This window comes from Silene latifolia, chromosome 10 (assembly GCF_048544455.1).
Source record: "Silene latifolia isolate original U9 population chromosome 10, ASM4854445v1, whole genome shotgun sequence".
NCBI classification, from domain to species: domain Eukaryota; kingdom Viridiplantae; phylum Streptophyta; class Magnoliopsida; order Caryophyllales; family Caryophyllaceae; genus Silene; species Silene latifolia.
In genome coordinates, this window is record NC_133535.1 from 38,585,208 (window position 1) to 38,729,386 (window position 144,179).

Sequence of the window (144,179 nt, forward strand, 5' to 3'; positions counted from 1 at the left end):
TTGTGGAATCACGGCATCAATCGGTACAAGGGGTTACCATAATTGATAGTAACCATTTGAGCTCCCTTTTCTTTACCAAGTATGATTTTGATGACAAGAAGACTTACCTCTTGATTAGGAAGAGCTTGACCTCTATTCCTCTCCCCAATGCCGATTTGGTTACTCTTGAACCGGACAGAGAACGGTATCTCCTTCCAATTGCAAACACCGCCGCCCCTACCACCCGACAAGTAGCCCGTAGCACTCTCTCCTACGGAAGAAATGCACAAGGACCCACTCAATCTTCCTACAATTATGATGCCCCACCCGAAACCGGCACATCGTCCTCCGCCCAACCCTCCCAATACCTACCCATTGATCCGAAAGTGTGGGAGCTCATGGAGGGCATGAACCTTGGGATTGGGAAGGTGCAATCCTCCTTACAGGATTTCCGCACCCACGTCGACAAACACTTTGAACAAGTCGACGACTCCTTAGGCCGAGCACACCAAAAAATAGATCGAATCTACGTGGATCAAGCTCTCGGCAACTACCCCCTCTATGAAGACTACGCTTCCCGGCGTATGCTCCCACCCGATGGCTCTTTCCCCTCCTACTTCAACCTACCGGATGGAGGGTACACTCAACCGGGGATCCATGGAGGCCTCAATTTGAACCCCGACTACTATAGCGCCCCATCCTTCCAAACTAGTGGAGGATATGACTACAACCAAGGGGGTGGCTACGGTAGTTATGGGGGAGGCTTTGATAGCCAAGGGGGAGCAGGAAGCTACCGTACCAACGTCAATATGGATGCTCCATACAACCCTCATGCTAACCTAGGAGGGTTTGTTGGTGGTGGTGGTGGACAAAGGGGTAGTGGAAGTGGGCTCGGGGTGGAAATTAGCGGCTATGAAGGTAGTGGTTTTGATGTGGGCAATGATGGATATGGCGGAAGAGGATTTGATGCTCTTGATAGTGGTTATGGTGGTAGTGGTAGTGGTTATGGAAACTATGGTTATCAGGGCGGCTATGATGATGGAGGCCGCGACAAAGAAAAATGTGTAGTTAATGTTGTTGATGATGATGATGATGAAGATGATAATGAAGATGAGAACCCGGAAGAAGAGCAAGTGGACTTTGGCTCGGATCTTGATTGAGCCCTTATCTTTGCTCCCACCTTGAAAAATCCAAAGCCAAGTATGGTCTCTCCCTTAATCTAAATTTTCTCATCCATATTTAAATTTTTGTATGCATTTAGCTTATATGTAATATATTTAGCTTAGAAACTCATTGAGTTGCATACATTTAGGCTTGCATTAGATTTAAAATTTGTAATATATCGTCGCACATAGACATTGCATTCACGTAGTATATTTTGCATTGTAATTATATATTACATATAGAATAGATCATGCATTCTCATTTAAAAACCATTAAAAATTTAAAAAACAAAAAAAATCAAAAATCAAAAACATGTTATTTATTTTTGAATATTCAAAAAACCAAAAAATATGTTCTTTTTAATTCTCTTCATGCCCTCCCATGTCTATAAATAAGTGTGGGGAGGGCCTAAAAAAAACCAAAAACATGTTCTTTTTCATTTTCAAAAACAAAATACAAAAAATATGTTATTTTCTTTTCAAAAATTGAAAAATACAAAAATATGTTCCTTTCTTTGCCCTATTCTCTCCTTATACTTTGTTCCATTGAGGACAATGTAAATTTCAAGTGTGGGGAGAGAAATATCCATTTTGTTAATATTTGTTTATAATTGTATATACCTTTAAATTTGATAAAATTTCAAAAAATCCATAAAAATTGAAAAATTTCAAAAAAAATTTACAAAAACATTTGCATTGTATATATATGTCTTATCTAACCTTTGGCATAGCGCATTGAACATTTGAGGCAAAAAAGGAGCTAGAAGACCGCTTGGTATAATCCTTCCTATCTCTTACTCCTTTTTACTATTCTTTCTTTTTGGTATCCTGGATATTTTGAAGGAGAATGGGAATTTTGTTGCCTTGGGTGTCTCCTTGGGAGATCATGTGGATTGTTTGGTGTTGATGCGTGCTGCTAGGATTAGATATTTGTTGCATATTTATTTTCAAGTTCTTTCGATTCCCGCTTGCATTTTGTCACATGTGCATATGTGTTGTGGCTAGACTTAGTTGCACTCAGTTTGTAAATGTTTTGCACAAGCAAGGTCGACGAAGGGAACCAAGTATCCCCATGATGAGTTATGTGTCCAATTGTGTTTTTCCCCTTCCCTTGACTTGCATCCGTGACCTCTTAGTTAGCCGAGGGAAGTGAGCTTGACCAATGAGTTTAGACCGACCTTGTGAGACCTAGGCCGTAGACTAGACCTAGGACTCGACTTAGCCACTCAAAGGTAAAGGTAGAGCCTCCTAGGGTGGGTAAATTCATACCCCGCCCTCATCTAGGTTTGAGAGTAGGCCTCCTCGCGAGGCGTGTCATGTCAAAACGCATAAGTATGGAGCTCGTTCCTTGATTCCGTAGAAGTGTCGATGTGCATATTGAGACGATTTTGTTCAATAAAGTAACCTCACAATAGCCAAATTAGCCTATGTTATACCCTTGAGTCACTTTTCCCTTTTGTTAACCCATTTTGAGCCTAAGCCTTGTCATTTCCATTGCCAACTAAATAACTACATACCATAAACAACTCACCTATGTTGAGTAGTTCGTCGTTGTAGTCCATTTGTGGAAGAGTAGTTGGGTTAGAAATTTTGACTCTCCTTGATGTGTATGATCTTAATGCCACATGAGTGAAATTGTGCTTCAAGTTTGGCTACTTTTGTTTAATAAGAGGTAAGCAAGTCGTGAAAAATGCAAGAAAGAAAATCAAATAGGAAAGAAAAAAAATGAAGAAGAAGAAAAAAAAATAGAAAAAGAGAAAAATGAAATGAAAAACAAAAAGAAAAGAATGTATACTTTTGTGTTCAGTAAAGGGTTGGTAATTTGCAAATAGAATTTGATGCTGCTAGAAGTGATTTCCTAGCTCAGAAGGCTAAAATTAAATGGGTGAATCAAGCTGATGATAACACCAGATTCTTTCATAGTTCTATCAAGGCTAGGAGAGCTCAGAATAGAGTACTGAGTATCAAGGATAGCAATGGTACTTTATGCACTGATAATACCTCCATTGAGCAAGCTTTTATTTCTTATTATCAGGACTTACTTGGGAGTTCCACTCCTGTTACTCTTGTTTGTCCTGAAGTGGTGAGGAGAGGGAGAACTGTGAATGAGGTGCAGGCACAGAATCTTATTAAAGAGGTGACCAATGAGGAGGTCAGGGAAGCTCTGTTCTCTATCCCTGTGGAGAAAGCACCTGGACCAGATGGGTACTCAGCTGGTTTTTTCATGATGCTGACAGTATAGTAGGGAATGATGTTATACTTGCTGTGAAGGAGTTCTTTATTAGTGGAAGAATTTTGCAGCAGATCAATGCAACTAACCTTACTCTAATTCCTAAAAAAGATGTACCTAGCACTGTACAGGATTTCAGACCCATTGCTTGTTGCAATGTGGTTTACAAATGTATCTCCAAGGTCATTTGTAATAGGCTGGCTGGGGTGCTTGCTGAGATTATTAGTATTAATCAGAGTGCATTCATTAAAGATAGGGAGATTGTTAATAATATTCTCATATGCCAAGACTTGGTGAGGCTGTATAGTAGGAAAAGTTGCTCACCTAGAGTTATGATGAAAGTGGATATGAGGAAGGCCTATGATACAATTGAATGGCAGTTTGTGGAAGACATGTTGGTGGCCCTGAAGTTCCCCAATCAAATGGTGAGATGGATTCTCCAATGTGTAACCACTACTTCTTTTACTCTCTCTCTCAATGGGTCTAATTTTGGGTACTTTAAAGGGAGAAGGGGGCTTAGGCAAGGGGATCCTATGTCACCCCTTCTCTTTACCATTTGCCTTGAGTACTTGACCAGAATCCTTGATGTTGTGACTGCCAGGCATGAATTCAGGTTCCATCCTTTGTGTAGGGCTCTTAAGCTTAGTCATCTAGCATTTGCTGATGATCTGCTTCTTTTTTGCAAAGGAGATGTTTGTTCTGTTACGTTACTGATGAGGGCATTCTTAACTTTTTCTGATGCATCTGGTTTAAAGGTTAACCAGGATAAGTCTGACCTGTATATGAATGGTGTAATACCTGGGATTGCTGCTCAGATCAGTAGGTTATCTGGATTTCAGAGAGGGACACTCCCTTTCAGATATTTAGGCATTACTATCTCTCACAAAAGGCTGACTGTGGCTGAATGCAATAAGCTAGTGGATAAAATTGTGGCAAAGATAAGAGGGTGGGGTACCAAGCATCTTAGCTATGCTGGTAGGCTTGTCTTAGTAAAATCTGTGTTGACTCAAATGCACAGTTACTGGGCACGAATTTTCTTATTGCCAAAGGGTGTGATTCAGAAGGTGGAAGCTGTATGTAGGAACTACCTATGGGCAGGAACTGATGAGTATAAGCATGCCCCACCTATTGCATGGGAGCAGTGCTGCTTGCCCTGTGACAAAGGTGGTTTGGGCATCTTGAATTGCCATGTGAGGAACATTGCGGTTCTAGGGAAGTATTCTTGGTGGATTGCTAAGAAGAAAGACAGTTTGTGGGTTAAATGGGTTCACAATATTTATATAAAACAGAGTGACTGGTGGCAGTATAGTCCTTCTAGTAATGCTAGTTGGACATGGAGGCAAATTTGCAAAGTCAAAGATAAATTGAAAGTGGGCTTCCTGACTGGTGCTTGGCAAAGCAGTTATTCTGTTAACCATGTGTATCATTGGTTGCTTGGGGCTCACCAGAAGAAGGAGTGGCTTCCTTTTGTCTGGAATAGAATCAGTCTCCCCAAGTTTAATTTCAACTCCTGGATCTTTGTTCATCAAAGATTTCTCACGCAAGATAGATTACATAAGTTTGGGATTTCGTCTAATGGGTTGTGTTTCCTGTGTGGGGTGCAGAATGAGAAGCACTCACATCTTTTCTTTGATTGTTGTTATAGTCAGATTTGTCTGAAGCTGTTGCAGGATTGGTTGCAGATCACTTGGCAGGGTGATGTGGTACGATGGGTTCTATACTGGAGATGCAAATCTCTGCTGAAAAAACAGGTTGTCATGGCGGCTATTAGCGGCCTGATTTATAGGATTTGGGATAGTAGGAACAAGAGTAGAGTGAACTTGTATGTGCCTCATCCTTGTTTATTGATTAATGATCTCAAATTTGTAATGAGGGTGCGGGTTCAAAAGATAGAGCTTAGTAAGGTCAAGTGTCAAAGTTGGCTAGACCAACTTGGATTGCTAGGCTAGTAGTGTTGATGACTTGAGGGTCATGTTTGGTGATGTACTTGCTCATGTTTAATTAATGTTAATTCACATTTCACCAAAAAAAAAAAAAAAAAAAATTGCAAATAGAATTTTGCTTTGAAGAGAATTGAATAATTTTTGGAAATGACAATCTTGTCATATTTTGTGAAGGAATTCATTTGCATTGGTTGAGTTTAGTGATTTTGTTAGATGTGGCGACTACTCGATCCGTTAGCCCCACATGTCCTAAAAATGGTGCTTGCACCAACCCCTTTTCACCTAACCCAAGCCCTGTTACAACCCGGTTGTCTCTCTTGTATGTACATCATTTTGACATTTCTCTTGCGGATATTGGATGGAGTACCATATTAGATTGCGGGCACGTTTTCGCTAGTCGAGTTAGGAGAGTGATTTTGGTTACTAGTTATCACAAAAATCACCTTAGTCGAGTTAGGAGAGTGAAAACCGTGAGGATGTCGTTGCCTAGGTCCTCTTAGTCATGGGACTTTTGGTTAAATCTCGTGTCGGTTTTGTGATTCTCGGCGGACTTGCCTACTTCTCCTTGCCCCGCTCTTGAATGTGTTTCTTGAGTATTGGTCACACTAGGGTTGCTTGAGCCATGCTTAGGGGGTTGGCACCTCCGTTGGAATTTCTGAGACGGTACTCCCGACCAAGACCATGTTTTGTTGCTTAAGAACCCGGCCAGTTAGATGAGGAAAGTGGACCATTTTGTTAGATACATTCTATTGTTTGATTATTTGCTTTCATGATAGGTGCATCGCAATTTTGTAGCAAGACCCAACTTGCCTTGTAATAGGGCACTTTTCCCTCATGAGTGTCAAATTGTGAGTTGAAGGGGCGTTGAGTGTGCTAATACTCATTTGGATATTATTAGTAGACTAGTTGAGTGATGCTTATATTGTGCACACACTCTTAATACTTACCATCGTAGGATCTTACATGTTGATGTTAGACTTACTCGGGGACGAGTAAGAGTTAAGTGTGGGGATGTTGATGAGTGCCCATTTTGTGTCAATTTCATCCTTCTTCTCTATGCATATTTCCCGATCATACGCGGTTTTTGACACTTTTAGCCCCATTTTGTAGGTTTAGTCCTATACTATGAGCTTTATGTTCCTCATTGCAGGTTTTTGTATCAGGAAGAGGGTTAAAGGAGCTAGCTAAGGAGCTTACAAGGCGTGCATAGAGAAGAAGAGTGAAGAAGAAGAGAAGCAGGACTCCCGGCCGGTCGGCCGGTAGCCGGTCCACCGGCTGAGAGTCCCCATACACGAGTGTTGAAGTTGAAGATGTGAAGGAAGACTCCAAGCCGGCTAGCCGGCAGCCGGTCAAACGGCTAGAAGTCCTCCCCCTGGGCCGGTCCAGAGCCGGCAGCCGGTCCACCGGCTCACCACGCCTGAAGATTTAAATTGACACCAAAAACTTCCAGCGGGTTTTGAGCCGGTCCTCTAACCGGCGGCCGGTTGACCGACTCAGACTCTTTTCCCCCGCATTTTGAACTTCCTTGTAATTTTTGACCTAAATGATTGTAAACTATAAATACCCCTCCTTTATTCATTTTCGACACACAACCCTAGATCTGAAAACTTTCCTTAATTTATGCAATCTTTCCCTAATTAAAGCATTAATCTTTCCTTAATCAATATTAATTATTATTAATCATTTTTGTAAAATTAGTTTAGTAGTAGTATTTGTCAATTGTTTACCTTTGGTTTCTTTGGTTGTATTGGGAGATATTGAAGGATTTTCTTCATTAATTCAATCAAAGCAATCATCTTTACTCTTTGTTGGTACATCTCTTCTCTTATTTACTTGGTTAATCAATTGTTTATATTTTAACTTGTCTTTTATCATTGTTGGAATCTTTGCTATGTCATCTCTTTTTGTTATTTGTTCTTTTCCAATTATTTGCTTGAACTATTTGAACATGAGTGAGTAGTAATATTTCTAGGGTTTAGGGGAGTCTAAATGGGATTATTGGGCATGATTGTTTGATTATTTGGGGTTTTGGTGAATTGTTTATCTTTCTCAACATTGCACACAAGGTGTTTGATGATTTGCATGAGTGAAAGCTTGTGCCTTTTTTCATTGTTGCTTAATTCCTCCATTGAATGAAAGTTTGTGGTGGTCTTGTTGCATGTTTTAGAAAAGTGTGATGCTTAATGAGAGTTAGTAATCACCCTTTAGGATAATCGAGACATCGATTCACCATCCTAGGATAAACTCTCACCTTGGACCCTTTAAATCATCTTGTTTGCCCCTTAGACCATTTGGATGAACCCGAAAGCCCTAGCCTTTAATCAATCGTATACACTTCCTCTTAATTGCTTGTATTAGTTACAACTAGTAGTTTAAACCAACCCACTTCCTTTCATTTTTTTGACTAGACTAGACTCCTATTAGGCTAAGTAGAAACTTCTCCATCCTCGTGGTTCGACCCCGATTTACAAACTAAATTGGTTTTAAATAATTGTTGGTGATAAGAGACTTGACCCTATCATTAAATCTTACTCATCAGCTTCTCTATTGCAATTTTAGCATAGAAGTAGCTGTTAACAGCATCATTGTAATTAATATCATGAATCTTGGCCCTCTGAATGAGACTGCTTCTCTCAATTTTCCTCAAACTCCAATATTTCTCCAGCAAATCTTTTTCCTGAGTGAGTAGGTGGATGTCCAAGGGTTGTAGTTGGACCTGTTTTTGGCAGGTCTCCAAAGACTCCCTAGCCTGTTTAACTTTTGTTGCTAGAACAGAAAAATTGTTTTTGTGCAAAATAATTAATTTTTGTCTAACATGTTTGAGTTTAGCAAACAGAATAAACATGGCATTACCCTTTGTAGGGATCTGCCAAGCCTCAGTAACAATAGTATCATAATCCTTATGCTCCTCCCAACAATTAAGGTAACTAAATCTCCTCTTGATTTGGTAGCTTTACTTTATTGGACCAATAATGGTGAGTGGTCAGAGATCCCAGGGGGAAAAACAGTCACCTGAGTATGAGGGAAATCCAACAACCAGGAAGCATTGGTGAGAACCCTATCAAGTTTGGACCATACTTTAGTTCCCACATCTTGTTTGTTAGTCCAAGTATGTTCACAACCATAACCCTGAAGATCATCCAAATTGTTATCCAATAAACATTGATTAAAAACCATAATTTCAGAAAGGGAAGGAGGGTGTGGACTAATTCTTTCTTCCATAGCTCTTACAATGTTAAAATCCCCTAAGACAATCCAGTCAGTAACCATATTAGCCAGCTGCCTCAGCTCATCCCAGAGCTTATCTCTAATGTCATCATCATTGCTCCCATAAACAAAGGACACATGAACAACTTTATTAGAAACATGATGCAACAGCTCCAAATGTATCAGTTGATCATGTATTTTAGAAGAAAGTAGAGTAAACAGTCTGGTGTTAAGAAACACCCAGATTCTCCCATTATAGTGATGAGAGTAGTTATTGAGAATCCTATAAGAAAAAAACGACCTACTTATTGCAGCAGCAGCAGCATTATTCAGTCTAACTCTAGTCTCCAATAAACCAAAAACTTCAATATTCATATCCAAATAACCCCTAACTTCCTGCTGCTTTATTGGGTCATTAAACCCTCTAATTTTCCAAGAAGATATTATCATTTACCAGGGTCTGGAGGTGGTTCCTTCTCCTGTAAAACTCCCCATATTTGCTCAGTCTCCATATTCTCCTCAGTTTGCAGAATGGTGTAGTTATTTTGCAGAGAAATTCCTGATTCTGACTCTATCACCTAGTATCAAACTTATGGAGGTGATTTGCTATATTTATAAAATATAATTAAAAGGCTACCATAAAATGAAGAATAAACGCCACCTAGACAGAGCCACGTAAGATCCAAAAAGCGACCTAGATTAAAATTTAATGTAACGTGGCATATTTAAATGTGATGTTGCATATTTTTAATGTGACTTGGCGAATTAATGTGACATGGATTATCAATTTATTATTACATGACATTACTTTAAATCATTTATCTATAAATTAATTTAATTCACTTATATCTATAATATTAAAGGATATTATCATTATTCTTAAATTAATTTTGTATATTAAAAATATTTCTTCCAAAATTTATATAACTCTTACAAATTTACATCAAATTTCATAATTTATAATTAATATTGACATTTTAATTGAAATTTTTGTAATAAAACATGTTAATAAATTTCAGAATTTATAATTAAAATTGAAATTTTAATTGATTTTTTTGTAATAAAACATGTTAAGGAATTAATTAAAACTCTTCATATTACTAAACACTCACCATTACTAACATTTTCCTATTTAATTCATTGTTTTTAAATTTTTTGTAATAAAACCTGTTAATAAACTAACTAAATCTCTTCATATTAATGAACACCTACCATTATTAACATTTTCCTATTTAATTTTTTTTTAATTAAACATGGTCATAAATTGATTAAAACTCTTCATAATACTTAACACACACCAAATTAATTAAAAGTTTTTCCTATTTAATTAATTTTTGTAATATAATATGTTAATAATTTTATTAAAACTCCTTATATTACTCAACGCCCATAATTTTCATTAAAATTTTGTCCTATTTAATTCATCTCTTGATGTGCTCGGCAATAAATTATCTAATTTAATAATACCACAAAATAAATTAAAATATGGAAATTTATGGTTTTGTAATGACTATAAAACCTATAATACTTATAATAGTTTCTATTCACTTTATTTATTTAAAATATGCCCATTTGTCATGAGTTTCTAAGTTGTGAATTTTATTTTATGGTTTAATTTATTTATTTGATTATATTGATTATATTGAGTATTAGTATCGAGTATTATTATTGTTGTTGTTGTTGTTGTTGTTGTTGTTGTTGTTGTTGTTGTTGTTTGTCCAATAAAGTATATTTTAATTTGTTCTGTTGTTGATTTTATGAATCGTTTGTTGTTGTTGTTGTTGTTGTTGTTGTTGTTGTTGTTGTTGTTGTTGTTGTTGTTGTTGTTGTTGTTGTTGTTGTTGTTGTTGCTGCTGCTGCTGCTGTTGTTGTGTCCAATAAAGTATATTTTAATTTGTTATGTTGTTGGTTTTATAAATCGTTTGCTTTATATTTGAATTCATATTTTCCAGTTGGTTTAATTTAAGTGACTTACATCTGACAATGTTTTGATTTGTTTGTCAAGTTTTTGCCAGCTTCATGTTTTATCTTTTGGTCAATATATTTTTTATATAATTTTAAAGCACCATGAAACATATGTGAATGCAGATAAGGCAAACCATCACGTGGGTAATCTGAAGAGGGAAGAAATACAAAAGGCACGAAACTGAGGTAAAATTAAAGGTAAAAAAACGTAAGGTAGAAACTGATAAGTAATGGATGATTGTTGATCTCAAAATAGAACTCTTATAATATTTTTTTAATTTGTTATTAAACGTATATTGTGGTGTAATTTTACTATTATATTTTTCCGATCAACCTATTTGAATTTGTATTTTTGTATTCACAATTATAATCATCTTTAACATATATTTTTCTTTTTCATTTTATATGAACTATTATCAAGGCATGTAATAAAAGGAAGGAAAAGTGAACATTCGGGTAAATATTAAATAGTATGATTTCTAAATTCTATTTCGTATGTTTTTAAGTTTATGTGTTTTTTTTTGTCAAAACAGGAATAATACATAAAACTTACTTTTATAATTTCCTAGAAAAAAAAACCTACTCTCATAATTAATGGTAAATAAATAAGTACAAATAATTGTATGAAAAATCTTTAAAATTTCACAATTTACTTTTTGAACCATCATGACTAATTAATCATTTTAATTATGTAATTTCCTCTTCCAATTTAAGTTTTCTCCAACTCCCACCTTTTGATTGTTTTTCTATAAAATTTACTTTATTTTTTTAAGTAGTTTATGTTTTTTTAACCATTATAAGATGATCGTTAATCTCAAAATGGAGATCTTATAATATTTCTTTAAATTTGTTATTAAGCGTATATTGTTGTGTAATTTTACTATTATGCTTTTCCGATCAACTTATTTGAATTTGTATTTTTGTATTCATGAGTATAATCATCTCTAACATATATTTTTCTTTTTCATTTCATATGAACTATTATCAAGGCATGTACTAAAAGAAAGCGTACTAAAAGGAAGCAAAATTGAACCTTCAGATAAATATTAAATAGTATGGTTTCTAAATTCTAATCCGTATATTTTTAAGTTTGTGTGTTTTTTTTCAAAACCGGAATAGATTATTGTATAGTCTTTAATACTATTTTTATTTTTATATACGATCGTGGACATAAGTATAACAAGATATGGATCAAATTCTTGAAATAGTAATAAGAAACTTCAAAAATTTTATGAACCTTTTGGAATTCGGATTTAGGGAATATAGTTTTTTAGATTATTGAGCTATTGAAATAAAAATTTAATTCGTAATACATGGAGTAGATACCGACCATACCATTGAATCGTATCTAGTATTTTTCTATCGATATAATAAATGTTGTTCGGATGTAAATAATATTTGAAGCATGCACGTGGTGATAAGATTTCAACGATATTTCTATGGGAAGGTTGATGAAGAGGTCTGGAAATAATTTGGAGATGACTATACTGAGGTATTGAGTTTACGACCTTATAAGGCGTTATTGAAGATTTTTCCATACGGAATTTATTATATACAAATGGTTTCAACTTTTAATATTTAAAAAACTCACTTTATTATATTGCGGAGTAAAACACACGTATATATAATGAGTCGTCTTTGTCATTGCTCCGTTGTCAAGTTTCTCAAAATTAGTAGCTACCACATTGTCACGTGCCGGATTCGATTTACAAAAATAAACCAAAGTTGTCAAAGAAATAAGGTATTAACTAACTAATTTCTATGTATTTCAAGACTGTATATTTTTAAATGGATCAACAACTAAATATTAACAATACAATAAAAATATCAAAACTAAAACAAATAAACCCGTGAATTTCACGGGTCACAAACCTAGTTCCCTTGTTTATTAGTAATTTAGTTTACTATTTTAGATCCCGAGCAATATATGCAAGGTATTTATAAAATTTACTTTTTAGTGTATTCCGTATTATTTATGGATTTTAAATTGACAATTCACTTATTATTTATGTTTCTCATCAGTTTATTTTGATTTGAGCAATAAAAATTAAAATTATAAAAAGTCATAAAATGAGTACTTTAATGAAAGTTTTCTTTTTTACCGAGAAATTAATGATGTTATTTTAACAATATTTTTACTATTAACATTTTTTGTGCAATTTCTTATCATTAAAAGTCAATGAATTTTCATCGGACAATTATTTTTTTTAAGAAAAGTATACAAATTTTTTTTAGGGTGCTGATTTTCGCAGTACACATTTTACTCATTACAGTATACTTCTGACTATTCTGCCCTTCTCATTTCTCTCTCTATGTACCGTGTACTACACCCATCAAAAAAAGAGGAAGAAAAAAAACCATCAAAGGTATAGTACACCATTCACCCATCACGAAACACCACTACCCCCAAGACCCACCGTCTAATTTCCGTCGCCCAGCCAACCACCATATCCCCTCCAGCGATTACTCCGTACGATCAATGACTCTCCTCGACTGACTGTCGTCCTCCCTCTCCCTAACCCACAACCCACAACTGCCACCACACCCTTCAACACCTCCAAACGACGCCACTCTCTACCTCCTTCGACCTTCCTCTGCCGTCCTCAACCAAGGCAGTCGTCCTACCCTCACAGAACAACCAATGGCAGAACAATATTCTAGATGCAAACCCTAAATCGAAAAAAAATCAAAGGGTGAAGGAAAATCACTAATAGAATTCATACATAAGGTACTAACGAGCAACGAACTACATATCTGCATATACTCCTCGTCCTAGAATCATCAATTCTTCAATAATCAATTATTAATAAATTTGTTTATTTTGACTTAGGTTTTAGGTTAACTCTAGAGAGGGAATTAAGTTTTTTTAGGTAAGGGTATACAAATGGAAAGCAATAGGCAAAAAGTACTGTAATGAGTAAAAGACGTACTGCGAAAATAAATTACGTTTTTTTATCATATAACAATGGAGATAAATTTATGTGGAATGTGGAGTAATATAGATAGTTTTAAATATTAAATTTATTAAAATATTGTGTCATTAATCACCTACCATACCTATAATATATTCTAAAAATGCTACGCTTTATTTTAGGAAATATGGTTTAGGCGGGAAAAATAAGAGTTTCACTTATTCTTTTAGTATATAGAGAATTGGGTTAAACGGGTTAAGTGAGTTATAAATGAGCTGCTATAAGATAAATAGGTTAAACAAGTCGGGTTTGATTATAGAAAAATTAAATGGGTGGGTTTGGATTGAGACAAATGACTCGTTTGTGTAAGTGGGTTGGGTTAGTGATGACCCGTTTAAAGTTGACATGTTTATGAAAATGACACAATCTGATATGTTTGTCAAGTCTATTTACCAACATGTCTTTGCACACCTAAGTACTCCCTCCATTTTTTTTATTTCACTCCATTTCTTCTTGCACGGTTATTAATAAAACCGATTAAATAATGGAAAAGTAATGAAGGACATGTAAGCGGGCCTTGTTAATAGTAGAAAATGAATTAAGGAATTAAAAAGTAATGAAAAAGCAATGACAAATATTGTAAATACACAAGTGGGACAAGAGTACTTTTGTTATTTGGATGTCCAAATAAGAAAATAAGATAAATGGGGGAAAAATAAATAATTTGCCAAAAAGGGGAAATGGGGTGAAAATAGAAAAATGGAGGGAGTGTGTTATAGTTCGATCATCATCGCATTGTTTTTAAAAGGTGCAATACGGGTGTTTACAGCGTGAGGATGACAATTTGGGCCTCATACGATCACACCACAAGGTTAATATATAGCCACGTGATTATAATAAAAGGACACGTTCCAAAAAGGTAGAAGTAAAGAACATCATGATAATAGGTTCATAGAACTTAAATTAATAAAAACAAATAAAAAGTAGAACGAATAACCGATGGATGGTTGGTCGAGTGAAGTGTCATCGGTCATCCAACTACACTCGTCATTCGATTTTTTTTTATTAATTTAAATAATATATACTCGATGCATATTTTTTGTAAATGATGAAGAAAACACATTGTAAATATCACTTTTTGTACCTTAAGGAATATTTAGTTAAATGCGCAATAGTCACTTAGGTCTTGTTTTTTTGGACTTTTATTTGTCTCTTTAAGTTCAGTTCAGTTCCTATAAGTTCAGTTTAATTTTTATATGTGACACCCCCATACTCCAAGTGCCTTACCAGGACCACTTAAGGTATGCGAACGTCACCATCTCGGTTACCCGAGGCAATGATAATCAAATGACAATGAAGAAACATATCTAATTAGCAATATAGTTTAAAATGATTACATGTCCAAAACCAAAACAGATAAAAGTGAAATACAATGTTCTCAAATCCAAATGTACTAAACAACTAGTCCAAAACAGCAGAAGACTCTAAGACTGCTTCGTGTGACTCAACCCAGCTGACTCAAGCGTATCTCCCCATACCTGCTCAACAACTGCTCACCACCCCCGAATGGATCACCACAGTTTTTAAAACAATTAACGGGGTCAGTACTAATTACACGAAAACAATGCCACAATGAAACAAGTACACAAATAGTTCAAACATCTTAACACAAACCCCAGTCTATCTCCAATCTCCACATAACTGACTACGCACTAAAGTGTGTAGCCCTGCCAGAGTACCCATCGCAACAGGTACTCCTCGCCGTCGGTGGGGGACCGCAGTCGTTCCTACCTAAGCCCCGCTCATCTCCATCGAGCGATAAACCCATGTTCATTAATGTGCACATCCCTCCTGTGGCGGGTTCCACAGAAGGCGAATCAAGGGCGTGAAGCCACTCCCGCAATTGACTCCACTTAGCCAGGGACGCACCCCGAAGATCACAGACAGTTATACAGTAATCACAATACTTCTATCAACAACCACCAAATCAGAAACCAACATGATAATTACTCAACGACAAGAATACTAACAACACCAATATCAATCATCCATGTAACTAATACCGAGTAGGGAAACCCTACTTGGAATGCAAACACCGACAAAAGATGATCAAGCAGCTAACTCAGAATCTCTCCTCAACGAATCCTCCTCCTATACATACATACATGCATACAATCACATAAATCGCCAAAACCCCCAAATTACCCAATTAGGGTTTAACCAACTTAAACAAAACGATATAAAAATTATATGTAAAGCTTACCCTCGACGCAAGGATCACAAAGATGTAAAGAACGACGAAAACCGACACTCCTAGCTCCGGGATTTGCTAATAATGCGATGAGGATGAAGCAACGTAACTTGAATCTTCTCTTTTATGATTTTAGGTTTGCAAAAGTGTTTTAGGAAAAAGACGACGAAACATTATATATTAATCCGCATTATTAACAAACCTGTCGCAAATCACTCGTCAACCGACTTACTCGATCGAGTAAGTCACTTACTCGATCGAATGTCAAGCTTACTCGATCAAGTACCCATCAGACAGATTACAGCTTTGCGTAAAACCATACTTACTCGACAGAGTAAGCCTCACTTGATAGAGTACCCTAAGACCCATAAAACCGTAGTATTACAGTCTTCCCTCCTTAAAAAGAACTTCGTCCCCGAAGCTCAAACCACAAACAAAACAAAACACATTAACATCACCCTGACACAACAACAACATCAAAACTCAAAACAAAACTCAAAAATAAAACTCCCAAAACAAAAATCAACCCGGCTCAAAACAAATACTAGCTGTACTAAAACTAACACAAAACATGTGAAAACTCTATGCGACCATCTCCTACCCCCCCTAAAAGAAATAAGGTTACATCCCCGTAACCACACATACCTGATCAAACAGAGACGGGTACCGCTCCCTCATAGCCTTTTCCGCCTCCCATGTAGCCTCTTCAAACTCATGGTTAGACCAAAGAACCTTAAGCAACACTGTCTCACCATGTCTAGTTTTCCTAACCTTTCGATAAAGAATCTATTTAGGCACCTCAAGATAAGACAAAGACTCATCCAGCTCGATGTTCTCTACCTATAACACATGTGATGGATCACTAACATACTTCCACAGCTAAGATACATGAAACACATTATGCACTCTATCCAAGGCAGACGGTAAGGCTAACCGATAAGCAACCTCACCCACACGATCCAAGATCTCATATGGTCCTATGAACTTCTGGCTCAGCTTCCCTTTCTTACCAAATCTCATAACCCCATGCATAGGAGACACTTTCCAGAGAACCTTGTCCCCAACCTGAAACTCCATGCCCCGACGATGTAGATCTGCATAACTCTTTTGTCGATCTTGGGCTGCTTTCATTCTTTGCCTAATCAGCTTAACCTGTTCAACCATCTCCTGTACCATCTGTGGTCCCAAAACAACTGCCTCGGCACTATCATCCCAGTAAATCGGACTCCTACATCTCTTCCTATATAAAGCCTCAAATGGTGCCATGCCAATACTGGTGTGATAGCTGTTGTTGTAAGAAAATTCAATCAAATCCAAAATCTGCTCCCAGCTACCACCAAAATCCATAACACAAGCTCGCAACATGTCCTCTAAAGTCTTGATGATCCTCTCCGCCTGGCCATCTGTCGGGGGATGAAATGCGGTACTCATCTTTAAGGAAGTCCCCATCATCTCCTGCAACTTTGTACAAAACCGTGATATGAACCTCGCATCTCTATCAGACACTATATCCTTAGGCACCCCATGCAAACGAACCACATGCTTCCTATAAGCCAAAGCCAACTGTATCTTGGTCCAATTATCTTTCATCGGCACAAAGTGAGCTGATTTCGTCAGTCGGTCTACTATAACCCATATCATGTTATTACCCTGCTGACTTTTCGGCAAATCAACTATAAAATCCATAGAAATGGACTCCCACTTCCACTCAGGTACCTCAAGAGACCGAATCTTACCTTGTAGTCGTCGCTGCTCTCCTTTCACTCTCTGACATGTAAAACAACGAGCCACGAACTCAGTTGTTTCCTTTTTCATCCCCGACCACCAGAAAGTCTTCTTCAAATCTTTATATAACTTGTCACCGCCTGGATGTACCGAGTATGGTGTGCAATGAGCCTCTGTCATGATTATCTTTTTCAACTGCTCATCACTAGGAACACGTCATCTCCCATCGAATCTCACATTATCATCTGTATGAATAGAGAATCTAGACATTGTCCCTTTCTCTACCCTAGCTCTCCACTCCTCAATCTTGGGATCCAAAGCCTATTTCCTGCGAATATCATCATGAAGGTCCGGCTCCACTGTCAAATCCCCTCTAGAATCCCCTCTCTGGATCATGTATCCCCATCTTCCCCACCCATCTCTCAGCCTCATCAAAGACATAGCTGTGCATAGAGAATGCATACTCTTCCTACTCAAGGCATCTGCAACCACATTAGCTTTCCCGTCATGGTAGATGATATCCATGTCATAATCACCAATCAGCTCCATCCACCTCCTCTGTCTCATGTTCAACTCCTTTTGAGTGAAGATGTACTTGAGACTTTTGTGATCTGAAAACACCTTAAAGGTCGCCCCATAGAGGTAATGCCTCCAAATCTTAAGAGCAAACACAACTGCACCCAACTCCAGATCATGTGTAGGGTAGTTCTCCTCATAGGGCTTCAATTGCCTAGAAGCATAGGCAATCACTTTCCCATTCTGCATCAACACACAACCCAACCCATTCTTTGAAACATCTGTATACACCTCAAAGTTCTCACTCCTTTCAGGTAATGCTAAGATTGGAGTTGTGTTCAAATGCTCCTTTAATGTTTGGAACGCCGTCTCACAACTTTCATCCCAACGAAACATGTTCTCTTTTCTCATCAAAGCTGTCATAGGTCTAGCTATCTTGGAGAAATCTTTCACGAATCGTCGGTAGTACCCTGCTAAACCCAAGAAACTCCTGATCTCAGCCACATTCTTTGGTGCGTCCCACTTGGTAACCGCCTCAATCTTTGCAGGATCCACAGCTACCCCTTTCTTTGAAATCACATGCCCAGAAAGGCAACCTCCTCTAACCAGAACTCACACTTAGACAACTTTGCATACAGCTGACGTTCTCGCAAAGTCTGTAACACTATCCTCAAATGCTCATCATGATCCTCTTTAGTCTTAGAAAAGACTAAGATATCGTCTATAAAAACCACCACAAATCGATCCAAGAACTGACTGAAGACCCGGTTCATCAAATCCATAAACACTACAGGTGCATTAGATAACCCAAACGGCATCACAACATACTCATAATGACCATACCTCGATGTGAAAGTTGTCTTTGGTATGTCTTCCTCTCTCATCTTCACCTGATGGTAACCCGACCTCAAATCAATCTTGGAAAAGACTGCTGCACCGCTCAACTGATCAAACAAATCATCTATCCTTGGCAAAGGATACTTGTTCTTTACTGTTACTCTGTTCAGCTCACTATAATCGATGCACAACCTCAAGCTCCCATATTTCTTCTTCACAAATAAAACTGGTGCTCCCCACGGTGATACACTAGGTCTAATGTATCCCTTCTCAATCAGATCATCCAGCTGCTTCCTTAACTCCTCCAACTCCTTAGGACCCATATGGTACGATGCCTTAAAGATTGGCCTCGTCCCCGGCTTCAGCTCAACACTGAAATCTATCTCTCTCTTAAGTGGCAACCCCAGAATCTCATCTGGAAAGACATCTGGAAACTCTTCCACCACTGGTATCTGCTCAACTGACGGACTCTCCACTCTATGATCTCTCACATGGCATAAGATCAACGGGCATCCCTTCCTCAGATAGGACTTCAAGGTCACTACTGCAATCAACTTGACTTTGGGTTTGACAACAAACCCCCGATAAGACACACTAATCCCCTTAGGACCTCTCAAAGAAACCCTCTTTTGATGGCAATCTATCTTAGCCTTGTACTTTCCCAACCAATCCATACCAACTATCATCTCAAAACCCTCCAAAGGAAACTCTAATAGATCCACTGGTAGGTCAACCTGCCCAACTATCATAGACACCTCTATACACACCAGAAGGTATAAAAACTTCCTCTCTTATAGACTCATACTCACTCAAACCCAACCATTTAGCATGAATCGACGATACAAACGACTGTGACGCTCTCGAATCAAACAAAACAAAAGTAAAAACTTCATTAACAAGAAATGTACCGGTGATAACATGAGCATCATCCTCAGCTGTTTTCTTCTCCATCATAAACAGCTTGCCACTAGTCTTCTGTCCACCTCCCTGGACAGTACTAGCTGAGGTAGACGGCTTAGCAGCCGATCCCTGGTTGTTGTTGTTGTTCGTCGCCGGTCTCTGGTATGAATTACCGCTATTGCGGTTAGCCCCCCCCCCCCCCCGCTGTTGTTACTTTGACCACCCATGTTGTTCCACGACCCAGCCGGCCTGTTACTAGCATAGCTCTGCGAAGGACCCTGAGAGAAACTCCCATGTGACGGTCTCTGGAAACCCCCACTCACAGCACTGGTGCACTCATGCCTCTTGTAGCCCATACCGCCACAGTTAAAACAAGTCATACCCCAACTGCTACTACCACTCCCACGACCACGCCCAAAGGAAGCCCCAACACTAAACCCTGAACCCGATGAATATGCCCTTGCCTCGTTATGGCCACCCTTCTTGTAACTGGATTGACCACCTCTCTCACTCTCAGCTTTCCTCTTCTCAGAGCCTCTCTCCTTGGTCATCTCAACTAACCGCTCAGCCCTCCCAGCATGCTCATAGACCTCCTTCACATCAGTAAGAGCTCCCACCGGTAACTTTTCCATAATCTTGGGGGTCAACCCCTTCTCAAACCTCAATGCCAAGTTCTCTTGGCTTAGTCTCATGTCCTCAGCATACCTCGATTTCTCATTAAACTTATGGTAGTACTCAGCAACGGTCATCTCAGAGGTCATCTTAAAATCATCAAACTCTTCCCTCAGCTTACTACGCACATGTTCAGGCACAAACTCACGCCTCATCACTTTCTCGAACTCATCCCAAGGTATCGCAGGTAACCCCTGTTTCTGATATATATCCAAAGCACTCACCTTTACCTTGTCCCACCACTCACCAGCTTCCTCCCTCAAGTAGAACGCAGCCTGTTCCACTCAAAGCTCATCTGGGCAATGAACCAGATTGAGTATATTCTCCATCTCTCTGTGCCAATTATCCAGTAATATTGGCGCCCCTGTCCCCTTATACTCCTTAGGGTTGAACCTCGATATGTGAATGCTGATCTTGGAAGGATCAACATCTCTGTCCTTTCCCGCCCTTTTCAAAGCCTCTATGAGAGCATCCTGGTGCTCCAACATCTTTACTATATCATCAACGGTCATACTCTCACCTCTAGCATACAAAGCGTTCCTCTTTGGCGGCATATTGTAACTATATAAGAGAAAGGTAGACATAAACACACATCCCACATCTTAAACATGCATACGACCTATATGGAACCTACTCGATCGAGCCCCTTAACCCACTCGATCGAGTTGAGGTCACTCGATCGAGTTGCCCCCTACACTCGGTCGAGTGCCTCGACTCCAGAACCTGGCCATAAACTGCTAAAAACATAATCGATCGAGCTAACTACCCACTCAATCGAGCTGACCCTACTCGATCGAGTGCCACCACCTACTCGATCGAGCGCCCAAAAACCTACTTCTGCCCAGAAAACGTAAAACTACCTACTCGATCGAGTCAGACCCACTCGATCGAGCCTCTCACCTACTCGATCGAGTGCCCCCCACTCGATCGAGTCATGCAGACTCGTATACACTACTCGCATGTTCAACTCACACCCCCAACATTCTATACTTTTAGCAAAACGACAACAACAACATATTTACTTACGCATCAATATATATATATATATATATATATATATATATATATATATATATATATAAAAACAAAACACTTCTCATAAATCTAACATGCCACATTACACATCAAACATCATGCTTTCAATCAATCCACATACGATTCATGTCATTATCATCCTTCAATTCATATCTCCCATCCTCCACATGCATACATCCACCGATTCACACCACGTACTGCTACATAGATATGCAAAGCACAAGAATAACACATAACGATCCTGACACGTATCCCATGTGACCGGTTCAAAATTGTAGGGCGAGTTCGCGACTTTGGGACGTCTCCCAAGTCTTTGCATTAGCTCCTATAACTTCTACCTCGGGTTCATTTTAATTTTACTCTCTATGTTCATTAGGTTCATTGGTTATAGGTTTCAGGATCGTCGCTCTGATACCACTTTGTGATACCCCCATACTTCAAGTGCCTTACCAGGACCACTTAAGGTATGAGAACGTCACCATCTCAGTTACCCGAGGTAATGATAATCAAATGACAATGAAGAAACATATCTAATTAGCAATATAGTTTAAAATGATTACATGTCCAAAGCCAAAACTGATAAAAGTGAAATACAATGTTCTCAAATCCAAATGTACTAAACAACTAGTCCAAAACAGCGGAAGACTGACCCAAGCGTATCTCCTCATACCTGCTCAACAACTGCTCACCACCCCCAAATGGATCACCACAGTTTTTAAAACAATTAACGGGGTCAGTACTAATTACACGAAAACAATGCCACAATGAAACAAGTACACAAACAGTTCAAACAGCTCAACACAAACCCCAGGCTCCATCTCCAATCTCCATATAACTGACTACGCACTAAAGTGTGTAGCCCTGCCAGAGTACCCATCGCAACAGGTACTCCTCGCCGCCAGTGGGGGGCCGCAGCCGTTTCCACCTAAGACCTGCTCATCTCCATCGAGCGATAAACCCATGTTCATTAATGTGCACATCCCTCCTGTGGCGGGTTCCACAGAAGGCGAATCAAGGGTGTGAAGTAGAACTGATCGAATGGCCCAAGTCCATTGGCCCTACCCGGCCCGGCCCGCTTTTTAGAAGGGCTTGGGCCTTTTGTTTTGGCCCAAAAAGGCCCAACATATTTTGGGCCGGGTTTGGACCAAGCATTCGGCCCAAATTTTGGCCCGGCCCGGCCCATATTTATTAATAAATGAATATTTTTTTTTTATAAAACCTATTAAAATAGTGTTTAAGTTATAAACATCTTTTTAAAAACTTAAGTATATTATTTTAGATTTATAAAACAAGGTGTATATAACATAAATCATATCACGAATGCATGATTAAGCATTCTAAAGTGGGGGTGTTTGTCTTTATTTTATTTTGGAGAGCAATTCATAAGCATTTCATCATATTTTGTACAATTTTATAAACTATGTATGTTTTTAATGTAGTAATTGAAGGTATTATGCTAATTATTTTCTAATATAAGTTGTAAATTTTAGGGCCCGAAAAGCCCATTTAGGCCCAAATTAGCCCATAAGGGCCGGGTTTGGGCTTGCCAAATAAGCCCACACATTTGGCCCGGTCCAGCCTGGCCCGCACAAATGGGTCGTTTTTGTTAGAAAGGCCCGGCCCAAACCCGCACTAGCCCGGCCCATGATCACCTCTAGCGTGAAGTCACTCTCGCAAGTGACTCCACTCAGCCAGGGACGCACCCCGAAGATCACAGACAGTTATACAGTAATCACAATACTTCTATCAACAACCACCAAATCAGAAACCAACATGATAATTACTCAACGACAAGAATACTAACAACACTAATATCAATCATCCATGTAACTAATACCGAGTAGGGAAACCCTACCTGGAATGCAAACACCGATAAAAGATGATCAAGCAGCTAACTCAGAATCTCTCCTCAACGAATCCTCTTCCTATACATACATACATGCATACAATCACATAAATCGCCAAAACCCCCAAATTACCCAATTATGGTTTAACCAACTTAAACAAAACGATATAAAAAATTATATGTAAAGCTTACCCTCGACGCAAGGATCACAAAGATGTAAAGAACGGCGAAAACCGACACTCCTAGCTCCGGGATTTGCTAATAATGCGACGAGGATGAAGCAACGTAACTTGAATCTTCTCTTTTATGATTTTAGGTTTGCAAAAGTGTTTTAGGAAAAAGATGACGAAACATTATATATTAATCCGCATTATTAACAAACCCGTCGCAAATCACCCGTTAACCGACTTACTCGATCGAGTAAGTCACTTACTCGATCGAGTGACCCTTACTCGATCGAGTGCCAAGCTTACTCGATCGAGTACCCATCAGACAGACTACTGCTTTGCGTAAAACCATACTTACTCGACAGAGTAAGCCTCACTCGATAAAGTACCATAAGACTCATAAAACCGTAGTATTACATTATATGCTCAGTTCAGTTCCTATAAGTGCAGTTCAGTTCAGTTCATTTCCTATAAGTTCAGTTCAGTTCAGCTCTTATAAGTTCACTTCAGTTCCTATAAGTTCAGTTCAGCTCCTATAAGTTCACTTTAGACAAGTTCATACAACTTATATTAACTATAAATTCATACCCATTTTTTAATATTGGCGAATTAAAAAAAAATAGTACGTTTTTCATTAAAATCAATGCAAAAAAATTCAATATTAAAATTATCATACACACATTATTCTTAAAAAAAACGCAGTAACTACATCCACACAAATTAATGTAAGTAAAATAGTCAAACACATACTACATGTTGTCTTCTTCTACATCTAACAAAAACAAATTAGTGTAAGCGTAAGGAAGCTATGTACAAGGTACGAAATAACATAGTAAATGACATTTGGCGAGACAATTGATTCGATGATGTCAGTGAAAGTGAAGATGAAAATGAAAGTGATGAGGAGAATGATAATATGGAAATAGATGGGTAGAAAAAAAATGTTATATATAATTTATTTTTCATTGTAATGTATTGTAGTACTTATATAAAAAATCGTAAAAATTTTATGTGTACAGTTTGACTTCTATAAGTTCATCTCATATAAGTTCAGTTCAGCTCTTATAAATTCAGTTCAGTTCAGCTCCTATAAGTTCAGTCCAGTTCAGTTCAGTTCAGCTCCTATAAGTTCAGTTTAGTTCAATTCAGCAACTTGAAGTCCAGAAAAATAGAGCCTTAATCTTAAACTAACGCACCTCATATATTTAAGTTAAATAAAATTTTGCTTTTTTTTATTATAATTATTTTGAAAAAAATCGACTAATCAACCCTTTATGATATGATCCGCCTACTTCATTGAGTGATGGATAAATGAATTATGTACTATATAGGGCTCTGCACCGACCTGGACCAGAACTGGAATAGACCGAAACCGGAATCCCAAAATATCATGGACCTGACCGGAATAAAAAAACCGGTACAGTTAGGCCGGAAATTTTCTTTAGTTACTAACCTTTTCAAAATTCCGATCCATCGGGCCGGATAGGACCGGTTGAACCGGATTAAGTAGACCAATTCACCAACAATGTTATTTTTAAATAATATTTTAAGAAAAAAAAAATGAAGTTACAATAATTTTGGTATTTCCGTCTGGACTAGAAAAACCGGACCGAACCGAAAACCAGAATGTTAAAACATGTTGGACCAGAGATTGGACCGGACTTTTAGTCCCGGTTGTTGGAGAAAAGATGCAGCAACAATGAAAAGCGAAAAAAACAGAAGAGATATAACCCGAATCGTAGTGCAGTGGTAACGGAGCCACTGCCTTGAAAACTATATTCCGGTACGACCGTGGTGGCGATCAGCTAGTGCCGGTAGTTCCCCAAGGATAACACTACAGTCTCCAACTCAGTTTCGCCCACTCGGAACTGTGAGACTTGGAACGAAAATAATTATCATTACCCAGAATTATAAGAAGAGAAGAGGAGAGGAGAGTGATTGATTTTCTGTGTGTGTTTACTGTGACGGTAGAGCTCCTATTTATAGCAAAATAGGAGCAGTTAGAGGAGCGTAAACAGTTTCCTAAAACCGAGCAGTCAAGGACTGAAAGTGGGGAGGAAGAATCGCACCCACTAATAGTCACAAAGACTGAATAAAAACCGCACAAGCCCAATGAACTTAGACAGTTCAGAAACACACAAAACCAAAAACAAAGGACAAAAAGGGGCCTTTGGCCCGCACCGCAGGTGCTCTACCCAAACCCGAGCCCGAGCCCGATCTCGAGCCGGGCCGAGCCGGCGCGCGCGCGCGCGTGTGTGTTTGGACCCAAACCCACAGGCCCAATAACCACCACAAAAGCCTCCTTGGTCCAATCTCTTAACCACACAAAGGAGGAAGGATATATAAACAAGAGGAACTTGTTGTTTCCCACCGATGTGGGACAACAAAACAAGTTTTTGCCTTCTTCAATTAGGCATTATATCCAACAATCCCCCACTAATGGCTAAGAGAAGATAGAAAGAAAGAAAACTGGGTAAAGGAAGGATTGGATACTTAGGTATCAATATCTTTCGATTTGAATTGACACTTTAGTGAAATGAGGAAACAACTTACTTACAGCGAGAGAATATCTTGCGATTTGAATTCCTAGCGAGCTTCCTCGATACCCCCACAACACATATCATACCTTCAGATTAAGATCGTTCCGCGAAAGTGCAACGCGCTCTTTTAGAGCTATGCGTTTACCTCGGTACTAATAGATGTGTTCAGAAGACTTCACATAGTCTAATGATCGTTACATCTACGTAGGTGACTCAAGTGCTTCTCAGTAGCACTTCTCACATGAGTCATTAAGGACCTAAGTCCAACCTGGTGTATGATCCATCAAGTGCGTCTTAAAAGCACCACCATAAAGGCTATGAATCATACAACGCCATAGGAATAGAAGCTTTAGACCTAGTCAAGTCTCACTCTTGATCTAAGGACTTAAGCCCCATTCCCCTCGACGTATCGTGACTAGTCTCCTAGCCACCCTTTTGTAAAGGGATCAAGCAAGATTGTTTTCAGACTTCACATAGTCCAAAGCAATCACTCCATTGTCTTGGAGTTGTCTAACTGCAGCGTGCCTTATTCGAATATGTCTCTTTTTCGAATTGTAGACACTATTCTTTGCAACACCAATAGCAGCCTGCGAGTCACAGTGCAGGGAGACCGGTGTTAGCCGTTCGCCCCACACTGGTATATCAGCTAAAAGGTTTTTCAACCATTCAGCCTCTTGTCCTGCCAACTCAAGAGCTATGAACTCAGATTCTATGGTAGAGCGTGCAATACAAGTCTGTTTAGAAGACTTCCACGATATAGCACCTCCAACCATGGTAAAGACATAACCACTAGTAGAACAGATCTCATCGTTACCTACAACCCAGTTCGCATCACAATATCCCTCTAACACAGCAGGAAATTTACTATAATGCAAACATAAGTCAACTGTTCCCTTTAGGTATTTTAGTAAACGACGAAGAGCATTCCAGTGTTCATTGCTAGGGTTATGTGTATAACGACTCAGTCTACTAACTGCATAAGCAATATCTGGTCGAGTACAGTTCATTAAAAATATCACACTACCTAGGATTTTAGCATACTCTTCTTGGGAAACACTCTTGCCCAAGTTTTTACACAATGCTACACTAGGATCATAGGGTGTTCTAGCAGGTACATCATCAAAGCAGTTAAACTTTCTCAACACTTTTTCAACATAATGAGATTGACTTAGACAGATTCCATTGGGGTTTCGGATGACCTTAACTCCTAGGATAACATCAGCTTCTCCTAAGTCCTTCATCTCAAATTGTGATGACAAAAATTCTTTGGTTCTAATTATCACCTCTAAATTATTACCAAGTATTAACATGTCATCAACATAAAGGCATATAAGCACACAATCAGATTCTATTACTTTTGAATAAACACATGAATCAGAATTGTTAACCACATAGCCATTACTTATCAAAGTGTTGTTAAATTTCTCATACCACTGTTTAGGTGCTTGTTTCAGTCCATAAAAAGACTTGTTCAGTTTACACACTTTACTCTCTTGATCCTCAATCACAAAACCTTCAGGTTGAGACATATAGATCTCTTCCCTTAGTTCACCATTCAAAAAAGCAGTTTTAACATCCATCTGATGTATAACAAGGTTATGAATAGCAGCTAAGACGATAAGAGTCCTAATAGTCGAAATTTTGGTCACTGGAGAGTAAGTATCAAAATAATCAATACCCTTCTTTTGTGTAAAGCCTCTAACTACAAGTCTAGCTTTGAACCTCTCTATTGTCTTGTCAGTCTCATTTTCTTTTAAAGATCCATTTACTTGTGATGGGTTTACTACCTTTAGGTAAATCACAACTCCCAAGTCGATTTGACACAATAGAGTCAAGTTCACTTTTAATAGCATCTTTCCAAAAATTAGCATCAATGGATTTCATTGCCTCACTATACGTTTTTGGGTCATCTTCTATTAAAAAGGTCAAACAAATTCATCACTAGCACAAACAGAGTATCCATGTTCGACAAAGAAAGTTGAACCAAAATCAGCTCCAAAGTTCTTTGGACATATAGGTCTCTTAGTTCTTCTAGGTTCAACAACATGATCAATAGAAGTGCTACTACTAGCATGTAAAGAGATATCAATAGATGTGACAGGTACACTAGGAGGTGAATCAACATTCTTCTGTAATGGAAAAACATGCTAAAAAAACACAGCATCTCTAGCTTCAGATATAGAACGATCACTTAAAGACATAATCTATAAGCAGAACTATTTTGAGCATAACCTATAAAAACACAATCATAGGTCTTTGGTCCAACGGTAGGTCTCCTAAAGTCTGGTAAACCTACTTTAGCCAAACACCCCCATACCTTAAGGTAACTCAGGTTAGGAGGATAGCCCTTCCAAATTTCGTAGGGTGTCTTGTCAAGTTTCTTATGAGGTACACGGTTAAGAATGTGACAAGCCGATAGAATTGCTTCCCCCACATATCGTCGATAGGCCGAACTTAAAAGCATAGCATTCATCATCTCTTTTAAGGTTCTATTTTTTCGTTCAGCTACACCGTTAGACTGAGGTAAGTAAGGTGGACTAGTCTCATGTATTAAACCGTTAGTGGCACAAAAGTCGGCTAGATAACTAGATTTATACTCACCACCCCTATCAGACCTTACCCTTTTAATTTTTCTGTCGAGTTGATTTTCGACTTCATTTTTAAAGTTTATAAACGATTGTTCTGCTTCATCTTTAGTCTTAAGCAGATAGACACGGGTGTACCTTGAACAGTCGTCTATAAAGGTGACATAATAATTCTTTCCACCTCTACTTGCCACATTTTTGAAGTCAGCTAGGTCGGTGTGAATTAACTCAAGAAGACTCGTATTCCTAGTTGTGACAGGTTTACTAGGCTTCTTTGTGAATTTAGCCTCAACACAGCTAGCACATTTAGAGAATTCTTGACTCGTCAAACTTGGAATTAAACTCATAGTTCTAAGTTTTTTAATATAGTCAACATTCACATGACCTAATCTACCATGCCAAACATCAATAGACTCGGCGATATAAGCGATAGATGCAATATTATTAAAAACTCGAATCGTGTTCAATACAAAAAGACCCCCAGAAAGATAACCCTTGCCCACAAATTCCCCATTACGCGACATTACAACCTTGTCGGCCTCAAAAACAAGTTTCAAACCACTTTGTTCAATAAGGCACCAGACACGAGGTTTCGACGCAATGAGGGTACAAATAAAACATTGGTGAGAGCAAGTGTTTTCCCGAGGTGAGTTTGAGAAAGATCTTGCCTTTGCTGCTGTGATGATTGCGGATGAAGAATTACCCATGTAGACACATTCCCCATCAGCTACTTCCTCGAACTCAAGAAATAACCCCTTATCAAGACAGAGGGTGTCTAGAAGCACCAGATCAAGACCCATTCAAAGAACATTACCCACCAGATTAGCTTCCACAACCACAAAGAAGAATGACATCGTCAATCACAAAGAACATTAGCTTCAGCATTTTCTTTTCAGTGCAACTCGGTAGGCTTTGTGACCGCTTTCCCACGCATTTACGTAGCAAACAATGGGACCCTTTGGTTTCTGAATCTTAGCAACTGGTTTGGTATGCTTCCCTGGACCATTCTTCTTAGCCTCGACCCGGTTCTTACCCCGACCAACCTTGGCCTTACCCTTACCCTTGAACTTCTCGATAAGACGGACCACCAGACTCAACCAGATTAGCATTAACAGCAGCAACAGAAGTTTTAACAGGTTGACTAACAGGTTTGTCTTTAAGGCGATTTGCCTCTTCGGTCCTCATGTGTCCTACTAGTTCTTGGAGAGACGGGTCTTTTTTCTTATGCTTAAGGTGGTTCCTATAGTCAGACCAGGAGGGAGGAAATTTCTCTAGCAAAACATTGGCCACAAAGGTGTCATCTAATTTCATACCCTCATTCACTACATCAGCACATAGGTTTTCGTAGACATGAACTTGTTCCATGATGGGTTTCCCGTCAGCCATCTGAAATTCCAGCCACTTACCCACAACATATTTCTTTTTCCCCGCATCATCAGCCCCATACTTGGCTTCTAAGGACTCCCATATCAGTTTGGAGGACTTATGAACCATAAATAGGTCAAAAAGGGTGTCGGTCATGTTGTTTAGAAGCTGGCATCTAACAAGTTTATTGTCCTTATCAAATTTCTTAATATCCTCTTCGTTTGATTTAACAAAGAGATTTAGCATGAGGGGTGTTCTCTACGGTCTCGATAAATTGCCTCTTTAACAGAGCAAAGTGGGTCACTAAACAAAGACATAATCAATTTCCGGTTGTTCGAAAAACATCATCGGTTTACGTGACCAACGCTTATAATTATGACCGTCTAATTTTTCCGGTTTAGTCAAATCGGGAAGAGTTTTTGCTAAAATGCAGACGACATTGTTACAAAGAATTAACAACAACGGATATATAGTTTTCAAATTGTTGGAGAAAAGATGCGAAAGAACAATGAAAAGCGAAAAAACAGAAGAGATATAACCCGAATCGTAGTGCCGTGGTAACGAGCCACCGCCTTGAAAACTATATTCCGTGCATTTCGACCGTGGTGGCGATCGGCTAGTGCCGGTAGTTCCCCAAGGATAACACTACGCCTCCAACTCGGTTTCGCCCACTCGGGAACTCGTGAGACTTGGAACGAAAATAATTATCATTACCCAGAATTATAAGAAGAGAAGAGGAGAGGAGAGTGATTGATTTTCTGTGTGTGTTTACTGTGACGGTAGAACTCCTATTTATAGCAAAATAGGAGCAGTTAGAGGAGCGTAAACAGCTTCCTAAAACCGAGCAGTCAAGGACTGAAAGTGGGGAGGAAGAATCGCACCCACTAACAGTCACAAAGACTGAATAAAAACCGCACAAGCCCAATGAACTTAGACAGTTCAGAAACACACAAAACCAAAAACAAAGGACAAAAGGGGGCCTTTGGCCCGCACCGCAGGTGCTCTACCCGAACCCGAACCCGAGCCCGGGCCGGGCCGGGCCGGCGCGCGCGTGTGTGTTTGGACCCAAACCCACAGGCCCAATAACCACCACAAAAGCCTCCTTGGTCCAATCTCTTAACCATACAAAGGAGTAAGGATATATAAGCAAGAGGAACTTGTTTCCCACCGATGTGGGACAACAAAACAAGTTTTTGCCTTCTTCAATTAGGCATTATATCCAACACCGGTTCCGATCCGGAGCTAGTCCATTTTTTCGGTTTGGACCAGATTTAACGCACCCCTATTCCCCTACTATATACTATGTCATAATTAATAAACACCTAAACATTTTGAAGTTTCTAAAGTGATAGATAAAATGAGGTAAAGTTTGAGCCAACACTAATCCAATCAATTGTTATGGTTATTGAATAACAAAGCAGTGGGAGTTGTAATGTATGAAGTTGATGGAGAAATGAGAGTTCAGACTGGACGGAATAAAATAGCGTGGACGGTAGTGAAGGAGCTGATGAATGAATATAGAGTACTTCCTTGTAACATGCATGCGCGCCTCTTTCTACTATTAACACATTTTCGGCCACTTTCTTTTATGTTTAATACTTTCACCAACTTACTAAAGGAATAAGGATGATGTTATTGTCTCTTGACTAAATGTGGTCAACAGCTTATTATCAACGACTAGTAAGACATTGATGATTTGATTCCTATCAGCACGTATGAACGATTTGTTAATGTTTAACGCACTAAACGATGATGCTGATATAGTAACGCCTTCTACTCATCATCTTATCTACACTTTTTTTTCATTTATCTTTTACTCCCTCCGTCCCGGTCAATTGTTATTTTTTAATTTTAACATAAATACCAAAAAAAAGAAAAATAGGTTAATTATTAGATGACAAGTGAAATAAATTGAGTGTAATTGAGCGGGTGAGGGATTACAATATCTAGAAATCTCATAGTCCAATATTATCCATCTTTGTTATATTTAAAAAGAAAAATAGCTTAAGTACAATGGAAGACGATTATTTAACAAAGTTGTAAAAAGGAGAACAAATCAATCAATACTATATATTAATTCTAGAAACCAAGGGACTTCCATGTAATTAAATAAATCTATACACATTAATTATACTATATAGTTTTAAATCGTTAGCGCCGTGTGATGGACCTGAACAAGGGATTTCAATGTAAATATTATATAGTTTTGGTTAAAAGTATAAATTTAGAGAATATTAGAATATGACGAGTTTCCTTAAAATAAATGGGTCCCACTTATGGTATTAATTACTATAAATATGTTAATTATTTAACATACATAAATATAATATAAGTATTTGTTATATTTTGGAAATTATTAAAAGGTAAGTAAATCAATTCATATTTCCAAAAAATATAATATTCCATAATTCATTAGATTTATAATTTAATTAGTAAATAATAATGATTGCTCTTAAATAATATTATAATCTAATTTCAGATTTATTTAAATATATAACTCTAATACAACTAGATAATCAACTATTATGATAGTAACCTTCTATGTGAATAGTAAAAGCAACAATAATATATACAACGTGAGTAGTGAAAGTCATACTAACAGCAACGGGGTAGTGAAATTAACAATAATAAATGCGGGAGTAGTGAAAGAAAAAATAATGACAAATGGGAGAAGTGAAAGTAATAGTAGTCACAACACATGTAATTAAAGTAACAGTAGGAACAACGGAAAGAGTGAAAAATTAACTAACAATTCGATTTTAAGAAAATATTAATTTATTTAAATATACGAGTTTGACAAAACTAACGGGTCAACCGTAAAAATAGCAGGAATAGTAAAACAAACAACAGGAACCGAAGAAGTAGTGAACGTAATAGTATTAACAGGGGATGTAGTGAAAGTAATGATATTAACGGCGGGAGAGGTGAACGTGTCTCATAATTTGTTGATTAATTTTACCTCTCATCATAATTTCAATATATAAATTGTAAGTGTATGTGTTAACCAAATTTAGAGAAATCATATTTCATAGAAAATAAAATTTAAATATTAAATAAAGGTAACCCGGGCGTAGCCGGGCGCCAAACCTAGTTCGTTTTATTAAAACTTTGATCACGGTATGAAACAAGACAATAACTCGACTATGGCTTTGATCCACACAACCTAAAAGTTTCATGGGATATCATCTCATATATAATTATAAAAAGTTGTGTGACATAGGCCCTATTTGGTAAATAACAGATTAGTTTCAGCATAAGTAGATTGTAAAAGCAGATTATAAATGACAGATTTTATCAGAAAGTTTGACTAGCATATTATAATTAGCAGAATTAATTTGAGTGTTTGGTAATTGACAGATTACGATTAGTAGATTGTTAGTTTTCTTTGTAAAATGGAGAAAAATTTCCTATTTTACAATATGCTAACCAATATGTCGAGGTAAGCAACCTATTGTAAAACAACATATTGACCTCAAATATAAACTGTTTACCAAACATTAAAATTAGAATATTGATTGGTCAGCACATGCTAAAACCCTTGAATATGCTAAAATTGGCCAATATGCCGTTTACCAAACAACGCCATAATATTAATAAGAGTTAGAATCAATGTGTTAACCGATTAATCATTTAACGGGTGTTTGGTAAACAGAATATTGACTGATTTTTAGCATATTTAAGGGTTTTAGCATGTTTGACCAATCGATATGCTAAATTTCGTGTTTTGTAAACAGCATATTAAAATCACATATTGACCACAAATATGTTGTTCTACAATATGCTACTCATCATACATATTGGTTTAGCATATTCTTAAATAGGAAATTTTCTTACATTTTATAAAGAAAACTAACAATCTACTAATTTTAATCTCTACCAAACACTCAAATTAAATTCTGTTAATTAGAATATGTTGGTCAAATCTACTAATAAAATCCGCCATTTATAATCTATTTTTATAATCTGCTTATGCTGAAATTAGTCCGCTAATAACCAAACAGGGCCTTAGTTTATAATAATGGACCTAATCAAATTTTAACATTGCGTGATAGATTCCTTTTGAGAATTTGTTTAAAACATGGAACTTATTAAATCAAATCGTTACTTTGTTATTTGTCATGATGTGTACTATCATATAATTCCGGATCACCACCGTATATTTTTCTTGAGACTCGTTTTTCTTATTTTTCCGACTCGATAAGAGTAATTTGGGTATTTCACATAAATAGTTACTTAACGAGTCGGAAAATAAGAAAAACGAGTCTCAGAAAAAATATACGGTGGTGATTGGGGAATATACATGAAAGGTTGGGTGTTATTTGTAAAAAAGCAAATACGTGTTGATAATTTGTAAAAATACGTAAATACGTGGTGTTTATTTGTAATTTTTCCTAATACTAAATTGACCATTCATGAAACTTTTAATGCATAAAATATACGTAGTATATCTCAACATCAAACTTTATGTACTGTATATCTAATTTTTTTTTTTTTTTTTTGGAATTGACCAAACCCAACTCGACCATAAAAAGTACAACCTAAAGTTGACCTGAAACTCGAAAATGGCAACATGTAACCCCCCAACCCAAACGTGGACTAATTAGTGGTCACCCGTAATAGTTTGTGAGATGAAGCTTGTGTACTTGGCTGACAGATCAATACAAGTACTTTCCTATACATTTTGTCCTCATAAACCTTCCTAATAGGTCAAACATCCTAATACGACTCCACAACAAAGCGCATTTTAATTGTGTAGTTCTTATCATGTGCCTAGAGAAAACAAAATATACTTTATTAATATAAAAAATATTTCCAATCTTTAAGCACTAGTCATTTAAGCGTATGAGTGAACCTTTTTATATAAAAAGGCATCACACCTGAACAATCTTTTTAGATAACATGAGATATTACACGTAGTCTGATTTAAACCGACACCTAAACGATCTCTTTAGGTAACATCATGATGCGTATGGCGTAGCGACTATTTAATAACTACGCATCATAAAATCAAGTCGGAATTAGAGTTAATTAAGTAGCTTATTATTTCTATTTTCTAGTTAATAAAGACTTATCGAGTTTCGAAATATGGGACGAGTTCGATTGACCATAATATCGAAGCAAGGAGCATTCGATCAAGTTCGTCGATATGAGACGTCGATATGCAAGATCGATGGGCAAGCTCGAAGGCCTTGTGATATTTGTTGTTCGAATAGGTGCACGGATCAACAAGGATGTGTCGAAGGCTTTGTTCGATGCACCTAAGAATCCTAAGCCTTCTAAATATTATTTGTAATTTCCAATAAGAGCATTAATTGTAGCATTTAATTTTCGCCTTGGAGCCCAAGGTTAGGCTTGTGAATCGGCCTATTTGTAGTCCGATTTCTCTCATTTGTAATGATCGATGAATCCAACAATTTGAGTGTAACACCCCAAGTTATTGAGAGTAAGGTTGTCCCACATCGGGGAATTGAGGAGGTTGTGATATGTTTATAAGGGATTTCACCCACCACTTAGTAACAAGGTCTTGTGCTTTTGGGCTTAAGTGAGGACAAATATGGGCCCAAAGGTGCACACCCATCTTATTGGGTTGTGTTATGACGGTGGTGGGTCGGGTTGTTATATTGAGAATTAGAAAAAAAAACTTGTGAGTTTCACAAAACTCGTTTTCTTGCATAGAGAACAAACATGGTTCGTTTTAAGATGTGTTCTTAATCGAATTCCTGAGTTATAATCAATAGGTCTTGATTATAGTTCATCATTGTTCGAGTTATAGGTCTAACCTGAGCAAATATCCTATTGTTTTCAAAATTATTATTGATCTTGAAGCAAATATCCTATTGGTTCGATCTCTTCACAAGATATCGAAACAAATATCCCTTTTATTTATGTTTTACTTAGCTTCAAGTAACACGAATTGATCGGGTTGCACCTAGTGCATTCGGGTCCTTCGTTTATTTGTAGCACAATTAAGACTTATGCTCGCAATACGCATCACATGATTCACATCAACTTGAAAATAAAGAGCTTTAAGATATTGTATAAAAGATCATAATGATAATGTCGTTTTATTAGGAGCGAAAAAGTGCGAATCCAATAGTATTCTAGTTGCGGAAACTCTCGCTTTAAAAGAAGTCATTTTAGCAGCTAAATACTTAGGAATCTCAAAGTTAATTGTGGGGGGTGATAATTATGCGTTATTAACTCAATTCGTAGTATTTGACAAATTTCTTGGAAAATCTCTAGTATTATCAAGGATGTGAAATTAGACTTATTTTTTCGATGGAGTGATAATTAAACATTCCTTCTGTGAAGCCAACAATGTTGTTGACTTTATTGCTTCTATTGGACATTCATGTTTAACTCTTTCGAAATGGTTTGAAAGCCGATGACTTTAACTTATCTCACTCATTCAAAAAGATAATATAGGTTGGTGTTGCTCCACATAATACAATTGAAAAAAAAATGAAAATAAAGAGCATAAAATGTGAGATATTCCCATAACAATTTTTGTGCCCGTCCCCAAATGGCCGACCTATCCCTCTCATCCCCCAAGTTGAAACAATAACACACAAATATGCCCCAAAGTTTCCTAGGCAACAAAACTGATAATAGTCCTTGAACAATTTACTCATACACGGATACACCTACTAAATCCACACCTTGTGGTTCCAATACAATTGCCAAGATTTCCACCCCTTCACTTTCATCTCCCCTTCCTCTTCCCAAAGTTCTTCTCCGTCCAAATTCCTAATGTTCTTCTTCTTCGCTCTTGACTTTACGTTACTTTCAAAGTCTTACTATATTTATACTATCTTAAACCTCATTTAACAACACCTAACCAAACCAAACAAACAAACAATGGCACATCATCCTTCACTCAATTCCTCTGAACCCACTTCAACAATGGTGGATTTAGTGTCAAAAATAGGCTACTTTGCACTTAATTCAAATGTTCATACACATACCTCAAATGGGTCATCACCATTTGTATCAAATCACATCAATTTTGGTGGGTTTAAGGTGAGTAATTCATTGAGGGTTAGCAATAAGGTTGGTGGTAGTTCTAGTTTTAGGAAGTTTTTGGGGGATTTTAATAGTTTTATTAGGGTTCATTGTGATAGAATTCCAATTGGGTTTGCATCAATTGGTGGTGGGGAGACTAATTCAGGTGAAAATAACGGTGTTAGTGATAATGGGCATGTAGTTTTGGAGGATTCTAGAGTGCCTATCAATGGGGTTGTTGAGGGTGATTCTCCTAAAAGAGTGCTTATCTTGATGAGTGATACCGGTGGCGGTCACAGGGCTTCTGCTGAAGCTATTAAGGCTGCTTTTAGTGAACAATATGGTGATGAATATCAGGTATGCGAATGTCATCTTGTCTTTGGCCGAAAATGTGCTATCTCAGATACCTGTAATGCTATTATATACCATATGCACTAATCTTTTGAATGTCATCTTGTTTTTCGCCCGAAATTGCTATGTTTGATACCTGTAATGCTATTATATGTGTTCCTTTGTGGATTAAGCCATATATGATGGATTGTATGTAGCGAACCCCAACTACAATGATTCTCTTTTAAAGTTGCCTCATTGATGATGAAAATGGGTAACTTTGTCAAATCTCTTGGGCAATTTTGCTTGCACTCAAGAAGGCGAAACCCAATGTTAGCGTCCATCTTTCCAGGCTAAGGTATAGACTATACCTCTAGTAGTAGACCTTTTCGGGATGAAGAAGTATTGGAGTATTGAAATATTGAAAATGATAGAGAGTATCCGAGATTTTTTTTTTTCACTGAAGAATAGTGCAGGAGTGATGGAAAAAATACGAAATGGGATATAATAGTAGTAATTTTTTTCAGCATTTGGTGTCTTTCAACTGTCTATAATAGCCTCCTTATTTTTAGCATTTCCTAGTTTTAGTCTTGGGAGTATAGAATTTCTTTTATTGTGTGTGTTTCTAGAATCTAGACCGAGTTTCCTCATTAGCGTTTGTTCTTCTATTTGGGCCTTTTGAGGCTTTCTCATCCGTGTCTTAGTTTTGACTTTTGAGGAGGCACAAGGCGCATGGAGGCAATGAGGGCCCATGAGAAGGTTAACGCTTCATGTGCATAAGATACAATACTTCAATGATCAAACTTGCTCTCTGCCAAAACACGATTACTTTTGCGAAATGCCGTGTATTGCTTTCATGAAGAAAGTTCACATGTAAAAAAATGGTGAGCTAGGGACAGGGGTAAAGGCGTAAAGCTAAGGGAAGAAAAAAAGAATTAGAAGAAAAAACCTTGGAAATTTCGTAGCGCGTCATGGCATGCCTAGGGTGTTTCTTGCCAGCGCATCTCTCACATTATTAAGCTTGGCCCCATGCGAAGGATGACCTCAACAATGTACATGTTTGAGATATGCATAGGGAGATGATTGCATAACTGTATTAATGTGTTGATTATGTCATTTTTTAAATAGTGGTAATTGCAGGTATTTGTCACGGATTTGTGGTCCGAGCATACTCCATGGCCATTTAATCAATTACCAAAGAGCTACAACTTCTTAGTGAAGCATGGACCTCTATGGAAAATGACATACTATGGTACAGCTCCCCGTGTAATTCATCAATCAAATTTCGCTGCAACGTCGACATTTATAGCACGGTGAGTCTGATTATACGATGTATAAGCCTCATCACAGGAACACGTTTGCGAGGGACTGGAATCAAAATGAGTAGTCTGAGATTTAAATATGGTATAAAAACTCAAATCCTTTGTAAGCTTACACAGTAGGCTGGAATTTCTGGTAATTGATAAGTGTTATTGTAGGAGAAACAACATCAATAATAGGGTATTGGCTTTCACATTTTACATGTCTAATGTTTTATTTGCTGTTAATGGTTTTAGCAACACTGGGGAACAATCCACTTATCCATCCCTTTGTAAGGTTATCCTGTGATAGTTTAGACAATGATGATTGTAGCTATTGATCTGAATATTGTCATTTGGTCAGGTGCAGTGCCATCAATGAAATCTTTACTGCCCTAGACCGTTTTTTAGACAGTGATGGTGATATAAATTGGTAAAACATGTAGGGAAGTGATAACGGTCACTGACCTCTTCCTGATCACTGTATGCCATTCACTGACTGCTTGATGGTCCTTTTATAGATTTACGGTTCACATTTTAAAGAATGTAAGACTAGTATCATGTGTCAGATGCTTTCAGGGCAGTCTACATTTACAACCAGCGCCTTTTTGCAATGCTTAAGATAATCCCATTTCAATCCCAGAAAATGCTGTATTGCTAAATCTTTTGTGAAACACTTGGTAACTATGTGCCCCCATTCTGATGTCTGCCTCCTGTTTGCTTATGATGTATTTTTTCCTCTTGCTTTTTCTATGAATTGGGCTTTTCTCTGAAACCAAGCTTTTGGAGCATAAGTTTAACTACATTTGATTATATAACTGTTGTTGTTCTATTAACTTGGACAGAGAGGTTGCTAGAGGATTGATGAAATATAAACCAGACATTATCATAAGTGTGCATCCTTTGATGCAACATGTCCCACTCCGTGTCCTGAGATCAAAGGGTCTTCTTCAGAAAATTGTCTTTGCCACTGTAGTTACAGATCTGAGCACCTGTCATCCAACCTGGTATGCTGTGTACTTGGGCTCTTCACCTGCCTTTAAATGTTCTTATATTGTTGCAAGATTCTGAATGCCGGCTGGTCTTTTCTCGTGTAGGTTTCACAAACTTGTAACCAGATGCTACTGCGCATCTAATGAGGTGTCTCGAAGAGCACAAAAAGCGGGCTTGAAGCCTTCTCAAATTAAGGTGTATGGGCTTCCTGTTAGGCCTTCCTTTGTTAAGGCTGTGCGGCCGAAGGTCTGTCTACTGTATTATGTCTTTTATTTTGCTTAGCGATGTTAATGATCTAACCTATGCCCATTTATCTCTCATGAAATCAAAGATGCATCATTCTTTTGTCTCCGGGATGTAATGGACCAAATATAAAAATGGCTCCTAGGACCCTTTTATGCATCATTTTTCATGATGTATTAGATAGTTGTCTCTCTATTTTGGAGGGAAAGTATGTCTGACACTCTCAACCCCCTCCCTACCCCGCTTTGAACGGGAAGGAACCTCTTTATATGCACTGCAGTAATGATCATGACGTGTATGCTCTAGCAATAATCTTCAGGTACCCCAACAATTCTGCGACTCATGCTGTATCCTGATGCAATAATATCATGGGATTTATTTTGCTTAAATGCCATTATTTTTCTTCCTCTGGCTATGTATGGGTATCCATGCTGGTTTTTAGGATATGAGTGCCTTGTTGGGGTACCTGAAGCCCAAAGCTTTCTGGATTAACCTTTGATTGTATGTGATGTACAGCCTGAGTTGAGGAAAGAGCTAGGTATGGATGAGAATCTTCCTGCAGTTTTATTAATGGGAGGAGGGGAAGGCATGGGGCCAATTGAGGCTACTGCTCGCGCACTTGGCAATGCACTTTATGATGCAAGCCTTGGTGGTCCGGTCGGTCAAATTCTTGTTATTTGTGGTCGGAATAAAAAACTGGCTGCGAAATTGCAGTCGATTGATTGGAAGATTCCTGTAGAGGTACGTGATTTAGTGGACTTGCACAGAAGTTTTAACACTTTTAACATTCTTGTCACATTTTTGGCTGATTTACGTGAAAATTCGCATGAGTGGTTAGGATTGCTCTTCCTTGTTCCTTGTTGTACTATCTTTCTCATTGCTACATACAATCAAATTTCAGGTCAAGGGCTTTGTTACGAAGATGGAGGATTGTATGGGAGCTTGTGATTGTATTATTACAAAGGTGAGTACATTCAGTTCAGGGACATTTAAGGTATTTTTGGGGGGGTTTCACTGTCTATGTTCTAATCGGTCTTGTTTTCAGGCTGGCCCTGGAACTATAGCGGAAGCAATGATCAGAGGACTTCCTATTATTCTCAATGATTACATTGCAGGACAGGTATCTTTCAGTTCACTCCTTTTTAATCCACCACTATTATTTTAGCATCCAATTTGCACACAATCCTCTAGCGCCATGTAGAAAATTGGATGTTATTGCACCATTTCAACTCCCTTGTGGAATATTCACTAGCTATTTTTAAAAAAATAAATTTGCAGGAAGCGGGAAATGTGCCTTTCGTAATAGAAAATGGCATCGGGAAATACTCAAAATCACCAAAAGAAATAGCGAATATAGTTGCTCAATGGTTCGGACCAAGAGCAGATGAACTACTAACGATGTCAAAGAATGCACTGAAGCATGCACGGCCAGATGCAGTGGTCAAGATAGTACAGGATCTTCACGAGTTAGTCAGGCAACGAGAACGAAGTCTCGTTCCACAGTTAGCTTGCGCCACTTAGTTTGTAAAGTCAACCCGATTGAGCAGCGGAAAAAAAAATGCCAAACCAACTTGGCATATGAGGTGATCATTGATTTTGGTTCCGATTCTTGTAGAGGCAGAGAGGTTGCAGGATTAGTTTTTTTGGGGGGCATGGTGATTGTATTGTTGCATGAGATGCACAACAACATTGTGCTGAACACTTGATGTATATTTTTGCCTAATCTATCCTAAGCATTCATGAATAATAACCAAGTCAATTTTTTTTTTTTTGTTTGGGACCTAAGATCAGAAATATTGAAGCAAAATTTGTACGTGTGAATCAGCCGATGTTGAAAAGAAACCAAGTTAACAAATAAGCTATCAAAGAAAAAGTGTGCATTATTGAAATTTAAGCGATCATATAAATCAATCCATTATTAAATATATCTGAAATAATTGTTTATAATCGATAAGAATACCCGAAAATTCCAAGTTCCATTTAGTATAGATGAGGGTGTCTACTGTTGATAACAATGAGTAATCCTATTCCCTTGTATGGACAAGGATGGACCTTTAACTTGATGATTGAAAAATTTGAGAGATGAAATGAGCAACAACCATACCAAATTGGGTCGATTATTTAAGGAATGGTCAGAGTCAAGAAGTAACTGTAAGATAGTAACAAACTTGCACAAAACAACATCCCTAACTTTCGTACGTTTTGTTCACCCTTATTTGTTTGTTTGTTTGTTTGTAGACGCATACGTATTCATTTTCCACCTAAACCCTCACCTTTGATGAACATGCAAATTCCGAGTAGTATAATAAAAAACCTTAGCTTTGAACGTTCGGTGGCATCATAACGTAAGAATACGTAAATACTAAATAGGCATGCATTTTATGTGTATGTTTCTGTTTCATTGTTTCGGATCCATTTATGTGCATTTTCTACCTAACCAATTTACGCCTTTTTTTGTGTTAAAAACAAAAATACCATTCCCATTTCTAAAATCTTGAGTCAAAATCATATTATCTTGATCTTTTTCAAGGGTTTAAGAGAATTGAGTTGAGTTTTTGTGGATTTAGGTGATGAATTGGGTGATGGGTTGGAGATACTATAGTGGTTTATGCTTGATTGCTGTTGTTGTCTTCATATGGGTTACTTCTGCTGAGATCACTCAGGTTTTATTTTCCTCACATTCTTCTCTCTTTGTTGTTGTTGTTGTTGTTGTTGTTCTGCATATGTTTGATGAAGGGTAATCTAAGTTTAATCAAATGATCCATCTTTATTATGAGGAAGTAAGATTACTCACCCATTCGCCCCGTCTCAATCATTTGTTTACGTTTAATTAAATCTCTCTCGCAAAGAATATAAGAGGTAAACAAAGACGGCAAGTCTTTCAACGGAGGATGTGTTAAATTTGGATCTTTCCTTTTTCTAAAGTCTCTCATGCATTTGTTACTGGTTGGGATTTTGGAGGTGGGTATGTTTTCTAATGATCGATCAAATGGTTTAATGCCTGTAGGCTGTAGTCTTGCCATTTTTCACCAGAATATGACTTGAAAAACTCTTAAACCTTTAATTTTTGTATGTTTGTCAGTAGTAGATGGTGCTTATCTATCACTGTCTTTTGGCTTCCAAAAGCAATGAATTGAAGCGAAATGACTCATTAAGATGGTTGCACTACTTGTATTATGGAGTAGCTATCGAACAATGCAATTCTTCAAGCAATGCATCCATTGAAAAACAGTTTACGATAAATTTTGCTCTTTCGCCGGTTACTCTAAATGAGGAAGCAATGGTGTTACTCAAGTCTTTTAATTTGATGATTTCATAATGTAATTGCAGAGGATCTTTTCTGAATATCGACATCCTTTCGCAATCACATATCTTGGAGTATCTCTGATGGTGATATATCTGCCTATAGCAGCCCTTAAAGATCAGTTATGCAGCTGGTTCAGTCCTAACATGATTAATCAGTTAGATGATAGCAGTAGGCGAGGCGCAAATACACAATATATTCCCGCTATTGAAAAAGATATTCGGCAAAGGGAAGAAGGATGGCCATTAATAAATAAGGATGAAGAACTTAACCTTCACCTCGTTAATCAAGCTTCTAAATTTCATACGTGGAAAACTGTCAAGTACAGTCTTTATCTAACTCCCATATGGTTCTTTACAGAGGTAAAATCTCAATGTTCTTTATAATTGACTATTGCAAAAGCAAAGCAAGTTGATTCAGTTTCCGAGTTAAAGATACAAAGGCATTTTTCTAATTGTTTCCTGTAGATGGACAGTCAATTGCATATTCCTGTCGTTTGCAGTATTTATCTAACTCTGCCTTAGCAAACACAAGTGTTGCAAGTACCACAGTGTTGACATCGACATCAGGGCTCTTCACGCTGTTCTTTGGAGCTTTACTAGGCCAGGACTCAATAGACTCGGTGAAATTGGTTGCAGTTTTTATTAGCATGGCTGGTGTTACCTTGACCACAGTAGGCAAAACATGGGCCCCAGATGCAACTTTCGGCGTTGCTGAGTGAGTATCATTCCTGTTCTTAGTAAATCACTATGTACAACATTAGTTTCTTTTTGGTCCCATTAAGTTGTTCCTTACAAGTGCAACCATCGGTTAAATAATATACAGAGATGGCATTAAACAGCCTTGGTCAGTTTATGGCTTAAGGTTAATGGTTTGACATAGTTAATTTTTGCTCTTCCAGAGATAGAAAGCACAATATAGTCGGGGACATGTATGGCCTTATGTCAGCTATGCTTTATGGACTATTTACAGGTATGTTTCAAATAGAATGGTGGCATTTTATATTAAATCAGTGTAAAAATTTTCCTGAATTGAGGCAATATGTTTCTATGATATTTCTCCAGTGTTACTGAAGAAATCTTCTGGATCTGATGGAAACAATGTTGATGTGCAAAAGTTCTTTGGATACATCGGCCTTTTTGCTCTTCTTGGATTTTGGTGGCTAGGTGAAGGCTCCTTCTTCTTACAATCTTATTTTCTCCATGATATTTTTTGAACTTTTTCTGACATTCAATCCTTTAGAGGAGCACTTCAGACTTCAGAGTACAGTTCACTATCAGAATGTTGATGGTTCAATGACCTGAAAGTCATGTTTTACTCTTGTGCAGTTTGGCCGCTGCAATTAATAGGTATAGAACCCGAGTTTAAGCTTCCAAAATCGTCAACAGGAGATGTTTTACTGCTGAATGGCTTTGTTGGGAGTTTTATTTCTGATTATATCTGGTAAGCTAAGTTACTGATTCCTGAGCTCCAGCTGAAAATGCATGCAAGTTATCGATTTTGTTTCGGATATATCTGATAAGTTCAAGCACAGATGCGTTTCACCTGAAAATGTGAAAGTCATTATAAGTTGTTCAAGTACTTGTTTTAACTACCTCTGCCTCAATCATTTGTTTAACTTTGATTAAAATACCTCTCACAAATAATTAAAAAAAAAAAAAAAAAAAAGTAAACAAATGATTGTGGTGGAGGGAGTATTTGTTTAGAAATGAAGATGTTTAAGTAACATAAAGAGATAATATGCACAGGGCCGTGTCAGTAGTCTGGACAACCCCGCTAGTAGCGACTTTAGGCATGACATTGACAATACCTCTGGCAATGGTAGCGGACATGGTCATCCACGGACGTCACTACTCTTTGATCTATACTCTTGGAAACATCCTGGTACTTTTTGCTCTTAATACTCGACATCATTCTGTCTTCTGATACTAGATCATATCTAGACTAATAGTTATTGTGTTTCTCTTGTAATCTAGGTCCTTGCAGGTTTTGTACTTGCTAATGTTTCAGACATGTTTGCGCTTAAGCCAGACACTTCATAACTACTGATTCGTTTGTCGAGTTACCAGTCAAAATAGAGGAGACTAATGAACAGCAATACCTCAGTGCATCAAAGGCTATGTCTTCTGCCTATTGCGAAAACCACGCAACCTAAATCTAGCGACTGTTCAATTTCGCACCTTAATTTCACCGGTACTGAATGATCCTTAGGTTAAGAAGACATTGTTTCTGGCTAGCAATAGCATATTAGAAATGTGACAGGGATCATTGTAAATTATGTATTAAATGTAGTACAATGCTTTTATTCTGCTTGCATCTCTATTTTAGGTAGGGACCTTTTTAAAGCTAGTAATTTACAAACAAAAAGGGAGAAAAATACAATGTACCCACCTGAATAACGTCTTCGGTCCAATGAAGTATTATAGCGTATAACAACTCACTCTGGCCACCCCGGCCCGAACATAGAGCAAATAAATGTGAAAAAGGGAAGCGTTCATTCCGATAATATATAAATGATACTACCGTCATCTATATTAAGTTATCGATTAACCATCAAACAAATGTACAATATAACTTGGATTAGTGTGATCGAGAGTGGAATTAGGGTTGTCCTTAATGTAACATAGGTACTTTTAACTAGTACTCCGTATCTTAAAACTCGGAAAGGTTAAACTTTTATTATAAGTTTTTGTGACACTATTTTCTATCTCTTTTTTCAAACTCGTTTATGTGTTTTATTGACCTTTATATTATTGGTTGTAATTCAAAGTGACTCTTTAATTTCGTAATTGTTTTCATAATAAGCAGCCCATTTTATTTTTAATCGTGATTCTTTTATGTTATTACATGTGGTATCTTAATATTTTCGTATTATAAGCTCGTCTCTTAAAAGTCTTTTACTTGTAGGACTCTGCATCTGCCCAAAACTGGACTGAGATGAATTGAATCGGAATGAATAATATGCTAGACAGGTGACCGGACCGGAATTTGTCATTCCTCGCCTACTCACGTTAACTTTATGAAGGCCATGATTTGTACTCCTATTATAACTGTAAAAATTTTAAAAAAATATTTATTATTTTTATGTAATAATGACAAATTAAGCAATCATAAATAATAATTACAAAGAATTTTATATTTAAACTAATTTACGGAAAAAAAAAGTGAACACAAATTTCGGTTTTTCCAATCTAAACTGGTTTGGATCAAAAATCAGTATCTAAAAAAATTTTGAATCATTAACCAAATTGGAATATTTAATTAGTAGGGAGTACAAAAATTGTCCTGAATCCTACCTAGATCCAGGTCAAATCCGGTGGTGTGTAAGTAGCGTAAAACAAATAAAAATAGTTGAGTAACCCGTTCAAGTATTTGTGTTATGCTCGCAAGGGTGGAGTCTAATGGTTAAAATTTGGTTAAAATTCACAAGAAACTCGGGTTTAAGCAATCTTGTGAAGTGTTTATGGTTTGTGTTGCCTTCTAAACTTCAAGCCTATCACCCTCAGGTGACTTACCTAGTTTACATGATTTGCAGGCTATATCACGAATACTCGAGGCTTTACCCAGTGTGTACAAAAAGTAACGGTTGCGGGATTCCCTCGTCACTAAAAAAAAGGGATATTCTACGGTATACTTTCGAGTTTTTCGGTTTTCTATGGTGTACCCTTACATTTTTGAAATTCTATGGTGTACCCCTAAACTTTATACATTAGTCTATAGCATGATCTTATTTATTGTCTTTGATATGTTATTTTCTTAATTGATCTATTAAATCATTTATTTACCGTTTCAATTACTTGATAAGCTACTCATTTACGGAATACTTATTAATTCGCCAAATTACCCATTGGCCCACCAAATAGTATATGAATCTAATTAAAAATTCATCAAATTTCCGTTATCATTTCATGAATCATAACTAAGTTTTTTAATACTTTAAGCTTATGAAAAGTGATTTGTAATACCTTTCACATAGGATAGTGATAGAATATTAACGAGTCAGAATAAAAATCCAAATACGGTTGTTTGATAATGATAAAGTTAATGGAGAGAAATACAGTTGTTTGATAGTGATAAAGTTAATGAAGAGTTAAAGGAGGTCATGATACAGAAATAAATAAGAAGTTTAAGGGTATAATGTAAAATATAAAAAATATAAGGGTACAATATAGAAAATCGAAAAACTAGAGGATACACGGTAAAATATCCCAAAAAAAAAAGGATTTGTATTAGTTGAAGGGTTGTTTATCTTTATCGGGTAGGGACGTGATTAGTTAGTGTGGAAGAAGAAAGAGTGGTAAATAGCAGCAGCAGGGGTAGTATCGAATCATTGTGATACTTAAACAAAACAAAAATCTTGATTGAAAAAAAGATGGAGAAAGGAAAAGGAGTGATGGGAGGAGGAAGACGATGGGCTGTTGACTTCACAGATAACTCAACATCTCACTCTTCTCGCGATATCCCCGATCCACCTGGCTTCTCTCGCTCTTCTTCCGATCAGGATGAATCCTCTGTCGCTCGTCAAAACAAGGATGCCGAATCTAATTGGAAAGCTCAGGTTAGGGTTTCAAAATTATTTTACCAATTACTACGTACTTCTTATTATACTCATCCCTTGATCCGTTAATTGTAATTCTATTGGATAGGATTCATTAATTGCATCATGTCTTCATTCTGCGTAAACTTGAGATCCATAACTTTATGTTTCTTAGGAAACTAATTACTCTTTCCGTCCTGATTGTTTGTTTACCTATTCTTATTCATTGTCAGCAGTATGTTTACCAAAGGTAAACAAATGATTGAGATGGAGGGAGTAAATTCGCTCTGGCTAATTTAGCTGATTCAATCTGAAAAAAAGGGCTGTGTACCCAATGTGTTACATGAAACGATAGTAAAATAAGAAATTACTGCTGGTTTCGTTGCTTTGTTGTCAAGGGAGAGGGAGAGTTTCATTTAAATACATCCATCAATTGGGTTTTAGTCATCAAATATAAAGTATTTGTCGTCCTTTGAAAATATTTGATCGTATTTTGGTTGCATATATCTACAGAAAGCTTGGGAAGTAGCTCAAGCTCCAATGAAGAATTTAATGATGATGGGATTTATGATGTGGATGGCTGGAAGCACTGTTCACCTCTTCAGCATCGGTATCACCTTTTCGGCTCTTTGGCAGCCCATTAGTGCCCTCCAGGGCGTTGGAAAAGGTATGCTTATCTACTTCAACGAACCACTAATCTTCATATCACCATGTTCAATGCTCCGTTCAAGAATTACGTTAGAGGGGTTTTGAAAAATGGGAAGAACATAACGTAAATGGAGTGAGTATTTATTTCCTCGCTATCCTGGGACTGAAATACTTGTGCATATTACAGCTCAATGCTCTACATTTTGCTTTAAATTGTTTGATAAATATTGGCATCCGATGATGACGAGAATTGATTTTATTTGCAGTTTTTGAGCCATATAAGGACAGCAAGGTTGATCTACTGCTCCCTAAAGTCGTCTATATTGCTCTCAATTTGGTGGGTCTTGGCCTTGGTGTCTGGAAGGTAATATTTATTATTGGCTAACAATATGTTTAAGTGGGCTTTGTTTTTCTGATCTCTTTGGGGTTTTAAAATCTCATATTTTTGGCTTCTTGTAGTTGAACACCTTGGGTCTACTGCCAACTCACGCTTCGGATTGGGTGTCATCCTTGCCTCCTCCTCAGGTTTATGCTCCACCTTTACTTACAATATGTTCAGATTAATTATTTGGGAAGCTTTCTCTTGCGGAGGACGCTGATGATGAAAGTGCAACATCTATATCTCTTAAACCTTGATGGACTTGATTTTAATGCCGAACAGTCGAATTTTAACTACTACTGGAGAAACTAGATACTCGATGATGTTGCAATGAAATGAAAAAGCAGTTGACCACAAAACCAGATTTACAAATAAAGCTTTTTTATAGAAAACCCCTGACATGGTCAAAGACATATTGTTGCACTAGTAGACAGATTTAAGAATGTCATAGTTTATCAGTACAAAATTAAGCGCTTAGCTTCCCATCTATCGTGAATTGTTTGGAATGAGTAGAACCCTTTAGTTTGTATAGATTGGATACTGTATGACGGAGAAATGAGTCAGTTCTCCTGTTAGTTCATTCTTCCTTGAATGTGCTCAAGATGTTTGAACTTTGAAGCCTCCTTATGTAAGGTGTGGATAGGGGATTTTGGAGGGAAAGTAAGGGGAGAGATTTAGAAGGAAGCAACCCATTGTTTGGTTAGTAAGGTGAGGTTGGAGGGATTTGGAGGGGAGTCAAATGGATCCCTCCATTTCTCCTTTACAAGCCAAATTATTTCCCCTTCGACAAAGGAAAGATTTGTAGGGAAAACACCACCCACCATTCCCCTCCCCTTTCCTTCCTTTCCCTTCCATCTTTCCCCCTCCCTTCCTTCCCCTCCACTTTTTGTATCCAAAAAAGCCCTACGTGTAGGCAAGACATTGGGAGTCTCAAGAGGCATGAGTAGTAGCACACAGAAGTTGTTAGGAAGGGTCAGCTGTTACTTGTGACACTTCACTTTAGAAGTTGCATGACACTTCTTCCGACATCACCTGACATTTTAACACTTAATTATAGGCAGACATGGAAATTTTCACAAATAGCTGTGTTTGACAGTCTGACGCATACCCGTCCGTGTGTGTCAGACACTTAGTACTAGATTCTCGATAGCATGACCTTGCTTATTTGGCGATGAATCTGAGTAGAAAATTTGGAGATTCGTTTGGAATAGTTTATTACTAGATGGAGGCACCTTACGTAGTTGTTTTGTGTCGCACAAGAAATTAACTTTACCCCATTACTTATTTGTTAATCAAAATATCCAATCAATGATTTGGGTTGTTGTTTACCTTGACGAAGTGGTTCATCATTATCAGACCCCTTTTGCAGTGTTAGTGTGTCACTAAATGCGTTGTCATTAGTTAGATAATCTTCTTTTGTAGTCTTTAAAGGTTTGAAACTTTGAAACTCGATTCATGTTTCCTACTTCCCTAATCACTATATCATTGCAGGATGTTGAGTATTCTGGTGGTGGCTATCCTCTGTACTAAGTATTGGACTGTCTAGTCTCGCTCTTCCAAAGTTTCTTATCAGCCAACGTAGGCGAATTTTGCAGAGGACAAGGCAATCAGTGTTTTTGATGTGACTGGATTAGTAATGGAACAAAACGATTAAGCCTTTGAGTTTTTGGTCACTAAATGCATTTAATTATGTAGAGCATGAAGAACACCATGGATTCTGTATTATCTTAAATCTGTTGGTAATTGATTTATCTTTAAAACAGTTCCTATATAGATTTCATTCTCATAATATTGTTGTTAGAACCCGAAGCCATTTGAACACGTTTGATAATTTATAGTGAAACTGCGTTCAGGCTTTACATGACTAATTTCTGAACTTATGATGTTCATGTTTACATAACATAAGTTCTGTGTTACAGTGTCTTAAGGAGCACGGAAACGACCATTTGCCAATAAGGCGCTGACCTAGTGGTAGAGATCAACGGCGATAGATTGCTGGTCCAATTCCTCTTACAGTCTTACACTATTAAAGCGAATAGAGATGGACGCAATACATTTACGGGAATGGACATCCCAAATTATGTAGGACACGGGATAAAGATGTACAGTCCATGTTGTATGTGTCTCCCGTACCTCGAATACACAAAGAAAGGATCATTCTTTTATGATAGAAGATGCTTATACTTTTACCTTTTCTTAAAGGAGAATGAAAGGTGGAGAAATTGTCAAATTTGTAGAGAATCCAAAGAAAGGAAAACGTTGGGTTATATGAACGGTAATCCTGATGGAGAATAAGACATTAAAGGAACTTCTTCATATTTGTGCAAAAACTAGTACTACGGCTTTATCAGGTTTACATAATTATTGGAGTATTCAGGTTGAGTTGGATAGGGTAGATTGGTAGAGTCAAATACTAGACCTCTACTAAGCATCAAATATGCGATAATAAATATTCAAGTCGAGTTGGATAGCGCAGAGTCAAATTTGTACCTCTATTACACACCAAATATGCGATAATAAATAGTCTAGTCGGGCTAGATAGGATAGAGTCAAACAAAAAACCTCCGTTCGGGTTTATTGGTCTCCAAGACTGGGTTTTGAAACCGTTTTACAGTCAAATGTGACCGACCATTTTAAAAAAAACAAGTTACTAATAAACTGTAATACTAACTGGACAATTGTGAATATAGGGGGTGTTTGGCCAAGCCTTCTAAGTGCTTTTCTAATTGTAAAAGTAGAAGCTGGGTCAAACACTATAATTTAGGAAGATAAAAAACTACTTTTGAAAAGTCAGAAGTTAATAAAAAGCTACTAGAAACAGAAGCACCAAATTGATGCTTCTGCTTCTACTTCGATTATGGAAATTAAAGCAGTAGTAGGCCAAACACATCAATTTGTTAAGAAACTACTTTTACAAAAGTTAGGCCAAACAACCACAACTTTTTCAAAAAGTAGTTTATAAAAAAACTCATTCTAGAAAGTAAAAGCTATTTCACATAAATTGATCATAAATCCCGTCTTATTATTTTAGACAAAAATAAACCGCCTCAAACAAAAAATAGCCATAAAAATGAGACAAAAAATGGGCTCTGATTCTGGTCACACTTCGGTGGAGTTGAGATCATAACATTCCCATTTGGCCATTTTTCATAGTTATCAACCTAAAATCCCTAAACTTTGATCGTCATCCAACATTCCAACCCCCAAAATCCCTCTCAATTCCTCTCTCTACCAAAGAAATGGAGTTAACTCTACAACAGCTGAAACAGTATGATGGGTCGGACCCATCAAAGCCCATCTACGTCGCAATCAAGGGTCGGGTGTTCGACGTCACCACGGGTCGAAGTTTCTACGGACCGGGTGGCGCATACGCGATGTTCGCTGGTAAAGATGCTAGCAGGGCTTTGGCTAAGATGAGCAAGGAGGAAGACGACGTCGTTTCTTCTCTTGATGGTCTAACTGATAAGGAGCTTGGTGTTCTTGCTGATTGGGAGAAGAAATTCGAGGCTAAGTACCCTGTTGTTGCCACCGTTGCTTAATTATGATGATGATGATGATGATGATGATGATGGTTTTAATAATGATGTTGAATTATGATGATGATGATGATGGTTTTAATAATGATGTTGAATTATGTTTGTGATTGTATTTTTTTATGTTACTGTAATTTGAGGACCTATTATGCTGAATTCCATGGTATGCTTAACGCCGCTTTTTAGTATCCTTTTTTTATGTTGCTGTAATTTGATGATGGTTTTAATAATACAAGTATGCTGAATTCTATGGTATGCTTCAGTAACTAACTTTTCATATCATGGGTCATGATACTTGTATTAATAGATCAATTTTACACAATTTTTGTGCAAGGAGTCGGCCTTTCAGAAGAAAATTTGATGATCATATGATGCTTAATGCGGTTGTTTTGTTACTAATAGTAGTGATAAGTATGATGTAGAATTTTGTTAAGGTTCATATGATTTGTGTTGAATGTTTATGGTTTTGTGACTTGAAAGAGTGAACAAGTTTTAGGATTGGTCTTTATTAGCTTATGGATGTAGTATAAGAAACATGAAGGATTGTTTATTGATCACTCCGTTTTGGTCATTTGTTTACACCTTTGTTCCTTTGCTCGGGGAACTAATATAAACAAGGGAGGAGATGACCGGTCTTGGCTATTGTTATTTGGATGAAATTGGTTTCCCTGATCAGTTTAAGCATTAAAACGTTCTTATATTAGAAAGGATGGATTTTGGAATCTGTTATTACTTCTATGCAATCTACCTTTCCAGTCTCTTCAACTACGCTTCTTTACAAGTTTCAGGTTTGACACGTTTTACGGTGTAGGAATACATAGGATGTGGCGGTGTTTTATGTATGTAGGGTTAGAAAATTTAGTGTGTTTTGCCAAATGTCTACTATGGCTGGTTTGTGATAGCTTGTTTTCTGACCTATGTTCTTAATCTTGATGGGTTGGGTTTTGTTAGTTTGATTTGATTCCTGGCAAACTCAAGAGTTTAATATTACATGCGGTGTTTATGGATTGATACATGGATGTGGCATGTAAGTCGCATCCTGAGTATTTTTTTTTTATTTATCTGCTTGAATTTGTCTCATGGCAAATTTAGTGTTTCCGACTTCATCGATATATGAATGGTGGTGGGGTCTCCTTCAAATAGTAGCTGGTGTTTTTAACTTGTTTGCTTTGATCGTCTTAAATCTGGGAGATTCTGGTGGAGTGTGACTAAGAAGATAGTTCGAGTTAAGTTTTAGGGTAGGCGTTAGGTATGAGTTTTTGTTCTCATTCTAGTTTTTTCTCGATTGGATGTTCGATGTGACAGTGTGGTTGAATTTTTTTTGTATTCTATGTGCTTTCTCTAAGTTCTTGACAATTGGATCTGGAGGAGTATTCGTAAATAATTGCGTTCTTCATGGATTCACTGTGATTGTTTTAAAAAACATGTGTGAAATTGCACATTCTCTAATGCTCAGTAGCAAAATTATCCATGAATTAGCTGCAAGTGTTTCTCTGGATATTTGCTCGTGAACACATGTTTCATGAAGAGCTATGTTCTAACATGTCCCTTTAAATTATATTTGTGTTGATCTTTGTCTTTGAACTTGGCAGTATGAACGATGACTGTAAGTGTGGAGTGGCATTAATGTTGATGAATAATGCTCGCAGTTCTTATGGTTTTTCCATCCTTGTGTGACTTGGGTGGCTTACGAAAACAGTTTATTTTTTTTTGCTTGCTGTTTTGGATTTCATATGTGCTTTTCTATATCGGTTATGTCTGAATGTCTGCATAAAGAGCTATGTGGTCAAAATATGAATCCAATTGAAGCAAGGTTGCATGGTGGTTGGTGTTTTGGTTTCAATTCCCTTTCAAATATGGAGGGTTATGGGGCAGTATTATGAAGTTTAGGAGATGGCAGGAATCTCAGTGCCTATTTGGGGTTCTCTAACGTAGTATGCGATCCCGCCATAGCTTGTCATTAGACTTATATGGTTGGAATTTGTTTGTAGTCTTTAGGACTCCTCTAATATTCTTGATACTAGGATATGGTGGATGGTATTAACATGATTGCCTTGTTGATCGTGACTCGGATGAGTTTGTTTCTGAATTTTTTTTTTTAAGAAAACAAGTTTGATCTCAGAGATTCTAGCCTATACATACCTTCTTATCATAAAAGTCCACACTATACTCTACAGTGCATCTTAAGTTTGTTTTCTCACACTCTGGTTTCTAGTTCTAGTTCTAGTTCTGTGTAAATGATGGAGATTGAGGGATGAACCTTGCGGGCAGGCGCAAGTTTATATGCAGACGGTTTTAGACCTGATCATGAATACCACCAATCCTCGAAATGAACTTGTTTTAGACGGGTTTTGATTTTTTTAGTAACCAGCTAGTCCATATTTGTTACCTTCGGCCAAAAATCTGCAGATACCGGCTCGTGAAATGGCTGTGATAGTGTGATTATTGGAATAGGAGATAAAGCCTCTGGTACTCTGTAATTTTCCAGGTGATCACTATCACCTGCTCTAAAGAGATTCAGATTACGCACATCCTTTTATACTTTTTTTATTTTTATTTTATTCTTTCGAATGAGTGAGGTAAGATGAGGCCACCGGCTCTCAAACCATCTCGAAAGAGTTGGAGATCCTTATATACGAAACAAGGTTACTTTAGGTGTGTCTTTTATACTCATCAAGGTTACTTTAGATGTGAGTTAACTGGAAATCTCTAATGCAATGCAATTTGTGTTAAATCTAAGTATCTGGAGTAATACTGTACAGACTACAAAGCAGGACTTCTGAGTTCAGATCATTGCAATTTTCAATAATTTAGCCCAATATGTGGTTAATTTGTTTGGCAATTATCTTTCTACTTGCAAAAGTTCTCATAAAATAAGGAATTTGACGAAAACTCACCGTTTTTAACTCATAATCAGAAGTTAACATTTATTTGGTCTAGAGATTGAGGTGGCTGGCACGCGTGCCGTTGGCTAATATGTCCCAGCACGGCCTATGATCCATTTTAGTACGACACAGGTTTGGGGCAGTCCAGCACGGCACGACACGACTTGCCATGAGCCATGGAACGTGTCAAGATCGAAGTTTGTTTAAGAAAGAATATGGTGCCTAGCTCAGGCACGACACAACCACTTGGACACAAGATGAGTGGACATGCCCAAAATTAAAATAAATAAGGCTGGAGTAGAGGAATTGATTGAGCACGCCCAAGCATGGCACGATAACCATGAGCCATGGCTCGTGCCTGAGTCGCCATTTCCATTTCACATAAACCCACCTTCTCGTGTCTTGGCCATGCCATTTTCTTCTCCAGACACGGTAGACCGGCAAGTCGCACTTTCTATCTTTAATTTGGTTAAAAGATTTGACTTTCCATATCTATCAACTACGAGTTTTTTTTTTCCCACATTAAAGATGTCGTGAAGATAATGTGTAATTTTAAAATAAAAACAAGCAAATTACCGTTTCCAAATTCATAATTAAAAGAGAAACAATCAAAGGTTGTTACAGTCTCTCGAAAATGTATGCTAATTTGTTTTTTGGGTCATAAAATCCCATTAAGCATTAGTGAATATTATATGAATAAAACCTTGAATTGGGGGAAGTTGCATAGAGAATAAGAATGGTGGGAATCTTAAAACCAGAGAATCATGAAGAAAAGCAAATTGCAATAATAATGTGGTGGAATTGATGATTGGTCCATCCCCTAAAGCATCTCATTTATGACACTAAACGGATTTCACCCATACACTTTACTCTTCCCTTTTATTTTGGGTATTTACTTTACTTTACTTTCCCTTCCTTCTTATCTTCACTGTTTTTTTCCTCTCTACTTTATTATTCACTTATTCTCCATTTCAAGCAGTGAAAGTCAGTTTCCCCAGTTGCTCACTCCCCACCATTACCATTGTCCCTTCATTTTCGCTCTTTTTACTGCTACTATATACTAACCGTCTTGCTTGTCATCTTGTGACCTTTCAAGCTCTCACAGCCTCCCAGTCACTTGCCCTCTCACTTACTTCTTGTGAGAGAGGTTATAAGCCTGTGACGGAATAATGCCGTCACAAATGAGAATCTGTGTTTAATTTTACCAAATGATATTCTATAAAATTATTGCACAACATACAACAATTTTGTATTAGTTTATGCAGCTTATTTGATGATAGCATTAAGTAACATATAACTTGATGCTCATATAGTTGTATAAGTATCAAAATGTAGTTGTAAATTATCCAATCATTTTCGAAAATGTCTTAGCCTAACGATTAAGACAAAAGTATCATGATAATAGATCACACGTATTCCCTTCCTCTCAAGATATGGTCACGCGCCTCATTTAAGACCCAAAAACATTATATAAGCATCTTATTTGAAAATGTGATTAGTTTTAACATAGTGGTTTATTTTTACTACCACTTCTCATTTTTTTTGATATTAATATATTTCCTCTTTTGTTTTTTCCCTTGCTCCCTTATTTATTTTAGTTTTGTCCCTAGTTCTCGGGCGTTTTTTCTGGTGCAATCCGACAAAATGTGAATATTATATTGTACATTTTGATTAGCTAGTTTGACCTAGTTTGCATTAGAGGACCAAACACATTTGGTGTTAGAAAGTTGGTCTTTTAATATTCCTGCAAAAACAATACTTACTTTCTGTTAGACATATCTTCTTATTCTCCGAGTCTATTGTGATAATATTGAGCAAACTAATTATTGATACGATAGGATTTTGGAAAAGATTGGATTAGACTAATACTTCAATAGTCCATGTTATATTATTAACGAGTTCATAAAAAAATAAATAAGACGCTTTTTTTTTAAAACTATAACTTCTTTGTGGGGTAATGTTTAAGTTGTGAACTTTAATTGGATAAACTCTTTCTTTCTTTCTTTTTTTCCCTTTTTGTCAATAATCAATATACATTTGTTAAGCCCAAATGTATTTATTAGTCAAATAAATCCACAAAGATACAGAATTCCTTGAAATCTAGTAATGATTTGTGGCAGACAAAATCAGTGTTAAAGGCAAGAAAAGAGGTTAATCATGTATCTACTTTATACTTAATCACCTAACTAATCACAATAAATCTATTGTATAACATCTCTGGTCCCCCCCTTCTTATTCCCTTCTTCAACACTCTTTGCTAAATTTTTGTTTATGATAGAGATAGATACAGTCGTCTTAAATAAGAAATCGGTCAAATAGATAAATGTGATAAAAACCTTGATGTATAGGGGATGACAAACTCATATTCCATTTATTTGTGGAGTGGTATTTGACCCGTTTTACACTTATGACGGATACGGCCGTCTTTAAGGAGACCGACTTGTAATAATGTATATTTATTTCTCTGTTCCCCATGCAATATGATGCCATGATTCTTTACTTCCAGTGTTCCGCATAACATTACTTTTAACTCATTTTCATTAAACCAAAATTGGGCCTCACTCACTCACTCACTCTCTACATTTACTCTTTTCAATATTGCATTTCTGCTCCAAATTCCAATGGAGTTGTTCATATATCCAAGTTCAATTTGTTTAAACCTTGTTGTATTTGCTTCTATTGCTATCCCAGTAGTATTAGGGGCATCTGATGTGTATTCTGATGCTCTTCTAAGCTTAAAATCTGAGCTTGTTGATCACTACAATGGGTTGGGAGACTGGTTTTTGCCTTCTGGAGAAGACCCAACTGCTGCAATTGCAGCTTGTTCATGGTCTGCTGTTTCCTGCAACAATAACTCTACTATGGTCATTGGGTTGGACCTCTCAGGTAGAGGTCTTTCTGGTCAACTTTCTGGGAAACACCTTGATGTTTTTGATGATCTTGTCACCCTTAATCTTAGCCATAATCAGTTTTCAGGACCGTTTCCGGTTTCCGTCTTTAATTTGACAAATTTGAGAAGCTTGGATATCAGTAGAAACAGTTTTGCAGGTCATTTCCCAAATGGGGTTTCTGGGTTGAAGAAGCTGGTTGTGCTTAATGCTTTCAGCAACAGTTTTTCAGGTACATTGCCTGTTCAAGTTTCAGAGATTGAGTCACTCAAAGTTGTCAACTTTGCTGGGAGTTACTTCAGTGGGTCAATTCCTGAAGAATATGGTAATTTTAAGAATTTACAGTTCATCCAATTGGCTGGTAATTTGTTGGGAGGTGAAATTCCTCCTGATTTAGGCAAACTTCAAACACTCACTCATATGGAAATTGGTTATAATTCTTACCAAGGAGGCATTCCTTGGCAAATTAGTAATATGAGTGAACTTGAGTACCTTGATATTGCTGGTGCTAATCTCTCAGGTGTAATTCCTAAACAGTTTAGCAATCTGACGAAACTCGAATCGCTTTTCCTTTTCAGAAACCAAATTGATGGGTTGCTTCCTAAAGAGTTGAGCAAATTAGTTTCTCTAAAAAGCTTGGATCTTTCTGACAACTTTATATCTGGAGGAATTCCAGAGAGCTTTTCAGAGTTAAAGAATCTTAGTTTGCTCAGCCTTATGTACAATGAAATGGGTGGGACTATTCCTCAGGCTATAGCTCAACTTCCTAAGTTGGAAACTCTATTAATTTGGAGTAACGCCTTTACTGGTTCACTTCCACATAACTTGGGTATTAACTCAAAACTGCAAATTTTAGATGTTTCAACTAACAATTTCAACGGTAGCATACCGCCTAATTTATGTGCTAATGGCATGCTCTCAAAGCTCATATTGTTCTCCAATTTTTTCACTGGTGAGCTCCCTCTTTTCCTCTCTAATTGCCCTTCTCTTGTTCGTATTCGTTTCGAAGACAATTCACTCACAGGCCCTATTTCATTGGACTTTACTAGTCTTCCTGATATCTCATACGTTGATTTATCTAGAAACAGTTTCACTGGTGGCGTACCTGAGGGTATTACTCTTGGTTCTAAACTCGAGTACTTCAATGTTTCTGATAATTTAGAGCTTGGAGGCGTTCTTCCTCCAAAAATATGGTCTTTGCCCGCTCTTCAGAATTTCTCAGCATCTTCCTGTAACATATCAGGCAATATTCCACCTTTTGAATCATGTAAATCTCTCAATGTTGTAGAACTTAGCTTAAACCACTTCTCTGGGGATGTTCCAGAGAGCATTTCAGAATGCCAGTATCTAAGTTCTGTGGACTTGTCTCATAATAATCTAAGCGGTTCAATCCCAAAAGAATTAGGACGTTCTTCGAGCTTGCAACTGCTGAATGTGTCCTTCAATGATATATCTGGTTCAATCCCAGAAAGTAATAATTTTAAGTTGATGGAAGACAGTGCTTTTCTAGGGAACCCTAAGCTATGTGGGGCGCCATTGATTCCATGCTTGAATTCAAAGAAAGTACAGGCAGAGTTTTTGTGGGTACTGATACTTTGTGTGACGGTTGTTGCTTTCATAGCACTTGCTATTTTTGGGATATGCTATGTCCAGAAAGTGAGGAAAAAAGGGCAATGGAAAATGGTGTCTTTTGATGGGTTGCCTAACTTTACGGCAGATGATGTCTTGAAGAGCTTCAATTCGACAGAGTTCATGGAGACGATGCCATATCCATTGACATCATCTCCAGCCTGCAAAATCACACTGCCGACAGGAATTACAGTTTTAGTAAAGAAGATTGAGTTGAGTCCGGAGAAAATGGATGTTATGGAAGAGTTCATTGTCCGATTAGGCAACACGAGGCATAAGAATCTCATTAGGCTGCTTGGTTATTGCTACAACAAGGATCTTTTGTATCTTCTGTATGATTTCTCACCGAAAGGCAACTTGGCCGAAAAGATAAGCTTGGAACTTGATTGGGCATCCAAGTATAAGATTGTATTAGGCATTGCAAAGGGGCTTTGTTTCCTTCATCATAATTGTCATCCTGCAATTCCGCATGGCGATGTCAGGACAAGCAACGTAGTTTTTGAGGAGTCCATGGAGCCTAAGCTTGCTGAATTTGGTTTTCGCTATTTGATGCAGCTTAATAAAGGTTCTATTGCATCAACATTCTCCAAAATGCAAGGAGGTATGATTTTCAAATCTCTTTGGTTTCGTTAAGTACCCACTCATCAGTCACAAACTTTGTATAAGCCAAATTAGAAGTATGAAGTAACTTAATTAGTGTTGGTAGTTGAGATTAGCGGATAAGGAACTCTCATAACGATTATTATCATTGACATTCTGCCCTGTTAATGCAGGTCAATATAACACAATTAAGGAAGAATTATCCACAGACATCTTCAATTATGGAGAGATTATCTTGGAAATGTTGACAAACGGAAGGGCAAAAAATGTGCGTAAGAGCGCTCATAGCAAGACGAGAGAAGATGTACTAGAAGAGGTATGCAAGGAAATCGGAGTTGGAAAACAGAATCCCTGGAGGAAGGATATAGATTTGCTGCTTCAAGTTGCTCTACTTTGCATCAACAACAGTCCGTCTGACCGGCCATCAATCGAAGTTGTCTTGAAGCTTTTATCAAATTCCAATCATTGAAAATAAATTTATACAGAGTGTATTATTATCAGAAAGCTGCAGAGATGGTGTATGAAAAGTTGATAGCCATCATACCAGCAGCTAAGAAAACTACAGAGATTCTGTTGCATTTAGCATTCCCTTGTTTGTAAACTTTGGCATTAGATAAATGAAATTCATTTGCTTTGTGTGTACAATCATTTGCAGAAATGAGATATTTTAGTCTATGCTTTCTTCACCAATTTCTGTTATTAGGTTGAAAGTTCATTTGCTATATTTTGTATAATTGAATGTTTACATCCGTTTTCGTCTGAGTTACGTACTTCGGTTTCTGTAAATCAGGTTATAGTATAATGTAGCTTGTAAAGATTTTGAAGGGTATCAAATTCACGACCTTACTTGAGCAGTACTCGCAGATTTATGGGGTAGTGACCTCGTACATAAATTTTATGTGCTTTTGAGTCGGGTTTTCTTATGCCGTTTTCATGCTATTGTAGTTTAGTGCGTGGGAGAAAAGTATACTTGTAAAAGAAAAGAAATAGCATCAGTTTAGATGCTACTCTTGCAACATTTGTTGATTTTATAATCTTTTTAAGGGAACATAAAATGCCAAAACTATACCCCTTTGCTGTCATTGAAATATTCACCAAGAAGAGGTACAAAAAGCTTCAATGATTATACAGTATGTGTATGCTACTGTGAATTAATAAAATCAGGAGCAGTTCCAAAATCTGCGAGTTTGCCAACAATTTTTGCTACCGCTCCAAATAATTAGCTGCTGGGTAAGGGCACGGCCCGGTACACTCAACGACCAGCATACAATTGTCTTAAGTGATAAACCGGAAACTCGAGTCCTGAAATTAGGATATCGCTTTGGTCTTACTCAGGAAAGAGCATACTGCATCAATAAATCAGGTAATAATGTGCCATCTGCAAGCAATTGGCTACATATATCCCCCTGCTTTCGTAACAAACGGGCCTTTCACAATGACTGCTTTAGTAAGACCTCAGGTTTGTCAAGAACTGCATCTTCCAGCTCCCGTGAAGTCAAAATCCTAGACGAGGGAGTAAAACTCGCAGTGGTAGAAGACGCAATAGAATCCGGTGAGATGGATTTCAATGAAAAATGGAGTTCAGCTGCCTTGGCAGTTCTCTCAATAAAAGCTGGTCTTGGTAGAATCTCTTTCATTCGGCAAATAAAGTCTGAATGATTCCTTGCCTGAACACAAAATAAATTTTCATTTAAAAGGGTTAAGTTTTACTTGGCATTTAATGACACCTAGCTGATGCCTAGCTTGACAAGGTAAGAAATTAAATGTTCCAAATGCAGAAACTGCATTATTCCAAGAGCGCATATGCTTCATGACTATTAAAGATACAAAGAGATACGGAGTAGTTAACATACCAGCCGATAATCAGGCGCACGCTTAGGATTCTTCAAGTACGTCATATTTCTATCATCATAGTCCCAAAGAAAAGATGTGTGGTGGATCCATCGGTTTTTGGTGATGGACTGGGCATTCCCTCCAAACTTTCGATTGCCAAAAACATAATCTATGACAAAAAGGACCGTACAAAATCTGTTAAACACAGCTTGGAAAACACCAGGCTCCAAGAAACCCATTCATAAATTTTCTTTTTCCTTTTTTTGTGAGGGGTAAGAAGAAGACTGCCTGTAAGAGGCAGCCAAAAAAACAGAGGAAAATACCTGTTTAAAGCGTGACGATTTCGACCAGTCATTTAAGAAATTAAAAATGGTGCCGACTGCCGAGCTGGGATAAATTTCAAAAGCTATGCTTTCTTATTTTATACTCCCTCCGTTTCAAAAATACTTCCGTATTCGTATGCATACACGAATTAAGTAGAAGCAGAAATACTCTATATTTGTGTTTTTGACTTTTTGTTCCTTGAAGGTGCAAAAACATAACAAAGCACAACTATCAGTATGTTCACGACTACGGAAACTATTTCTCTACCAGAACAAGTAGACTCATTCAACCTCCTCGTTAACAAGAAGTTCAAATTTCGTACCATTTTCACGTAGCTTGAAATCACCAGCTTCACGAAAGACTTCATCATATAGCAGACTCGTCCAAGCCATAATTGGCTGCGGGTATGGTTGTAAACCAATTATAGCATCCTTGTTGCATATAAAAGAGACAAACACAGTTCCATGATCCACAATTACGGTGCCTCCCCCAGTGAATCGTCTAATGACAGGAATTTTATCTTGTAAAACTGGTTTAATTTCAAGAAGTTCCGCTGGTTTCCTTTTAAAAAAACAAAAAACAATCAGCTTGTCAGAATTTGACATTTAAGTGATAGACACCCAGGAAATACAAGTATCGATTCTCGAAAGACATCACACCCTACTGAAGGACATAACAACACATGAAGCCACAATACGAACTTGTCAACATTTTCCCCAGAAGCAGCAAAGTTCATCGACCAAAGTAAGAGATTAAAAAATATCATCATTGAACGTAATTACCATTGATGGGAACTAATAGCGAATGCAACTCTAGTAGTTTAATCGATGAATGACTAACCCAGAAACGCCCATGACAATGGTAGGATCATTGGTACCGTCATTGATGATGCACCAGTTATCTGATGATGTACGAAGCAGCCTTTCTTCTAAATGTAGCTGTTGCAGTATAGGTATTCTGTTTAACATCACCAAATTCATTGATGGAAGGGTAATGACGTTTCTGAGTTGTGAAATAGTCATTAAAAAGCTCAGAATCACCTTGCTGCCCAATTCTTTGACGATCCTTAAATGAAATGGCGGTAAGATTTCAGATATGGAAATAAAAGTCTGAGATTAATGTGTGATGAACAGAAGCAGAAGATTAAGAAGCTAATATGAAAAACATAGAATCTTAAATTTATGGTGAATTTTTCGCTGCAGAGTAGTCAGAGATCAATTTGAAAAATAATGGGACAGTAAAAGTTGAGTTGTGGGTGAGTAAAAGTCTTGACTCTATTGATTCCACAAAAACATAATGTTTGTTCCGGCAAGCAAATTCCAAATGAAAGTTATGGTATAGTGTGGTTGGCTCCACAGTTAGATGATCACGGTAAATCATGAAAAGTAACACCAGTTATACATTGTGTGTCACAACATGACCAGAGACGATAATAACAGAAAAATTGATCAAAATATTTCAGTGAAAGCATGAAAGGACAGAGAGCATATTGTGTCTTCCAGTTGTAAAATATGAATAACCCTCAAATACAATTAGAAGCAATCATAATTGCAAGAAAGCTTATAAAGAAAGCATCAACAGTCGTCAGAACAGCAATAGCACGTGATACACTAGCAAGTTAACAGCATAAAACATAAAGAGTGAAAGGAAAGTCGTAATAAGTGAGACCACGATATCAAGTATAATGAGCACAAATTTAAAGACCAGGTCGGAATGCGATTAAATTAATCAAAGCTATGAATCCATCATGTACACCCATCCCACACAGAACAACCTCCGCTGATTGAGTTTGATATGAGCAAAACTTAAGGCATATCTTAAAAGCATTAAAAACAGCGAGTGGTACTCCGAACATGGCGAGTAACGCCACACTACGCCATGGACATCAAAACCTTAAACTTGAATGGGACAGACTGAATAGAAGTCTGACCCTTAGCACATAAAACCAAGAATATGGATACAATGTAGTTTGAAAAAACAAATTGATGGCGTTTATCTTAACAAAACAATCACAACCCTAAAATGAATGAATAAATTGTGCAAAAATCAATCCAATTGACGCCCTAAAATCAATGACAAAACTAAAATACAAGAGCTAAAGGAAATGAATGAGAAATTGGATCATCATAATTTTGAAAAGAGTTGGGTTAGCATTGGTTTACCTGAGAGTTGAATTGTCGTCGTCGGTGAATGGGGAAGGTTTTTGGCGACGGAGAAGAAAGAAGGCAATTGGAGCAACGACGTTCGTGGTCGGCGAGATTATGTGCCGACACAGGGCTGGGTGGTCGACGATGGTGGTTGGCGATGGGCGAGGGGGCTGGGGTTGGAGGAATGGTGGCCGGAGCAAGGGGTAGAGGAGGGTGGGTGTCCAGGCAGAAGGGGTGTCGGGCTCTGATTGAGATTTTTTAGCTTTTTTAATTTATATTTTGTATAATTTTTAGTAAAACATTGTGTTTTACCCCCTATTATGTTACATTTTTTTACAAATTACCACCTAATATGTTAACTTTACAAATAACCACCTAATTTTTATGTTTTTCACCACCATTATCACCTATTTAACATTCTTGTGACGGTTTTGTGTACTTATCGACCCGATTTCATTTTAACGACTTTCGAATATTTACAATGTCCAATCTACCCTTACCTTTTTACATACACTCAATCCCTTACTTAATTAACTTCGTCATCTTGAATCCTACTGAAATAAAAAACCCCATAATCAAGAACAATCGTCACTTTGCTCATATCTTCAATTGAGTACCTAGGTTCTTCCTCATCTTCTGGGCAACTTCGGCTTTGTTTCCTCCCTTTTTTTTCCGAATCAGTTCTTCAATTACGCTTCTTATGTGTTCATTTTTGTTGTTAATTCCCCCTACTACTAAGAGAATAAAATTTCTCTTAGTTTTCCCTCCAAAAAACATCTAGCTAAATAAGGTAATAAATAAAATTTTCTTTCATTACATTATTATCTTTCAATGAATATATTCTTATAAATAAACTCTAAATTTTTAAATAAATTCATAATTATGATTTTTTCATTAAAATAAAATAAAATTGATATTAAACTATAAAGTATAAGTTGCTAAATTTTTCGTAATGCAATAATTATTACTATAGAGAATAACTTGACACGTGCTTACTATTAGCTTCATGACAAAAAACATTCACTAAAAAAAATTCACAACTTAAATAAATTTTTTTATTAGTTTTCCATTTCAATTTTTTTCTTTCATATCAAAATACAATGGAGTGAACTGATAAATATTAATGAGGTGCAAATTTAAAAAGTATAAATCTTTCTCTATATACTAAGAGAATACAACTTCTCTAAAGTTTCCCTCCAAAATGCTCAAACTTATATATGAAAACAAATTAGATTTTCATTTATTAAACTAATTTTCCATTTAAAATAATTTATACATAAAATCTGTATCTCCAATTATTAACTTCGTGACGAAAAAAGAATTTCTTTAAAATAATTTGATGTAGTTAAAATATTTTCATAAAAAACACAATTCATGAAATTATTCAATTCTTTTGATTATTTTTAATACTCCGTATTAGTTATTTTTTATAAAAATTCCTGAGATATAAATCTAAATTCTGTAACTAAACTAAAAATTAAAATGCCTATATTTACCGCGCATTTGCGCGAGATCTACACTAGTTGTTTACAATTGTATTGTTTTCTCTTTTCTGAATTTCTGGGTTATGTGCTCATGTTTGTTCTTCAGTTAAGTTTCCCTTTTAATCCAATTATTTTTGGGTTTTGTATCCATGTTTGTTTTTCAGTTAAAGTTCCCTTTTAGATTCATGGTAATTAATTTCAGCAAAGTAGGTATTTTACATGAATTTCTACACTTATTGAGGCATAATGTCGTCAAATTTCGATTAATTGACATCGGACAGATGATAATCGTCTATTGCAAGCTACCAGGAAGAACGATTGCAAAAACCCAGATGTGGTGTCCTTGGAACGCGGAAATAATTAATGGTGGTGGAAGAGTAGAAGAGGAATTAACCCGAAATTCTAGGGTTGTAGTGTTTTTTTTTTTTTTTTAGGAAATAGGGTTCTAGTGTTAATGGTGAAGAAAGAGGGAAAAATATATATCCATATAGATTTTATTTAACCCGTCATAGGGTTGTGATGGACGAGAGTTGCATTTTGCAAACTTGTAATCATTTGGAAGTCAAATAATTATGAGATGATCTAACGTCATTACTAGATGACATTTGGTGATTCACACAATTTGTAATGAACTTGTGTTGCGGCCTAGTTGCTAAAGTGGCCAACCCAACCCATATCCAAACCAAATAAGCATGGATATGACCCAGCCGGCCAGCCGTTCCAATGTGACCCCGACCTCAGTTAAAATTTACTACCATGAACTGACCTAATAACACGTGAAGCACAACCGAATTTGATTGATCTAGTTCAACCTAATCCAAACCCTAATGCAAGCATACACAAATTAATCTGACCAAAACCAGAATTATCTATTGCCTATTCTTCGGAGGGCCTAACTCATGTCTTAGTACTAAGATTAAAGTTGATGCGAGTTGGTGTAATTCCTATGACGCAGCTATAGGTTGGGTTGCTTTTGGTAGGGAAGGCGTTTTATTCGAAGGGGGTATTAAGACAAGGGCAGAATCAGCTTTGCAAGCGGAGGCATTGGGTATCCGTAAAGCCCTAGTGTGGGCGCGTGATAATGGACAATTTCATCTCGAGGTTGCAACAGACTGCCTTCAACTGGTAAATCAAATTGCGGGGCTTGAACTTGGACATCACCTTATCCAAGGGATCCTTGAAGACATTTTTCTTATGTTTTCATCATTTCATTGTTTATGTTATAGTTATGTTCCAAGGGGCTTAAATAAGATTGCTCATGGCCTCGCACAAAGGGCCATGAGAATGTAGGACACCTTTTTTTACTGCTTCCAAAAAAAAAAAAAAAAAAAAAAAAAAAAAAAAAAAAAAAAAAAAAAATCTATTGCCTATTCTGAGAAAATGGGTCTTCGCTTTCTTTGGAAAAGGATGTACATTCCTTGCACGTTATACCACCGTACACAACTAAAAAATATACTCCGTAGTATAGAGGAGAAAACAAATCTATACAAAGAAGGAAGTGAGTAACAAGTCATATCATAATTCATAAGTTGAGAAATACTTACATTCAACAAACTTTATACAGTATTCAACTTTACTTGAATAATATTACAACTAGTGGAGACATCTCTAATGATGTTCCTCCAATTAATTCCGTAATGCTGGCAACAAATAACTGCCAATAAAGCAAAAGAACAAAACAATATACATGCCTACATCCCCTCTCAAAACCTTGAGAACTTGTTAAAACAATTGAAGAATCGGACCATCTGGACGAACAAAGTCGAAACCAAAATCAGAAGCCGTTGCTGAACGAGTTCGCTGGTTGGAACTCGGGAAATCAGAAGGATCTGCGAGAAAGATGACCGAGTTGATGAAGAGATAAACCATGGTTGTAATAGGAATCATATTTCAGAATTCAGTGTAGAAAATCAAGTATATAAAAGCTTGGTTTGCTTGTTGATGGTAAACTACTGAATTATTATGCCACCCTTAGCCTACTATTCAGCTCAAATGTCTTTTTATAAGTCTTAAACAGCATCTTTCTTAGATAAAGTACAACAATAATTATAATACAATACTGTTAAAAGAGTATTATATTCATTGCTTTGCTTTCAAGGCTTGCTTGTGCTACTTTTAATTAAAGTTAAAGAGTAAGAGGTGAATTTGTGATTATTCATCTAGCACAATCATTATTTATTTATTATTTATTACAAAGGAATCAATACCCAATAATTCAATAGCAGGTAAGGTGTAACCACTACTGGTATTTTTATTATACTATACTATTTGAGATATCAAATAAGCGAAAAGAATTAGTATGAATAACAGAATAAACAGCAAGGTCTGCAACGGATTAAGGAGACCTTAAAATAAACCGCAACGTATACAACCGCCACAAGGTCGGCAAAAAAAACAAAGTCAACTCTAAGAATGATTAAAATCAGTAAAGAAAATTAGCAGAAGCAGTGATCTGTTTTTTTTTGGTACGCAGTGATCTGTTGTTTGTAGTAGCAAAACATCATTAATAAATGCACATCGAATGATTTTCTGAAATTACAAAAGATACATCCCCTTCAGTCTGTGTATGTCAAGTTTATGATGTGAGGTGGGTATTTTAACATGTGACAAATTCTTCATCGTATAAATATGTCAAAATTTCGTTAATATATCTATCGAATATCATTAAGGTGACATGAGCACACCTAAAGAAGATGGAGTGATGGACCAAAAGAAAATTAAAGTGGATACCTATACCTCACTTTGTTTTTTTTTGTTTTTTAATTCTTAATATATACTCTGTTCCATTCATTTGTTTGAGACAAAAAAATGGAACAACAACAACAACAACATTACCCCAGTGCCAAAATGGCTCCCGCAAATTGCGGGGTAAGGGGGGGTCGGATGTACGCAGCCTTACCCTTGTGTTAGCAACACAAAGAGGCTGTTTTCGAGTGACCCAAGATGAAAATTGCGTCGAGAACTGCATCGAACGACCACTACTTCACAAGAGAAAGAAGAGCAGCCACTTTAGTGAGTCATTTTGCTTTATTCCATCATAATCCAGAACCAAAGAGTAATGAATATTTGGCTTCATTGGAAATATGGAAAAAAGACAAAAAAATGGAACGTTTTCAAGAAAATGAACACATTTAACTCTACAACGATGCCCATTAGTTTTACGACTATATTGAGCAGGTAAGCCAACTTTGGATTATTTTCGGTGCGAACTTGAGATTATTTCTATTAATCCATCAAAGCAATTTGAAAAAACGTGGATAGGAACAAGTTACTCACCAATAATAATAAAAGCATGTGGTGCCTGAGAGTTCCAGTCAAAACTACAAGCCAAAAACATGAAAAGAATTGTCAGATAAAAACTCACTGCAAGAGAAGTCCATTACAATATTTTCAAAAAGGAAGCTGAAATCATAGTATTACATCTCGGGTTTCGGTCACGGACTCACGGTTGTAGTATCACTTGTCGTGGCCTAATCTCACTAAATGCAGCCAATATTGCCTTAAAATGGGGAGAAATGCCGTTGCCATAACCTCCAAAACCTTGATAACTCAGTCATAAATGGGGGTTGCGGGTGCAATTCAAATTCATGGGTACAATTCTGGTCCCAGGAACAATCCGGATTAAAAAGGACGAGGAACTTTTCGAATATAGAAATTAAAAAGGACGAAGAATCAAGGCAAAACATGCCACTGATAAGCAAAATAAGATCATGTACAAACATGAACACAAATTCGCAAATACGGATCTTGTACAGTGTACAACGACCTTATAATAACTTATGCACCTCATTTATTACTATTATTATGAGCACAAAATCTCATTTGTGACGGCACGTATCCGTCACTTCGGAGTGACGGATACCATTTTCCCTCACAAATGACCTAAATAGAGGAGAGAGGGAAGCACATGGGGGTGCCCCCACCTTGTCCCCCCTATCCGTTTTGTGAGTGGCATTATCCGTCACTTGCTTCGACCCGTAAAAAGCAAGACTAATTGTATTATGAGACAGTTGGATACCGTACGACAGCTTTATAGAGATCAGCAAGTCCATCAACTAAATTACAGAGATCACCAATATCATAAGGCCTCCTGAGGACTGGGTGTGTCTCCTTTAGCTTTCTTTGATACAATGCACATGACGTGCGTTATCCACTCACATCAATAAAAAAGAAAAGTTTAGCCATTATTCTTTACTCCATTAATCCATAACCAACACGTTTTGGGGCTTAGATTTCATTCTATCGTCTTCCCTGACCAGTTTTGGCTTTATTCTATCTTATTGTATCAATAGACTGCTATTTCATCAAAAAATAACAACGCGGCAATTTGGTGAGCTATTTTTGCTATATTTCATCACATTGCAATACCAAAGATTAGAATACGAAGTCTTTTTTAACTTTTATTGAAAATTGAAATCCATACACGATACATTATAGGAATGAGGATGCATATACAGACAAGGAAAAGAGATAACTGAGCATACCAAGAAGTGACCAAAGAACAAAATACTTCATTGAAAAAAAATTATACAGTATTCAATTTACACAGCTTAAAATTAGCAGAGACGTCCCTAATTTCGGAGGCTTTATTAAAAGAAACGACGAATCGGGCCATATGAACGAACAACTCCGACATCATAATCAGAAACGGTATCCCGAGTATGATAGCCCGGACTCTGGAAATCGGATGGATTAGCAAGGAAGATGACTGAGGTGACGAAGAGATAAACTAGGGTTGTAATTGGTACCATGCTTTAAGATGCCAGCCAACCTTGTATGTATGAACACAAGAATAAATGGATAGTTTGGCTTGTTAGTTGTTAGTATGGAATAGTATTGATTACCTCAACGGTATTTTTTATAGGGTGCCATAGAAAGAACAAGTTAGAAATGGTAGCATAATAAATTGTTAGTACTATATTCATTGCTTTGCTTTCAAGTCTTAAACTGGTTTTAATTACAGTTAGACTTTTAGAGGACATGATTATTTATTACAAGGAATCTGAACCTGATAATTGAATAGCAGGCCATAACTACAGCTATACTTGTAAAGTCGGCAAAACTGCAAATGTCAACCAAAAGACTTAATTAAAAAAAACCATTCAACAGTAGCAAATTGCTATAATCTTTTAGCCATTCCAACTCCTTATAATTGTAGGAGTACGTCTTGGGCCCCAAAAGCGTCCGAAATGGCCAAGACTGGAGAAGAGAGGAGCAGCAAGAGACTCTAATTGAATGGAGTTTTGCCAAGAAAATGTTTTAAAGTATGCAAAAAAAAATTCTGACTTGAAATGGGACAAGACTATAAGAGGGTATACTTGAAAATACAACTTATATTTCATTATTTTACCACTATACTTAATCTCCATCGTTTTACCACCAGGTCGAAGCTTACTTGGTAATACCATATATTTAGTGACTGACTTCACATAATCACCCCTAAATGGGAAAGAAACAAAAGATAAATGACAACAAAAGAAAAAATGGCACTTTACACCCTAAACTGTTTTGTCTTTCAGATGAAAAACAAGTCAAATTGGTGTAAGTTTTTTCTTCGAAGCCTAAACGCCCTTGTTGACTATAACAAGAGTCGCGACTATAAACAGACTCGCGGTGGTCCTACATCATATGCATCGGTAATAACAAGAAAAACATGACCTCAATGCCTCAAGGGCTCCCACAAATGGTGAGGTAAGGGAGATTACGATGGAGTAAATCTCGAAGTTTGACTTGATTCCATCATAATCCAAAACCAAATATTAATGTTTCTTGGACTCCATTGGAAATGAAACAATGATAAGCATCAATCCTTAAGGTGTACTGGATCCTTTGTCAAGCTTGGTTCATTAAGCATTTCTAATAAAACAAGATTCAAGTTTCAGAGTCATGAGTTCATTACACAACATACCCTATTACCATCCATGGCTTGAGTTGTTGAATCATAGTCCATAAATGTTCTTGTTGCTCTGTTCTGGGACGTCTGCCCTAGTATAATAGTATGCATGTTTTCCTGCAGAGTGCAAACCATGTTTAAACATACTACTTAGTACTCTATGCCTTGAACATTTCGTCTTATCTCTTCCCTTTCTCGAAAAAAAATCAAAGACTCAACTATTTGCTGCAACAAGTACTTATTGGCATGAAACCGAGATATAATCTAAAACGCAGTAGCCACATCAAGCTAAGTTTGAGAGTCATAAAATCTGACTCTTGTACCCACAGCTCCTACGTTAAGCTTCAATTACATACTGTTAAGTGGTTTGAAAATTTCAACAGGTTATTGACATAGCCACAATGCCCACTATAAGGACAAAGGACACTATTCGTAAGCCTAGTCCAGAACAAGCTTTCTACACAAAAGATATGAGAAAACGGTTGCACCCATGAAATAGGACAAAGTGAAAAACACAAGTTCAAATAATTATACAGCCAGTAGACCAAGGCTACACAGTATAATAAGCTCACTAAGTAATTCGACTGCATAAGACTAACAAATACTTCCAAGAAGAGTCCTCAAAGAATAAAGCTCTGAAGGTTGTTTGTAGCACGGCACTCAATGTTATATCAGTACAACGTCAAACATGAACAATTGAAATCATTTATGTTGAGTCCTCCGCATCGAGATTACAGAAATAGGTGCAAGAGACCGACCCACAAGCAAGTGAGGTTTTATCCTAAAACCAACTGGTGATAGGAGAAGTAGCCCGCTAGCTTATAAACTAGTCTCCCCACTCTAAATCTACCAACACACACACGGGAAGAGACCTTAACAATCTCTCCTTTTCACATGTGTGCTTTGGTGAAACTCCCCCTCACTTGGTGCTACTCCACACCTGATGCAACCCTACATCAGCCCAACCAGGTTACTGCGCACGATGCTACTCTGCATCTCTAGTTAACCAAGGGAGTGAGCCCAGCAATGGTGGTGCTACTAATCTGCAACCACGGTGCTATTCCGCATCATCTTGAGCATCATCACCACATCGCAACTTGTGGTCCCAAGCCGAACAGGCGGCTCTGATCCATGTGTTGAGTCCTCCACAGCGGGCTTATAGAAGTAGGAGACCGGCTCACAAACAAGTGAGGTCTCATCCTATCAAGTGCAGGACTCAACAATTTGTATCTTATATCAATAGCTCAATAACCTTAGCTTTAACATGGCAATTTAACTAACAATAACCGTAGTGGTTGTAAATAAGATGAGCTTCAAGGTTCAGTTATAGGTAAGGGACTTCGTATACACAAAGCTAAGTAAAAGATACGCATGCTTTCGGCAGTAAGATATTGGAGGAGTTGGAGCATTGGTATCATGGTTTTCTATATTCGATCAAAGTATCAAACATTTACGAATATAAAAAATCGTCTCACCTTTTAAAATGTAAAATTTTTACACTGTTGCAAATATAAAGCTTGTAATATTGAACACATAAAAAGCATGTTTACGAGTATTTGACTTAATAGTTGAAGGAAGGTGAAATTTCCCTTTTTGATGAACTATTATACCTTAAAATGGAGTAAAATGAAAAAAAAAAAAAAAAATTGAAAGTGAACAAAGATTTGTAGAAGTCAAACCTTATTTTATTGTATGAAATAATATGGGTTAAGACTTAGTGTGTGTTTGGCCTAGTTTGTAAAAGTGTTTTTGGACTAAAAAACACTTTTTGGCCAAACACATAATTTTTTAAAAGTTAAAAAAAAAATCTCGAAAGCTAAAAATCCATATTTTTGCCCATAAAAATAGAAGCACCAATTTGATGCTTTTACTTTTGAACAACACTTTTAAAAAATTAAGCTTGAAAAACAAAAACTTATTTTTGAGAATTGAGGCCAAACATGCTCTTAAGAGGTATGAAGCTTATTATTTAGTTCACTTTACTCCTTACCTAGTCGTTTGGTTCAACAAGTTGGAATGGAATGGAATGGAGTTTGATAGTATAGTAGTAATGGGTTCTAAATCCATACTTACCTAATCTTGTTTGGTTCACCACAAGTTATAGAAGGGGGAAATGGAGTTTGAATCCAAGGTGGGAGGGTGGGTATGGGATTCCAACGGGTTGGGGTGGAGTTAGAATCCATTGGGTATCTAACTCCATTCCAAATCACCCCAACCAAACACTAGAATGGATTGAACCAAACACCTCCTTAGTAGTTACCATCAAATGTCCCAATCTAATAGAACTGAACTAATTTCATACTCACCCTTCATCTTTAAAAAATAAAAAATAAAGTCTCTCTCTTCCCTCCCTCCAAACACTAGAATGGATTGAACCAAACACCTCCTTAGTTTTTATAGGGAGATTTCATTACTCTTTTAATTGGGGTTTCTCTAATTGTGTGAGAAATGAGAGGGGCATAGTCGAAAAGAGAGGTACAAAATGTATAGGATTTAGCAATTTTTGTGTTGAATTTAACAATTACTAGTGAATCTTCCCTATTATACCAAAAGGAATGTATCATTTGTGATGCACTCGTGCAGAATCCAAATATATCTTTTTTAGTCCTTAACCTTATTCTACGGTATGAAATAATATGGTTATGAATCTTATTATTATATCTCATATTCCACTTTTGCCACATGTCGTAACATTACTCGCAGTGTATAGAAGATTCTATACACCGAGTGTAACCGTAGCCTTTTCGGTTACCATCAGAGGTCCCAATATAATAGAACTAAACTAGTTTCATCAAAATTAAAACATATATTAGTGAATCTTCACTATTATACCAATAGGTATGTATCATTTGTGATGCACTCATGCAGAATCCAAACATATCTTTTTTTTTTATTATTATTTGAAGTAAGATCACACAGGAAAGGAAAATAATTATTACAATCCCTGCGGAAATGGCAGCTAGATCATATTAATCCTCTTGCATATTCCATGGTTGATATTGAATTTTTCATATAAAAAGGAATATCAATTGGTAGTTGTAACATACATAACATAGTCGCTCATACTCCATAGTCCATACAGCCAAATATGAAGCAAGGTGTTTCTTACAAGATGATCACGTTTGCAGTCTTGCTTATCATAGCAGGTTAATTCTTTCACTTATAATTCTCTCTGTTCTTATATAGGTTTTTCATATGTGCCCTTCTCGTATTTTGAGACGCTCTTTTAGCTTTCAAAATTTATGAAAACACACGGAAAAATTAAAATATACACTATTTAAAAGAGTATTTCTGCAACAAATCTGATGCTATGAGTTTAAAATTTTTCACATCGTTTGTTTTTGTCAAGTAGAAAGTCAAATTACTGTATCCAGTTACCCAAACAGGTGAAACTCAAACTATTGTAAGAGAGTAGACCTTTAGTTTTCTACATATCCTAATCAAGTGCTACATTGCAGTGATGGTGCAAACCTTGAGTGCAGAAGCTGAAAACTGTGGTAAAGACGGAGCAAAGTGTAAGAGCGACTTAGACTGCTGTCCGTTCATTTATGAATGTGCAACTGCAGGTTTTTGCATGTTGGGCAACGTCGTAATGAGACGCCCACACAACAAACCCCATCTCCACAATTAATTACATCCTCCTTTACACGATTACATTGTCCGTGTTTAACTTTTATAATAAATGTGTTTCAAGTGTTAACTTCGACCATTAATATTTCAATCGCATGAAGAAATAATATAAAGTTAGCTTAATTCAATTTATTATGAGAACTGTGGTCATATTAAAATTTATAAAAACTTATGGTACAGGTACATGACTTTAAATATTGATTAAAGTGGATATAGTCTACAGATTATATCAAATATGAACAATAAAACTTATTCCATTTTTACTTGCCTTTTGGCAGTATAACTTCGTATAAGAAGATTGAAAGGAAGACAGAATTAAATAGTCTAGAAATACCTTAGTGGACTCGATCTTGATTGGTCCCGATTTTCCTTGTTCAATTTCAAATTTTCAGTCACATTTCCCATGCTGCTTGGGTTCTCTTGACAAAACCTTACAGGGCTTGAGCAATATTATCGACGCTGACATAGATGAAAAGCATGTAATTAGAAATAACAAATAAATCCTCAACGTTTTAACCCATGCAAAACTATGACTTTTGTATTCGTTCCACAAGTTTACGTGCTGATCACAAGGCAATGTCAGATACGAAGTACAACACAATTATCTATCAAGTATGTGTTAGTTTCATAAATCTGCCAATCAACCAGAAAAGGTATCAAATAGATGGTTGATTTCTCTTTACAAGTTAGAAAAGATTCTCATATGAGAATAAGAATCTCATGATTATAAAAATCTCTCATAGTCAAGAGAAAAATGAAATATTAGATCATTGTCGCCATTTTCAAAGAAATAATCTTGAAAATATTTCCTCTTAATTGGTCCCAATATTGTAATGTGTGTTCTTACAGCACATGTTAGAAAATTTTTAAATAAAATATACTTTGTTCACTCCATATAATACAAGGAATAAAATTGTTTAAGTTTTAACTTCAACTATCTACCTATTTAATAAGGTACAAGAGAGGTACAACAACAACCCAAAAAAAAAAAAAAGACATAGTTATTGTATAAGACCGTCGTATCAGACCTTTTCTATAAAAACACTCATTTGTTGATAGTAATACTTAATAAATTGTATAAGACCGTCGTATCAGACCTTTTCTATAAAAACACTCATTTGTTGATAGTAATACTTAATAAATGAGTGTTTAACCAATAAAAGGACCATCTCAGAAAAGAAAAGAAAAAAAAAACTCTCATACGGTAGGACAGTCTTATTCTCTAGTTTGTGTCTCACCATAAGAATTAAGAAGCACATTAGTGTGTGGTGGTCTTTTTGAGAACTGCAATACTTGTGCACTACCTTTCTTATCACCAAGAAATTGTTGTTTGTCCATATTTACAGCGAAATGCACATTATTTAAGTGATCCACCAAGAATTAGGACAACTATCACAAGCTAAATGTCATATACTCCTACCACTAGATACACTAGCACGGTAGCAACACACAAAGCAAATCCCAGAAACCTAAATAAAAAATGTACACAAAATCTAGCCATATACACATCATTTTGTACAAAATACACACAACTGAACCAGAGCAATCCTAATTGCTTATAATAAATTGTTTTCTACAGACGATTCCACTTAAATCCAGATTACTAGCAACACACCACACAAAATGTTATTAAACCTTGTCGATCAATTAAGAAATTCACACAAAAAACATATCATGTCTGTTATTCGGACTCATTTAAAACTACATGTCTATCTGGGGTGTGTGTAAGTACCAGCTATATTATGAAAATTCCTCATGCGAAGCTAAAGTGGCGTGTCTGGGTATCTCACACTTGTACAAGAGGTAATATAAACAGTCTAAGACAAAACTGGTCAATAAGTAACTTAGTAGCTACATTCCCTCCTATTGTGTACCACTAAGCGTAAAGACATATTTATCCAGTCTATAATGCTTAGGACTTGGATGTAGAATAGCTAACTGCACAAAGACCTGAAGTGTCAGCAGTTGAACCATATATCATTCAGTGTCACTACCTCATCTTCAGGACCCCCTTTAACTCTCTATATCTGTACCCAGAATACAAGCTACGGACAGCAAATACAGAAACAATTTTTTTTGTTCCCAACTTTTAGCATAACATATATCTAAAGTATCAGAATCATTTGATTCAAAGATAATATGATATATGGAGTTCAAAGCTCTTGTGAACATCCTTGAAGAGCATATAACTATGTAAAAGCTTACCTCTATTCCAAACTAGAGTGTTTCCAACTACTGCTATTACCACTGAACAAATCTAAGTGTCTGTGTCATAATTGCATACATATTGATCGCAAGGCAATCTAATACAACAAAATTTTCAAGTGCAAGGTAGTTTCATAAGTCTGTCAATCAAGTTAAAAAGGGTATCAAATAGATGTCCTATTTTTCCTCACAAGTTCACACGTTTCAAGATTTTCTACTCGATATAAAACAAGTAATTAAAGTGTTTACGTTTTACCTTCAACATGAAACTATTTAAATAAAGGTAGAGGAACAAGTGAACAACAAAAAATGTGAACCAATGCATTCAATAGGTAGGAGCCTACTCAGCTCTAAAAGATGAATATTAACACAACCTTGCGCCTTACACCGCAAGATTTTAGCTGCAACGACATTGATAAATGCCCTAAACTCTCACCAAATGAAGTACTCCGTAAGTGTGTGCATGTATGTGGTCTTTTTGAGGACTGCAATACTCGTACAGTACACTTTTTTCACCAACAAATTTTTGTTCGTCCATATTTACAGCGAATGCACATTATTTAAGTGATCCACCAAGAATTAGGACAATTATCACATGCTAAGTGGGTCATATACTCCTGCCACCAGACACAAGCAACACGGAAACCTACAATGCAAGTGAACATAATACTCATCTAACAATATACACATGATTTCACAAATATACACACAAAAAGGCCAAAGCAAACCTAGTTGCACATCATAAATTGCTCTCTACGACTGATACCACAGACTTAGAATACCTGGTAAAAACTTCAGTAATTCACACAAAAAGTAAAAAACGTCATCTTATTTACTTAGTCTCACTTGGAAGTATTTGACATTGGTGTGGCGAAGCTCCAGACATTGGCTATACTATGAAAAATACTCAATTCTTTGCCTCTGTTATACCCTTGCGGTGAGACCCTTCCCCGGACCCTTGCTTTGCGGCTTTACGTCAAATAGCTTCACGGCCTTTTTTATCCAGTTTTTTTTAGATAAGTAAGATAATGGAGTATATTAATTAAGGGACACCAAGGGGGGTGACACCCATGTACAAAAGATATAATAGAGGTAGCACCCATCCTACAAGAAGACACGATGGGGGTGAGAGCCATATACAAAAAGACACCCTAAATGTGACACACGTATACAAAATGAGAGGTGGACAATTAAGCTCTAAAACTATCATGTGTAATCTTAGCCAATTTCTAATGCTTAGGAGTTAGAACTTGGATGCAGAATAGCTAAACTGCACACGGACCCAAAGTGTCGGCAATTGAACCATACATCTGATTGTGATGCTACCTCAACTGAAGGACCTCTTTAAGAGTCTACCCAAAGTGCAATGGACAACAAACATGGAATCAAAATTTTATTCTCAGCTATTAGCATAACATAAATCTAAGATACCTGAATCATTTCATTGGAAGATAATGTTATATTCGAGGTTCAAGGCTCTTATGAACATTCATGAAGGGCAGGAGTAATCTGAATCTGTACTAAACTGGAGTATTTTTTACTGGATTTCAATAATAATTATGACTCCGACTACTGCAATTACCAATGAATACCCAATCAAGACTGTATGTGTGGTGTAATATGGACAATCTAGACTAATGATGCCCACTTATTATCCCACATGTTACTGATAGTCCATTTTTGCAGCAAAAGCATATGTACTCTATGCCCAGCCGTGAGATGGACAACACAGTGTGCTTTATTTTAACCACACAATGCAAACTTCAGAATTATAAAACCCACTTTCAACATCAAGAGTGACCATGCCATTCTGATCTCTAAGAATCTTGCAGGAGTACAAATTTTCAAAGTTTGTTTTCTGCAGATCAACCTATCATACAGGAAGGATTATTTAGATTAAATGAAGTTAAATGACAATTGAAAAGATACATAGAAATAAGTCATGATTAAGTGAAAAGGCACGGATCTTTAGAGCCATAGACATGTGCTTACAGCCTTACATATTAAAAGATAACCAACCATTGAAGAAGTCATGTACATAGCCTTACACCTTCGTTGAAAACACAAAGAGGATAGGTTGATTTTGATTACCCAATAGTTAGAATTGGGTCCAGAACTATATCTACCCGCCGTCACTTAAAACATGGAAAGTGTGGACAGGTTTAAAAGGCCATTTAGGTCTTCTGAATGAGTTTTAAAGGTTCCATCTTACAAGTTTCAAAACAAACCAAAATACACTCAATTCCCCTCACTTCCTACCTCGGGATCATCTGACCTAATAATTTTATATGTAGATATAATCGTATAGTATGTAAGAGGTCTTCATTGTGGCCATCTAGACCAGATACTTATGCATTCTACAACTAGCAGGGGAGAATATTAAGACATACTGCTTTTGTTTGACAGGCATGTAGGAAGTAGGATATCAATTAAAAAACACCAAGGGGGCACATACTGAAATGAAATCAATAAAAAATGCCTTGGATTCTCAGCCAAATTAGCAAATCAGTGTATGTTGGCCCTTTCGAGTACTGCCATACTCATGCAATATCCGCTTTTTCACCAACAGATTGTTATGTCCACTTTTACAGCAAATACACAGTATTTAAGTGATCCACCAAGAATTAGGACAAATGAAACATGCGATGTCGACTCAGAAGTCAGAACTAGCTACCAGTCTACCACTAGAAAATGTCAGCACACATTGCAAAGCCTCGGAGATAATTACTCCCTTCGTCCAAGTCAATAGTTATCTATTTGACTTTTTGTGAGCGGATTTCAAACAATGATAACTATTGATTAGGACTGAGGGAGTAAATCATTTAAAGCAAAGCAAACCCAAATTAAACATTGTGCTCTACACATGATCCTCATAACCTATAAGCCCAGCAAACCCAAAAGAAAAAATTCACACCAATTATAATCATCTATGTCTCAAACCCGAAAACAATCCGACCATTGTTGCTTACATTCTGATGGTTGTACCTGCAGGCAGAGCTTGTCCTCCTTGTGCCTCTGAAGTTCTTCTCTGCAAGGATAGGGTTAAATTACATTTAACAAGTTAGTTAAAAAAAGCATAGCCCTGTCAAAGCTAACCCATAGGGAAAACGCTCGACTCCAAAATGCCAAATTTTAAAGTGAAAAAGTTTTTGGTTCAATTACTCACAACGAAAGCAGTCAGAGAAGAACCTGAGTTGCCTAGCCCATAACTAATAACTTGAGAACCCCATACCCAAAATCAGTGATTAAGGTTTATATTAATTGACCATTAACGTCAAATGGGAACAATAAATTGAGATGGAGCTAGTAATACATAAGCCACCCAAAACATGAAAGCCCTAGCAAAACAATAGTAGAGTATATAAGCAAGATCCACATTGGATGTTAAGTGATTTTTAAGACTTACACCGCATTCTTCGTAAGTCCACAGCAATATTGTTCACAAATCATCCACAATTATTAGACTCACAGCATATTTAATGTATAACTTATGATGATATCTTGTGATTATTGTCAATACACACAAAAATTTAAAAACAAAAAGATTACCAAACATACATCCTAAAGAGCAAAAGGGATCAACACCTTGAATAAATTATGCCCTTCTTCTGCGAAGATGTTCGTATTTTTTATTGTCAACCAAGACACCTCACAACAGAAATTGGCAAGTACATGATAGTATGGTACAACATTCAGAAAATGCATTATTCATGTCCTATTTAAATTGATCTCATGATGCAAACCAGGTTCTCTCCTGCCAGTAAGTGCTACAAATTTGTCGTTGAATCTCAATAAAGGCCCTTTTTCAATCAAATTTGAACCATCATAAGCTTCCTTAAGAAACACAGTACTCCTAACACCCTTGTTGGTGATATAAAAGATACCATGGTGCTTGATTAAGCAAAGTAATAACCTAGCCGGTAAGTACAACTCGGAATTGAACGCGTGCATTTGAACAGATGTCATCCTCTTTGAAATGGTCAAACTAAGAAGCTCATGGAGAACAGCGATAACCCTTTTCCTAGTCCTGGGATCAGCTGGATCAAACCTCCTTGCATTCAAGTAAGGTGAAGGAAAATCCGTTCTCTGCCACTTTCGAAGTTCCTCAAGGAAACTTGTATTCGGCCTAAATCCAGCAGGATAGCAAATGCGAAAAGCATGAGGACCCGAGTAATTCCCGTCCCTTGATATCATAACTTTTTTCCCTCTCTCTACATTTTTCAAGACCCCTTCTTGAGCTAGTTTCTCCTCGCGAGCAGTTACTGCCAATGAAGAATCCCAACTCTCCAAATGTAAATAATCTTTCCCATTCACATCTTTCACAGAAAAGAACTGAGGGTACTTGGGAATCAATGACTTCTTAAAATCTTTAGGCAAACCCAATTCAGCTTCGATAAGCTCAACATTATCCAATGGGAGCCTGCAGTCAACTGTTAACATCAACAACTTCCTGAGATTTTTAACTAGTATTGGCTCCATAAGCATCCTAGCTTCCTCTTCTTCGGCTACAACCCTTCGAGCTTTCTCCGTAAGACTAACAGAGATGGGACTACTGTTACCACCACCGACGCGAAAGATTGTAGGGTACTTCTCAATAACAGCCATACAGTTCCATTTTCGAATAAAACCCACCTCCTTTTCAAGGTCCCTAACAAGTATACATTGGTTTTTCTGGGATTGAATTATGTCTTTGAGCTCAAGTATAAGAGCTGGTTTCTTCTGCAGCTCCATAACTTTGTCAAGTTCATGTTCTCTAAAATACACTTTTTTCTTGGGTTTCTTCCCTCCGCTTGTTTTTTGCCTGAATTGAATGAACATACAGTATGTATTGCGAGATGGGTTTGGAGTCAGTATACCAAGACAACCCAAAAAGGGTCTTTTGAAGCGCATTTCGACAAGAATGTTCAGTGAGGCAATATGTCGAACACCTTGTATGCATTCACAATTTCAAAAGATGAACTCAAATTTCAGCTTTTATAAATTTGCAAGCCAACAATAATATTCAAACAATTAGGGAGAAGTGAGAGCCAAAATGGTAAGAGAAGAATACCAGAAAACTGAAAGGTGAAGCTTCAAATTTGTAAGCTTTATGAATAAGCTTGAAAGTTAAAATGGGCATAGATTTTGCAGGTCCAAAATGGAAAAGCAACAAATGGATGAGACCAAGATGATGATGTGAAGAGTAAGTTTTTGTTTCAGACTCTAGGGTTTCATATTGTTTTGCAGGTGAATTAAGTTTGAAACCAACTAAAATGCGGAAAAATGGGCAACTCGGCCAACTCCAATGGTGGAAGGAAAACGAGAATTTTTGGCATATCATGGTATCATATACTTCCTCCATTCAACTCCACACCACTTTACTTTTTCACGTTTGCCAACGCGTATTTTACGCGCTAAATATCGTTAGCTACGTAATTGCAAAAATTATAAAAGTTGGATATTTTTAATGTACTCGTAAAGACGAACCAAACAAGATCCCACATGAATATATTTTCACTTATGTATTGAGAGAAAAATGGTTGTCCTTTCTATTTTAAGATTGAATTTGATGAGTAATTTGATCATTCACACCCAATTTATTCCACTTGTCATTTAGTCATTGGCCCATTTCCCTTTCCTTGGTCTTTGTGTCAAAACCAAAGGAAAACAAATGACCGGAACAGAGGGCAGGGGCGAAGCTAGTAGGTAGCAAAAGGTAGCGGCCGCTACCCCAAGTTAAAAAAAAAATCAATAAATAAGTCGTGTTTTAGCTACCCCAAATGTGATTAAGGAAAGAATAATTATAATGAAGTGTATAAGTTAAACAACAAAGTAGATGTGCTTCAGTGGTAGTTTTTTATAAATAGTAGTTTCTGATGCAACACAACTAAGGTTCGAATCCCACTGTCCTCAAATCTATATATATAAAAGAGAGTTTTTTCGAGCGATCTTAGAGCGTCCACATCATCAAAAATCAATTTAGGAAAGTATAATTTTTGATGTAAAAAATAAAGTGGAAAATCTTTTAATTATTATAATATGTATATGTCCTAAATTATATTCAAGTGATATTTCCAATTTTTATATCAAACTTTTACATTTCATTTGGCAAAAAAATATCGTTAAAAAAATTATGAAAATAATATAATTAGCTTTGTGGTAAAAAAATGCTATCATTAGAGTATAGATTTCATATTATTTGCACATATTAAAGATTGTGTACTTCTTAATACGTAAAATTGTGTACTTTTTAGTATGCTTTGTCCCACATTGGAAAATAAGTAGGTGTGGTGAATATACTACATATAAATAGTAGAATTGTCCCACATCGAAAGATTAGTATAAGTTGATGTGATCCTATGATTATAAATAGGAGACATATTTGGAACTTATGTATCCACCCAAAATTTTTTGAGTCTCATAAATATTGTTTTAAAGAGCTCTTAAGATTTTCTATCATTATCTACGATATGATATAAAAAATAAAACTAAAAATTTTACTAATGGTTGTCTTCTGAATGCAGTAATAGAGCGTTAATGAGTTGTTATATGTACGATTAGAGATTTCTATCTAATGATCGAGATTAAGTGGTTTTACCTTCAAAGAAAAATAATATGTATACAATAGTGGTTTTTTAAAGAAGAGACATGTATTTCTTAGTATGTTATATCTTTCACATTGAAAAATAATGTAGGCATGATGAACATAATACGTCTAAATAATTAAATTATGTATCTCACATTGAAATAATAGCATACGGTAAGGTGATTCTATAAATATAAATAGGAGGTATCCTTGAAACTTAAGTATTAACCCAAAATTTTAAGGTAAAATAGAAGAACATTTCATTCAATCATCGTCTCATTACATTATAGCAATAAGGAGCAATACTAATTATTTAGAATTACACATACAATTGTTCATCATTAAACTGTTACAAAATATTACGAGTAATACAATATGTAGAAGTTGTGTAGAAGTGAGCTAGATAACCCGTCCACGAGACCACGAGTTAGTTAAATATGTAGAAGTTGTGTAATTGGTGTGTATTTCATTAATTAGCAATAACATACATATATAGGAGAGACAATACAATAACCTAAAGATACAAAAATTCTAGGGCAAGCAAAGTATACAAAATACAATAGGCTGACATCTGTTCGTCCCCTCCCACCCCATAAGTCCATTCTATAAATATAAAAGATATGTAATTTTTAGTATGTTATATGTCCCACATTGAAAAATAATGTAGGTGTGGTGAATATATTATGTATAAATATTGCCCCATATATATACATTTTCTATATTATATAAAAGTGATGTTTATAATTTTGATATCAAAACTTTATATTTTATTTGACAAATAAGTATCGTATGAAAATTATGTAATTAGATTGTGACAAAAAAAATGTTATCATTAAAGTGTAGATTGTATTGTATTGTATTGTATTGTATTTTCTCATTATTAAATCGGGTTGATGTCAAAGTAGGTGCATAAAAAATGGTGTACTTAGTATGTTATTTGTCCTACATTAAAAAGTAATGTAAGTGTGGTGAATATACTATGTATAAATATTAGAATTGACCCACATCGGAAGATTACCGTAAGACATGGTGATCTTATGATTATAAATAGAAGTCATAACCCAAAATCTTTTGATTCTCTTAAGTATTGTCAGAGAGAGCTCTTAAAAGAGTTTGTATTACTATCTCTACAATAATGATTCTAACCTAAGTTAATGTTTGGAAAATCTTTTAGTTATTATAATATATACTTTGTATTTCTTATTTTATATTCAAGTGATGTTTCTAATTTTTATATAAAAACTTTTACATTTCATTTGGCAAAATAATGTCGGTAAAAAAATTATGAAAATAATATTATTAGATTCATGGTAAGAAATGCTATCATTAGAGTATATATAGATTTCATATAATTTGCACATATTAAAGATGGTGTATTTCATAGTATGTTATATGTCTCACATTGAAAAATAATATAGTTGTGATAAATATACTACATATAAAAAATAGAATTTTCTCACATCGAAATATAGCATAAGGTGGGTGATTCCATGATTATAAATAGTAGGCATCCTTGGAACTTAGGCATCAACCCAAAATCTTTTGAGTCTCTTAAGTATTGTCTTAGAGATCTCTTAAAATATTATATTCTTATTTTCTAACTATAGATTTTATATGTCCCATATTGAAAAATAATGTAGGTGTGGTAAATATACTACTTTTAAATAATATAATTAGAATTGTGTTAAAAAAATTCTATCATTAGAGTATAGGTTCCTATCATTTGCACATATTTTAATTATGATAAAAAAAAATAGAAAATAAACGTCCATGATAGCATGTGTAATCTATCAAAGTTCAAGTTTACCATGAGAAATTTCCAATATTATAATGATATAGTTAATTAAATTTTCCTTTAAAAGAGAGTGATATCCGTACCAATAAAATAATAAATGAGGTATTATTTTTTAATTGTTATTTTATTGTCACGGCATCAAACATAACGTCCATTTATGTTAAATAATATGATTGATTTATCCTTGTTTTATGAATTGAAAGTGTTTGTAATAGTTTGTTTATGAGCTTAATGAGAATTTCTAACCTTTCACCAAAAAAAAAACGTCCATTTAACAGCCTTTACATTAGGGGGTACCATGGGCAAAAAAATGGAACCTCAAGGGTACCATAGGCAGATTCTTAAAAGTAGGGGTAACATGGAAAATCTGACAAAATTAAGGGGTACCACGGGAAATTTACATATCTCAATTATGTTAAAATTTTTTTGAAGAAAAACAACGTACAAATATTAATGGAGAGTACTTGATCATATTATTAAATTTAAATATTACTATTAGATATAATGAGTAGCAATTGTCTGTATTCGGTATTCGAGATCTGGTTGGATGTCGAACTAAGTGCAAAAAAGATGGTGTAATTCTGAATATGTTATTTGTCCCACATTGAAAAACAATGCAGGTTTGATGAATATATATTACGTATAAATAGTAGAATTGTCCCACATCAGAAAAAAAATCCAAGTTTTGTGAATATATTACTTATAAATAGCAGAATTGTCCCACATCGAAAGATTAGTATAAGGTGGGGTGATTATATGATTATAAATAAGAGTTAACCCACGTATATATTAATCTTTTTTTTTTTGAAAGAGATATTTTAATAAGATGTAAACAAGTCATAAGACATAGAATGTAAATATTAAACCCTTATAAAGTTTTTTTTTTTGCATTATAAATAAGTTAATTATCCCGTTGCAACGCACGGGCATTCAAACTAGTTTTTTGTTATTTTTGACTTTTTCAATGATCTCATTAAAGGTTTCTGTGATTGGAACGAGAATCTGCAACAAATCAATAAACTTCCTTATTAAATTATTTAATACACCTGATATAGTTTTGGTTATTTAATTAATTTATTGTTATTTTTTGCTAATTTTCAAATTGTCAACATTCATTATTTTAGGGTATTAAGAATTTATTTTTGCCCTAAAATGATTAAATTTTCTTTCAATGACGGTGTAAAGCCCGAACCAAAATAATGTCGAAAAATAAGAATAAAGATAAGTTGTTGATTCTATGAAATTGTTTATCCCATTACATTAAAAAAATGTTCAATTTATTGTTAGTTACAATGCAAAAATCAAAATTATTTTTACAAAATAATATAATGATAAGTTGAACTATACAACGAAACCTCCAAGCCTTTATATGTTGCATAGTAGGATGTAACATTTTTACGATTTTTAATTTTCAAATAGTATAACTTTAAGATATTCGCTACTCCAAATAAATATTCCTGGCTTCGCCCCTGACAGAGGGAGTATTAAAACAACAACCGGCTATCACATTGAATGTCACGTGTCATGTAAAAGATTATGTATTAAAATATTATTATTAAGGTTGCGTAAATTATCTACCTTATTAACCCCAAAATCTCCAACAAATTTAGACTGGTAAATGACCTTCCCTAATTAATGTTGACTAAATATATTTTGGGTTATGATAAATACAACCCACTAATTGCATTAATAGTTAACTTATGCATTAATTGCATTGATTTATGTGTTTTTGGGTTATGATAAATATAACCCACTAATTGCATTAATAGTTAACTTATGCATTAATTGCATTGATTTATGTGTAATTTTGGGTTGTATTTAAGCAACTAAAAGAGGAAATAAATAGTTAACTTATGCATTAATTACATTGATTTATGTGTAATTTACTCTCTAATTTCTAAATCAATACCAAATATAGAAGGGTATTAAATGTTTAAATACAAAACCAATGGGTTGTATTTATCATTTTCCATATATTTTTCCATAATTATCTCCACCAAATTTGGACCAAAATTGGAAAATTGATCTGCGAACAATTTTACGAGATTTTCAAATATTGGTATCTTGATATATTTACGTCATAAAGATTTGTTAAAAATATTCTTCTAATATTCCTGTATTATGGAGAAATTTTAGGAAGAAGTGAAAAACTTAGCATGATTATAGTTAAAAATGGAAATAAGAATGCAATTAAATTAATTGACATATTGATAAGTGATAACTTCATAGCAGCCATATAATTTATATTCCTTACCATAAAACGCAAAAATATTTGTTAACTTAAAAAAACTGTTCACCAATATTTTTGTATTCAAAAGATTTCCTAAGATAATTAGAAACTTACCCATTATGGGCATTCAAACTAACAAGGCAAGTTGAAATCAGTCGCCACAAAATTAGCGTGTAAAACGGGAAAAGATTTTTCAATAGTAATATCTAGCAGATTTTATGATATGTTTCAGTATTTATTACGGAGATTAAAAGAGAAGGAAAGCTTTTAGGTTTTCAACCTTTTGAGAGATAGAGAAAGCGAAATGGTGGTCAGTTGCATCATCTTTAGCCGTTTCATGTCCTCTATTTCACAGCATTTAAAGGGTGAGATTAGACATTACTAATATGAGTAAATTTTATGAGTAAATTGTTTTTTAGAACTATAATGCGACTGTATAATTTTGTAAGTTGTTTGGGTTTTTTTGTTCCTCCAAATTTTTAACAAGGGTTTTTCATAGGATAAGATACCCAAAAGGGAAAGAATTAATGATGTTTTTATGAGAAATTGCAATATCCTATAACTTTACAAGAAAAACATCGTTAATTCTTTCCTTTTTGAGTTTCTTATCCTATGCCTAGTGGGCATAGGATAGAAAAACCCTTTTAACAATTACCAATTCAAATTTTCTCACGTATTTCAGATAGTACTCCTTAATCATGGTCATAGCCCATAGTTGAAGGGATGAAACATCCATGGGTCAGACGGCGCAGAAAATCGTTGCCCCTGTGAGGTATGAACTTGCCATTTTATAAAATTGTACAATATTACTAAGCTAAGAATCTTATTCGTATAATTATTACAATATCTTAACTACGAGGGAGTAAGAATTATTTGTTACAAACCCAGAAGGGTAATACTTCACTAAGAGTAAATCGTAGGTACAACATTAGCGGCGAGTAGAGGTAAAACCTTTGCTTTGTTTTTTTGGTACAAAAAAACTTTGTATGTATACTATGATGTTAACGAGGATAAACATTACTATCGAGTTAGTTGTGTTTTAAGATTATTTTAGTTTGCATTCTTCAGTATATTCGTTCTTCTTTTTTCTGCATTAAGATTTAAGATATGTTTGATGTGTTGGATACAGAATTATACGTTCACAGAAGAAGTTTGTGATGACTATGAGCTCGGAGTCGTCTATTGGTGTAGAACAACCATTCAACTCTCGAATTCATTTTTTTTCTTCCTTTGGTAATCTATTTGTTTTTGCTATTTTAAAACACTTTTTATATATTACGGAGTATTTAATAGTTGCTTATAATTTGATTGAGGAGGGATTTGAGGGCGATTTCTATTATTAATCTTTTGTACGATTTTTTGTTTGTCTTTGATTAAAATACACCTCATAAATAATAAAAAGGCAAACAATTAATTGAGATAAATGGAGTATTAATTATGTGATTTTAAAGTTAAGATGACAATTTGTGATACGTGCCTAATGTATAGTCTTTTTGGCCTATTTCAGCACGTATTTCTATACATTTCTATACTGTTTTTATAGTATTTCGCCCCGAATTGGCTACTTTGGTGTATTTGGTCCTTTTTGTAGGAATGATCGCGGAAGTAGCGGAACCATACTCCTTTTCGTCCTTTTTGCATGCATTTAGAGGAGACGGGATTGTCCCAGAGTAAGACATTGCACTTGGAAGTGTCGTTGCACGCATTACGAGGCACTTGGGTGAAGACGTGAGCTGAACTGAAGATACAAGTGCTCGATCGAGTTGTTTGCTGGTCGATCGAGTGGTTTCTAGCCTCCCTGATGCTCGATCGAGCTACCCTTCAGTCGATCGAGTGAGCTGCATTGACCAAGTCCTCGATCGAGTACCCATTTGGTCGATCGAGGGACTTCTGCTGGGATGATGGTCGATCGAGTGGTTTAACCCACTCGATCGAGAGGCTTCCGACACTATGGGCTTTAATTAGTCCATGTTTTACTTTTCCGCATAAACTCTTAAGTTGTTTGGCTATATAACCTATGTTTTACTAGGTTATTAGGGATCTTTTTTATCTATCCTTTTACTATCCTTCACAGTAGAACATTGTTACGTTGCTTAAACCTTCGACTGCTACTCTTGTTTCCGGATTTTCTTCATTGGATTTCGTGTCTTTACGCCGGAATTTGCTTGGATTGTAATTCCTTCTTTCTCCTTATTAATAAGAATTACTTGTTGCTTTAATTTCTCGTATTTGTTATCTTTTCTCCTTGCCCTAATTTCCGTTATTGCGTTTTATTATTATTTCATTATGCCTTCTCATTGAAATTTATGTCTTTGTTAGTTTAACAATCGACATGAGTAGCTAAACTCCCTTTATGTTGGGATTAGGGAATCTGCGGTAGAATAATGACGACGTAGTGAATGAATTGGACGAATTGATTAAGAGACTCTGTCACTATAGCAATTTAACTGTAATTCCCGACCTAGTTGAGTGCACGCTTCTATGTCACCCATTAAACTGGCTACAATTAATCCTGGATCGAAAGATTGGACTAAATAGGCCTGCTATAAATAGTAGACTACCCTAATGAGGACGAAAGTTAAGTTAGTGGTGTTTTAGGGTGGGAAGTGGACCGAAAGGACCTTCTAATATCCGTCTCGCATTAGTTCGTCTGAGTCATTTACTGCTAAGTTGTTGAACTACCGTAGTGAACCGAATTCCCGACATGTCCCTCTCTTCTTGATAGTTAAATCGTGTTTTACCGCTTATTTACTCCTAGTTTAGAATCAAATTTAATCAACCCCCCATTTGTTACCATAGGATTAGAAATAGACAGCTTAGTTGCGTTACCTCCCTGTGGATTCGATACTCGACTGCCTCTACTACATTTTAGTTGAGACCGTTAGGTTTTATTTTTGACAGGTACGCGACAGACGTGTCAAATTTTGGCGCCGTTGCCGGGGAGACAATTGTTCAATTTACTAGCTGTTTTATTTTTAATTCTTCTTTTAGTTTAAGGAACATCGTTCCTTAGACTATTCTTATATCTTGTCTCGTAGTTTCTTCTTATGCGCGCAGTCGCAAGGTGGTCCACTACTACCTTTTGATCCCGAGATTGAGAGATCTCTCGCACGTAAAAAGAAGACTATTTCAAGAACAAGCAGAGGAAGAGCCTAGTTCTCGTGGTAGCTTTTACGAGAACGAGCTTTTCATCCACCGTCTTCTCCGCTTCCAATTCATCGCTTGAATCTATCACTTTCCCGCATTTTCCCGAAATGGTTGAGGAAGCAACCATTGCTAGTCACTCCGAGCCCACGGCCGACAATCTCTATAAAGGGTTCGAATTACGGAGATGCTAGGAAGTTCGAGCCAAAGCCTCGCATACATCAATATGGTCGAGAAAAATCGGTTCGGGAGCCGCAATCAAGATGCAGCTCAAAGATATGGAGACCTTCATTGATTATCGCTGCTCCATACCTCCTCCGGGGCGTGACAGTGATCGATAAAAGAAACCATGTTCATCTTCTCACTCCGCGATGCTTTGCAAGGGAGTGGTACAGGATTTAGACCGAGCCGCTCACGGCATAACAGATTGGAATTCGCTAGCATTGGCGTTTTATAAGAAGTACTTCTCTGCTTCGAGAACCATCGCCATTAGAGCTCAGATAACAAGTTTCAAACAAGGGCCTGACGAGAACTTCCACGAGGCATGGCTTCGTTTTAAGAAACTAGTGCGGACCATACCACATCATGGTTTCGAAAAATGGAGTTTGTGCAACCATTTTTACAATGGTTTATATGATGATCGAGGGCTATCTTAGATGCAGAGCCAATGGTCGATTTGTCGACAACTTGGGGCGACCAAGGGATGGAAAATCATAGATGATTTAGCCACTCATAGGGCTGAATATGGGAATTCAAGGGGAAACCAAAGGAGAGCCGCTGAATCCTCTTCAGTAGCCGCATTAGAAGCCCTTACCGCGAGGTTTGACAAGTATGAATTAGGGGGAGCTCTCAAGGGAGGGATGTACCAGGTTAATGCTATGACAGACGGTCCTTTCGTCTGTACAAGGTGTGGGGTAAATGGACATGTCTCTGATTATTGTCCTAGTCCTTATGAGCAATGTGCTGCCTTCCAACATTACAGGCAAAACAACACTCATTACAAGCCGAATATCCACCCCAATTTGAGGTGGAGTAACCAGAACGTACTCAACCCCACCGCCCCTCCAAATCAGCCGCAATGACCTATATTCCTCCACACCGAAAAACAAGGCTATCGAAGCCTCCGTCTTTCAACCCTCCTAACCAAGGTGCTTCGTCATCTAGTGGGGTGAGTGAGATAGGTGAGTTAAAGTCCATGATGCAGTCCATTGCAAAGCAATTACAACAGAAGGACACGGCATTCAAGGCACTTGAGACTCAAGTTGCCCAACTGGCTGAAAATCAATCTTCAAGGAAGCCCGGTCATTTACCGACTCAAAATGACAAGAACCCAAATGAGACGGTACATCTGATAGAGTTGAGAAGCGGTCTTTCTTATGAGGGACCGGAAGTACAGAAATCGGACCCGAGGAAGTCAAGCGGCGATGATGAACAGTGTTCTGTTAAGAGAAAAGGACTCACGACAAATGAGTTACTCGATCGACTGAAGTCTGATGCTCGATCGAGTGGAAATGGTGAAGAATCTGGTCGATCGAGTAGAGTTCCTGCTCGATCGAGTGAAGTAGAAGATGAGGTTGGTCGATCGAGTGGTAAGTTTGCTCGATCGATCGACGCTGGTGAAGAAATCGCTGATCGAGCGAGCACATTGCTCGATCGAGTGATATTGCTGACGGGAAGCTTATTCGAGAGCCTGCTAGTGCTCGTTTAAGCGAGGAATTACCAGAAAGGCCTCGTTCGAGAGGTAAGAAGCGTCCAAAGGATACCGAACTTGCTCCGGAAGACACTTTGGAAGCGAGAAACAAGGGGCTCGAAATACCAATTACGGTTCCCTTCCCGAGGCGGCTGCAAAATACCAAAGTTAATCAACAGTTTGGCAAATTTGTTGAACTTTTGAAGAGTTTGGAAGTTTCCGTGCCGTTCACTCGAATTGTGACAAGGTACCCTCTTATTTAAAATTTATGAAAGAAATTTTAGCACGTAAGAGGACTATTAATGATAATGAGACCGTAGCTTTGACGGAGGTGGGGTCACCCTATATCAAAATAAGCTACCTCCTAAGCAATCGGACCGGGTAGTTTTTCGATCCCTTGTCACATCGGTATGCAATTGATTGATAATGCGCTATGCGATTTAGGCGCTAGCGTAAGTGTTTTACCCTTGTCTCTAGCTAAGAGACTTGGTGTGACAAAGCCGAGTTGCACCAACATGATCGTCCGGATGGCCGACCGTAGTTTATCACGGCCACTAGGTGTAGCAGAAGACGTACTGTTCGGATCGGAAGTTCTTTATTCCCGTTGATTTTGTCGTCTTAGATATCCCCGAAGATGTGCACACCCCTATCATTTTAGGGAGACCATTTTTGTCCACCGCCCGTGCGGTGATAGACGTCGGGGAAGACTTTGACCTTTCGGGTAGGGACGAGGAGCCGACTTTCCATCGGTCCCAAGTTCCGGAGGGCTCCCATGCAAGCTCAGCCTTGCAATTCCCTCTCTTCTGTTGACCCTATTATTGACACTCCAGATGAAAATTTGGAGAATATTGCTGTTATTGCTAACCCCCCGCCTCATACTGAGAGCAAAAAGGAGGAAAATTCGTCTGTTTTCCTTACTGCAGGTACAGATGAAGGCAAGAAAGGAGTTGTCAAGGGACAGGGTGCAACCATTATCAATCAAACTGAAGCCAAGGATGCCAAAGAAGATGACAGAGGGGCGAGAACGAAGACAGTTCGAACCTACATAGATTGGAACTATGTTCCCCCTCCTCTTGCAAACAGTAATTCAAGCTCATGGAAATCAAAGAGGACGGTCAGTATCGCTGAAGTGACGTCCTCCAGTCAGAAGCCCACCAAGGGGCTACTGAAAGCTGATGGGAATTAAACGGGGAAATGCCCCGTGTAACAAATTGTAATAGACAATTCGTTTGAATTTCTTTTAAACTTTGCTTTATTACGTTTTAATTAGGACAATTAGTTTAGACAATCCTTTAGCTTCGACTAAGACTATAGACTGTGTTTTCTGCGTATTTGGTATTTTGGGATGTGTTTGGATATTTTTACGCAGGTTTGGGGAAGATTCACGCAATTCGAGAAAGAAGGGACGAAATTCAAAGAGCCTACAAGAGGAAGCCCTCGATCGAGTACTTTTTGTACTCGATCGAGTGGAAGTTGGTTCGATCGAGCTTTCTGGTTACTCGATCGAGAAAGGCCAAGAGGAACAGGTTGATCGAGAGGTTTCTTACTCGATCGAGCAGAAGGGATATCAACAGTCCTCGATCGAGTGATTTAAAAACCACTCGATCGAGTGGTATGAATAGGACACGGGAGTTTTCTATACTTAACTCCTTATTTCGCCATTTCTATTTTTATCCCTAATTTCTTCTAACCCCTTCCTAATTGCGATTTCCATCTCCCCCAAATCCCCATTTCTTGCCCAAAATTATCAAATCCGTCACCTACATTCTATTGCTAGCACGTTAATCTTCAATAGCCCCTTATTTTCCCCCTCTTTTGTGCTTGTTTTCGCGGTTTTTAAAGGGAATTAGGGTTCGCGGGTTTTTCAATCGAAAATCCGCCTTTGTTGCTTGTTATTTGAAGTTTAATTGCTTATTGTAGGATAATCGTCATCAAGTAAGTGTTTCTTTCACACTCTTTGCAATTTCTCTTCATTTATTTCGAACTTCATGAGGTGAATTTGAATTAGGGTTCGAAAATCCATGTCTAGTCGATTTTGTTTCGATTTAATTGTGTTTATATGCCCTTAATTAACTTGTTGATGATCTTATCCCAATCCCTCGCTGTTTCTGCTTGTTAATTCGAATTTTGCACGAGATTCCGCGATTAGGGTCCCTGTAAGTCGAAATATGTCGACTGTCAGACGGTTTTTCTGTTGCTTTGCTTGCTTAACTTCAGTTCTTTCTCACTTATCATTGTTGTTAACTGCTGTTACCGTCCCCTATCGCCATTACTCGATGTGAATTACTGGGAAATCTCGTACTGTGAGTAGAAATCTTCGACTGCTAGGAGTCTTACATGCTCCCATATGTGGTTTTCATGCTGTGTTAGCCCCTCTATCAGTCATTGTATTATCATATCACCACCACTCACATGCAACTTTTCGATTTTTTCTGAGGAATTATTGGGTTTTGCTTGCTGGTAGTCGAATATTTTTCGACTAATAGGGCCATTATTCGCTGTCACATGCTGGTTAACGCTTTGTTTTAACCACGGTTAGCAGCATCTTCCCTTATCATGCCCTTTTACATTTGCAGGATGGATGCTAGTTCTTTGCCTTCTACTAGTACGTCCTCCAGCCCGTCCGCGAGCGAGTCAGTGGTCCCTGCTGTCACCACTACTTCTGCCCTGGTTACCACCGTAGTTCCAGCTGCTGTCTCCGCCTCTACCAGACCTTTGTCCATGCTGGAACGAGGATTCATCCCTCGTTTTCCGTCTCCTGGCATGGCACCACCGAGGCCACATCAGCAGGCTAGCCAGTTAGCCATCACCTCCAGCCCATCAGGGGCTACGGCTACAGCTACAGCTACAGCTACAGGAGAGGGCGACGTCACACCTTTACAGCGGATGCCCACGGTACGTTTTACTTCCGCGGCTCACCGGACTCGGTTAGCCGCTTTACTTCGTTGCCCCCTCTCCTCCACCCGTTTCCTTGCACGGACCGACCTAGAGACCTTAGGAATTTATGAGGAGGTCTGTAGTTTGTTGAACAGGACGGGTATGTCGGGTCTGATCACCATGCAGGAAGCTACTATTCGTACCCCTACGTACGAGTTCTTTAGCTCCTACTCCTTTGACACCGACTCTTATGATGCTGACCACTCCAGCTCTTGCATTCACTTTCGACTCCGCAACGAGTCACACCACTGGACTTTGGCCAAGTTTGGGCAGGTTTTAGGCCTAGTTAGTGACGGTCCCACCGACCCACCTCGAGACCTCCTTCAACCGCTTTGGGCTGCACTTTCTCACACCCCCTTCCCTTCACGGAAGGGAGCTCACGTTCACTTACCCGCCCCCCGTTACTACTTGCGTCTGATAGGAGAGACCATCTTTGGGCGACCTGAGCCCAATAACGTGACCAACACTGAGCTAGCGATTATCGCGGGGTACCTCAACATTGACTCCGGTACCCCGTTTGTTCTAAACATTGCCTATCTGGTAGCTCAGCATTGGAACGGAATTGGGACTCGGGTCAAGACCGCTGTTGTCTGTGGCGGGCTAGTGACTAGGATTGCCCGCCACCTTTACCCCACTGACCCTTCACTTATTGCACCCGATAGGGAGGCTTACCTTGACCTGGGAGCCATGACCGACTTCGCCTGGTTCCCAAAGGCGAAGGGGAGCGCGAGGACGTGGAAGATTTGTGGTTCCACGTCTGTTACCTTGCCGTGCTCTACCCTTCCGCCACTTTTACCGCTCCCTACTGCTGCTGAGGGAGCGAGGCCACCTCCACCTACCTACCACCTTACACTTACCCCTCCTTCTTCTTCTAGGAAGAGGAAGCGCGAGGCCGGAGCATCTTCTAGCTCTCAGACTCGGCTCGGACTCGCACCCGACCCGGTCTCGGACTCGGACTCGATCGACCCACACGAACTCCCACACCTCCACCTTCACTCACTCCACCTCCTTCGATCCGGCCTTTCCTACCAATTTTGTCTGCCCTCCTGTCTTAGAGGCGCCCGAGGTCATGGACCAAGGGCGTCGTGATGCCGTGCTTTCGGATATGTGCAGGTACATTACTGAGATGAGACGGGATATGGCTTTGGCTATATTCCCGCTCTACGAGTTCCATATCCGAGCCCGGCGACCGATTCCAGAGGGGTGGCCGCATCCCTCCTTCTACCGATACCCAGCGGACGGGTACCCTCCACTACCTTCTGACTCAGAGGAGGAGCCGGAGGAGACAGCGGTAGCACGAGAGGTGCGGTTACTGGCGAGAGCAGCGGCACGGAGCCGCCGAGAGAGGAGGAGAGTGACCCTCCGTTCGTACCCGGTCCGGAGGATCACCGAGATGACGACCGAGTCTCCCCCTTGTTTGTTGCTGGTTTGGGGAGACCGTTTTGTTGAGTCGAGTACACAGGGAGACGGCGGTGCCGACGACGAGTAGCTATCGGTCTACTCACTTCCCGCCATCCGGTTTGGGGAAGTTCGCTTTTGTATGTACATTACTCTTTTCATTTTTGTCTCCTTTATTTATTTTTCTTTTGTTGGTTGTATACCCCCATCCCCCATATTTCTGCTGGTGTATGCTGGAGGACAACGAGGGCGTTGTCCGTTTTGGTTTGGGGAGGGTATTGCATCCTTTTGAGTCTGCATTTGCATTTGTTTTGCATTCACGTTTAATTTTTCAGTTTGCATTTGTTGTTTATTTTCACAAAAATCAAAAATCCAAAAAATTTAGAAAATGTCAAAATTCAAAAAATCTCACGTTTATTTTTGCATTTAGGTTGAGTCGGAACGGTAGATTCCCGTGATGAAATTGCACTTTAACTTGTCAATTTACTTGAGCCTTGCACCTTATTGATAGTTTTTAGCTTTGTCATACGCATAATCTACGAATTTCTGTTCAAATAATAGCCGATCATTTTTAGACTTGACCGATAAATCGGCAAACTACTTAAAAATTCTGAGTTTTAGAGCCATAACTCGTGACATTCATGACCAGTTCATTAGGAATTTTGAGAGTAGTACTCCTTGCATAGCATGTTTGTCTCATTTGCACATTTATGACATTCAATTTCTCGTCAAATGCACATATTCGGGTTTGTGGTTGGTGTCACATGCAGGGAGGGTCTTGCAAATTCCCCTTTCTTTATATCTTCACCCATCTAGCTCCACTTTAGCCAAAACTTGCCTTTTTGACCCATTAGCTACTTTCCAAACTAAGCCTGCCTAGTCAAGCTAGTTAGTGTGTCTTTTGTGGTATGTCTTCCATTGCAGTTTGGTCCATAATTCTTGTTGGAGTTGGTGTATGGATTAAGGAAGAAGGAAAGAAAAAAAAAGTATTGAAAAAAGAAGGAAAACGTGAAAGAAAAAAAAAGAAAATGAAAAAAAAAATGAAAAACAGAAAAAAGAGAGCTGGAACGAAAAGAAAAAGAAAGAAAAAATTGTGAAAAAGTTGTCCCCTCTTGTCAGAGTTGAGAAGATGTTCGAAGATGTACAATCGACAAGAGGGTTGGTTGTTTCATTAGTTGTTTCATTTACGATGTGTTTAAAAAAGGGAACTTTGTGACCGTCGACTCCTCCGTTCTATCCTATATTTTTTGAGGAGATTGTGCTTTGAGTCTAGTGAGTTTTGTGCCAAGTGAAGGGCACTAGTACTTAGTTTTTCAGTCAGTTTGAGATCCGGATGGTTTATTATGGTCCTGTTAGGAACTAGCTTGACGCTTTTACCCCCACATTTCCATAACTTGTTTTGCCTTTTCTCACCTGAACCTCACTATTCCCATATTATTTGCAAACCCTCGGCTGTGACGGACATTATTGGTTGGAATGTGTGCATTAGTACTTGAATTGTCTTTCATTTTTGTTGCATGCATGCTATGTAGGTCGCAGTTAGGTGAGTGACTGTCTTTTCTTCTCTCTTTTACATATAACATTTGCCCTTTGCTTCATGAGAGAAGAGTGACCACGTGAGAGTCCAGTTTTTGTTGGTCTTGCAAGGTCGATAGGTCAGCTTTATTTCGAATGACTTATAATTCGTTTGCGTATTGACCGCCTAGCTTTAATTGTTGATTTCTGTTGCATTAAATCGGTTCAAGTAGACAAGTTGAGCTAGCTCTGAGTTATCATTTCCGTTCCATTAGTTTAGTTTTGAGTTTACTCGAGGGCGAGTAAAGGTTTGGTTTGGAGAGATTTGATACGTGCCTAATGTATAGTCTTTTTGGCCTATTTCAGCACGTATTTCTATACATTTCTATACTTTTTTTATAGTATTTCGCCCCGAATTGGCTACTTTGGTGTATTTGGTCCTTTTTGTAGGAATGATCGCGGAAGTAGCGGAACCATACTCCTTTTCGTCCTTTTTGCATGCATTTAGAGGAGACGGGATTGTCCCAGAGTAAGACATTGCACTTGGAAGTGTCGTTGCACGCATTACGAGGCACTTGGGTGAAGACGTGAGCTGAACTGAAGATACAAGTGCTCGATCGAGTTGTTTGCTGGTCGATCGAGTGGTTTCTAGCCTCCCTGATGCTCGATCGAGCTACCCTTCAGTCGATCGAGTGAGCTGCATTGACCAAGTCCTCGATCGAGTACCCATTTGGTCGATCGAGGGACTTCTGCTGGGATGATGGTCGATCGAGTGGTTTAACCCACTCGATCGAGAGGCTTCCGACACTATGGGCTTTAATTAGTCCATGTTTTACTTTTCCGCATAAACTCTTAAGTTGTTTGGCTATATAACCTATGTTTTACTAGGTTATTAGGGATCTTTTTTATCTATCCTTTTACTATCCTTCACAGTAGAACATTGTTACGTTGCTTAAACCTTCGACTGCTACTCTTGTTTCCGGATTTTCTTCATTGGATTTCGTGTCTTTACGCCGGAATTTGCTTGGATTGTAATTCCTTCTTTCTCCTTATTAATAAGAATTACTTGTTGCTTTAATTTCTCGTATTTGTTATCTTTTCTCCTTGCCCTAATTTCCGTTATTGCGTTTTATTATTATTTCATTATGCCTTCTGCTGGAAATTTATGTGCTGTTAGTTTAACAATCGACATGAGTAGCTAAACTCCCTTCATGTTGGGATTAGGGAATCTGCGGTAGAATAATGACGACGTAGTGAATGAATTGGACGAATTGATTAAGAGACTCTGTCACTATAGCAATTTAACTGTAATTCCCGACCTAGTTGAGTGCACGCTTCTATGTCACCCATTAAACTGGCTACAATTAATCCTGGATCGAAAGATTGGACTAAATAGGCCTGCTATAAACAGTAGACTACCCTAGTGAGGACGAAAGTTAAGTTAGTGGTGTTTTAGGGTGGGAAGTGGACCGAAAGGACCTTCTAATATCCGTCTCGCATTAGTTCGTCTGAGTCATTTACTGCTAAGTTGTTGAACTACCGTAGTGAACCGAATTCCCGACATGTCCCTCTCTTCTTGATAGTTAAATCGTGTTTTACCGCTTATTTACTCCTAGTTTAGAATCAAATTTAATCAACCCCCCATTTGTTACCATAGGATTAGAAATAGACAGCTTAGTTGCGTTACCTCCCTGTGGATTCGATACTCGACTGCCTCTACTACATTTTAGTTGAGACCGTTAGGTTTTATTTTTGACAGGTACGCGACAGACGTGTCAATTTGTATGATAAGTTACATTATACGGAGTAGGTTAGAAGAACGATCACTAATGAGATTGATCAGGCATAGTGCATGGGTGTAGTACGGAAACCAAGCGTGAGGTCGAATGAGCCTCTTACTATAAGAACGGTGATTGTTTAAAAGAATGGTAAAGGACATGTATAGATGTATATCTCCACAACAAATATGTATTTATTGCTTTTTATCATTAGTAAAATCTATTTATATTGATTTATGGGTTTTTGTGTTCTTCATTTGCACATAAGTTTGCTTGCTAGCCTTCTTCCTAGAGAAAATTAAGAAGTCGAGTTGAAACTTAATTGATATTAAACTTGAAGATATAAACTTTTTACTTTTAATATTGTGGTTGAATTATTTTTTTATTTTACATAATATAGTAAATGGATGTCGCATGGGGTGAACGAAACGAGGAAGACTCCAAGTAAGTTAATGCCCTCAGGCCTCATCCAGGACCATGGTCGAGGACTAATTTTTGTTTTCTATATGATCAAGGATTCAAGGACTTAGTCTTATACGTTTTTAGATCTCATTCGTTCAAAAAATACTATTTTAGACACTTCTGTAGTTCAAGGACTTAGTCTTATACGTTTTGTTTTGGGTTCATATTTATAACGAAAATTTCTTATACTACTCCCTAATGTTCTAAGATTTTACAAGGTACCCTTACTTTTAAGAATTTGTCCATGGTACCCTTGAAATTTCAATTTTGTGTCCATAATACCCCTCTAATATAATGAGCGTTAAGGGAAAGTTTAAGTTTTAATGACGTGAGAATAATTAGTAATTAAAAGTTACAATAATAGATATGAAATAAAAATTTAAGTTTGAACTGAAGGAAATGTAGATCTTTATACATACTAACATACTCATATATGTCGAGATTAATTTGTCATAAAATTAAATACGGATTTTATGCATGCAAACAATATGAAAAATAGAGGAGAAATCATGTCCTTACATTGGTGATTTCGGTTTAATGGGCACAAGAGAGATCACCTTTCTCTCTTGTTCTTGAGCTTTCCCTTATGGATGAACCAAGATCCAAGTGTAGGATCTCTCCCTAAGCTTTATACCCAAGGCTTTCTCTTAATTCAAATTAATATTATAAGTACTAGTATAATATTAATCTAGTAGAAAATTGAACCAAAATATTTATAAAACACTTAAATATTTCGGTTTTGATGAGAGAAGAAGAGGAGGATTTTTATTCTCTCTAGAATTGTATTTTTTTGGATGATGGAATGAATAATTAATACACTAAAACATTTAGTGTTATTAGGTAAAATTATAGGAAAAACAATGATGGTTTTGCCTTCTCAAAACCGGGTGGAAGGGGCCTTTAGGGTGAGCCAATGCATGCAAGTGTTGTTCTTTACAATACACAATAGGCTTGCATGGCTAGGAAATAAGGTAATCATTGTGTTTACCATTATCTTAATCAAACACAATATTAGCCCATTTCTTCCCCTAATTTTGGCATACATGGATAACAAGTGATCCATTTTATTTTTGTCAATTGTAAATATGTCACATGTCATATGTGACATAAATTTGTTATGTAATTTTTAACATATTAAAAATCAACGTATTATCAAAAATACGTCACATACAAAAATCGACTTAGTAATATCATAATTTCTTGTGCCAAAATATTTTACCATTTATAAATCACAACAGATTGTATTTATAATAATTCATTCAATTTCGATTGTTTCTTTAAACATTAATTTCATCCGAGTAATGATACAATTCAATTACTCAGACCGTATCTCATTTAATCACATTTCAATTTGATACGTAAATTTTACTTCCAAAATTGTCCGTCAATTTTCAAGTAATTTAATTAACTCGTAACATTATACGATTAATTAAATAATCAATTAAGAGTGTTGCCCTATAGGTATGACCTAGGGGTCAACTGATCACCACCGTCACGCACGACGGTAATGTCAAACTCTAGTCACCAATCATTACCGATATATGTTGACCATTGACATAACAATATTACTTCCCAATTGTATTCTTTATAATGAGATTTAAACATGTGATCATCATGATCAATAGTCGTGATCGCATTATTGTCGGAGGACACATATTCCAACAATCTCCCACTTGTCCTCGACAAGTGTGCGTCACCAATTCTCTTGTCCTATTACTATCTCCCACTCAATGCAAGGTGTCTTTCAGGTCGTACTTGCAAGTGATCATATCGAGAGTGGTTTCCTCGATCTGGAGAATAACTGATTGACCGGACTTATCTATCATAGATACTTTCCGAGCGTGACCACGCTTTTCCAGTTCATTACTCCTCGAGTGGCCCTGAGATATTGTTATAACCCTGACTAGGGATGGACAATTCCTATCGCACTCATTCCCTTCGACCAGCCACAGCCATCATAACCCAAAATATGCCCATTTGACCCCATTTACGAAGGTCGTAGTAACACAAATCAAAGTTAATCTGAAACTGTGCTATCTTAGGCGAATAGTCTTTAGTCAAAAGAATCGACTCATTCGAATACTATAGTAGCTCTTGCCACGACCAGGCTATATAAATTTGCCAGAACTCTATAAGCGGTCATAAGGCCCGACAAAATGTTCCTAACAGTCTGCCTATGTGATCGACTAGTCATCTCACATGACTCTATGGCACTTGAACTTGCCATCAATCGCATCACACTCTAGTCACTTCGAGACGTCACCTCATATAAGTAACTATGGGCAGATACAATGTTAATCCATGTTCACTTTAACGGGGTTCAATTGTCTTTACAACCCGTTTGGATATAACAATGTGCAAGGTGAGTTAATAATAACTCAAACGACAAATGTCGACATCACACTCGGGTAGTCAATATCATATTACAACCTTGTGATGTATATCATAAGTGTAAACACTTATTGATTGCAATAGAAGTTTTGACATGCCATGTGTCCACGTGTTCAAACTTCTTATACTTGCAATCTCCTTTACATTCATGTTCTCTCTCATAACATGAATCTTACCAAGTACACATCAAGGTTCCCGACCTCGGTTTCGGTTCTTTAACTTGAAAGAACTTTCTTATCGATTATCACATAACGAACGAATTTGTGATGAATAATATAACTTGTACTGATCAAGTATTCCATCCACACACAATGAACTAGGTATATGTTTTGTAGAATCTTGTAACAATTTGTCAAGATTATTAGCTTAGTACTTCTCACAAGTCCTAGCTTAACCAGGAAAGATTATCTTGAATAACCTCTTATTCAACCAAGCATCTTTCCAAAAACTTCTCATTTCTCTTTCTAGGCTTGAAAGAATTGGGATTCTCATAAATCCTTACATGTGCTCGGACTTTCTATAATATGTGCAACCTCTTATCATATAATAGAGTATTCCGTCAAACACCGAAATCGCTCATCGGATTCTACTTGAGAATTCATGACGTTTCTATTATGGCTCACCAATCAATCATCATGCTCTTATGCATATGATTCATAATTGGACATGTACATGATTATTCTAATGGCGGAAACATTAGTTACTAATAATCATGAGATCAACCGTTCATAGGTTCAATGAACGACCATGACTGCTAATGGCAATTCCATTTTCATCTACATGAATAACCTATGTGAATGTTGATACGATGTGTATCTCTTAATACTAATCCAACATCCCTTGATGTAATTGGATTCATCATTGTCCATTTTCATCCAGAATTGAAAACTCAAAAGCTTCTTTATGAAAGAAGGTATTAGCTCGTCATTCTTTAATGAGTGATGAGTCGTAAATATTCAAAGGATGATAGCTCCCACTAAATTCCATGTCTTCACATGAGAATTTCCTAACTCCCACTCAATTCTACACATTTCGAAATTGACTTCTCAATCGAAATTTATCAAGAATTGAAATATAAATTGCATTGCCAAGTTATTAGGATAAAACCATATATGTTCCCATCATATCCTTTCAAAATGCCTATTTTGAAGTGGTCTTATCTTAACCTTACGGAAAGAGATTTTAAATCTCCAACACACTCATATCGTAATGATGTGTAGTAATGTCATTTTCAAATATAAACAATATCTAGAATACATCCTTCGCAAATACCCTTTTGGAAAGAGGTTTAACCATTTCATAGTGAGGTTAAACAATGACATTTGCGTGGTTAAAACTTTGGCCATTGAAGATATCGGTATATCAATCTTTGCAACTCGATCATAACTAGTATGTTACTTATGATTCATTTAGGCTCTTAAGTAAATCTCAAGATTGAAACTATTGGTCAAATGTTTCATAAACTTAGTCAAAAACTTGTTAAGACTTTACATTAGTCATTTTCTTCCAAAACTTTCTTTTGGTCTCCTCGTATAGTTATCTTGAGAATATTCTCTTATGATTACTACACTTGGTCTCTTTAGTCATATAGAACTAACTTGAGACCATAGATCTCATCTATTCGGCATACTATGTAAATAAATATACCTTCATTCAAATCATTCTCTCTTGTGTAGATCTTCATATACACAAGTACACAATTTTATCTTGCCTTGTGTGTTGTGTCCTCATTTTTCTCCCACTCTATCTTTAGAATAAATACACTAAACATTCAAAGATAGCATATGAGACACAAATTAATGATGTTGAAGAATAAGGAGAACTATCTCATAGATAGACTAATAGTTATTGATTTCATATGTGTACTTGGTGGTTGACATTCCTTTAAGAGAGTTCATAGACTCAAAATCGCTTTATAAATGATCATACACAAGCCTTAAGCATGTGGACATATAATGAAACCCGTCATTATATTTGTCTATTAGATCACTTTTAGTGACTAATCTTATGTTTCAAAGAGCAAGCATTTAAAGATGAAAATTTAGAACATAAAGGATAAATGATAAAACGGGTGACTTGGGTTGCAAACCAAGTCACCATCATCCAAAATACAAACCATTATCCAAAATACTTTTCCATGTCGAACACGGAAACTTAAAGTTCTAAAGATTCAAAACATAAATTAAAGTAAGACAATGAAAAGCAAAGCTCCATAAAAGCTATCCCTAGCTTTTTGATGGTTTCTTATGCTTGCTTTTCCTTTCCCTTGTCTTTGCTTGGTGGAGGCCCTATTTACAATAAAAAGGGAGATACATTATCACAACTTCGCATCATAATACCATAGTTGAATTAGAAACATAAAAGAAGGATAGTCATTTACCTACTGGAGTGATCTTTCCAGCTTTGATATCACCAAGGTATTTGGAACAATTTCTTTTCCAATGTCCCATGCCATTACAATAATGGCATTTATCAAGAGGACCCTTCTTGACTTTTGAGGTGCTAGCTTCACAAGACTTAGCTTTGGTGAATGTGGGAGCTTGCTTCTTGCCCTTTCTCCCATTCTTCTTGAACTTCCCCTTACTCTTAGTGCTTATGTTAAGCACATCCTTGGGAGGGTTCACATTTAACCCCATGTCCCTCTCGGCTTGCACAAGTAACTTGTGCAACTCCTCAAGGGACACATCCTTGTCTTGCATGTTAAAATTCACCCGAATTGCACATATGCCTTGACTTTGGACAAGGAGTGTAGAATCCTATCTACGATGAGTTCTTTGGGGATTTCAACCTTTTGAATTTTCAAGGTCTCGACAAGCTCCATGAGTTTGAGCACATGAGGGCTAACCTTTTGGCCCTCTTTGAAGTCGAGATCAAAGAATGCCGCGGCCGCCTCATATTAGACGATCCGCGGAGTTTGTGAAAACATGGTCACAAGTTTGGAGTAAATCTCATTAGCATTGCCCATTTTAAAGGCTCTCCTTTGGAGGTCCGCCTCCATCGCAAATATTAAGACATTTTTCATTGCGGCGGACTCCTTTTGGTAAGCCTCATATGCTTCCCTAGTGGCCGCGGTGGACCTAGTGGAGGGTTCGGGTGGAGAGGCCTCGGTAAGGTAACGAAGCTTGTCGTCACCTTCGGCTAAATTTGAGTTGGGCATCCCATTCGGAGAAATTTGACCCATTCTTTTCAAGTTTACAACGATCCATAAAGGATCGGAGCCAAGACGAACTAGCGAGAGGTGTAGCATTAGGAGTTGGTGTTGGTGTTGCCATTTGTTATGAAAAAGAAGTGGTCTACAAAACAAAATATAAGGAGTAAAACAATTGTCGTTTTAATAATACTCGTAAAAATGTATGATTTAAACAAGTTTTATGCATTTTTCTAGTGACCTCTACCCAACTAGATAAATGATTCCAAGACCCAAATTCATATCGACTTAGGCACGGTGGGGCCGATACATCCTTTATCAATATAACTCGGTGGATTAACGTTTAATCGATTCTACTTTTAGAACTCTTGGTCGATAATATTACATTAACAATTATCTTTAGCCCAAAACACATTCAACAAGGGCACGGTGGGGCCGATACATCCCTTATCAAAAACTTTTGTTGAGTTCAATCCAAATTTCGAATAAATGTGTCCATGATCCAAACCCACATTAACTTGGGCACGGTGTGGCCGATACATCCCTTATCAACATGAATTCGGTGGATTAACATTCATCACCCACTTCCCCTACGTAACAAGGTTTGTACCCCGGTGGGGCCGAGCGCACTCCCTCGCGAAATAGGTTTTCATGGTTTCTACTATTTGGTAAGGCTATGTCTCAATTAATTGTTTTAGCGAGAGGTCATGTCAATTTATTATCTATCACGTTTTAAGTGAACTAAAGCGGTGAACTACGATAATTTTAATTGACACGGTCGATAAACTCGATAAAATAAGGATGCATGTTTTAGTTATGGCGATTTAGCGATGCATGTGACATAAAATAAAATGCAAGCATAAAGATAAATAAATCCTAGTATGACCTTTCCTAAAATAGAAAACTATTTATCTATTATATATTCGGAAACCAACTCCATTGGTCCCTTGAACTTCGGTTGTTGCACGCATCTCGAGGTAACGCCGTCTTTATGTATCGCCATTCTTGAAGAAATCCGTCTTTGGGAACTCCGGAATGAATAAAATTACATAATAAATTACATAATTTCCTATTATACATTTGTAACTTAAAATAAAATAAATCTATTAAATTACAAAACGGTGATACGAGATCACAATAAAAATTACAACCGAATCGATATTCCCATACATTTCGGGAAATACCAATTAAAATCTAAGGCCATACTAAGTAAAATTACATAATTCAAAATTACATAAATTAAAATTATGACAATCATAAAGAAAATGCAGCATTATAATATGTATGAACATGCTCAATTTTATGTTAAATCGCCTTTAATTAGCCAATATCGTATATTACTTTCGGTTTTTTTACGGTTTGCGTGATTTCAACATTTTATAATCACAAAAATACATAAACTCATATTTATGCATAAGTTAATTACCCTAACCTCTTAGGACTCAAAATATAGTCTTCACTAATAATTTGACCATAATTAACCCATATTAACAAAATTGTTCATAAATGGACCAAAAATTACAAAAATAAGCTATTAAACTTCAAATAAATCACAAAATTTCAAATAAATTCAAAATTTGAAATTTAAATTCATGAACATTCTGGAAAAATACCATGACACTCATAATGTTCAAAATCTTAGGTTAAAAATTTCGAAATTTTCCCGGAAAAACATTGTTGCGGTTTATCGATTTTTAATAAAATAATCATAAAAACATAGAAAAATTACTTTCACTAACTTTTCAAATTTAGATCTGAAAAAGATAATAAAATGCAATATTAGACGTTTTTCCTAAGTCTAGATTATGTTTTATTAATTTTTCACTAATAATGTCACTATTTATGCTATTTTTCTTCAAAAATTCATAAATCATGCAAAAAGATTTCTTTATAGCCAATTATTTTACACACATCTTGTAAAATTGCATGTGACAACATATTAATTTTCTATGACCAGATTCAAAATTTAACTCATATTAACCTATTTTTCACTTAAATCCGAATTTAATAATGAAAAATTCATTTTTCGAGCATAACAAGTCCAAAAATTATGAAAATTTACAGGTTATCTCAAAATAATATATGTGACAACATATCCAAAAATCAACTGAAAATTCGAAGTATAGCTAATTTTAGACCAAAAATGACATTTTTACTCATAAAATCATATTTAAATGCCATTATTGTAAATTATGAACAATAAAAATCCGAAAAATTAACCAAAATATCCTAAAACATTTTAGGACCAGAAATATTAACATGCATGGATTAATTTTATGATATCTCATAATAACACAAATTTTACAAGTTTTATTTGTTATTCTTATAACTCGGAAAAACTTTTAACCGATTTGCATGCAAACAACCGTGGCTCTGATACCAATTGAAGGAAATGTAGATCTTTATACATACTAACATACTCATATATGTCGAGATTAATTTGTCATAAAATTAAATACGGATTTTATGCATGCAAACAATATGAAAAATAGAGGAGAAATCATGTCCTTACATTGGTGATTTCGGTTTAATGGGCACAAGAGAGATCACCTTTCTCTCTTGTTCTTGAGCTTTCCCTTATGGATGAACCAAGATCCAAGTGTAGGATCTCTCCCTAAGCTTTATACCCAAGGCTTTCTCTTAATTCAAATTAATATTATAAGTACTAGTATAATATTAATCTAGTAGAAAATTGAACCAAAATATTTATAAAACACTTAAATATTTCGGTTTTGATGAGAGAAGAAGAGGAGGATTTTTATTCTCTCTAGAATTGTATTTTTTTGGATGATGGAATGAATAATTAATACACTAAAACATTTTAGTATTATTAGGTAAAATTATAGGAAAAACAATGATGGTTTTGCCTTCTCAAAACCGGGTGGAAGGGGCCTTTAGGGTGAGCCAATGCATGCAAGTGTTGTTCTTTACAATACACAATAGGCTTGCATGGCTAGGAAATAAGGTAATCATTGTGTTTACCATTATCTTAATCAAACACAATATTAGCCCATTTCTTCCCCTAATTTCGGCATACATGGATAACAAGTGATCCATTTTATTTTTGTCAATTGTAAATATGTCACATGTCATATGTGACATAAATTTGTTATGTAATTTTTAACATATTAAAAATCAACGTATTATCAAAAATACGTCACATACAAAAATCGACTTAGTAATATCATAATTACTTGTGCCAAAATATTTTACCATTTATAAATCACAACAGATTGTATTTATAATAATTCATTCAATTTCGATTGTTTCTTTAAACATTAATTTCATCCGAGTAATGATACAATTCAATTACTCAGACCGTATCTCATTTAATCACATTTCAATTTGATACGTAAATTTTACTTCCAAAATCGTCCGTCAATTTTCAAGTAATTTAATTAACTCGTAACATTATACGATTAATTAAATAATCAATTAAGAGTGTTGCCCTATAGGTATGACCTAGGGGTCAATCGATCACCACCGTCGCACGACAAGAAATGTCAAACTCTAGTCGACCAATCATTACCGATATATGTTGACCGATTGACTTGATAATAATATTACTTCCCAATTGTATTCTTTATAATGAGATTTAAACATGTGATCATCATGATCAATAGTCGTGATCGCATTATTGTCGGGGGACACATATTCCAACATGAACATGTCTCATGATTACTCCTGTACTTTATATATATTCCTTCTCACATAACATGTTCCTATTTTGTATCATATTGAGTAAGATCGAGTAATTGAAATTTGAAATAACACATAAAATAAAAGTAGTATGACACCCTTATCAAGTTATTGCATTGCTAAAATTATCAGTGTAGTAGGAAACACCATATAAGTAATTGGGAAAAGTGTATAAAGTACATGGGTACATGAGAAGTGTTCAAACCTTTACTTTTATTCTAGATTTATTATTAACTTTTAATTACTGATTATTGTCATGTCTTCAAAACTTAACGTCCCCTTAAAAATCGTTACGTTAATGGAACCTCAAGGGCACCATGAGAATATTCTTAAAAGTAGGGTACCTTATGAAATCTGAAAAATTAAAGGATACCATAAAAAATTTCTATATTTATAATAACATTCCTACAAATATCAAACAAAAAAATGAGATCGGCAAATGTACCTTTTGTTCTAATTAAAGGTTTTATGGTTTAATCTTACGGCCAAATAAGTGTAAAAGAGTCAATTATTAATGTTTATATAGGTCGCTAATATATGAATTTTTTTAATGTTAGTAAAGTGAGAGTTAATATAATTAGTTTATTTTATATGAATTTAAATTCATATAATGTATTTTTTGTAATTAGTTTTTTTTATATATGAATTAATGTTCACCTTACTGACATAAAAAATCATATATTAGTGACTCATATATTAATTGACTCTCTTGCACTTATTTGGCAGTGCCCTCAAAAATAAATGTCTTGCATGTACTCAATTTGGTCCACTTATCATCAGATAATTGTACCTCTATTCTTTTCTTGATCTTTGTGCCAAAAACAGAGGTGAACAAATGATCGTGAGAGAGGAAGTAATTATTATTTGTTCATATAATTGTGAGACAATCAAACATAACATTTGGTAAAACTCATTCATGTAATAAGACATAACATCTGAGACGGTAATATAATAAATCACCTGTGCACTACGTACTATTGAGATTATAATTAAAAAAATTCAACTCTCATGATTTAAAAAGAAAAAAAAATCACAAAGTACTGTGAATGAAATTAAGAAATGCAATTGCACAAATATATGCATAAACAAAATAACTTTTCAAAATTCCGTCAAAAATCTACTAATGAAATAAGCTTACACTTTCACTTCTTAAAAAACAAACATAATCTCTACTTAGATCAATACTTTACATTGCCACTCGTGCAGTGCACGGGTACAAAAACTAGTATTTATCTAATGCAACAGCCAAAGCCGCTGACATGGCATCACAAAATTTAATCTCAAGATGACATGTCAATTAATGAAACAACTAAGTTCAAAACACATATATGGCAACAAATTTAAAGCTTCCTATAATAAAAATGAATTTAAAATAAAATATGATTTGATGTATTCCCTATCTTCTTTAAAAATATTTTAGTTGGTTTTATAGTTAACTTATGAACAACTATAATATCAATCCAAATATAAATTTTATAGAAGGTTTTTTTGAAAATCATTTTTCAAGTACTTTTTTTTTTCCAAATTACACGGGTGTAATCATTTCCGAAAGCATATACAGGATAAAGTGGGCTGAACTTATCAACTACGAGTAATTAGTGGAAATGGAAATCATTCATTTTGAATGAACATATAAATGTTTTAAAGGTGTTAATAGCAGTATGACTCAATACATCTATATAACTAATTCTATCAATCTTGAATATATAATAATATACAGAGACTTAATTTTTGTTATAAAATATTTATTATAAAGTATTTGAGCAAAAATAAAATTGGTGCTATTATATGCAATAATTACTCCCAACGTTCAAATAGAATATAATTACTAAAAATTAATCAAATAAGTTAAAATAATGATACATTTACAAAATATCAAATTTTATATCGGTTACAAACATATTTAAACCTGACTTATCTTCATCACAAACCAATGAATTATGTTTTTTAATTATTTGTATGTTTTACATAATTACATATAATTGCTAATTGTGAGTGTTTTATAGCAAACCCGTGAATTTTCACGAGTTTAAACCTAGTATTATATTAAAGCAGAAACTATTTGTCACGTGTCATCGGCAGATAGCTTCTGCCACATGTCAATACCATCATTTATATTTATATAATATATATTTTTACACTTCTTTATGGCTTTGCTATTTTGTTGAATGCTAGAAAAATGTGAGTAAAAGTTAATTAAGTCAACTTTTTTAAGTTTGCATCAATCCAGCCAACGTCTTTAATTCTCAAAACAAAAGATCAAGTTTTAAAAATTGCTTCAAATTAGCCATATATCTCAGATTTAAATCCATATTTCAGCCATTTATATTCCCTTTCTTTTTTAACTAAGAGAATTGTAACCTTCCAGTGCAAGTTTCAAAAGTTACCGTAAATTTCAAAAGTTTAAACCTCTTCAAATCCGAGATCTATTTAAATATGAGAATAATAATCACAAATCTTGCCAATTTCAGTTAGCTAAAATCTCGCCCAAATCAACTTGATTATACGAAATATTATAGGAATATTCCTTCAATCACTTTTATACTTTCTTATTTTTTCGTAGTTGCTCATTCATGGACGAGTTTTACTCTTTTATGGACTTTTTTTCATTATTTTTCCATAGCATGCCCTTTTCCTAGAAACAAAACAAAAAAATTCTCTAATTTTCTCCGTCACAAATTTAATCGAATCCACAAAATTAGTCAAATCCGTCAAATTACACAATTATGGATGGTAATTCTCGTATCGATCGAGTAAATTCTAATTCTTAATTTTACCAGTTATATTATAAAAGTATCACAGGATTTACCCAATTAATTTAGGGTTTGTTTAAACCGTTCCGACATTGGCGTGAGGAACGACCATAAAATAGTACTCCACAATATACTTTCCGTTGGCAGTACATGAACAATTGAACAAATTGTTACTGCGTTACTCTTTTGCTTGTTTGATTTTTCCGTTTTTCGTTTTTCATTTGTTTTTTTTCATTTGTTTTTTTTTTTAAATGTTTTCTATTTTTTTTTAATTGTCTGAAGAGGTTGTCAAAATGGCTGGTGGTACAATGGAGGCAGTAGTGAGGGTGGTGAATGGTGGCTAACGGGTTGTGGTGGTTGGATGGTGGTAGTTAAAGTGAAAAAAGAGTAAATGAAAGAGATAGAGAGAGAATGAAAGAAGGGTATTAAAATGAAAATCATTAAAATAAAAAGGGTATTATAGTCATTTATGTCCATAAAAGAGTAAAATTCGTACATGAATGAGCATCACCCTATTTTTTTGTATAACCAACATTACGTTCATAATCATAATATATTATCGTGTGAGACCGTCTCACATCGTAAGATGGTTCATTTTAAAAAAAAATAATCTCTTACTGTTAGCAAGATGAATGGATTTTTAAAGAATGACCATCTTATTCTAGGGTTTGTGAAGCTATTTCAATGTATAACCATTTTGTATCCATGATGATCGATATAAATTCATACTCCGTAATATTCCACACACTATGCTTAATAAGCATACACTTGAATCATTTGTAAAAAGTTGCAGGTTTGTTCATACATCTATGATCTATCTCTTTAAAAGTTATTATATCGTTGCTAAAGAAAATAGAGTATGATCCATATTTATGCAAGCACGTTGTATGAGAATGATAATGAATCTTCTCATTTTGTACAAATATGTAATCACAAATTTTTGTTTGTGACGGCACATATCCGTCACTCTTGAGTAACGGATACCATTTTACCTCACAAAGTACCCACTTTTTCTCTCTCTGCAACACTATTCATGTGGTCCCCTTTCTCCACTAACCCATTTTGTTACCATTTTATCTCACAAAATATCCGCCACAAATGGTAACCCGTCACAAGGGAGACCAATTGATATGTAATACCTTTCAATATGCATTTTAGAATATTTAAAAAAAAAATTTGTCTAAGCTTGCTTCAATTATTCTCTTTAATCTATTTTATTGCTGAAAGTTAGTATATGTTCATAACTTAATTGTTAATATTCCTTTCGGTTTGTCAGGTTTGGCAAATGAATTGGCCGGGAATAATTGGATATGAGACTTTAACTGGATGGCTAATTCTGGAATTAATTCGGCTTTGACGACAACCATTTTTGACACCCCTTCAGATGGTGTCCGTACGATTCTTAGAGAAGATGTTCTCGGGGTAGCTATTCCCCGATTAGTTGCTATTTAATTACGGTTTTTGTATGGGGCTTCGCCCCTCTTTAGCACCAAAAAAAAAAAAAAAAACTATGACAGATGAACCGGTTTGTCCATAATTTTTTTTTTTTTACTTTGTCCGAGTTTTTATTGGTGATAATAACAATGAATGACGAGCTTCAAAGTTTAAATTACACAAAAGAATTAAAGATCTTTAAAGATGGTGCTGAGGCCAAATTATTTTCATTTAGATTGGGTTGAACTCAATGCTCAAATTGTAATCTTATCAAATAACGGGCAACTTTCGAAGTAGTATATCACTAGTGTAACTCCCGTGCTATAGCACGGTTTTTCTAGATGGAAATGTAAGAAAAATTAACAATTAAACTATTGGTATTTTTCTAATTTCAATTATACAACATATATTTATTGTGTACAAAATCAAAATATCATTAAAATGAATTAGGGGAGTAGTTAATTAGAGAAATATACTAAGTACTGTAAGTAGTAGTTAGCAATGTAGGCGGAAAAAGTTTGAGATTTGTTATTTTTTTTTTTTTAGTAAAAAGGGGATGTCAAATGATTCTCTAAAATAATAATTATTGCATTATTGAAAAATTTAACAACTTTTAATTTATAATTTAATACTAACTTTATTTAATTTTAATGAAAAAATAATAATTATGAATTTAATAAAAAGATTAGAGTTATAATTATTAAAACATATTTATTGAAAAGATAATTTTATGATACTTATTTCCTAATTTAGGTAGATGCTTTTTGGAGGGAAAACTAAGAGAATTTTTATTCTCTTAGTAGTAGGGGGATTATAATCATTTCCCTATAAGTTACTTGAATAAATATGTCAGAATTTTTTAAGCGATTAGTTTTATCTTATTTTATGAAACTATTTCTACATCCTATCATTTTACCATATGATCACAACACAAAGCACATCCAAAAAGAGATACGGAGTATCTTTCACATGTTTTATACCCCCTTTATTTCTACTAATAATTTACAAATTCTATTTTAATTTGACTTAGACAATCTACCATATTGCAAAAGACGACGCACTCGATGGCGATGAAGGCGTTGAGGAACGACAAAGAAGGGAGAAATTGGAATGGAAAGGGATGGGTCGCGCTCAGGTTGGCTCATAGTTTTACATACTCTGTATTTGTTATTAACTCCATTTGTCCATAGCCAATATTCTCTGCCATTTTTAACAAGTCTCTTCTTATTAACGTATCGAAAAGGATTCTATCTATGTCAAGTTTGTTACATGTGCAGGTTGGTGAACATCACATTTATCGCTGACAGACAAATTAAACCCACCTGTTGAAGCGAAGACAGATGTTAAAATAGTTCAATTTATTTCAACTTAAGTTCAGTTCAATTTCTTTCAAATTAAATTCAGTTCATTTCAACTTTATTCATGCTTTTTTCTTTACTTTAGTTTCGTATGTACTTAATCAAAATAATAAGATCTTAGTCGTTTTATATCCAAACTTACATCAACCTCATGTGAAATCAAGTAAAGTTTAAGATAATTTCGTTATTACTATTAGTTTAGTAAGATTATCACATAACAAAAATAATACTTTTTTATATGTGACAATAACATAAAAAATTCTGCACTTACATAAATCATTCGAAATAAGTGAAGTATGCTGGTTTGGTTGCGTTAGGGCGGTTTAGGTATTGTCAATGTGAATAATCCATTTATTTAAGTAGATTTCAACCAAGTTTTGGTGTATATTCCTAATCCGAACCTACTGTATACTTATCTCCTATATAATTTATAATATTTAAAAGTTGATATTAAATAACTAGGGAGTGGGTACTCGAGTTTTTGTGATAAGAATAGTTATTATGATCATGTACATTACTCCCTATGTTCTAATTATTTATTTACCCGTGATAAAAAAATTCAAAAGAAAATGATTGAACATAACAATGGACGGGGACGAAAGAAATGTTGTTGATCGATTACCCTTGATTATTTGTAATAATTTGGAGCCTGTTAATTCTTTGTTATTACAATCTTTAAGTTTGAACCCGCTTAGTAAGTGTAACACCCCCATACTCCAAGTGCCTTACCAGGACCACTCAGGTATAAGGATGCCACCATCTCGGTTACCCGAGGCATGATAACCATAAGACAATGAAGAAACATACTTAATTAAATAAGTTTAAGTGATTACATTACAAACCAACTGAAGCAAAATACAACTGTTCTCAAACTATAAACCAACTGAAAGGAACTGTCCTAACAAACACAAATGGAAGACTAAAGACTCGATATGTGATGACTCCATCCCCTAGATCCCACGCGTATCCAAGATATACCGCTAAGCAATCGCTCACCACCCCCGAATGGATCACCACGCTTTTAAAACATTTAAACGGGTCGATACTAATCACACAACTCAATATACATCAACAATAAGATAAACAGACAATTTGAATGAATCATCACACACACACACCACCAACCAACTCCCATCATCTCAATACTTGACCGTCCACTTGGACCCGCCACCGCTGGGGGGACCGCAGCCGTTCCCACCTAAGCCCCGCTCATCATACCGAGCGATAACCCCGTCCATTAATGTGCACATCCCCTTCCGTGGCGGGTTCCACGAAGGGCGAAACTAGGGCGTGAGATCACTCCCGCAAGTGACCCCACTCGGTACCGAGAATGCATCTCGAGAACCATCAACAAACACAACCACAATCACAATCACAATCACAATCATCATATCAAACAACTAACTACAAGACATCACCAATATCCCATTATGGGACTAATACGAGTAGAAAATCCTACCGGAAAGCAACACAACACGCAGACGGTATCTACAACAGTATCAAAACGGCTCCTCTACGAATTCTCCTCCTATCATACAGCACATAAAGACTACACATCACAAACTACACACCAAAACCCCCAATTCCTAAATTAGGGTTTCACTAATCTTAACAAAACATTATAGAAATTATATTAAAAGCTTACCCTCGACGCAAGGAATCCAACGACACGAACTACGCTACGAACTGACCGTCTGAACTCCGGGAATTGTCAAGAACGCGATTAGGAAGAAGAACTAGTTGCTTTCTCTCTTAAACAGGTTTTAGGTTTTGTAAAAAGTGATTTAAAACAATGACGAATATGTTTAAATACCTTAATCGCGTAATTAACAAAACCCGAGAAAACTCCCCCGTAAAACCGGACACTCGATCGAGTACCCAAGGCACTCGATCGAGTACCCCCTACTCGATCGAGTACCCCACTACTCGATCGAGTACCCAACAGTCGAAACTATTTTACTTCGCAACTTACCCTTACTCGACAGAGTAAGGCCTACTCGATAGAGTACCCAAAGACTTATAAATACGGAGTATTACAGTCTTCCCTCCTTAAAAGAACTTCGTCCCCGAAGTTCAACCCATACATAAAAACAACCATACTGACTCGACCAAGACACAACAACTTAGCTAAGGACTCAAGAACTCGACCGAACATAGAACATGAACTCTTAACCCCCATTCTACCAACTATGTTTACTTCCACAACATGACTCACTATATCGTATCTACCACATATATATCTCTCACGACACCAACTCCATACATAATCAACTACCATCCTCTAATGCTGCTAGCTCCATAATATCATCAACTATCAAACCCAATACTAAGACACTCATAGACATCAAACGGAATGTTACATTCTACCATCCTTAAAAGGAACTTCGTCCTCGAAGTTTACTCAGACTCATAACATCATCCTCCAACTGTCAACACTATATAAAATATTCTCATACTCCGAAGCATCACCCTACTACAAGCACGACCATGGCCTTTTATAAGTATCGTCCACAAAACAAATCCCTCCTTTACGCTACGCTAACACTCTACTTCCAATTATATTACAACATGCACCACCATGAAACTCTCTTTTATCGCATCCTACTCCTCTTAAGATAAATGTTACGTCCTCGTAACCTACTAATACTATATCCTTAGTTATATCTTCTCGTTATTCTCATCATCATCACATGTCATAGATAACCACCTATACTCTAAACACTCGCCATGCATGTATCCAAGGCTCTCTTACTTAAACAATTCTCACACTTCAATTCACTCGTCACACCACCTAACCTATACCTCAAAATCTTTATCTTAACCCAAAACTTCAACTTTCCACATTACCGCAACATGACATACCTCTCTATATAAACTATATGAAACTCCCATCATCAAAAGCATAACTCGCGATCCACACTTGTTACGTGCACTCATTCCAGATCCTTAAGTTCTTTCCTTCATTACCGCAAAACTCATACATAACCTAATATGACACTAATTCCCCCAATACCCTACACTCACTGTCCCAACAAAAGATTATGAACCACCTGCAGTCATTACCACACATGTCCTACGACTCACTTGCCATTACCATGTCTACTGAAACCTTAACTAGAACAAGATCATAATTATTGTAACAACCTCTCACAACCGTGTCCCATTAACAGAATGTCACTATACCATGACAACAACGAAAACATATACAACTCTCTTTATATTAAACTCTACCCTCCTTCTCAAACTGAAACTTGTAAGAAACATTAGCAAACAAAACAATAGTCTATTTGTCTAAACTGAAACTCACAAGAAACAACGACAAATAAAACAACAATCTATGTATGACTGGTATGTATTTTCGAAACTCGAATCATAATCATCCCGCCTACTCCACCACAACCGGTGACGGCATCACAACACCGCCACCAACAGCCACACCGTAGTGCGAAAATACCCGTATCACAAAGACTATGTACCGTGCCCGGATCACCACCCGAAGCACCACAACCACACCGATAGACATCACAACGCATACCATTCCCATAAACACCGACTCAAAGATAACTTCTCGGACAAGAAAAACTTACTCAAATCCACTTTATTAAGTCACCACGCAACATATTATATGGATACACAGATAAGCATCTCATGAACATCATCTCTACCATTTCATGGAATACACATGTGTTATTAATACACATAAAATTATAACTAGCCATGTCAATTAATCAAATTATTACCCTTTTGGATATCATTCAATTAAATTACCGTGTCCAACATATATATTACGGAACATTCATAAAACAACTTTATAATTATCACACCATACCACTTCTTGTGAGGTCAGAACCTCACACAAACATTTACACATATCATAGACCCGTAATCACAACCAACTAGTCAATCCTGATCACGTAAGTTACCACTCGATAAAGGTTACCTGTCGCCCGAGTTTAACTCATATGCCCCTCATAACATATTCTCCCTTTCGCATATCCATCACCCTCTGCCAAATGTAGCCACACCATTAATACTCAACTACTAACAACCGCCTCATATAACCACATCTTATACTCCTTCATAATCGTACTTATCGATCCGGTCTCTCGCAAAATCAACCTCTTTAGAATTGTTACCTTTCTAATATACCATTACCCTTAACCACTAGTCACAAACCATAACACTACCGTCCCGGCATCAAACCTCTTACACTCATCTCTAAACATCACGATTTGTTTCCTATCTTTGGTTGACATCCCAAATAACGAACATCCAATCCATTAACAAAATTACCTCAACAATCTTCCCAATACTATCCTTAATTGTATCATCATCTAACTCTCCACCAAAAATCTCGTATCGTGCAAATACTCCACCAACTTCATACTCCCTTAATTCCTCGAAACTCATGATTAATCATGTTGTCCTGAAACTTCTGTATAACTATTAACTTACTTACCCTTGATAGTATCATACATCTCGACGATTCCTTACTTTATGTCACATAACTCCGGTGAACTTTTCTCAACTTACTTTTATCCTTCTTTTCTCGTTATACTCAAAAATACCATTAATAGCTCAGCTCCTTATTACTTCTATCTAACTCTTTAGTGCTCCGATTATCTTTTCATTGCTCCAAAACTCAAATCCCATTATTTCATATCGATATCATCTCACTCTTTCTTACCATAAATATGTTCTCTTATTATGCCATTAATCACCCTTGCCTCTAGTTTATCCATAAAATCAACGTTCACTGTTCTAACAATTTCATCTCCTTTGTACCTCTCTAGAAATCAGAATTCCTTTTGTACCATTAATTGCCCAAGGAAATCACACAGTAGTTTCATCTCTTAATAAACCAAATCTCCCAAATCCACCTCGCGACATGTCTCCACAAAGTTCACTATATACTACTCTTCTCAACTCCTTTAAAACGCACTTTCACTACATATATCCTTACTCAACTCTATTTCTAACCATCTCCCTCCATAATTCTTTACACATCTCAAGCTGCCACTATCCGCATCCTTACTTTTCAATCTTTTTATTCTCACGTTCATTATACTCACATCATCCCTTGCCCATATTCTCTTACTTTTACATTACTCAACACACAATCATATCACTCATCCCGTCTCACAAAATGTGCTCTATGCCTCAATAAACTATACCAATCTTCCTTTTCTTTTTCCACCATCTATCATAATCACATATAACTCATGTCCTCCCCACCGAACTCATATTCATCATAAGTGCCACTCTTTACATCATAAGATTGGGTAACTTACGCTTCAGGACCAACACATACGTAAAACAATGCATAAAGAAGCAAAATAATAACTTTGAATTAAACATAATATGCAACGAAGTCAAAAGATAAGCATATGACCCAAAACAAGGGTCACTAGATCGAGTACAGGCCACTCGATCGAGTAAGGGACTTACTCGATCGAGTAGGTCAAGATCAGAAGCACGTAAAACAAATCATAAGGGACTTACTCGATCGAGTACCGAGGATACTCGATCGAGTACCCCAATTCTCAGCACTGTCCAGTTTTTGTAAAACAGTCATAACTCACTCATTTCTTGGTCGTTTTGGGCGTGTGACCTATCGTTAGAATCGTAAAAGGACAAGCTATCACCTCCAATTGGAATCACATCAAAATCATTTATGAATCTCAAGTTATAACAGTTTAAAAACAACTTTGTCAGAATCGAGACGACATAACTATTTGATTTTTACTTCCAAATAGTTTAAACAACAACCAAGCAAACAAAACCAGTCCAAAACTCATAAAACCAGTATTCATAATCATATGTTATTATTTTCAAAAGCCAAGCAACAACATTCATCATGCACATAATTTATCTAACTTGCCAATTATGACTTACCCACATGTTTTTATTCTATCTCTTTTCCGTAAACAAAATCACAAATACATGACATCAAGTCCCCTATTCACATGTTACTAGCATAACAACATTTTAAAATAACTTTCATTATATAACATGCTTAATCGGAACCATGTTACCATACCACGATGATTCATCTTTTTCCACTAATTCATCCATCATACCACATATTTATCCACCATATTCGTTCAACATATTCACCCAGCACATGTTTAATTCACACTCCCAACCTTCTGTACTTTTACTCAACACGACAACAACAACATGTATACTTACACATCGCTTTATATATATATATAGACAAAACACTTTTCCTTACATAATTATAACATGTCAAATTACATGTATCAATCATTATACTTTCATGCTTTACAATCCACCAACATATAATTCACGTCATCATCATCAATTCATGCAACATACTACTACATAGATACACACAAAGACACAATATGCACATAACGATCCCGACACTTATCCCATGGTGACCGGTTCAAAATTGTAGGGCGAGTTCGCGACTTTAGGACGTCTCCCAAGTCTTTGCATTAGCTCCTACAACCTTTACCCCGGGTTCATTTTAATTGACTCCCTATGTTCATTAAGTTCATTGGTTACAGGTTTCAGGATCGTCGCTCTGATACCATTTGTAACACCCCCATACTCCAAGTGCCTTACCAGGACCACTCAGGTATAAGGATGCCACCATCTCGGTTACCCGAGGCATGATAACCATAAGACAATGAAGAAACATACTTAATTAAATAAGTTTAAGTGATTACATTACAAACCAACCAAGCAAAATACAACTGTTCTCAAACTATAAACCAACCGAAAGGAACTGTCCTAACAAACACAAATGAAGACTAAAGACTCGATATGTGATGACTCCATCCCCAAAGCTAGATCCCACGCGTATCCAAGATATACCGCTAAGCAACCGCTCACCACCACCCCGAATGGATCACCACAGTTTTTAAAACATTTAAACGGGGTCGAAGACTAATCACACAACTCAATATACATCAACAATAAGATAAACAGACAATGAACCACACACACACCACCAACCAACTCCCATCATCTCAATACGACCGTCCACCGGACCCGACCACGCTGGGGGGGACCGCACCGTTCCCACCTAAGCCCCGCTCATCATACCGAGCGATAACCCCGTCCATTAATGTGCACATCCCCTTCCGTGGCGGGTTCCACGAAGGGCGAAACTAGGGCGTGAGATCACTCCCGCAAGTGACCCCACTCAACCGAGAACGCATCTCGAGAACCATCAACAAACACAACCACAATCACAATCACAATCACAATCATCATATCAAACAACTAACTACAACACATCACCAATATCCCATTATGGGACTAATACCGAGTAGGAAATCCTACCCGAAAAAGCAACACAACACGCAGACGGTATCTACAAAATTGTATCAAAACGGCTCCTCTACGAATTCTCCTCCTATCATACATAACACATAAAGACTACACATCACAAACTACACACCAAAACCCCCAATTCCTAAATTAGGGTTTCACCAATCTTAACAAAACATTATAGAAATTATATTAAAAGCTTACCCTCGACGCAAGGAATCCAACGACACACGAACTACGCTACGAACCGACCGTCTCGAACTCCGGAATTGTCAAGAACGCGATTAGGAAGAAGAACTAGTTGCTTTCTCTCTTAAACAGGTTTTAGGTTTTGTAAAAAGTGATTTAAAACAATGACGAATATGTTTAAATACCTTAATCGCGTAATTAACAAAACCCGAGAAAACTCCCCCGTAAAACCGGACACTCGATCGAGTACCCAAGGCACTCGATCGAGTACCCCCTTACTCGATCGAGTACCCCAGCTACTCGATCGAGTACCCAACAGGTCAGAAACTATTTTACTTCGCAACTTACCCTTACTCGACAGAGTAAGGCCTACTCGATAGAGTACCCAAAGACTTATAAATACGGAGTATTACAGTAAGACTAAATGGGTTATATGGTTTCTCATTAATGGAGACGGTTTATATAGTTAACATGAAGCTGGAGTGACTTTAAAAAATTATCTAACAACTAATACATAACATTATGACAATGAAGGTAATGAGTAAATAAGGTGTTAGCAAAAAATATAGTTTATCAATTTTAATTTTATTGTTCAATCTCTTATTTTAAAATTATCCCAAATTAATTGTGTTGCTTGACAAAAAATATTTACAATGTTGAGAGGCACGTGTTATTAATGACTCAATAAACAAAAGAAAAGATATAAATGATATTAGTATTTGGCGACTTAAAAGGCGAATTAATGGGCGGTGTTAATGGTGGGATGTCGTGATATGATCAGAGGGGTCACGATGGGTGGGTAATGATGAGGTCGGGAGTCGCATAAGGTTACGAGAAAGGTTAGGGGTCACGTATGGGGTGGGGCCGGGATTGTGGTTATGCTGGAGGTACAATGATGGACGTAAGGGATATTGGAGGCCAGAAGGGGTAGAATAGTTAGAGGACGTAGGATATGGATTGTCGGTGAATGGTTAGTTGTGTGTGTTGTTGTGGGTTGGGGGGGGGGGGGGGGGGGGGGAAGAGGTTGGGGATTGAGAAGGATGTCATTGTACGAGGTGTTGGGTGCGGTCACCACTGTGGAGGGTCTGCTGATAGGTCTCGAGGTAGTCGGTCAGTGATGACAAACAATGCTACCAACATCATGCCGATAGTGGATGCCTGGATGGGAGAGGAAATCAGGAAATGAGATAGAAGGTAAAGAATTGAGAGAAAAACAAACAAGAGGGGTAATATGATAAAAAGTGTAAAACAATGAGTAAAATTAAATATATATTGCGTAAATAAACAATTTATGAAATCTACAAAAAAATTATATCCACTTTTCAAATTTCATCGCTCACAAAGTAAAAAGTCGAGAAGAAAAAAAGCAGGGTACTTTGAATAAAATTAAAGCAACATAAACTTATTAAATGTGTATGTGTAGACAAAGTAAAATTTTCTAAAATTTAGTAATTTACTAAATCCAAAAAAATACGTAAGTTTTACTTTTAATAATATTTTCCGTTACCGCCTGTGTAGTGCACGGGTTCCAAAGCTAGTATTATACTCCCTCCATTAAACTCCAAATGGTACTCATCTCTTTTTCACGTTTGCCAACGCGAGTTTTACTTTGTAAATATCTTTAGTTACACATTTATAAAAATTATAAAAGTTTGATATTTTAAATGTACTCCTAAAGACGAATAAAACAAGATCTCACATGAATATATTTTATCTTATATATTGGGAGAAAATGAGAAGATTCTTCTTAATTGTGAATAGTGTACAAAAAAGATAACTACCATTTGGAGTTGAATATAGGGAATATTTATAGAGTGTAAATTGTAATTCATTATTTTTAACGTTTTTCATCATTGTTATTTTGATTTGAGAGAGAAAAAAAAAACAATTTATATCTATCTATATTATTAAAGGAAACTTTTTTCGAGCGATTACATAGTCTCCAACATTAGTAGAACACCTTAGATTAATAAATAACTAGTTTGAAAGCCCGTACTTCGTACGGGTAATGACCTTGATTATTTTAAAACTAAGTTATAGTACATTATCAAACAGGTGTTTCGAAGTTCAAATCCAGGTGTCACATAATTCTAAAAAAAATGAAATATTTTAATCTCGTATGGTCTCTTGATACGTACTTGGTTCTAAGCATTAAGTAGCCTCTAAAACTTTGTTATTCCCTAATTCTAGCAAAATTTATTAAGTACTAATCATCATAAGTCTAAGGGAATCGAACCGCTTTGATAGCTCTTGTGATTAATATAAAGACAGGTGTGAAATCAATGAATAGTTTACATTTGCTGTATTTTGTGAGGGGAAATAAAGCAAATGTAAACTATTTACTGAGACGAAGGGAATATATATTTTGTTTGAACCATATACCAACCATTTAATATGGATAATTTACTTATACATGTCATTCTTATAAGTTAGTCATTTCAATTTTTTTTGTTCAATTAATAAGACAGTCTTACATAGTAATAGTAATAGTAATAGTAATAGTAATAATAATAATTAATCTTCTAATTAGTGATACACAAAGTTCATTTTTATGTTCTTTTTTTGAGAAGGCACATCTAATGTATACTCCTATGATCAACTTATTGTTATCATTTCACCGTAAAGGCGTAAAAGATAAACCCGTCTATGTTTTTTGCCACTATAAGCAAACATACAATTTAGTGACAACAAAATTATAGTTTGTTAAATTTTATTTTTAACCGTTAATAATAGAAACTCTTAAAAGCTCTCTTTCACAATAATTAAGTGACTCAAAAGATTTTGGGTTGATTCCCAAGTTTCAAGGATGACTTCTACTTATAATCATAAGATCACCCTACCTTATGCATGCTAATCTTTCAATGTGGGATGAATCTAATATTTATACGTAGTATATTCACAACACCTCAATTATTTTTCAATGTGGAACAAATAACATAGTAATAAATACACCATCTTTTTCACACCTAGCTCGACATCCAACCCAAATCCCGAAATACGGACAATTGCTACTCATTATATCTAATAGTAGTTATATTTAATATTTAATTATATGAGCAAATACTATATGTTAATATTCGTACGATCAACATCCAATCCGATTAATAATGAGCAAATACTAACAAACTAATCTTATCTAGAGTCTAAATTTTTTCGCACGTATATAGGTAACATTTGTGCAATTTTATCTTATTGCTAACAAACTAATATTATCTAAAGTCCAAAGTTTTTTCTTACGTATAAAGTTAACATTTTTTTCTTATAAATATTAAGCAGTTTTTAAGGGCTGGACTTTGTAAGTGAAAAAAATGTTAAAACTTAAAAATTAACATGAAAAATTAAAATTATGTAACGTTACTTTTAAAGTCTCTTATATAATAAGAATACTACTGATGTATGTTCGTTATTTAAAAATTCAGCTTAAAATTTAAAAAATAAATAACTTATTGCTAAACTACTAAATTTGAATAGAAAAGAAGAAGATATAACAATATATAATTATATAATTGTGAAACCATCAAAATAAAAAGTATAATACAAATAAATTTCACTATTGTGGAGGTAATAATACAAATTCTTATAAGAGTGATCTAAGACAAAATTTAAGAGACTCAAAAGATTTTGGGTTGATATTTAAGTTCCAAGGATGACTTATATTTATAATCATAGGATCACCCCAGATTATGTTAATCTTTCGATGTGAGACAATTCTACTATTTATAATAATAGGATCAACACACCTTATGTTAATCTTTTGATGTATGACAATATTACTATTTATAATAGGATGACCACATCTTATGGTAATTTTCCGATGTGAGACAATTCTACTATTTATACGTAGAATATATGTTACAATGAGTTGATCCCATTGTAATGAAATCATAACTCATTTTTATATTCTTTTTCTCATTAAATTAAATTAATCAATAATAATCGCTTTTAAGACTTATTAATTATGGAGATCATGCATACTTATTTTTACATTTGTTAATTAGTCTTATCGGTGTTCGATTGTTAGATTAAAGTATAATATAATTAGATAATTGAATCAAGAAAATCAAGGTCACTTGTATCAATTTAACTGTTAGAGCACAATAAATGTAACATATAAGACAACTGTAACATATAAGAGCTCTTTAAGACAATACTTAAGAGATTCAACAGATTTTGGTTTGATATTTAAGTTCAAAGGGTGACTCATATATATAATCATAGGATCACCACACCTTATGTTAATCTTTCGATGTGGGAAATTCTATTATCTATAATTGGTTGACCCCACCTTATGGTAATTTTCCAATGTGGGACGATTCTACTATTTATACGTAGTATGTTCATCACACTTACATTATTTTTCAATGGTGACAAATAACATACTAAGAAGCACGTCTTCTTTTTCTCACCTAGTTCGACATCCTATACTGTGGATTAACAATCGTGCTTTTTTTTCTTTTTTTTTTTGTGCAAATGATATGAAATTCATACTCTAATAATTTCATTTTTTTTATCCCAAATCTAATTATATAATTTTTTTTACGATATTGTTTTATCAAATAAAATATAAAATATTTTTATATAAAAATTATAAACATGACTTGGATTTATAATATAGGAAATATATATTATAATAATTAAAAATATTCACTTTATTTTTTATATCATATTGTGGAGATATGATACAAACTTTTAAGAGCTCTTTAAGACAATACTTAAGAAACTCAAAAGATTTGGGTTAATATCTAAGTTTCAAGGATGCCTCCTATTTATAATCATAAGATTAACCCACTTTTTTAATTTTTCGATGTGGGACAATTCTATTATTTATACGTAATATATTCTCCACACCTACATTATTTTTCAATGTGAGACATATAATGTACTAAGAACTAAGAGGTACACTATCTTTAGTATGTGCAAATGATATAAAATTTATACTCTAATGATAGCATTTTTTATCACGAATCTAATTATATTATTTTCATAATTGTTTTAACAATACTTTGTTGTCAAATGAAATGGAAAAGTTTTTATATAAAAATTGGAAATATCACTTGAATATAATTTAGGAAATATATATTATAATAATTAAAAGATTCTCCACTTTATTTTTTACATAAAAAATTATTATTTATTATACTTTCCTAAATTAATTTTTGATGATGTGGACGCTCTAGAATCGCTCGAAAAAAGCCTCTTTTATAAATATACTAGACTAGATTTTGTGCCCGTGCGTTGCACGGGTAACTAAATAATGTTCTGTTTTTAAATAAGCTTATGAAAAATGTTAGTCCTTACATGTGAAAAATATATGTTTGTCATCGTTTATTCGTTAGTAACTTATGAGTTTAATATTTAATCTAATTACTTTGTAAGAAATTAAATTTCAATTAGTGTTTAAGTTTTGTTAGTCTTTTAGGGGATGTTTGGTTCACCCAATATAGGTATGAGGTATGGGTTTGGAATGAACCAAATCCATACCATGTGTTTGTTAGACAAAAATGCCTCAAATCTATGAGGTATGAGTTTCTCATACCCAGGGAGGGAGGTGGGTATGAGATTAATACTCATGGTATCAAATTAGAAATATTAAAAAATGATAGCTGGGTTAAACCTTGAAGCTTGCAGAAATGCAGGAGTTGAGACTTTCCTCTAATTGTTTAGACCTTGAATATCATTTTGAATTATACGTAAAAGTTGTATTTCAATTACTCAAATAAAGTACTCCGTATAAATCTTCCTATCTTATTAATTAATTTGAACACCTTTCAATAAAGTTTCTTTCTTTTCAAAAAATTATCTTATTAATCTTATTTTAAAGTTTTATCCTTTAAGTTTTTACTTTTCAAATTTATAGATACATTTTTTAATGGAATATAATTTAGTAATTTGTAAATTAAGTTAGTTATCCATAGGCAAAACACCATATAGTTATAGTAAATGAAACTTTCATTAAATGTTTTGTTTATCACCCAAATGCTTAGCTCAACGATTGTTATCACCTCATTATACAATATAAACTCCTCAAAACTGCAAGTGGGTAACAGTGGCTTTTGAGTATTATTAAGAGTTGTTTTTTAGACAATCTTTTATAGAAACTATGTACACTATTCCAATTTCACATGTTTCAATGGTAGAGAGAGAAATTAATTTTAAGAAGAGAGTAAAAAACTTCCTGATTTTAAGTTGCATAAAACGTGAGATATGGTTTTAAGAAGATACTTTCCTTTTTTGAAAAAAATTTCCCCTGTATACTCATTGTAAGGATTTGGACTATTTGCTATCTAAATGGGTCGTCTCTCCTAAGTTAATGAGATACCATCTTTCAAGAGACCTACTGAAGAGACCGTCTTTTACCTTACTGTGTTGTTTGTCCCCATTGTTATCTCCATATCAAATTAATAAATGTACAAACTTCTCAAAACTCGTAGCTATTTACCAATTTCTTTGGACTTTTTGGTTAATCAAGGAGCATTAGAACGGTAGAACTGTAGAAATGTCAAATTAACGGGAAGAGCTTCATCTAATAATGTAGTTCTACTTTTAGATAAATGGAAAAATACAATAAAATATTACACTAATTGTGTTCAAGGAATTTTTTTTTTTAAAAAATGATAATTTCTTTTATGAGAGAGGTCTTTTATCGAGATTAATGAGAGACATCTTTCCTGAGAATTTGTGCTCTTCCCGTATAAAATTGTAGGTTAAAAAATGAAATATTTTTATAACAAAGACAAATGTTCTTCAAATTATCAATTCCATAAGTTCACGCATCTCTGAAAGACTGAAACATAATTCAATTCATACTTCCCTTTTACTGAGAAGCAGTCAATATGCTTAGTCTGTTATTGATGATTTTATAGCAATATGATTTTTTTAAGGAATCTAATCATATTGTTTGGTATCACCGGGACTTACTCTCATTTTTTCCTTCATTTTTACAGGTGCCTGGTGCCTCAGAGGCTGCCATTAGAAATCTACCTCCATCAATTAGACTAAATGACCTTCTACCTCTTAATCAGGTTATTGCTCTCTTTAAAAAAAACTATTGTACTTCTATATACTCTCTCTTTCATGTTTTCCCATACTACCCTCTCATTTCCGGCTGTCAACTGCTCACCTCCGACGAAGTCCTCCATAAAAAACATATGAAAGTGCTAAAGAGAAAGAGAAAGAAAAAGAAAAAGAATGAATTATATACATAATACATAGATTTGTTTTAAATGCTAAAACAGATTAGATGAAAAATTATGAACTAAAGGATAGGTATATAATCTCAAGTCATATGCGAGAATAAATGGAGATCGGGGAATATTCGAGATCGAGGTATGTTCGACTGTTCGAGCATGTTATGACATGCTACTATCATTAACGACGATTCTATCATGTTATAAATAAGTTTGATATCATATAATGTTGTAATCATTGCTAAATTATTTTTAAAAGGACAGAATAATATTGATGTCGATGATAGAATAATATTGACGTCGATGATCTATATATATGTGTGTGTATGTGTGTGTGACAACAATCGTATCAAACATTTTAAAAAAGGGGAGATATTAATTTGTGAGAGTCCATTAATCCATTTACGCTTGATGAGAACTTTATAAACTTGAAATTATTTTCACAATACTTATCAACAATTTTTTTTTTCTAAAGCTAAATTCTTTTTAAAACAATATTAATGCCGATGATATATATGACGACAATAGTAACAATATTGATGTCGATGATTTATATGATGACAATAGTAAAAAAAAAAAAAATAGGAAGATGTTTAATTTGTGAGACTCCATCATTCCATTACCTTTGACGATCTTATTCATAACTCGAACTTTATAAACATGAAAGTATTTTCACAGTACCAAAAAAAATATTTTTTAATTTTACCACAAGAAGCACAAATTTTGTGATAATCTCCAATGATCTCCAATCACAATCATCATGCACTTAACACCTACAAAACAAGAAAACAAGATGCTGCATTAACTGCTTAGATTTAGAAGAGCATAATAACAATAAAAATAAAAATATTTAAAGCATTAATTCTCAGCAATTATGGAAAAACAACATGAAAGGAAAAAAGAAAACGAAGATCGTAAAGACGAGAGTGTTATTGTTCTGGTACACCAAAAACAATTTTATTTATAAGTATAAAGAAGTGTTTGAGAACCAATATAATTTATAATTATAACAAAAAGATAAGATTCTATATAATTCCACTAAACCTTCGTGTTGTCAAGATAATGCTGTTATTATTGAAATATTTTTAAATTGATTTCTTTTAATTTATCAATTTGATTATTACTGTGTAAGATATTTATAAGAATTCAAAAATAAAACTCAATCTTTTTTATAATTTACTATATCTCTTATTTTATTAGCTAAAAAATAATTATCTCCAGCTGAGTTTATTATTAAAAATAAAAACCGTGTTTCAAAAAAGTTGGAATCTCTAAAATTGCCTGAAAAAAGCCTCTTTTATATATATAAAAGATTTAATGCCCGGGCGATGCCCGGGCCACTAGTAATATTCTCTCTTGAACGACCCTTAAACGTTAAGTTATAAAATAACCAATACAATTGTCAACTCCCATCTAAAAAGGAATTAAATTGAGCTAGAGTGCTAAAATAAGCTGAACTTAACTGAATTGAGCTAAACTAAATTAGAGCGAGTTGAATAAGAGGTGATATATAAATAAGATAATTATATTCGTAACTACAATTTTAACCTTATCAACCAATGTAGCTCAATTACTTCTTACGCACAAACAATGTCATTAAACGTGCGTTATTAATCACAACCTAAAAAATAAAAATTTCCTTAAGCTAGCTTTAGTCCTTGACTTCTCCATCCTCATCTGCCAAGTGATTTCGGGAAAACAATGAAAACAAAGATTAATAGACAGATAGGAAGCAGTATCATCGGAATCAGAATCGAACTCAAATGCCTCAGAGAGTTAGAGGAAGCGGTATCATCGGAATCATAATCGAACTCAAATGCCTCAGAGAGTCAGAGGAAGCGGTATCTGTATTAGAGCCGGAATCAGATGACTCGGAGGAAGCGGTCTCGTAATCAGAATTGGATGAAGTAGACTCGTCATCAAACTCATTGTCACTATACCAAAACAAAGTTAAACGCTTTGAAGAATCAGAATCAGATGAAGTAGTAGACTCGTCGGCAGACTCATCATCACTATACCAAGACCAAGTGAGTCTCTTTGAAGAAACGGAATCAGATGAAGTAGTCTTTCTCATCGTCAGACTCGTCACTATACCAAAACCAAGTGAGGCTCTTTGAGGAACTCGAACTCCCACTCCAACTCCAACTCCAACTCCAACTCTCTTGGTTATCAGATGCCCATTGGCACAAAATTAACAAAATTGTGTCATGTTAGCACCCAACGTTAATAAGACCAATTTCTACCTTAAATCCAAGTTTAATTTCAAATCATCTACTATCTATTATATTACTGAATCATATAGACTAAAATATACGGAGAAATACATGTAGTAGTATTTGACTTTGTTACGTAAGTTCGTTTAAAACCTCGTGTGAGCATGCATGCAAAAGTTAGACAATTCTTCAGCAGTTCAGCGTACATAACATAAAAGTCTCTGCATGACTTAAACAACCAACCTATCCACTCTCTTAATATAGTACCTGAAATTTCGAATCAAATTGCACAATTAGTAATAGAGAAGAAAGACTGTGATATAGTGTAATACGGAGGAGTAACTAATAAGCAAACACAATATTAGCATTGCAATTAACTAATCGTAATCGTAATATATATTCTACACATCAATAAAATAAACAATGAGTAGATCCAACGTGAAAAAAAATAAAAATTAATGGGTTTGACTCCATTAGAAGTTGTATGTAGTCCCTTTTATAGGCCAAGATAAAATAAATTTGAACTCATTAAAAACTCTTCTTATCTCTTTTATTAATTAATATAATATTAATATAGAGTTGTTATAGGAATTAATGATAGACATTATGAGTCGGTGAAATTCCATTGATGTAGAAACACAATTTTTTTTATATTATCCATAGCTCGAGAGTAATTTGTAAAACTTGGACTCTCTGTAATCGCTCGAAAAAAGTTTCCTTTATTAATATAGATAGATATAGATATAGATATAGATAGATATAGATGTTAAAAGAAAAAAAACTTTATCTGAAAAAAAAAACAACTTTAACTAAAAAAGTAAATTACGTACACCAATTCTATTCTATTAACAATAAGAGAAGAAAGAGTTAAGACTTAGAATTCAACTAAAATTCTTCTACAATTTTGTAGTGTGCATGTGATCAAATACTCCGTAGTATATAATTAGTCAAAAGATAATAAAGATATAATTTGCAGCTTAATAGAAATAAAATACCTCAAGTCTCATCGTATCTACTAGACCTGACAAACAGATCGGGTCGTGTCGGGTTCGTGTCCGTGTCACATGTAAACGTGTCACAAACCCTCGAACCCAAACCCGACCCAATTAAATATCGTGTCGTGTTCGTGTTGACCCACTTACATAAATGGGTCATCAAGCCTCAACCCTAACCCGTTAATTTCGTGTCGGGTTCGTGTCGTGTTTTCGTGTCATGTCCATATTTAGAAAGTTTAAGTAGATTTATGTGATGGAGGATCAAGAAAAATCAGGATTTATATGGTAAACAGGTCATTCGTGTCGGGTTCGTGTTTAGAGAGCTCAACCCAAACCCAATCCAATTAAATATCGTGTCGTGTTCGTGTCAACCCACCTACATAAATGGGTCATTAAGCTTCAACCCAAACCCATTAATTTCGTGTCGGGTTCGTGTCGGGTTTTCGTGTCGTGTCATTGTTTGCCAGCTCTAGTATCTACCATCTCCCATATATATATTTGCTTATATTACGTCCTACATACCACACCCCTAATTGAAACAATTCAATCCCCTTTTATGATTTTTTTATACTTTGTTCATTTGTTATTCAAGTTAAGATTGTACTGACATTGTTCGCTAATTTTATTTATGGTGCAGGTTAAGAATAAATAGAGCTCGAAAAAATATATTGAAGATCATACGTATATCCGATAACGTTAATGAAAACGGAAGATGCGAGTAAATTTAGACTCTTTTATCATTATTCATAGTAAGAAAAAAGCCAGATGTTTTTTTTTAAATATATTTGTTTGTACTTTTTAATGTTCTGAATGTATAATGCAAGACTTGATTTATGTGATGATGATATTAATGTGAAATTTGTTGTATGTCGCTGTGATTTTATTGACTTATTGTTGAGGTTTGTGGAAAATTATACTCCATAGTCCAGCGAGCCTATGATCCTCAAGTTCTTAAATTTCTGTTGAAGAGCTCAGTACTTTTTCTTCTGCGCTCTATTAACCTAGGATTACGAGTCAACTAACAGGATTAGAGTAAGATTGACTTTGAAGAGGTAAGATGGGCTGGACAAACTCATACTATAATGCTATATATTCCTTATTAGTATTGGCTGTAATACCCGTATAAGGTGAAATGTATAATTGTATACATTGATTGATTTGAAATATAGCTAAGTGAAGAAAGTATTACCAAACTTTCGATTTAGAATTGTCATCTATATACTACTCCCTTTGTCACAATGATTTATTTTATTTTTTGTGAGAAATATTTTATTCAAAGGCAAATAACTAATCAAAGGTAAATAGATGATTGATACGGAGGGAGTATAAGATTTGTGCATAATATAAGTTCTAAAATTTAAGGTAAGATGCTATTTTATACACTAATTGTTTTCCTCTATATACCTATATAGTCAATATACGAATACATTTGTTTCAAATAAGGTAGTTGTGTCATTACGCATTTACCACACTCATAATAAGAATAAGATATACGAAATAATTGATTATTCAAGTTTAGTTAATATGGCATAATTTTTTTTTGACAATCAGTTTAGATGTTTTGATGATTTAGTAGAGAAGCCGTTTTAGTTTAATGAATACTACGAGTAACTAAATTAGTTAATATGGCATAATTTTTTTTCCAGCCGCCCTATCCCTAATTTAGTTTAATCGTGGATGTGAGGAAGCATTTCAAAACATGAAATATCGTTGGATTAGTATATGTAAAAAAAGGGTAATTTGATAATTTATACCTTGAATAACTCACTTTTTCAAATCTTATACCTAAGATAATTTTCTTTAAAATCTTATACCTAAAATAACATTTTCTTCTAAACTTGATACCAAATCTTAAAAAACATCCCTAAATTAACGATTCTGCCCTTACTAATTTGATGGTTTTTAGTGGTGGTAATCGCAGAAGTGTGTGTTAATAGGTGAGGCAAAGGATAACAATGTTTAATTAGTAAGGGTAAGATTGTTAATTCATGGCTTTTTTTGAGATTTGGTATCAAGTTTCGAAGAAAATGTTATTTTAGGTATAAGATTTTAAAGAAAGTTATCTTAGGTATAAGATTTGAAAAAGTGACGTATTCAAGGTATAAGTTATCAAATTAGCCAAAGAAAAAATTGGCATGTTGTTTAATATTTAATCATTTTTTTATATTATTCGGATTTTCTTTTTAAATTGTGCACTCTCATTCTAAAAGTTCTGGGTCCGTCACTGAGTGACAAATATACTGCATATAAAAAATAATATAGGTGTGACAAATATACTGCATATAAAAAATAGAATTTTCCCACATCGAAATATAGAATAAGGTGGGTGATTCTATGATTATAAATAGGAGGCATCATTGGAACTTAGGCATCAACCCAAAATCTTTTGAGTCTCCTAAGTATTGTCTTGGAGAGATCTTAAAAGTTTATATCATTATATTTTCTACCTACAGATTTTATATGTCCCACATTGAAAAATAATGTAGGTGTGGTAAATATACTACGTTTAAATAATATAATTAGAATTGTGTTAAAAAAATTCTATCATTAGAATATAGGTTCGTATCATTTGCACATATTTTAATTATGATAACAAAAAATGGAAAACAAACGTATGAATATTATTAGATAATATAGTATTTGCTTATTATTAAATTGGGTTGGATATCGAATTAGGTTCAAAAAATATGGTGTACTTTTAAATATGTTATTCGTCTCACATTGAAAAATAATGTAGGTGTGATAAATATATATATACTACGTATAAATAGTTGAATTGTCCCACATCAGAAGATTATCATAAGGTGGGGTGATCCCATGATTATAAATAGGATTTATCTTTGGAACTTAGGTATCACCCCAAATATATTGAATCTCTCAAAGTATACTTATTATATAAGAGACTTTAAACATTATCTTGAATTAAATGTTAAATTTATAATGTTGTAATATTTTTTTAGGTGGGAGAAAGAGCGATAAAATGGTCAATATTATAACGGAAAATTTTCATAGTACTCTCGAATTTTGGTAGATTACACATAATACCCCTAATTTTAAGTTTCTACATATAATACTCTTGTGTTTACTTTTTTAATAAGGCCGTTACTCCTATGAGTAACTAGATGAGTAATTGAGCATGCCATGCTATTTGTGTTTTGTTATTTAGGTATTAAATGTTAGCTTATTAAATAAAATATGGATTTAGGAATTAGATGATGAAGTGTTTGTGTAATTGATAACAAAAGAAAAAGACGTCACAAGTCATATGAGTAATGGCGTTATGACGGAAGTTGTCAAATGGTATTATGGGAAAGAAAAAGGTGAACACAGGGGTACCATTTGTAGAAACTTAAAATTAGGGGTACCATGTGCAATCTATCAAAGTTCAAGATTACCATGAGAAATTTCCAATATTATAATGATATAGTTACTTAAATTTTCATTTAAAAGAGAGAGATATCCGTACCAATAAAACAATAAAGGGGGTTGTTTGGACTAAATTTCGCATCTTAGCCTAATGGGAAGCAAGCCCACTTGATTCCGTCTCAAGAGCTGGGCCGTGGAAGAAGATCAATCGAAAGGAGCCCAAGAGCAAGTGGAATCCGCTTAAGGGGTTGGGCCAAGAAGCGTGCAATGATAGGAAGGCCCGCTGGCAAGGGTAATCTGTGTATTGGAAGGTCATCAGGAAGATCTTAGGGAGAATCCAGGGAGATTAGAGAGAATGGAGGAGGAAGACTTGTTTATGGAAAGAGTTGCGATAAGAGTAATATTCCTTACCATAAACAAGGTAGGACATATTTATAAACCCAATTAAAAGTAGTAATAATCGGGGTCGAACCACGAGGGTGGAGGGGTTTCTACTTAGTTTAATGCGAGTCTAATCTAGTCGGGAAAATGAAGGAAGTTGATTCAAACTTGAACTACTAGATATAAACTAAGACAAGCGATTGAGATGAAGTTTAAATGATTGATTTAAAGACTAGGGATTTTGGGTTCATCTAAACGGGTTAAGGACAAACATGGTGATTTAATGGGTCAATGGTAAGGGCTAACCTAGGAAAAACAATCAATGTCTTGACCTTCCTAAAGGTGACACCTAACTTTCATTAAGCATCAACACTTCTCCTAAATATACAACAAGACTCTCCATAAACTTTCATTCATAGGCGAATTAAATAAATAATGAAGAAAGGCATGTGCTTTCACTCATACAATTCATCAAACACCTTGTGTGTATGGATAAGAAGGCTAAACAATTCACCAAAGACCCAAATGATAATCATCCAATCATACCCATTAATCCCATTTAGACTCCCCCTAAACCTTAGGAGGATTTCTACTCACACATATTCAAATGATTCATACAAATAATTGGAGAAAGACAAGTAATCAAAATAGAAGACATGGTATAAATTTCAACAATGATAAAAGACAACTTAAAATGTAAACAATTGATTAAACCAAGTAAATAAGAAGAGAAATGTACCAACAATGAGAAAACATGGTTGCTTTGATTGAATTAATGAAGAAATTCTTCAATATCTTCAAATTACAACCCAATAACCAAGGGTAAATAATTGATGATAACTACTACTAAACTAATTTTACTAAGTAATTAATATTGATTAAGGAAAGATTAGTGCTTGGTTAAGGAAAGATTGCATAAATTAAAGGAAAGTTTCATATCTAGGGTTGTGTGTCTAAAATGATTAAGGGAGGGGGTATTTATAGGTTGCATACAATTAGGGCGAAAATTACAAAGAGGCTTCAAAATGCGGAAAATTACTCCCAGCCGGCTGACCGGCTGCCCGTATACTTGGCCCGACTGGGAGTTCGCTGGAAGAATTTTCTTGAAATCAAACATCAGGTGGCTTCAGCCGGCCCACGGCTGCCGGTGCTCCCACCGGATGGGAGTGCATCTTGGCTTTTTCTTCTCTCAGTTTAACTTCTGTGATTGGCATGTACTCCCAGCCGGGTGGCCGACTGCCGGTGCTACAACCGGCTGGGAGTTCTATGTAACTTCTTTAATTTTCTTCTTTCCTCTTGTTCTCCCAGCCGGGTGACCGGCTGCCGGTGCTACCACCGGCTGGGAGTTCGCTGTAACCTTCCACTAAAATTCCAAAATGCCAAGTGTATATGTAGTCCCAGCCGACTGACCGGATGCCGGCCTACCGGCTTGGAGTACCTCCTCAGCAATTCTTCCTCCTTCTTCATGCTCATGTTATCCAAGGGCCTTGCTTGGTCCGAATCCTCCATTTCCGCTCCAAATCCTGTGAGACGGGCATGGTGTCATAGACTAGGGAATCGGGCCACAAAATGCAATGCAAGACACATAAAATCGACTCAAATTGAGTTGGAAACATGAAAATAGAGAGGAAAATTGGTGCATTAAAACACTATATCAACTTTTCAGGAAATCACTGGCAGGACCCTACTTACGGTGCCTGGATAAGCAAGAAGCACAGATTGTGTTGCATGCCCTCCACAGTGGTGAATGCGGAAACCATGTAGGGGGCAAGAGTCTGTCAAACAAAGCCCTCAGACAAGGCTACTTCTGGCCCACAATGAGGGCAGACTGAGCAGAATATACCCGTAGGTGTGATGCCTACCAGCGCTCAGCGCCAATGATCCATCAGCCGACAGAGCCCCTACATCCCATCATTTCTCCTTGGCCATTCATGACATGGGGAATGGATATAGTGGGTCCTCTGCCTAGAGCCACAGGAAACAGAATATGGATGCTAGCAATGACAGATTATTTCTCCAAGTGGATAGAAGTAGAAGCATTCACGGAAGTAAAAGACAAACATGTCATCTCTTTTATTAAATGTAATATCATCTGTAGGTTTGGTATCCCATCAAAAATCATATGTGACAATGGATCACAATTCATCTCAAACGATGCCGAGGATACCGTGCCAGATGGAACATCACCCTAAAGAAATCAGCACCCAGGACTCCAAAGTCCAACGGGCAAGCTGAATCCAGCAACAAAATAATCATGGATAACTTGAGAAGGAGGCAACATGAATTAGGAGGAAAGTGGGAAGATGAATTGCCACTAGTGTTGTGGTCAAACAGAACGAAACCGAAAACAGCGACATGCCAAACACCCTTCAGCCTGGTGTTTGGTGCGGAAGCAGTAATTCCATCAGAGGTTCTAGTTCCAACCCACAGGTATGGATGTATGATAGGGGAACTGAATAGTGCAGAGATGATCAGGAGCCTGGACACGATAGACGAGCTGTGAGCAAGTGAAAAAGTACGTCTGGCTGCCTACAAGCAATCAGTCGCCAGGAGTTACAACAAGAATGTAAAAGTTAGGCTCCTGGAGGTAGGAGACCTGGTTTTCCGTGAAGTGTTCCAAAACACAAAGAATCGAAAGGCAGGCAAATTCGCCTATAAATGGGAAGGACCATACCAGGTAGAAGGCGTTGTTGGCCATGGTGCGTACAGATTAATGACCATGGACGGTCAAATCATACATAAGCCATGGAATATACTTCACGTGAAGAGGTATCACTTTTAATAATAAGTAAAAGTTTAGTGTACAGAGTAGTGTGTTCAGAAAAGCCAAAAAAAAAAAAAAAACGGTAGTAGGCATACTACCAATTTTGTGTCGTTTTCTTTTTCTTTTATTTCTTTAAACTTTAAAAGCTACTATTGGAGTTGTGTGATCTGTAAGCTTCCTGGGACCACAATTGCTCTGGCACCCCATGAGACAGCATCAGGTACTTCACATCGCTCTGATAAAGTTTTCTATTTTCAGGCTTCTTTAAATACATCACTCTGAACTCTAATATCTATGGTACATTGAAAGTGTAGCTAGCAGGACTGTCAACTGTAAACGCGGGGTGACAAGGCACACGACACTCCAACATGCCCAACCTACTTTCTCTATTAGGAGCACCCTCACCAGGCGGCCTGTGGAACATACGAAAGGGAGCCTGGCTGACAGATGAAATCTTATCCAGCTACCCTGGATACCACCCCCTGGACGTAGCTCGCAATCAACGCAATTAATCAGGGCCCCAGCATGCATGCACACATATATGGAACGCAGAGATCTTTGAGCTACCAGAATCCTACAACGTCCCATCGGTCCTAGAATGACGATAAACTTGCTTAAGGTACGCCCCTGTTGGCTTTAAACATGATGAACACACCTTGCATCATGAACAAGGTTAAGTAGTCAAAATGCGGCATATGCCTAAATCAGTCATCAGGCTGACAAGGCAGCTAGCTGAGTCTAAATCAGCCTCTTCAGGCTGACACGACTGGTCTAAATCAGCCTTGAAGGTTGACACGACCACCTCACCCAAAATGCGGCATACGCCTAAATCAGTCATCAGACTGACATGACAGCTAGCTGAGTCTAAATCAGCCTCTTCAGGCTGACACGACTAGCCTAAATCAGCCAACAGGTTGACATGGCAGCTTCTTAAGCTAAGTAAATCAGTAAGAAGCAAAACACACGAGATATAATGAAAATAAAACTTGCCAATCTAAGGCAAGAGGCATTTTAAAAAATTGGCCAAAACACGGCCCCAAGTTCAAATCGCCACCATGGCGAGCAAACACAAACAGAAAAATGTTATAAATTTTTTTAAAAATCTCCCCACACAGGGTCAGAATACCATCCAAGAGTTTAAAAAAGAAACTTTTAACTTTAGGTCACATTGATGACCTCCACTTCTGGTACCTCCCCTGCCTCCTTCTGCTGACTCCCCATTTCAGGTATAGGACCAGCTTGCACGCCCTCGGCAACAACGACCTCCTGAGCTCCCTCAGCAACAGCAGCCTCCTGAAATGAGCCAGCATCCCCTGCAGCTACCTGCTCTGCCAGCGCAGGAGAATTCACCTCGCCAACTTCAGGCATCAGGACGCTCAAATCAGGCTGGACTGGGTACAGGATCTCCAGCTGCCTCTCTTCCTCCTCAATAGCTTGCAGGGTTGGAGGCTCATCAAGTGCAGTACGCATCCCACTGATCTTTCCCCGCCAGGTAGCATAGACAATAATATTGGTGGCCAGGGAGATCAGCTCGCTGATCTTCTCGTCAGAATGCTTGAGAGAGTCAGAGAATGTAGTGCAGAATTCCTGGGTGCGCGCCAGCTGGTCAGCTCCCTCCTTTAGCTTCTTCTTGGCGCCAGCAAGCTTAACTTTCAGCTCCACCACCCGCCCCTCAAATCAGAACGCTGCTGCTCCAGATCAGCGACATCCCCAGTCAGTTCCTGGTTCTTGGCATGGGTAGCACGACTGATGGTCTGCACCACATTGATCATCTTCCTGTTGTAGAGAGCTGATTGAAAGACCTGAAAGCAGAAAAGGAAGAATTAGCAGAATTGATATGAGTAACTCAGAGCAGGCCAAAGAGGGAGAATACTCACCATGAAAGTGTTATGAATATCATTCTCAGCCATCTCCTCTGGGTAGAATTTTGAGAAAGCCTCCACCAATGCAGGAAAGAGGCGCTGGTCGATCTCAGGCCAATATGGCACTTTATCTATATTACAAAAGCCCTCGGGGAAATGGGCAATGATGCCACCACTAGCAGCAGCAGGACTAGCAGGTGGAGTAGAAGGATGTCAAGACAACGGGCTAACTTCTAGAGGTTCAGGACGAGCGGCACTAGAATAAGTAGGAGGAGACTGAAAGGAGGCAGCAGGGGCACTCCTCTTGGAGGCAGAAGCTACGTCGGGACTCGCAGCAGTTCTCTTCCTTTTAGCGCTCTGGAGGATGGCCTCCAAAGGGTCAACTTTTGAGCCTGCAAGCAGCCAAATTTCAGACACCAGAAACACCAGGTAGGCAGCAAGACTACATGTAAGCAGAGATAACACGAATGACAATACAAGGTGGCTTACCAGAAGACATGCTGTAGGCTGATTGTTGTGGATTGGAAGAATAGGCAGGTGAGAAGCCGGGCAGCAGATCAGGAAACTTTCTCTCAGACTGAGAGATGTAGAATAACTTGTAGCGGGCAAATGCTGGATCACCCAGGCGAGTCAGGTGGCAGAGACCTACACAAAAGCAAAAAGTAAGCCATTAAGCATGAAGAGGAACAAATCAGGCGTCAGGAGAGATACTTACTCGAGGGAATAACCCAGTTCTCGAAGATGTAATCAGCAGGCGGCTGGATGGAAGCTTTCCTCACATAGAAGAAGTCCTCAAACCACTTCTCGTCCCTGGATTTTGACACGTGCCTGAAGGGGGTCTCACCAGAACCCCGGAATGAGAACTGACCTCTTCCCAGAGACCTGATTTCATACATATGGGCCAGATCGCCCAGAGAGATGGAGCTGTCGGAATTTTGGCTAGCAGACAGGGAGTAGAGGAGAACCCTCCAAATATTGGCAGAAATTTGTGCCATGGCGAAGTTGTTGGTGCAAAGGAAGTCTTGCATGATGTTGGACCATATAGCTAATATGTTTATGTTTTGATGATGTCAAGGTATTTTATATTCTATATACTTGTTGCGTGTAATCGTTTGTTGAGTATCTTAGAACTAACCTATTACGAGCAACAAAGAGGATTGTGAAAATTGCATGAGAAGTTCAAGCCTTTGGTCAAGATCAAGCAAATTCAAGATTCATTCAAGTGTTATGTGAAGACGAAGTTCGTCTAAAGATTAATCAAGCTTGGATGATGACGTAGCCTATACTCGAAGATCTTCTTGAAGATTAGAATAGTATAGGTGATTATCTCATAATGGTAATCAAGAATGAGTTTCTTGATTAGTAAAGTTATAGCTTTGCAGCTATAACATTACTAGTAAAAGAGCTCAATGTTATAGCTCTTCTACTATAACATTGAAATGCAGAGTTTTTATACACGACTTATAAATGTTTCGAAAATTGTTTTATAATTGTTTAAAGTTTATTTTAAATGTTTTAATGAAAGTATTTATTTAATAAAGCCCGGTTTAGTGAGGAGTCCGGTTTTATTGTAAACGTTAATTGGTAGTTATGATGGATCAACTTATGAGTTGGACTTTACTACTAATTAGGGTTTCTATATGGCCTCTCTTTAAAACCTAAATTCTAATTATATGCCAAGATTAGGGTTTGCACGATTCACGAGCTTATGGGCCATGATATCTCGTGTTGCCTAGGAGATATTAGGTAAAGATTTTATTCTATAATAATATCTTTACATATCTTATATATCTTACTTAATATATTTATTTATGATTAAAGATATTCTTGTTTTAGGAAATCTTATCATAATCTTAGAATTTATGGTAAAGATAATATTTGGAAAGATTTTATTCTATCTTTTAGAATATTCTTTATTATCTTTTATGGCTTTTAGGAAAGAGATAATAAGAAGATATAATTTGTAATTATATCCTATTATTTCGGCTATTAGGGTTTGT

General features: G+C 36.2%; 8 protein-coding genes and 1 long non-coding RNA gene across 11 annotated transcripts; 5 read left to right on the top strand and 4 right to left on the bottom strand.

Annotated features, from left to right (window-relative positions):
- Positions 1 to 7,836: 7,836 nt before the first annotated feature.
- LOC141607466 (uncharacterized) lies at positions 7,837 to 8,972 on the bottom strand. Its single transcript, XM_074426816.1, has 2 exons — positions 8,328 to 8,972; positions 7,837 to 8,181 (listed from the first exon to the last, which is right to left on the bottom strand). The coding sequence occupies exons 1-2, from the start codon at positions 8,970 to 8,972 to the stop codon at positions 7,837 to 7,839; spliced, it is 990 nt and encodes a 329-aa protein (XP_074282917.1).
- Positions 8,973 to 36,322: 27,350 nt separating this feature from the next.
- LOC141605532 (monogalactosyldiacylglycerol synthase, chloroplastic) lies at positions 36,323 to 41,474 on the top strand. Its single transcript, XM_074424347.1, has 8 exons — positions 36,323 to 37,197; positions 38,311 to 38,483; positions 39,314 to 39,475; positions 39,566 to 39,707; positions 40,221 to 40,445; positions 40,606 to 40,668; positions 40,750 to 40,824; positions 40,983 to 41,474. The coding sequence occupies exons 1-8, from the start codon at positions 36,697 to 36,699 to the stop codon at positions 41,223 to 41,225; spliced, it is 1,584 nt and encodes a 527-aa protein (XP_074280448.1). The 5' UTR covers positions 36,323 to 36,696; the 3' UTR covers positions 41,226 to 41,474.
- A 570-nt stretch (positions 41,475 to 42,044) lies between these two features.
- LOC141605533 (putative vacuolar membrane protein YML018C) lies at positions 42,045 to 45,323 on the top strand. 2 transcript variants are annotated; one of them, XM_074424348.1, is made up of 8 exons: positions 42,045 to 42,367; positions 43,035 to 43,370; positions 43,511 to 43,725; positions 43,910 to 43,980; positions 44,073 to 44,174; positions 44,337 to 44,451; positions 44,757 to 44,892; positions 44,985 to 45,323. In XM_074424348.1, exons 1-8 carry the CDS (start codon positions 42,275 to 42,277, stop codon positions 45,048 to 45,050), a joined length of 1,134 nt encoding a protein of 377 aa, XP_074280449.1. In that variant the 5' UTR covers positions 42,045 to 42,274; the 3' UTR covers positions 45,051 to 45,323. The 2 variants fall into 2 exon arrangements, with proteins under 2 accessions (XP_074280449.1, XP_074280450.1); XM_074424349.1 differs by having other exon boundaries at positions 42,201 to 42,367; positions 43,476 to 43,725.
- A 1,907-nt stretch (positions 45,324 to 47,230) lies between these two features.
- Positions 47,231 to 50,440, top strand: LOC141605525 (uncharacterized). Its single transcript, XM_074424340.1, has 5 exons — positions 47,231 to 47,566; positions 48,059 to 48,212; positions 48,460 to 48,557; positions 48,653 to 48,718; positions 50,064 to 50,440. Exons 1-5 carry the CDS (start codon positions 47,381 to 47,383, stop codon positions 50,100 to 50,102), a joined length of 543 nt encoding a protein of 180 aa, XP_074280441.1. The 5' UTR covers positions 47,231 to 47,380; the 3' UTR covers positions 50,103 to 50,440.
- A 1,240-nt stretch (positions 50,441 to 51,680) lies between these two features.
- LOC141605526 (putative steroid-binding protein 3) lies at positions 51,681 to 52,360 on the top strand. The gene has a single exon (XM_074424342.1). The coding sequence runs from the start codon at positions 51,812 to 51,814 to the stop codon at positions 52,109 to 52,111; it is 300 nt and encodes a 99-aa protein (XP_074280443.1). The 5' UTR covers positions 51,681 to 51,811; the 3' UTR covers positions 52,112 to 52,360.
- A 4,951-nt stretch (positions 52,361 to 57,311) lies between these two features.
- LOC141605528 (uncharacterized) lies at positions 57,312 to 60,749 on the top strand. Its single transcript, XM_074424343.1, has 2 exons — positions 57,312 to 60,108; positions 60,281 to 60,749. The coding sequence occupies exons 1-2, from the start codon at positions 57,612 to 57,614 to the stop codon at positions 60,574 to 60,576; spliced, it is 2,793 nt and encodes a 930-aa protein (XP_074280444.1). The 5' UTR covers positions 57,312 to 57,611; the 3' UTR covers positions 60,577 to 60,749.
- A 408-nt stretch (positions 60,750 to 61,157) lies between these two features.
- LOC141605529 (uncharacterized) lies at positions 61,158 to 64,712 on the bottom strand. Of its 2 annotated transcripts, none has more exons than XM_074424345.1 (5): positions 64,427 to 64,712; positions 63,105 to 63,329; positions 62,587 to 62,825; positions 61,961 to 62,109; positions 61,158 to 61,774 (listed from the first exon to the last, which is right to left on the bottom strand). In XM_074424345.1, the coding sequence occupies exons 2-5, from the start codon at positions 63,284 to 63,286 to the stop codon at positions 61,538 to 61,540; spliced, it is 807 nt and encodes a 268-aa protein (XP_074280446.1). In that variant the 5' UTR covers positions 63,287 to 63,329; positions 64,427 to 64,712; the 3' UTR covers positions 61,158 to 61,537. The 2 variants fall into 2 exon arrangements, with proteins under 2 accessions (XP_074280446.1, XP_074280445.1); XM_074424344.1 differs by having other exon boundaries at positions 63,105 to 63,318; positions 64,427 to 64,510.
- Positions 64,713 to 67,270: 2,558 nt separating this feature from the next.
- LOC141605531 (uncharacterized) lies at positions 67,271 to 80,582 on the bottom strand. Its single transcript, XR_012526377.1, has 5 exons — positions 78,470 to 80,582; positions 75,753 to 75,877; positions 69,316 to 71,905; positions 69,172 to 69,215; positions 67,271 to 67,724 (listed from the first exon to the last, which is right to left on the bottom strand). It is a non-coding gene; the product is annotated as an uncharacterized LOC141605531 (long non-coding RNA).
- Positions 80,583 to 81,217: 635 nt separating this feature from the next.
- LOC141605530 (protein WHAT'S THIS FACTOR 1 homolog, chloroplastic) lies at positions 81,218 to 82,930 on the bottom strand. The gene has a single exon (XM_074424346.1). The coding sequence runs from the start codon at positions 82,511 to 82,513 to the stop codon at positions 81,332 to 81,334; it is 1,182 nt and encodes a 393-aa protein (XP_074280447.1). The 5' UTR covers positions 82,514 to 82,930; the 3' UTR covers positions 81,218 to 81,331.
- Positions 82,931 to 144,179: the final 61,249 nt, after the last annotated feature.

Bases quoted from the DNA above. Each gene is read 5' to 3' on its own strand.
- LOC141605530 (XM_074424346.1), bottom strand. From the start codon at position 82,513: ATGCGCTTCAAAAGACCCTTTTTGGGTTGTCTTGGTATACTGACTCCA.
- LOC141605532 (XM_074424347.1), top strand. From the start codon at position 36,697: ATGGCACATCATCCTTCACTCAATTCCTCTGAACCCACTTCAACAATG. The intron at 39,708-40,220 runs GTCTGTCTACTG...TGTGATGTACAG, and splicing joins TTAAGGCTGTGCGGCCGAAG to CCTGAGTTGAGGAAAGAGCT. The intron at 40,669-40,749 runs GTGAGTACATTC...TCTTGTTTTCAG, and splicing joins GTGATTGTATTATTACAAAG to GCTGGCCCTGGAACTATAGC.
- LOC141605526 (XM_074424342.1), top strand. From the start codon at position 51,812: ATGGAGTTAACTCTACAACAGCTGAAACAGTATGATGGGTCGGACCCA.
- LOC141605528 (XM_074424343.1), top strand. From the start codon at position 57,612: ATGGAGTTGTTCATATATCCAAGTTCAATTTGTTTAAACCTTGTTGTA. The intron at 60,109-60,280 runs GTATGATTTTCA...CTGTTAATGCAG, and splicing joins ATTCTCCAAAATGCAAGGAG to GTCAATATAACACAATTAAG.
- LOC141605525 (XM_074424340.1), top strand. From the start codon at position 47,381: ATGGAGAAAGGAAAAGGAGTGATGGGAGGAGGAAGACGATGGGCTGTT. The intron at 48,558-48,652 runs GTAATATTTATT...GGCTTCTTGTAG, and splicing joins TTGGCCTTGGTGTCTGGAAG to TTGAACACCTTGGGTCTACT. The intron at 48,719-50,063 runs GTTTATGCTCCA...ATATCATTGCAG, and splicing joins CATCCTTGCCTCCTCCTCAG to GATGTTGAGTATTCTGGTGG.
- LOC141607466 (XM_074426816.1), bottom strand. From the start codon at position 8,972: ATGATAATATCTTCTTGGAAAATTAGAGGGTTTAATGACCCAATAAAG. The intron at 8,182-8,327 runs GTGACTGTTTTT...GAGGCTTGGCAG, and splicing joins TGGATTTCCCTCATACTCAG to ATCCCTACAAAGGGTAATGC.
- LOC141605529 (XM_074424345.1), bottom strand. From the start codon at position 63,286: ATGACTATTTCACAACTCAGAAACGTCATTACCCTTCCATCAATGAAT. The intron at 62,826-63,104 runs GTTAGTCATTCA...TTTTTTTAAAAG, and splicing joins ATTGTCATGGGCGTTTCTGG to GAAACCAGCGGAACTTCTTG. The intron at 62,110-62,586 runs GTACGAAATTTG...TTTTTGTCATAG, and splicing joins TTTCAAGCTACGTGAAAATG to ATTATGTTTTTGGCAATCGA.
- LOC141605533 (XM_074424348.1), top strand. From the start codon at position 42,275: ATGAATTGGGTGATGGGTTGGAGATACTATAGTGGTTTATGCTTGATT. The intron at 43,726-43,909 runs GTGAGTATCATT...TTGCTCTTCCAG, and splicing joins GCAACTTTCGGCGTTGCTGA to AGATAGAAAGCACAATATAG. The intron at 44,175-44,336 runs GTGAAGGCTCCT...ACTCTTGTGCAG, and splicing joins TCTTGGATTTTGGTGGCTAG to TTTGGCCGCTGCAATTAATA.